Consider the following 144,179-nt stretch of genomic DNA (forward strand, 5'->3'; position numbering starts at 1 on the left):
AGGGATCGGGGGCACTGGGCGGGGGGGAGTGCACAGCATGGGCCCGCCCCCCTCGAGGAAGGAGCATGTTGGCAGTGCAAGGCCAGGCAGGTCAACATATGTCTGGCAGCTGCCAGTTTGTAAACATTGCCCTCGCACTGAGCTGGGTGGAGCAGGACCGTCCCTGCCATGCAATGTCCCATTGCCCCTGGCCAGCCCCTCACTCTGGGGACCAACTCCCTTCACCACCATGCCCATTGCCCCCATCAGCGTCCACAAATATGTTTGGTGCTGGGCTCACAGAAGGTTAATCTGACCCTGTCCTGATCACATGTTACGCTGGGTGAATAACTTGTTCATTGGCACAATTTAAGAGAATTGGACGGACTTTTTTGCCAAACTAAATTTTGACTAAAACTGAAAATTTTCACCAATTGTTTTTCTTTTGTCTCACCAGCCCTACTTTGCCTCTCAGCTGTAGTTGTTGATGGGGTCCATTTCTCCATTTAGACCCACATGTACATTATGCCAATGCAAAAATAAATACATAAAGAGCTCCAAACGATCATTCTTTAAAGTATGATTCTACATAGCATCAGGGGCCTTCATGGTTGTGTCTCAATGCGTTTGTTTTGCTAGTACAAGGATGTTTCTTTTCAACTGCCTGTGCTTCTAGCTTCAGCTGACTTCTTTCCTTCTTCTATATTATCACAGGTATTAAAGGTTCTGTGAGTCAAATTAGGCCTGCAGTGACAACGGGGCCACCCATTGCCTTCAAAGAGACTGCACAGGTGTAACTGAGTGGAACTTGGAAAACACTTTTGTTGATGATGCACAAGAAAGTATAGAATCCAGTTCACTCTTTCTCAGCTGTGTTGGTTCTTCAGGGATAATAGGAATAAGAAACAAACAAATACTTTAGTCATTCAAGTGAACAGAGAGGACACTTGAATACCCACAGAGAGTAGATCTGATGAGTGAGATGGTGCCATCATAGCTTTATAAGAACCAATCACTGGGTGTACATATTAATATACGCCATCATAATGAAGAGGAGGATACTGGCCATGATGACTTTTCTGTCCGCTGAGATAACCTGACATAATTGCATCCTTGTACCTTTGCTTCAGCACACTAATCAAGGGTTACAGCATGTGATCATTCCATTCTTCCCCAGGTCATTTCCTTAATCCTGAAGTCCTTACTCAGGCAAAACTCCTTTTGACTCAATAGATTTCATTAATCCATCATGATTTCAAGAGGAGTTTTGCCTGAGCACTGCACTCAGTATTGGGTCTTATGTCAATGTACAGTGATCAAAATTCTTCTCACATTTACCCACAAGTAAACCCATTAATTAAGACACTGGGATTCCATGTGGATAAAAGAGCAGAACTGGATGCACTGCGTGTGTGTGTGTGTGTGTGTGTGCTGTGCTGTGCTGTAAATATGTCATTGACAAGAATGATGTCCTCTCTCTCCAGCAGCTGAGGTCATCTGCTCAAGCTGTGAAACCTCTTCAGGTGTGAATGGGAGGTAACCGTTGTCAAGGCATGCTCAATGAGAAGATTTAGCTTTGGAATACATTTCTTCTTGCTCCTCTAGAAGAGTTTTTCAACAATGTTGATTTGTCAAAAAATGCAGATTTGTCTAAACAAAAATTTTTCTAGGAAATGCACTGGTTTTGATGCAAGTTTTGTGGGAAACATTTGTCAAGTCCAGGATGGAAAATCTGGCAGAGAAGGAGGAGAGAGACCAACTCCACTGGTCAGGGCAGTCACTTGGGATGTGGGAGACCTCATTTCAAGGCCCTGCTCTGCCTGGTTAGAGAACAGGGACTTGAACCTGGGTCTTCTACATCTCATGTGAAAGCCCTAACCACTTGGCTCTGCTGGGATGGGTGTGTCTCATATCTTTGTGCAAAAAAATAAAAATAAAAATAAGAAGGTCTAGTTTTTTTGTTCAGATGTGGAAAAGAAATATGGAAACCTCAAACTTTTACACTAAATTGAATTCTCATTTTCCAACCAGCTCTACAGATTGTTGCTCTTCAGATTACAGTGGGAAGTCTCCCTTTTTTAGCTTGGTTTTCCCTGGGGACGGATGGCTGGGAGGGGTGTGTGTGTGTGTGTGTGTGTGTGTGTGCGTGTGTGTGTGTGTGTGTGTGTGTATTCTGAATCTTTGAGCAGGTTCAATTATATTTATACATACACCAACCATTCAGAATATATACTATATAGTTATATAGATATAGATATATTGGTACCCTGGTACCTAAAAAAGCTATAATAGAATAAAGCACAAATAACAAAACCCGTTTAAATGTATTGCATACTGCAAACACCCATTATCAATAGTGCAACTGGCTTTATAAACTGTTTTCTGTACACTTCCTGCCAAACCTAACCTATATGTCAATAAATAGAAAACCTCCTGTTTTCAGCATTGTTAGCGCACTATTTGCATAATAGTGATGACCTCCATTGATGGAGAGTTTTTACGACTGTCTACACGTAGATGTGAATGAGAAATATTTGAATAGTCCCATGATTTGTTTAACTGTGCCCTAAGCCATAACTTAACTGGAGTACTTTGCATTATAGCAGTCCATTATGGTTTCCATGCACCACATATTATAGCTTTTGCATGCACCATATTCACATCTGCTGGTTGTGGTTAGCTATACTGCCAATGCTGCTGGCCTGCTCATAAAAATATATTAGCATTTACATAGTAGAGGTAGCTGAAAAAACCAGCACTGATCATTTCTCCTTTCTTGCTCTGTTGATACATTAGAAAACATATTCTCTAAATCTCGGGTTTTAATTCTTCTTTAGTGCACAGTTTAATGCTTAAAGAAGTGTTCGCCTTCCTACATTGTTCTAAATGCGTCCCGGATTTAAAAGAAAGCGTGGAAAATAAAATTCTCTTGAAATTTAAGGCATTTGAAGGAGTTATTCTTAAGGTATTAAGTCAATATATTAAAGGTATATAAGTAAATTCTTAGAAGCGTTCACACGCCCAGTTTGGCAAGGGGATCATCTATATGAATAGTTCTTTGTTTTCCCTTCAGAGATTTGTACAGGTTATTACAGAACTCAGACTGGTTCCTAGCAATAATTGAAAATTCTTTATAAATACCTTAAATCTCTGAGGTCTGATTCACCTCTCACAGCAATTTTACACCAGTGGAGCTATATTCATTTCACTGGCACCAATCCTGATTTACACTAGTGTAGTGTAAAGGGGGGAGTTCCTTTCTGAATATAAAAAAATAACAGCAGCTGATAGGATTTTCCATGTCAAAGTTATCTCCTTTGACACCCTGTCATCTCTCTCTCTGACCGTGGTCCTACAAACAGATGCACTGGTGCAGACCAGTGGGCCTATGCAAGTCCCAGTGAAATCAGTGGGACTACACACAGGTACAAGTCCACACAGCCTAGTGCATCTGATTTCAGCGTCTGATTTCTGTCCTTTCTCTATAATGTTAAAATTTGCATTCTGTATATGAATAATTGTAATTCTACTTCATAGTATATAATATATATAATACTCATACACATACACAAATTGTAATTATACATATATACAGTCATGTTTCCAAGGGCCCAATTCTAAAAGTCCTCTGGGGCAGATCCTTGGCTGGTGTGAAGCATCATAACTCTATTAAACCTAATAGTAAGATGACAATTTATACCTGATGGAGAGCTGCCTTTCTGTGCACGACAATATAATGAAGTTTGGGCATAGAAAGCTTAAAGGATAGAGGACCCTCTATTTGTTGTAGAGCATCTAATCTTTCTTCCTTTACCCTAATGCCTAGCTATGGGGGCAAACATCTTCCATTGTTTTAAAAAAAAAAACCTGTTTTCATCTCCCTTTGGAAAGTGAATCAGTCCAACAACATATTCCCCTCCAAATTCAGACAATTTTTTTGCAGAGTGCTCACCGTGTTCTAGTTGTGTCTGATGGCAGAGAAGAAGGTGCTCGGTTTGGGACCTGCTAGTGTCAAAGTGCCCGATTTTCCATTGTCCTGTACTTTGCACAGTCACTGACACGTATGAAATTATGATCTGCATGTGAGGCAGCATGGTTTAGTAGATAGAGCACTGAGCTTGGCCTCAGGAGACCTGGGTTCTGTCTGCAGCTGGATGACCTTGTGCAAGTCATGTCCCTGCTTTCTGCCTCAGTTTCCCCATCTGTAAAATGGGGACAATGATACAACTCTTTGTGAAGTTCTTTGAGCTCTGCTGATAAAAAGGGTTGTAGATAAGCTAGATGTTGTTGTTATATTAATAACATAATAGTTTTGCATTTAGGTTCTCATGCATCAGCACAACACTGCAGTGTTTGGGTTGCATACAATACAGGGAAATATTTATTTGTTTGAAAACAATGCTCTACTGAAAATTTAAACAAAAAAAATCAGATAAAGATTTTTAGTGGCCCTAGGTTTAAAAAAAAATCCCCAAACTAAACTTCGGGTCAAATTGGAGTTAACACTTTCCCTTTAATTTTTTTTTAATGTGTCACAATCTTATCTGTATTATCTTAAAATGAGGTTAGACGTGTCACTCATTGGATGAAGTGAGTCTGCATCTATAGTATGTTTTGGAAGGTACTTCATATTACCCATGGCAAAATGTCAACTTCTGCTACTCCATTAATTCAAGGTGGGTAGTTGTTGCTCTAGCAACAGAGTCTCATTTTACCCCACTGCCTATTTCCAACCTGTTACTAAATTACTAAGCACTGGAGCGATGCATCAAAGAGTGCCCCAAGATGTTGTTAATGTAATGAAACTGAATACTCATCTACTTAAAACATGTTGTGTCAGCTTGGAAATAAGCAGGGTGATTTTTCCCCCTCCCATGAATTGATAATATGCCAACTATTTAAAGTTTCAAAGTTACAAAAACAAGATCTACATAAGAAAAAACAACTGATCGGTGTGGAATTTATTGACTAGCTAAACACAGCAGAACTGGGTTTGGTGTTTTTTTTATTGAAAATTATAAAATACTTTTGTGTGTTTCTGGTCATGACGCTTAGCAGGTGATGTCATTCTTTTAAATTCTTCAGATATGTCACTGGATATTTTATACGTGCAATCGATATGATAAAAAGACATGATTAATGGTTGTAGCTGCTACTGAAAAATCTTCCCATAAAAATATTTTTAAATTAAATTTTACAGAAAGAAACTGTATCACTTGCCAATAGAAACCGAAGGCTATATAGGAGATGTTTGTAAATGAACTTCCAGTTAGATTTTCTAATGGATTTTGTAGGAGGAACAGAGGCCAGTATTCTTGTTGGTGAAAGAGAATAGAATATTTAGCAATTGGCTTAGCAAGAAAATTTAGGTTCAATATTTTTAAATCTAAAAACAATTGTGACAATAGAACAAACTGTTAGTGGAGGCTGTTTATCACTGGAGAAGTCAGTGGCTGAAATTGACATGTTTATCAGAGGTGGATTTGAAGATAATTAAATCAGTGTAAGTGGTACTAGATGATCTGCTAGAGGCCCCTTTCTTTTCAAATTATTTTAGAATCTATAGGGCCTTATTTTATAGTTATTTTGGCACCTTGTATATGATTCCAAAAGTTGTGCCCAGTATTGCCTACCTGGGGCCCAATCCTGCAAAGAACTGAACAACCTCAACTCCTATTGAAGCTGGTGAGAGATGAGAGCATTCAGCACCCAGCACGAGATTAGCCTGTCCCAGAAGCAAACGCCCCCAAACAGTGGGGAACTGTAGATCAAGAGTCAAACTATCCAGCTTAAGCCCATATCTCTAGTCAGCACCTCAGTGTAACAAGCATACTTTAAAACCTCATAAACTGCTGGATGGAGATCATCCCAAGAGACATTTTTCTTTTAGGCCTCTTGTCCTTTGGTGTAAATGCTCAATACTCAGTATAGCTTGATTTAGAATTTAATTGCAGAAGCTTTCACAATCTGCCTTGGGTAAAGGGACTAGATGGAAGGAAGAAGTGTGTTCTAATAAGAAGGTCTCACACTGCTAAAAGGGTACTTTGGAGACGTCCATGCAGCACATGTAGGCTTACCAAAGCTCCCTTTATTCTACCTAGTGTGAGCATCATTAGCAGTGAAGTTCAGGCAGCAGAATGGGCTTCTGCACAAGCTAGCTGCCCAAGTAAGTACCCCGGATCTTGGTCGAGCCTGTGTGCTGCTGGGACTTCACTGCTGTTGGTACTCGTGTTAGCTAGATTAAAACCAGTTTGGGTATGTCTTCACTTTCTAGCGATCTTATCTCTGCCTTCAGTGTGGACATATCCTATAATTCACTGTACTCCCAGGTTGAGATTCTGTACTGAACCTTTGTGCCCTCTGATCCTGGGCTGCTTTGGGAGATGGACAGGACCCCAGCATAATTTAGACCAGGGGTCCCCAACGTGGTGCCTGTGGGCACCATGGCGCCCGCCGGGGCATCTAAGTGCGCCCGCGTACTGGCAGAGGAGCATCCACTGAAATGCCACTGAGAAGCAGCGTATTCTGATTTTCGGCAGCATTTCGGTGGCGACGCCTCTGGATGACGCTGCTTGTCGGCGGTGATGCCTATTGACGTTGCCGCTTGGCGGCCTTTCAGCGGATGCTCATCCACCGCCACGATCCTCCGTAGCTCGTCATCTGGTGCCTGCCAGATGAAAAAGGTTGGGAACCACTGATTTAGACAGATGTGGGGACCTCTCCAGGCTGCCCTCTGTACTGTGGCCCTGCTGCTGACATACCCTCCCAGCTTCGGTATGTCCCCTATGCCAAGCCTTGTGAGGGGATCCTTGGAGTGCAGCTTTAGGACTCTCTGCAGTGCCTGTACCAGTGGAATCCTCCCATTGCCAGATAGAGGGATTTTTAGAGCCCTGTTACATTGTTCCAGCCCTTTCACCTGGTGGAAGAAAGCCAGAGCAGGGGTGATCATCTCATCCAATTTCTCCCCTATACTGTACTCTACTTTTAAAATACTCTTCTGCCATATGTAGCATAAGTGTTTGAATTTATCATTTGTATGAAGTCACATTTTGGCTGTGATTTGGGAGGGTTATATATTTAAAAATTGCCTTTTGATTTTTTTTTCTCCATTGCATCTGCAGGATATTATCAGATGGTAAAAGACTAACTAGTAAGACCTTCCATAATGTCAGTAAAATTGCAGCTCCTTAATGCACTGGGCTTATATTCTTTCTTCAGCCTGAAACTTCAATGCTAAACCTTTAAAGTGATTCTGCTCACTACAGACTGTTGTTTCAAAGCAAACTGCCAGATAATACCTATAAATGTAGGTTTGTTTTTAGTTTTATATTACAAGCTTTCCTGTGTAATGCTGGTACATTTGCACTAGCTTCTTTTGACTGTCATTTTGAATATCTAATGTTTTTACCATATAGTTGTATTATCACTAAGTAAAAAAAAAGTCCACATGGACTGCATTACAAAGTGCAGAACATACCAGATATAATATCCATACTGAGTTTAGAGATCATCCATAAGCATAACTTTTCTCCAGATGCAAGATGTGGACAGCAGAGACATGTTTTGGTACAGATTTTACTAATGCAGATTTAAAATAACACCAGTGAAGTTCTAAATTGATGTGACAGTTACACCTCTTCTGGATGAAAGAGCTGGCTGCGGTACCAGGCCTGATTTTAAAACCAGTAGGAATGATCTGAACCACATTTTTTGTCCTAATCTTGAACATTTCCATTCAGGTACAAGGAAGCAATTATAATAATTTGAAGTAATATACATTTAAACATAGCAAATTGTGTCCTGGCCAAATTTCAATTGAAGTAATTACTACTATCTGTCTTTCTCTAAATTTCCTCTTGTCTTTTCAGCTGTATGCAATATTCTTCTTTACTTCTTTTTCTAAACTTTGGTGCAGTGTTGCTTTATGCTATCAGACAGCTGATGTGTTTTATCCCAGAAGTAGCTGCAGTAGACTGCAGGGTGAAAAGATCTCTAAATACATAGAGCTATATGCTCCCATGTGTTGAATGGTCCTGCTGTGAAAGCACAATACTGCAAGATCCAACAGTGCAGTGTTTTGCAGTGAGCAAACAAACCCAACTCGGTGAGATGCTGGGCCAGAAACAGCACTGTGTAGCTAGTGGGTTAATTGAGTAATACAAAAAAAATGGAAGCATGATTTTGATAAAAGAGGTAGGAGTCAAGAGCAAAGCAAGTTATGCCTCCCTGATACCAAGATAAAACAGCATAATGTAGCAAAGCAAAAAAACCTGACACTATCCTCAGAATAACCAGTAGCCAGCTGGCTAGGTAATGCAGTGATTAAACAACTGACATGATGGAAGCTGTAGGAGCATACAGGGACAATCAGGGACCAACATGGAGGTGTGGGGTTCATCACAGATGAATGAAAGTTGATAAATGTTAGGTGTATTTAGAGTACAGATACCAAAGATCTCCTGCACTCATAGCAAGCTCATGAGTTTGACCTCAGCACTGGTTTATTTTCCTGTATGATTTCTCCCAGGATTTTGCCTCCGCACAAAACTTTTTGTGAACTGTGGCGTGTAGAAATTTGTTTGCGCACAGAGCCAAACTCCTGCTGTGTTACATTTTACAATAGCTCACCTGTTGTTCTGTAGATCGGGGTAGGCAACCTATGGCACGGGTGCCGAAGGCGGCATGTGAGCTGGTTTTCAGTGGCACTCGCATTGCCCAGGTCCTGGCCACAAGTCCAGGGGGCTCTATATTTTAATTTAATTTTAAATGAAGCTTCTTAAACATTTTTAAAACCTTATTTACTTTACATACAACAATAGTTTAGTTATATATTATAGACTTATAGAAAGAGACCTTCTAAAAATGTTAAAATGTATTACTGGCACATGAAACCTTAAATTAGAGTGAATAAATGAAGACTTGGCACACCACTTCTGAAAGGTTGCCAACCCTGGCTGTAGATTTTCGGCTCCTTCCCCATGAAAGAACATTGTATGGTCCATAGTTTGTTCATCAGTTTCCAGAGTGCTTTGGTGTCCTTCGGGACGAAAGGTGCTATGTAAACCTAGCACAAGAATCTGAAAGATGACAAGAGGTGGTTGCATTATCGACATTCAAAGCAGTGCTGCCATGCTGCTGGAGTGGAGATGTATGAATGGAGAAAAGGAACATATGCACTGAAAAGTTCTACTCATTCTTGCCCCTTACTTCGGCAGTACCTTGTCAAATGAGCTTTGTGAACAAATAGTGTGCTGTTGCTTTGATTATTTTAAAACTGGCATTGTGGCATTCTCCAACTCCTCTCTTCTTACATCAGAATAATTCAGTAGTAGGCAGCATTTTCACCTGAAAGGCTGTCACCATTATTACAATGCAGAATTCTCTAACAAGCAATAAGCCTTGAGGGTATCAAAAGCAAAGAACAAGAGTACGGTTGACCTCGCCAATTGGTTACCCTCTTAATGTAGGAATAATATCACACTTGACAGTCAAAGGCACCCAAACCTCCGGCCTATACAAGGCGTAAGAACCCACTTCTTTGCCTGGAAATAAATAAGCCACGGGTATAAGATACCCTCCTCTTTTTGAAAAACATGTACTGATCTCTCTCGTCAACAATAGTATCTCATTTAGACTGTGCAGTATGTAACCACAAAATCAAGACATACAAGCACTCACCTACATAGGTTTCAGAGTAGCAGCTGTGTTAGTCTGTATCCGCAAAAGGAACAGGAGTACTTGTGGCACTTTAGAGACTAACAAATTTATTTCAGCATGAGCTTTCATGTGCGAAGAAGTGAGCTGTAGCTCACGAAAGCTCATGCTGAAATAAATTTGTTAGTCTCTAAGGTGCCACAAGTACTCCTGTTCTATTTTCACCTACTTAGGTTATGGAAATGCTGTAACTTACCTCACCATAGACATACTCAAAGGCACAAAGGCAGGACACACACAATATCTTTACTCACTCAGTGCTTTGACTTCCTGTGGTCCCATGTGAGCAACTTGGAGCACTCCACATATCAAACCCAAAAGCCAATCAGATAAGAGGCAGCAGCAGCAACTAAATAAACTAAGTTAAGATTAGTGTTGAAAGAATCCAGGGAAACTGATTTTTTTAAAGGAATAGGGTGTAAGTCCTACAGAAAAATGATACACCGTTATTTCATATTGGGGGTAGACTCTTTCCTCCACATTAGGTCAATTCCAATCTCCCACCAGTTCAAGCTTCCCCAGGGTTGTAACCATGCTCTGGAATATATGAGTGATTCATTTCAGTACTGCTCCTTTTAAAAAGTCCAGCCAATGGAGAAATGTGCCTTCACTTGGGCTTATAACCCTCCCTTTCCTTGAAAGTTCCAGCATCTTTGCCAAGCCCATGTTGAACCAAGCATGTTAGAATCTTGTTTTCACATAGGTGTTGTGTACAAATAAATAAAGGGGGAGGGCAAATAATTGCTGCATCTATATTCTGTCTTACACCAGGTGATAAAGTCCCCTCTTAACTTAACATAATCCCCACTCTCAACATTTGTTATCGTCCTGGTCTTTTCCCACTGACTTTTGCACATCCGTAACACTGCCACGCTTATCTGAAAATGTCTCTGGACCCAAATACTGATTCAGCAAATGTATTTGGCATTGCCATTTCTTTCCATTTGAATGTCAACTTCCATTCATCTCTAATTGTTTCCTCACAAATCTACATCCACACTTCAGGAGCCACCAGGCATTGCACACACGAGGAAGCACGATTGTTCATGACTGCTTGAGAGAGCTTTAATTTATACAGCGATTTCACTTTTCTACTGCCCTGCTCCAGGGCAGAGCAATCAGAACTCCACTGACTCTAATGAAGTTGCATCTGCTTTGAATTTGTTCCCGGTACCTTCCATGTTTGTTAAATGCCGTTTCCACTTATAATATGTACAAGTACAACTTTTCCAATGGGACCATTGCAGCCTCTGCTTTTGTGTATGTGCAGTGTTGTGCTGTAGCACAAATGATAATGTATACACAACTACATGCTCAGAAAAGGATGTTCTGTTGTGAACATGTGGCCCACCAATCCATCCGGATAACTAACATATATGAATGCCATATAACTAGCTTATGCGTTATATAATGGATTTAAACCAATATAAAGCTGGCCCTTTTTACACAGAGTTCAGAGAGCGATAACACACAAATGGGATATATTACACATATAAAATCCAGATGCACAGAAATTGTATCCATTAGTTTCTCATATCTCCTGCTGTTTGAACATAAAGAAATATTTGACTGTGCTCCACTCTCCTTAGAGGCCCTGATCCCTCCTGAGCTTAATCAGATTGCCACATACCATTGCCTCTAATCATATATTGTGAGAGCTTTAACGGTGCAGTTGGGATGGCTGCTCGAATCCTAAAAATTCTACTGTGTCCAAACCTATGTCCAGTTTTAAAAAAAAAATGAAAATGTTGAGAGAGGAATTCTATCCCTGGGCAACTCAGAGACGTTCATCCTCCCCCCATACAGAGATGCTTTCAGTACTTAACAGGACGCATGTCTGATGACTGCTGGTATGGAATAATCTAGATCCATAACACGCAGTCGTGGTCATGATGTTCCATGATCCTGTTGCATCTTTGGATCCAGATTAATTCATACAAGCTTCTCACTGAAAGCAAGGTTATAAAGTCTCTTAATGCGCAATATAAGGATTCAGTCCCCACTAAGGACTTTGTGGATGTGAAAATGCTGCACGCCTTGATTCATTGAACTTCATGGAAGCAGAAGAATAATACTCAGTTCCTCCTACGCTAAAAAGCACAAGCCCTTAATGCTTCAGTTAAAGAGCCACCTCTTTAGTATATTAGTGATATAGAGCATATACATACCTCTTGAGGGTTTCTGATTCTACCCAGTAGAGGTCAGTAATACACATATGCACCAACACTTAGTAGTATAGCAGGGCAAGAATAGATAGCTTGGCAGCTGAAGGAGAACCAGTGGATGTTATTCATTTAGGCTTTAAAGAGACTTTTGGTAAAGTCTCCCACTTGAGATAGTTAAGGAATGTGGGCTAAGAGGCAAGTCTGGAGCATTCTCCCCTGTCCTTGTGGAATTTGAAGAGTGCTGCCTCCTTCCTGGGACATCTTGGAAGCCTTTCTATGGAGCATCCCACAGAAAGGGCTCTGTTGTGTTTTGGAAGAATGGGAGAAGCAGAGGGACTGGCCACACTCTATGGCACCAGCTCCCAGATGTCCACCTGCAAAACAACAAGGGCATTAATACAGTTTGACAATCAATTGGTCTATCTATTTTCTTACTCATTTGTACAGCATCGATAGCCATAGTATCCAGGCACCTACTTTTGGGGTGCCTGTGTCCTTTTGAATATTTGGCCTTGTGTCTCCCTTTGACTATACGAACAAACTCAGTTACCAGGATGAAGAAAGTTTAAGAAACCAAATGGAGGCCATTACTTTGAATAGAATTCCTTTGAAATTCAGTGGGGGCTAGATTCTCAGTCTTGGGATCTGACCCTTGTGGATTAGGTTTCTGGTTGAATCCAAACCTAAAGGGGCTGACATCTCTTTACTGTCTCAAATACAGCCAAAATCTTGTAAGGACAGATATTCTCATGAAATCCTGACCTATCTTGGTGGAACTCTCGTGAGAACATCAGCTCTCAAGAGATTTCCACAATTTGGTGCCACAACTCACTCTCTTAGCTTACAAGATTTTGGCATCATTGAGCCCAAACCTGAACCCAGATCCTCACTGGGACCTCGAACACCAACCCCAGACTGAACCTAATCCAGACTTAAACAGACTTTCCTCTGCTCACTCATCTCTGACTAAATCATTCACTCTTTCCCTCTCCATTTGTAACAGAAGATTAATCAACTAAAGCTTGCCTTCCAGACATCCAAAACCATACTCATTGACATCCATGGAGGTTTTGTCTCTATCCAGAGAGGAGAATAGGGATTTAAGTGTTTAAGAAAATGTTGTTGTTGGGCTTTTATGGTCTCCTTCTTTAGTTAAATGACTCTACTGAGGGATGCTTATCCTCATCAAATGAAAAGCTAAGGCTAGAGTTTTAGTCTGCCACTTGCCAATAAGTACACCAGAAGTAAGTTAAAGTATATTAAACCATTAAGAACATATTATCTTGTCAACGGTGGCATGTGAAAAGTTCAGCATCAGTTTTCTGACTTTTTCTTTAGTGTGCAACTTTGTGCTATGAATCAAATCCTAAATAGACAATAAATAATACTGCCCATTGTGTCACTGTTTTCATTCAAGATTCTCAAACCACCTTATAAACTTCAACTAGCCTTCACAACTCCCCCGGTGAAGTAGGTCAACATTGTTCTTACCCTCATATTACAGAGGAGTCACAAAAAGATTCTTAAAATTTCAAAAGTAGCCACTGATTTGGGGATGCCTCAGGTTTGCGGTGCCCCACTTAAGCCACCGTGGGCTTCATTTTCAGAGGTGCTGATGCACGTCAGTGGGAGTTGCAGATGCTCCTGTACCTCTGAAGAACAGGCACAATTAAACACCTGAAAATCATGAGGACTCGCTCCCACTTTTAAAAGGAAAACTTTAAGTATGCAAAATCTTAAAAAAAGAAAGAGACTCTGACTTTAGGGTATCCAGTAAATAGGGTTCTACTGGAAACCTACTGGAATATCCTTATAATTATCACCTTCCATATTTCATCAGCAGAGTTATGCTCCGTTAATCAGACTTCGGAAAATTCTGCATGTCTTCTCCACTTTAAATAAGATTGGAAAATGCAAACTTGTATAGTTGCCATTCTCTACCATGAGGCAAACATTATTTAAGAGCATTTTTTCAAAAGGTATTTTGTGTGTCTTTTATAATTGAATTGTTTTGCGAGAAGTCTTGCCAGTGGTGCACCACATATCAACGAGGCGCTTGCACTCCATTCATTCATAATGCCATCTAGCAGGAAATTTAACATGTGATATTTGTTGTTTCTAGCAGGTCTCTCTACAGTGAGAGAGGTCACTCCTCAGTAAGGCACTTTCCTTCTTGGAAACAAGAAAAGAAATCACCAGGAAGGAGCGGGAAATGCGTCTGGGTAACAGGAGGGGATCTTGTCAATCTTCAAGCCACTAGAAATGTTCATGGAAGTCTTTTGTTAGAGAAGGCTATAATGGTACTATTGCTTGACTATTTATGGACACTAACAGCAAATAGCTTACGATGGCAGGGGAGATGTAAGATTAGACAAATTGTGAAGAAGGGCTTTAGGTGCTTGAAAAGTGCATTACTGCTCTACAAGGTCACAGAGGTCAAAATGGTGCCACCGTTCCTCCTAAATAGAAGTGTTTTTATAAATAAATTGACCTGTAAAAACATTCACAGCATAGATGGAAATACGCTAATGATGCATTATTGGATTTCTTCCTTTAGTGGAGACTGAGTTGTAGGCTATGGTGAATGTTACTTGTCCTGTTTTCTTGTTACGAATTGTTGCCGTTCTGAAAAAAATACTGAATCGTTATCTTTCAATTTTTGTGTGTATTTAAGTATAAGACAAGCCCAGACAACATACTTCCTCATGTGAGGTCGTTCCATTGACTGCAATGGGCTGATTTGTTGCTTTAATGCACACCCCCATACGAGGAGGGGTGTGGATTTGTACTGTCCCAAGGGACACAGAATTCTACCCTGAAATCCACATCCCAGCAAGAGCAATTGTTCCCCTCTTCTGTGCATGGGATCGAGGCTCCTTGCCCAATCCTCCCACAGAGCAGCGGGGTTTGGGACAACTCAGTGAGACTGCTTACATGAGTAAGATGAGCAGGGTTTGGCCCTAAATCAGGAAATTGCTCCTCTGAAACACAGTGGAAATGCTTGAAAACAGCATCAGAAGAGATTGATAGTATAGAGACTGTATTGAATGGCAGCTACTAAATATGTTTGTTATGATAGGTGATATATCCACTAACATATGGTAGGACAAGGTGTACATTGACTCCCAGCTTTAATTCAAAGACACATATGGGTAACATTTTCAAAAAAGCCTGAGTCAGCCAGTGTATTTTGAATTGTCCATGGCTTGTTGGGGCTGAGACCAAGTCTTCTTTGGTGTCGGATACAGCAGTATGAGCATCATTAGTGTTTAAACAAATAATGCATAAAAAATGCTGCTTATAGGCAGTTTGACAGTGCCTATCAATTCTGTGATTTAATATTGTTTCCATACTCCATAAGAAAGTTATCTTACCAGCAGGGATAAATAAAAGTAGGTTTGAGATTTTTTATATTAAAAAACGGTTCCTGGCGCTTTTTTTAAAAACTTTTTCAACTTGGATTTCTTGAACAAAACTCACAACATCCAGATCCTTGGGGTCAGCTCATTCTCTCAGTTGCATGCTGTGAAGTTCTCAAAATTTGAAATAAGTTTATAAATTTGAAAGGCTGACTTTCCAAGCTAAACATTCATACTGCCATGTAGGCCCCAAAGCCTTCCACAGCATGGATCCTTAAAACGGCAGGTTCTCCGTGTTTTCCTGAAAATGTTTCTGGTCTTTACCAACATGGGCTATTTTTTTGTGCAGAATGAATCTTTCCTTTTTACTTGCTGGAAAAAAAGAGTGGATCTGGAGCAACTTCCAGAGCATAAATTGCAGCTGACATTGGAAGTAATGCTCACAAGCCTCCTTTTGAGATCCAGGTTCCACTTCTGCCATGGACTTTTTGGGCAAGACCTTTAATTTCTCGGTGCCACAGTTCCTCCGAGGGATAATAATTCTATTTTTCTGTCGCCCTTTGTCTTATTTGGATTGCAAGCTCTTCAGAGCAGAGTCTGTCTCTTACTCTGTGTGTACAGCACCTAACACAATGAGGCTGCAATCTTAGTCGGGATCTCTAGGCACCACTGTAATAAAAAGAACAATAATAAACAGGATGAAGATATCAGCCTACATATTTTGAATCCTTTCCCAGCCAATTCAGAGATGTAAATGCAAAATATCGAACAGAGGGAATATAGTGCGGATTTTGCCACTTGCAGAAGGATTTTTGGTCCAGAAATCAGTGAGTGGCTTATTAGTTGCTTGTTTTATAAATATGGGAACCATATAGTTTTGTTTAGCAGGCTTCACTTTATCGTACCATTCCAGGACATTGTGTATGAAAACACACAGAAAAATCAGCCTGGGCCATGTTTATCATTTCAGTCTTTCACTGAGAAGTGCTGTGTGCCGCATATCCGAACGCCCTTAACTACACATCAATTGCAGTCTATCTTGGCAAGGCAGTTAATTGAGTGTCTGGGCTATCCATGTTCTAATGATTAGGACAGTGACAACTGCAATAAGAGAATCTGGCGAAATTATTGGGTGGGGTCCGTTTCTTAGCTATACGTCTGGGCCAAATTTAGCTATTGGGTTGAACCAGAGATACAAAAACGATCCCTCCAAATCAGCAGAAAAGAACAGAACTGGGTGCAAATTCTGCTGCCCTTAGCATGCAGAGACCTCGCAAAATATGCAAGTTAGATATACAGGCCCCTGATACAAGGGGTAGGGAAGGGCTAACTAGAGATGAATTGTTGCCCTTGATGCTCGTTTGGACTGGTCAGCAGCCATTGAAAGGAGATCACCCCTTCTCCCAGGATTGTGCAGCTCCATAATGTCTTTGGTGCAGGCCTCTTAACGCCACAGTTTAGCTGATAGTGAACTGATCTTTGCTGTGAAAATCTCTCTGAGGATAAGCTAACCTAGTGCACTTTTAAAACAATCTGAAAGTCTGGTATGAAGTGGTTGACAGCAATTCAGGGAAGGCCTGATCCAATGCCCATTGAAGTGAATGTGGGTCTTTCCGTTGATTTCAGTGGGATTTGGACAGAATAGAAACAGCATGTTGCTGGTAGGGGTTGCATTTATTGGCATGTATTGAAAATGAGTTTTTAAGAGTGATTTGAAGGAAGAAAGGAAGCACTGGATTGGGGAGGCTGCTTCAGGAATAGGAGGAGGGATCAGTGAGTGAGCCACAAAGGCTCAAACCATGAGGCTGAAATTTTTTAACAATTTGCTCCAAATTTTCAAACTTGGGTTAATTAAGTACTGAGACAGGCACTAAATACATGTATAGGCACCTAAGTAAGTGGCCTGATATTCAGATGCCTAAGGTGACCAGATGTCCCATTTTTAAAGGGACAGTCCCATATTTAAACCCTCTTGCAGGTGCCCCGACTTCTTAAAAACGGGCAAATTGTCCATATTTTCTGTCTCCCCCCTCATCAGTACTGGTGGTTCCTGCTGCTGGCCAGATCCCTGCTCGCCAGCTGTTCACCCACCAGTGGTGAGCGGTGGGTCCATTGGCCAATGATGGGGGTGGGTGTGTAAGACTGGTGGTGGGACAAAGATGCAGTCCGTCAGCACAGGCCCCTCTGCATGCCAGCTCTCATCCAGCAGGGCCCCCCACCCCGTGTCTGTTTGCGGCCGGCACTGGCAGTGCACTGAGAGCTGCAGTGGCTGGTGAGTGCAGGCAGGCTCCAGGCAGCAGCCAGTTACATGTCACCTGGGCTGCACATCCATCAGCTCTTTACCTGCTCCCCCTTTCGGTGTCCTCTCCCTATTTTGCCCCTTTGCCCCCTCTAGCCACACTGCTTCTCCATGTTCCCCCCCAGTGGGGCACGTCCTGCTCCCAGCGCTGTGCGGAGAACCAGCCCCTGGTTGGAGTGCTCAATTCACCAACAGCCTGGCCGGCAGGCTTCTTCCTTCCCCCACTGCCTCTGGCTGGGCCGGCACCCCAGGAAAGCTCAACACCCTCCTGCCCAGGGTGCTGGCCAGGAGAAGCCGAGCCCTGCATGTGCGAAAGCCCCGCACAGCCCTGTCACGGGGCAGCCTCTCTGCCCCTTAGCTAAGCTCTGGAGTGGTGTGGGGGAAGCGATTTCCAGCCTGTTCATGCCCTGAACCTGCAGGCTCTACAGCAGCCGCTAGGGCAGGAGCTTAGCACCCTCTTCACCTGCCCCCTCCCCTGACCCAGGTCCTGCCCCTAGGAACACGGGGCTTCTCTGTCCCCTAAGCACCCTCAACTCGCTGGTTGAGTTGGCTGAAGCCTCTGCAGTCAGGTTCCCTGTAGCTGGAGGTGGCTGGGTTATGTCTGTGGCCAGCAGCAGCCTGGAGGTGTTAGCTGCCTTTCGACACTATGAGGGCCGGAAGGGACAAGCTGCTTCCAGCTACATGTGGGGGTGGAGAGGAGAGAAGAGATGAGCTCTGTAAAGACATGGGCCAAATCATCCCTTCCCCACCTCTTCCTCTCCTGTGGCTGGAAGCAGCTCCCATCCCTTCCTTCCCAAACAGTGCCGAAAGGCTGCTGCTGGCCACATTCTGGTGTGAACCCTGGCAGAAATCTGGGGAGGGGAGGCATGTGACCCTGCACGTATTGCCTTGGGAAGGCACGTGCCAGGTACCAGGAGAGGTGGGTCCGTCCTGGGGGCCCAGCCAGGCATGGAGGGCAGAAAGCACTGGGCAAGGAGGGTTGGATCAATCTTTCATGCCCCCTCAACCCCATGTGAGACAGGTGTATGTCACCACTCCCCGTGTGTGTGTGGTGGGGGGTAGGGCTGTGTGTGTATCACCCCTCCCGACTGAACCCTAAATCCTTAAAGATAAGAAGGTAAATAAGAAGAATCCAACTGTGCAGTATTTCTTTTTAACAGGGGTTCTGTCAACTTTATGTTAATTTCAATATTTGTACTTCATAGTTCTGATTGATTGCCATTGAACTCGCTTGAATATGAGTAATTTTATTAGGTGTCCCGTATTCAGCATATGGAAACATGGTCACCCTACGATGCCTGACTTGGACAGCAGTTGTTGGCACTCAGCACCTCCGAAAATAAGGCCCCTCAATATAGGTTTAAATGCCTAATTAGGCACCAAGGTTTGAAAATTCTGGCCCTTGCTGCTCAGCAGCCTCTAGCAGATGCCCAAATTACAGCCCAAGGCAGAGACAAATGCAATTCGTAGACTCGGTGACCCACAGCCACCCTCCAGTTCATTATGTCCCAAAGTTGGAGGCAAGGCTTGCTAAAAAAAAAATCAGGTTTCTAATAGACCTGAGCCCACACATATTATTCCATTCAAATAGCCATGTGAGTTGCCTTGGCTTTACATTTATATTGCTGGGCAATTTAATCAACGAGTGATTTCTGTTACTTTACCTACAATGCTCTAACAACAGAGAATTAAGATGAGAGGTACAGCAAGGGACAGCAGAAAGTTTGAGTTCTAAATGCCAGCTCTGACACCAACTTCCTTTGTGACCTGGTGCCAGGAGTTTAACAGAGGAAAAACAGGAGGAGTAATAAAACAAAAGGACCTGTCTAAATGAGGACACACATACTGAGATACCGGGGACACTGAGCAGAGAGTTCCATTTATAGTCTATGCTAGTCTACAAAAGACTCTAGAGAACCTTTGGACACCAGGTGCAGTACTGGAATTCTGCCCAGATCCATGTTCTAAAAGATGACCTAAACGTGACCCTATAGCCACAGTGGTTCATCATCAAAACCTAAATTATACCCATTCGTATGAAACAATTTCCTTTCAGCATCTTATTGTTAATAATCATTATTATTTCTTTGAATTTAGACAACAATGAAAAGGGGGCGGCTAGCCAAGGTTCTAGCAACCTCACCCGCAGATCAAAAGAACAAAAGAAATTGAATGAATGTGCAGTGAAAGCAGAGAGCACAGATTCCAAACACCCAAAGTCTGGGAAACAGGGTTCAGATCTGGGGTTTTGATTCAGTCCATCAGAGGCATAAAGCCCAAATGCAAACTCCTGATTCTGAATCTTCCGGAATCTGGGAGGGGTTTTGACCCAGGGTTTTGGTTCAAAACTCCTCTCTAGTACACTGAGGAAAGAGACTGAGAGATACCATAACAACAATGGGATAGAAAGTGTAACTAACAGACTGGTCTCAGCTTTCAAAAATGACTAGTGATTTTGCGTGCTCCAATTTTTGGGTACCCAATTTGACACCTTAAAGGGACCTGATTTTTGGAGGACAGGTCCAATCCTCAGCACTTTCTGAAAATCCAGCCCCTCTAAGCTAGGTACCCAAAATCACTAATTGTTTTTAAAAACGTGGGCCTGTGTTTTTGCCTCCTCTGAAGACAGGAGGCAGAGCTACAATAGGCCCCTATATTCAAACTGCTGGAAGAGGTAGAACAACCTGGTTCCCCAGCCTGGGTGACACACTCACCATCTGCTTCGGTATTACACAACCTACCTTTAACGTCTCCCAGGAAAAACACCCTTGTCTTGCTAACTCTCTACAGCTATTCATGAAAGTTTCTGCATGTGGAAGCCTGCTGCCTTTCAGCTTCCTTGTTAAACACCTGTTCTGGTCTTGGGCCATGCTTCCAGTATCCCAGGTAGGGCAAAGAGTCACTTAAGGGGACAGGCTAGTATTTTTGCTATCACTGAAGACAGCTAATTTGGGAAGTTTGATCTTGCAATGTAGCCGAGTTTGAGTTCTCACAGCATTGTGTTTAAGCACAGAGAGCTCCCCGCCCACTTACTGAAACCTGAACATTCCTCTTTGCCCCCCTCTTGCCTTTGTCAAAGAACCCTCACATAACTGACACACTTTATAGACTTCACACCTTCCAAAGGACGGCTTGTAACACTCACTGTCAGTTTGCTAATTTAATACTTCCCCCATCAGACATATGCTGCAGTTCCAAATAGTCATTTTGCCCTGTATTTTATTTTGGTTAAATTAAATAGGTGTGAGATGAGAAATCAGTAATCAAGGGAGGCAGAATTTGACTGGTTAGAAAGAATGAATGGTCATTTCTGTATAATGCATTGTTAGTGGTGGGTTTTTGTAAACAATAGAAATATTCGCCTCCCCTTTTCACTTACCTGAACCTATCCAGGAAAGAAGGGTTGGTTTTTTCCGTACTCCATGTTTGAATCGCTTTGGATTCTGTCCCTCCTGGATAGGTTTGCTGCCTATACAAAGAGCTGTCTCTATTTGCCATGCACAGAGGCTTTTCACTCTGTTTAAATATAGTAAGGGTTCTTGCAGGGAGCTTCATGGAAAATAATACAGCTGATTGGAAATTTTTTGACTGAACTTTTTTTTTTATCAGGAAATACTGATTTGTCAAAATCAAATATTTTGTGCAGGGAAGAGTTAGTTTGGACAATTTCTTCACTCAAAAAAATTTTTGGAAAAAAAGTTTTAAAATTGTTGAAATGTTTTGTTTTTTGACATTTTCAAAATGAAAAATTTTGGCTTTCTGAGTCAAAATAACTTTCCATTTAGAAATGTCAGCTAATGATAGTAAACAAAACCTATTAAAGGTCAAAATCAAAATGAAACATTTTGAAATGATCAGGTTGACTCTAACCATTGGGGAAAGTATTGTCGGGTCTCTAAAATATTTGAGATTTCAACTTTTCTTCCTGATTTGGGATGGCAAAATATTTTAAAATCTCACATATTTTCATGGAACAAGAAAACTGTTTCCCATTCAGCTGTAGAAAATAATGTTCCTTAAGTAGCCAAAGATGTGGACAACATTCAAAATCTTGTAGTACGAATTCTATAGCCCATGTCCCTTGCCAGTTGTGAAAACCAAAAGTATAACTGGGTTCAAAAAAGAATTGGATAAATTCATACTATTAGCCAAGAAGGTAAGAGTGACAACCGCATGCTCCAGGTGTCCCTAAACCTCCTACTGCCAGAAGCTGAGAATGGATGACAGAGGACTGATCACTTAATAATTGCTCTCTTCTGTCCCTTCTCTCTGAACCGTCTGGCATTGGCCGCCGTCAGACAGGATACTGGGCTAGATGGACCATTGGTCTGACCCAGTATGGCCGTTCTTAAGTATGGTAGACTCAATAGGAGTAAATTACTCTGTCAGAAGGGAGGGGCTTCTTGAGAGCTGCTGTCTGACTTTTGTGGCTGAGCAAAGAGGTCAGACACCCTGAGTTAAGGGGACCTCTTGCCACAAAAAACGTTTTTTCCCTTTTTTAATTTCCTTTATTAGAATCCTGGCTGAGTGAAACCTTTTGCTTTCACTTAGGAAACTCCCAAACCTGTGCGTTTTCCTTTCTCCGCCCTGCCTTGGCTTCCCTGACCTGTCACACTTCTCAAAGTAATTTATCCCACCATTTCCATTTGGTTTCCCTTGTTAGATAGTCTGTTATGTTATTTCCATATTTGACTCTTTTAAAGCTAACAGGCCTGGTTGACTTTCAGAGACAATCAGAGGCAAATTATCTCTTTGTGCGGCCTTTTGCATATAAAATACAACTCCATTACATTCCTTTACAAGGAAACTCAGTTAAAAATTGACCTACATTTCTTTTGGGCTAATATCTTATATTACATACTGTTCAATCTTATGGAAAGATAGGACTGCACAGGATGTAACAAATTAATTTGAGCAGGAAAAGGTGTGAAAAATATGCAGTCTCAGAAATAACGGCTACTTGCACGCCACCAAAGTTAAAATATCTCATTCTATTAGCTGAGGTGAGCTTACAATTAGGAGAAGATAACACTTTAAGAGATGTTATTCTTTTCTTTTTTTTCTTTTTACAAGACAATTACAACTTTTACACACTGCTACACTTCGATGCATACATAGGAAAAATAAATTACATCCGTAAGAGACCTATATACCAAGATGTTTCTCCCATTTAGGAATTTATTAGCCCAAATATTTTACGATAACTTTTAAAGATTAACGGTGCCAGAACATCAGACTGGGAATCAAGAGTCTTGGTTTAGATACTGACATATTGCTTATTATCTAGGTATCTCTTATCCTCATCACACTCTATTATTATCCCCATTTTGCAGGCAGGAACTGAGACACAGAGATTAAGTGACATGCTCAAGGTGACACTGGAAGGTTCTGGGAGGGCTGGGAATTTAATTCAGATCTACTGAGCCCCAGCCCAGTGACTTAACTATGAGACCTTCCTTTTTAGGTCCTTAAGTAACTTAACTTTTCTTCATTTTAATTTTCTGATCTATATAATAGGTATAATTATGCATACCTACTCCACATGAGGCTTAGTTAATGTGGGCAAAGGACTCTGAGTGTTTCAATAAGAGGAAATACTGTTTATAGAAGCAGAGTAACATTATTAATTACAAAAAACATAAGGATCATATTTTCTTTGTACTTTTTGGAATATGTATTATAAAAATCTGGAGGTTAAAAGTATGGAATATTTTTCCCCCATTCATCTGGCTTGCAAAAGACAGGAAAAAAACCACACTTCATTAGGCAGTGGCTGAGAAAGGTATCCGTAGCCCAGTGGTTGGGAGAGGCAAGTGCAAATCCCTCTTCAGATGAAGCCTCAGCCTGGAGCCCCTGCTCTGAGCAGGGCTGAAGCCCCAAGTCCCCCAGGGCTGAAGGTGGGGGGGTCATGATTTTTTTTTAAGTCCTGGTAGGACTTAACACAGAAACACTGGAATAGACCCTCCAATGCAGGGCATCTGCTTTGTATCAGAACTGGCATCTTCCAAGCCCATCTCAGTATAAGGGTGTAGCACAGATGCAAGTCACAGCATCACAATTTAATAACCTACAGAGCAACATTTTTAAAAGCATACCTGAGTGTGACCTTCTGCCACTACTCTGTGGCACTATCAACCCCTCCTCAGTGTCCCAGCTAAGTGGAAACATTCCACTGGGCCGTTGCCAGTTCAACAGTGAGATACATGACACAGCTTTAGAAAGGTGTTTTGCCCACTACATCTAGTAATTCAGCAGCAATGAAATGGTTACATATCAGAATGCCTTCCCCAACTTCTGGCAGTGTAACCAAATACATTTTACATTGTTTTATTCTTCCTATTCCTCCTCCTCTCCCCACTCCAAAACCAAATCAATAACAATGTGGATTAAGATTCTTAGTAAAATCCACCTTTCCTTAAAGAGAGATTATAGCTTTTCAGAGACAAATACATCATCATTCACATTATGGCAGAGGAGAGTACTATACCCTATGTGTCATTTGTATTTCTTCCTTAATGCTGTTTACTGTCTTGTTTCTTTTTTATTTTCAATGTGTTCCAGTTGGAAATTCCTCAGTATTAGTGTTTGCTATGACGAGTCTCATAAATCTGCAAAAAGAAAGAGAAAATAGATGAAGTGCTAGAATAGTATCATAATCCCATCCAGCAGCAAAATAAGGTGTTTGTCTCTGTGTATCTGGGAATTTTATGAATCTGTATTTCATTTCACAGTCCTGACATATACAGACTTTTTTTTTGATTAGCCAAACACACACACACAAGTCTAAGGCTGATGATACAGCCTTTGTTTTTTCTGAATACGTGTTGATCACATGAAGAAATTTATAGATGTGTTCATTTTTTAAAATTTTTAAGTAGTTTGTCTTCGCTTAAAGTGCTACACAAGTAGCATTTGAAACCAAAGACCTCACTTTACCCACAGCACAGGTTCACATGAAAGCAATGATAGTGTAACCTCTTTCTAAACTACTTGGTTAACTTTCCTCCGCAGTGACTTGGGACAACCACAGCTAGGACTGAGAAGATACTTTATTCTCCATGGCCTGCTCGTATCTCTCCCTGTCTTCTGAGAAGTTCAATTCTGATGATGGTTTTTGGGATATGAGCAGCTGTCTGCTAGGTACTGGACTACAATCATGAACTAACTCCTTTTGTACAGACTTCTGAACACCTGTCAGAAAGTAATAGCTTTCAGTTATTGCTGACATAGGCCAGATTCAAACCAATGATCAAGAGGGGAAAGGCTCTCTAACCCATTAACAATCTTCCTTTGTAGGTTCCATCTATTGTTAACATTTTGGATCCCTGAAAACACACATTGCAGAACTTCACTAGCACTGGTTGATCATAAAAATGAGATCTAAGAAATGCAAGTGCATCTATTTTAAGGGCTGACCAGGTTAACACCAGTCGAATATTTCTCCTTTCTCAAATATACTGCATACTTCTTTTTTTTTGGCTGTTTTGATAAATTAATGAGATATCATAGCCCTCAAGTTTTATTTTCTCCTCAAAGTTTTTTAGATATACTAAAGGACACAATTCAAGAAGCTAGAATATAATTATAGATTTTGCATCTCCTGTATGGCCTGTCAGAAGTCTACTGTCACTTATGAAGCCATTACAGCATATACTTAATGTCAGCTTGATAGAAGAAACACTTTCATAGGTTGTCTTTGATTGACACATTTGAAATGACATCAATTTCTAGCTTTAAAACCCATTGTTATTAGATCTCTGTTGCTATTTATGTTAGAAATATGTTCATGTATGTCAAAACAATATATCAGCTTTGCTGATTGGCTGCACCTAGTTTGTGTTGCCGGGGTAACAGAACAATTGCTTTTAATCTTTTCGAAATTGTCTTGTTTGTTTGTGTCACTTTCAAAGTTTCAGCGTTAATTTTTCAAAACCAACAGTGAATGATTATTTTTTTAAAATGTGTTTGAAGTGAAATATGCATAGGAATGCATTTTCTGTCAGTGGATGGGAGCTTTAGATCTAAATAAATGGACTAATTGTGATCAATATTTTTCAGGACATTATTATGTTGACCATGTAGGTATTGGGTTGGTTATTTATTTAATTTTAAACTGTTTGCAGAAGTTGTGCATATTTTGATGGCATCTGTTTCCCTGCCCCTTCGTATGTTGCTTGTCTTCACAGACTATGTGTGGATGGTACCTAACCTATTGTGGCCATTACCAGAATATGAATAATAGTTATTATGGCTCTTATAGTTTTCAGCTCTGTTTTTGTTTGGGAACAAATTTTTCACTCTTCTAGTTATTCAATCTGATGGATTTGCAGGCACCATGCAACCAGTCCAAAAACTCTGTTGTAGGCAAGAGGAAGCGAGCACGTCTTCCTGTTTATGATGGGAGTTAGATCTGGGTTCCTCATTTCCTATGTCTAATTGGAACGTACCAGTCCTTATAACTCCCATGCCCATTTGGTTGCGAGACAGACCCTGAGAAGCCTTTGATTTGGTATGTGGCATGGATTTGTCCTTGAGATAGTTAGTTGGCTTTACCACATGTTCAACTGCATACCGGTTTAATGGTGATGAGTGGCATAAGGAACTTAGTTTTACCTGCGTTTGTGGGGCATAGTTTTGGTCTTGGCTTATAAGATGTCAGTATGGAGCACCTAGGCAGCTCTTGCTCAGTTTACTTATGTGTATATTTCACGTAGTGTATATAAGCCTGGTGGATTCTCATCCATTACAGCAGAAGATAACATCTGCACTTGTGTATGTGCACAATGGTGTTGAGTAAGAAATTGTGTGTGAAAGGAAATGAGGCATACCAGGCTTTCACCGTCACCAAAAAAAAAATCCATGAAAGACATACAGTGTAGGCTTGAAAGGACCCAAACAAGAGAGAATTCCCTGCATTTCAAACACAGTTATCATGCTACTGCAAAAGCATTGGATGAGAGTTTGACGTATGGCAGAACATATAAAATCATACCAAGCCCTTCAGAAAATCTATCTCCTGAAAATGGGAATCTGAGATTATAAATATATTTCATCATATGCAGGACTTCAGCTAAATATTATATCAATGATGGAGGTTGTTACTGTTTTTACATTGACATTTGCCAAACAAAGACTGGCAACCGAGGCCTTGCTGAGTTTCAAAGAAATTGCAGTAGTCATCGTAGGAGCCTCAAAGGGAGATACAGAGCCTGATTCCACAGATGGACAAAATCCCCAGTAGGACGATAGGACAAGACCATTACTATTACATCAAAGGGTTGAGAGGGATAGCGCATGTTTTATGATTAAGGACGTATCTTCATCCTTGAGGGCATATTCCAATAAAATTCAGGTTTATTTTTAACCAGTGCCAGAGAAGATCATAGAGCTCTGACACCTGTGCTATGTCCCAGTGATAGCACTCAGATTTTGATACTGAAGGCGTTCTGTAACTACAGATTCAACAACTCAGTCAATACTGTTTGAAAAGGCCGAATGAAATTTTAATGCTAAAGTAAAGGAGACGCATTGTTGGTATGACTATAATGGAGAGATTTATGTTGGGAAAGATCAACAAATGCAAATAGTGACTCACTGAGTTCTATTCTAAGAAATAAAACAAACATCATATTTCAGTATACAACAGGGAGAAATAAACTTGGAGCTCCCTAGAGCAGTTCCTCAGGAATCAAATTTCACAGCAATTACTGTTTGTGTTCCCAGCCCACTCTTTGATGTTATGGCGCCACTGTTTCAACTATTTTTCTAATACATATTTTGGAATGGTTTGCCAAGTGCTGATATACCTTAGATCACTAGGTATGTTGCTGAGTTCAGCCTGCCCCTGAAATATATGAAGCAATTGCCTCAACATCTCATGAATAATCTGCACAATATTAAACCCTGTAAATGACTAGTTGGGAAAGTGAAATATAAAAAGAGAGGGAAATATGATTGTGATGGGTTCGGTCACAATGATACTCACTGATTTTGCAGATAATGTCACCCAGCTGAAAAGAGGGCAAAAAATGGGAAATTGTGGCTCTGAGATGAAGCTTTACTACAAGTTTAATAATATAGAGAATTCAAAGTCAGAAGATACAGCAAGGAGAAAATGTATCTGCACAGTGCTCTACGTTAAAAGTCTAGTGGGACTTCATAAGGTAAAATACAGCAATGACAGCGTGAGCAGTTTAGACAAAAGTTTGAATGGAAAGAACATACAACACATTCTCAGGGGAGAGTGAAACAGACTAAGTGTAAGGAACATGCTGAGATCCTCAAGAGTAAACTAAATGGGATACTTTATTTCACAACCTAGCAGGAAGTCTTAGGTACTTCTGAATGTTGAGATCCAATAATTTTTGAAGCCATGGTGCAGGTGACACGTCTACCTACTTTCTGAAGTATTTGGGTGTGTTTAATTAGGTCCATTCTAGACAAGAAGTTGCTCGAATGCAATATGAGTCCATTCCTACATCAGTGAATGCAATGTGCGTGGAAAATGATACAAAGCTAACCTTTTCATGTTACAATATTAATCCTAACTGGCACAACATGAGTCTACTTTTATAACAAAGATTGCAAAGGAAATGGGAAATGGAACACATGTCGACTATTCTTACTGCAATCTAAATAATCTAATCCTGTGTGGTCCTTCTCAGATGTTTAATCCAAGAATGGTTACAAAATTACAATTTTTTTATTGCAATAGAGTGTTCCATTTCCCAGTATCTTTAGTATCTTTGCCGAGAGAACAGGCTCATGTTTGTTGCCGTTTCTGTTGTTATTGAAGACTTTGCCAGAGGAGTAGTTATTATTTTTAGGGCTAAGATTTTCTGTGAACTACCAATATTTACTATGCTACACACCTATTCAATTTTATTTTTACACTGTGTCTTTTAAATGTACAAAGTATCAGTATTTGCTCCAGTGAGTTTGAAATACCACTTTGAATCTGAATATTCTGTATGTTGATTAGATGGCTATTCCACCTCTCTCTCCTTTTTTTTTTTTTTTTTAATCATTAATACAATACTGATCAGGTTGCCAGATTGACAGCCTTGGAAAGTAATGCCCTCTGCAGAGTGGTCAACTTGCCCTTTCCACCTATCTGTGTGCCTCAAGCCTATTCTGAAGAGACCACTTATTGGGAAGTGAGAAGAGGTTAGTCTTCATGTGCCTTTAATTCCTGATTTCTCATCTGAGACGTCTAGTTTCTGACAGTTGTGATGACGATTTTAGTGATATCCATGTGCCCATTAAGAACTGTACTGGGCCCACCAGTTCATTTCACATAGGCCACTGAACACCTGTCAGATGGGAATGACCCTTAAGCACTATTACCCAGAATTCAAATTAGCGTTTTAGAGGTGGGTTTCGTTTTGGTTGGGTGGTGGAGAGATCTAGAGGAACAGTGAATTGAACAAATCATGAAGGATTGAAAAAGCCACAGGAGTTCAGACTGTTAGGCCCAATCCTTAGAGTTGCTAAGCAGACCTAAGTCTTGTTACCCTTAGCACCTCTCAGGGGCAGGCCTTTTACTACTATTTACCCTAGTTTCCAGCATGAGACACTCTTTCTGGATGTGCGTATGGTAGGACAGAAACAATAAGAAATCACCGTTCTATCAGTGATTACAACCAAAAAAGAATCTACCCAAGCTTTAGCCCAATCTTGTTTCTGGCCTATTGTAGCTTGTAAGCTAGCAACTTCCTGCAACAATAAATTAATGGAATAGAAATGAAAAATTAACACCAGTGTATCTGACCAAGTAGCATAAAAAACAAAAATATTTTTTAAAGGAAGAAAGAAATGAGACAGCTAACTATAAAGAATTAAGGGGCACAAGAAGCCAAAGTACCTTTGAATGGGAGGAATAAATACCACCAGAAATAAAAAGAAACAAATGCCAACTAAAAGATGTGGCTGGAAAAAAAAATCAGAAGCCAATATGTAGTTTGCATATGCTGGCAGTGCCATTTTCACAATAAGAGAGAATTCTGTCAGAATAAGACAGAAAATGCTGTCTTAAGAAGTATGATTCTAAATAACGCAAAATACAACAGCATGACCCCATGTTATAGATATTTGAACTCCTTAGCTACCTACTGGGGGTACCATCCAAAATATTATTTGTAATTGTCCACCTTCTAAAATATGGAAGAGGTGCCCAAACCATCTGAGCAAAAATACTCCTATGGGCTAGGAGAGTGGTTGTAACCAGAAGTTGTATATGAGAGAAACTAAAATGCCTTCCTCTTTCTCCCCATCACACCCCTCCCATTTATGTACCACTTAAATGCTCCCCACTTGCACCCTTAGAATAGTCCCTTTCTTGTTATGTTTTGTTTTGTTTGTGCTACATCATGGTCTTGTTCTGCACCTTGAACTTTTGAGTACAGCTACTAATATGCTTCACTAACATTTAAGTGGCTAGCAGCCCCCCATAAGTCAAGTTAGGGTTGAGATTGTACAAGTTCACAAGTATGAAGGGGGTACAGGACATGTCCTTTCCCCCCTCAGTGATGCTGCTCTTTGCACTCCGTGTCCCAAAGAGGGCTTGCTAGCACTATTGGCAGCATTGCACAACTCAAAGTGGGCATATCTGGGCAGATTAGGGGTCTTGACCTTCCCTTCACCCTGTCAGGATTCCCCCTTTCCCATTTAAAATGAATCCTGATATTGAATGCCCTGTCCTCCCTTCTCACCTCTTAGTACTAGGACAACACCACGGGCTGTGGCGGGGAGAGAATAAGGGAGGAATGCACGCTTACCTCTTTTGGACAGGTAAATCAAGTACCACGGAACATAACCCAGAGCCACCCTGCACTCCTGAATGCACATTTCCTCCTTCACTGTTGCCCACCCGAAAAAACATCCTACTGAGACAAGTTTTCCCCAACAGTGCTTTGAACAGGTGAGACCTGTCCATGTAAAATCGAATTTCATATTCCAAATGCTGGTGATCCAAAGGCTGTGCAATTCTGCTTAGTCAATGCTTTCTAATTCCAGGTAAACTAACAGAGCCATGGTATGACTTTCGTTCATTACAGTATGTCAGTTTGTGGCGTAAATAGATTCTATGTTTAATGCTCTCCTGGAGCTATGAGTATTAATGATCAAAGACCTTAAATGGAACTGAACTTTCATAACAGAGTATTTCTGACAGCTCGCTCCTCAGCAAAGCAACTGTTGTCCCCAGAGACTCATTCAACATTCATTTGAATCATGGAGAAAGAAGACCAGTTTGGAAGATGTTTTTCTGGAGTGCAGAGGGGCACTTTGATCCTAGCTCAGATAACAGCTGCTCTACCTGAGAGGATTTTCTAGTAGATATATCCTTCAGCCCAGGTAAGCCTCAGGGGAGGTGTCTAGTTGACCTCAAAGCTCAGGCAAGGCACCTGATACCTGAGGGAGGGTCTTTGAATGGGCAAGGGATCCTGGCATCACATTTTATCATCCTGTCAGTCTCATGTTTCTGGCGAGAGACAGTGTCCACAGGAAGGGAACTCCTAAAGAGATTCGAGTCGCACCTTGAATTTATTTTTCACCATTGTAAAATAAGAAGGAGGCAGAAAGCCAAAATACCATGATTAGATTTTGTCTATGCTATTGTGCTTTCTTGCTGCCCTGAGAGCACACAAAGCACTTCATTTGAAATCTGTGATCACAGCTTCCCAGAACAGGAGGAAAAAGCAAATACCTGATACTTGATAAAATTCTTGGAGGAAAATGAAACAGTTAATAAAGTGCCTACAAGCATTAAGGTGATGGTGCTATAGATATCCTTACAGTAGATAGCTATTGTTACTTATTATAGATAGTGGCAAATTCTGTGGTTCTTACTCAGGTAAATCAGCTACGAAAATTGAGAGTTTTACCTGGATAAGGTCTCAGTAAAGATTGCAGAATTTTCTTTTTGCTCTATGAAAGCTGTCCATTCTGGGAAATGCACATGTAAATGAGCATACACAGTGAATTTTTATTTGGCTTTAGAATAAAGCAACAAGTTACTATTATTTCCAGACTGATTGCAATTAAATGATTCATTTACCTTTGCATGTCTAGCCATACTGGACCCGATTCTGATCCTTGTTATACTGCAGTAATTCAGCTGAAGAACGGACTTGTTTACTTCACAATGTTTCCGTTTTACTGCAGTTGAATACAGACACAGAAGGGGTTTATAACTCCCTTGAAAACTGTTACATCATTTCCCTAGGGTCCCATGTAGCTGAAATTCTTGGCTCAGTGTGTGCTAATGGTCGAAGGTCAATATGTCATTGGCAACCAAGAATTTACCTGGGAAAAGGCTCCAAAGTTATCCCTGCCTTGGAGACTCAAGTTGTATCTTCTTCTATCAGATTGGTGGCTATATCTGCATTATGAGCTAGAGAGATGATTGGTAGCTCGATGAGAGCTGGCGCAAGCGTAGCGAAGCCAGGTAGCACAGGCACCAGCAGCAGTGGCGACAGTTTAGCCATACCAAGTATGTACCCACAGGGCCAAGACAGGTTTGCACTAGTGTACAACTCCCATACCAGTGCGGCTACATTACTGATTGAGTTAGTGCGAGTATGTGTATGCGAGCTGAGGATCATGGCTCTAGCTCAGTGTGGATGTAACCCAAATGACCATTTTTTTTAGTGATATTAGCTGCTTCCTTGAAGTATGCTTACTCATGTCTACACACATCCTCCAAGAAAGATCACCTATCATTGACTATTCAACTTCAAAAAACATTTTTTTTTTGTATTTTTTTAAAAAAAGTCATGGGTACATTGCTTACAACATAAAAACCACTGGCATTGTGGCAGAAAAACAGATACAGTATTTTTTTTTCAAGATAAAGGGTAAAATGCTGTCTCTGCAGAAGTCAACAGCAAAAGTTACACTGCTTCAGTAGGGCCAGGATTTCTCCCTAAGACTTGGATCACTTAGGCACAAGTTGATTGCCACTGAAGCCTAGGGATGGCAGTGGGCTTCAGAGCCCAGTCTCCAGCCCAAGCCACCATTTTAAAGCTCAATGTGTGCTAATGAAGACTTCACAGGGTGTGTCTGTGCAGCTGTTTATAGAGCATTAGCACAAGCCCTGCTAGCCTATGTCTGTCGACCTGGGCTGGGAGGCTTGCTCCTATGGGCTCCGAAATGCTGTGTAGACTTACTCTCTAAGGTCTCCATTCTCACATGCTGAAGCATTTCTGAAGCACTAATCATCCCTAATTTCCCCATAAAATAAGACTTGTACTTGGTCAAGATACATGTCAACCAAAAAGGACAATAATCATCTTATATTTATATCATACCTTTCATAGAATATCAGGGTTGGAAGGGACCTCAGGAGGTCATCTAGTCCAACCCCGCTCAAAGCAAGACCAATCCCCAGATTCTTACCCCACTTCCCCAAATGGCCCCCTCAAGGATTGAGCTCACAACCTTGGGTTTAGCAGGCCAATACTCAAACCACTGAGCTATCCCTCCCCTATCTCCTTCCAAAAGAATAATGGATCCCAAACCACTTTGAGTGAAATTCACCCTTGTACAGAGGCCCAGCACTAAGCCTATGTACCAATTAAGTTTTATTTTGATGGACAGGTATTCCCAAGGGTAAAGGGTGTCAGTTAAGGCTTAAATGGGACTTAAGTGGTGTGTAGCAAGTATTCTGCACAGCCTAATTTTACCCTTTCTGAACTACGCTGGAACCTTCTTGTAATGGGCTCAGTCCCAATGAAACTCCGTATATAGGGTCAAATTCTGTAGCCCTAACCCCTTGACTTAGTGAGAACATTTTCTGGGTAAGGACTGCAGGACAAGATAGTTCCACTGTGTGTACAACAAGGTATCATACAGCCACCTGTGGGATAAAAGAGTGGCAGGCAGGTGCAGGACAGCACGGTAAGCAGGTCCTACTCTTGAAAACAGTGCCAGGGTTGTATATAGAAAGAACCATTCATAAAGGCATTTGAAGAAAAAAAATATCTGTGATGTTTCTGTGAACATTTTTACCAAGCTGACCTTTTAACACAACACAGTCAGACCCCAGAAATGTTAGTCGTCATTCCCCAGTTAAGGGCATTGTCCCGTTGAGCCATTACATTATCCGCCTCTAAAACGAAGAGTTTTCAGCTCTAAATAATTTAGGTGAAATAGTTAGCCTCAGGCCAGGTGCTCTATTTATGCAGATGGTGAAATAAATTATTCAGACACGGAGACAGGTAAAACAGATGGGAAAGGCAGCCAAAACAAAACACCCAGAGGGCAGCTGTTTTGCAGTTCCCAAATAAAGCCACTTTAGTCACAAGGGTAGGCTATAGAAATGAGTTAAATAGTGATGTTCAAAATGGACATTGCCCTGTTAATCCATGCAGTCGTCACAGTACTAGCAATAGTATTTAACTTTTCAGTTCAATGTTAGTATAAAAGCCCATTTTTCAGGGTTTAACAGTATGGGACTTAGTCATTTAGAGCTTTTGGCAATTTTAACCTATATCCAGAAATTTTTGCTCAGGAGATAAATTAACATACAAGCCTCTTAGCTGAATTAATTTTGCAAATTTTCATATTTTACTTTGTATATTTTATATTGCTCAAAATATTGATTCAGTTAGACAAATGACCTTTTCCCAAACAATGTATGTGATAATGTCATCTAATTCAAAAAAGTGTTAGATTGATTCATGAAGGGTAGCTCCATCAGTGACTATTATCCAAGATGGTCAGGGATGCAACCCTGTGATCCAGTTGTCCTAAACCTCCAGCTGCCAGATGCTGGGACTGGACAACAGGGGATGGATCATTCAAAATACCCTGTTCTGCTCATTCCGTCTTAACCATCTGGCATTGGCCATTGTCAGAGACAGGATACTGGGCTAGATGGACCACTGCTCTGATCCACTATGTCTGTTCTTTTGTTCCTAATTGTTTTTTGGCTGTCAACATACATACAGATTTCTAATTTTTTAAAACTTATATGGTTTGGAAATATAGAATTTCAAGACAACTTGGGACTCTTACAATTTCTGTGTATAGCCGATGTGTCAAATGTTTATTAGAAGTCACTATTTCAACTATCAAAAATAAAGCCCATTGATATTAAAAGTACTCGCATAGTCCAGGAACTTATGCCAAACAATGAAAAGTCATTTCTTAATTATCTTGCCATTTTTAATGACAACTGACTATTCTGACTGGCTTTTACTGTCAGTTAGTATTTGATATTTGATTTTTATTTATTTATTTTTGTTAATGACTCATTTTTGTTAATAATCAGTCAGTACTTGATAGGTGAGAATATAAAGGAAGCTTTGCAGATTTATACGAGAGCTGACACAAAAATTTTAAAATATATTAAATAAAACTGTGGGTCTGATTTTCTAAATTATAGTTCTGTAACTGAGTGTCTAATTTACATGTGAAATTACCACGATTGTGTGCAAAAACTGCATGTGCAAATACAACCTGGATACATAGTTGGCCCTATTTGTGCAAGCAGACTCACAATTTGCATGCACAACTATATGTTAATTGCATTCATAATTTAGGAGCACACTCTTGAGAGAGGTAGTGATTGTCCGAGGACCATAGGAGATAATGTAGAGCCAGATGGGAGTGAGTGGGGAAGGAGGCATAGAGGAGAGAAAAGAAAGGAGAGGACAAAAGAGGGGGGCAGAGGGATAACTGATAGTAGAGGGAATTAATCATAAGGGAAAACTGAAAAATTAAGGAAAGCAAGCAAGCTGAGTGGCTTAGGGAAAGAATCAGTAAGAACAGAAAACTTGAGAGACGTAATAAAAGTATTTAAAGTGTTATATTGAATGGCTGGTGCCAACATATGTCAATAAAAAGCACGAGTGTTCGTACAGATGCTGAGGACATGACTGTGTAGGGGGAGAGAGTTTGAGTGGCCTGGTTTTAGACAGGGAATAAACACAGGTGCCTTTTTATGGACAGGAGAAAAAATAACCCATTCTGGTTTTATGTGCTGGTTTTGGTGCCTGTTTGCTGATGTTTCAATACAGAGGTGGGCAAACTATGGCCCGCAGGCCAGATCCGGCCTGCAGGACCCTCCTGCCCAGCCTCTGAGCTCCTGGCCCAGGATGCTAACCACGGCCCTTCCCCTGCAGCCTCAGCTCGCCCCACCACCGGCACAATTCGCTGGATGGCAGGACTGTGGGTTCCTCGGGCAGCATAGCTGGAGAGCCCAGCCTGACCCAGTCTCTGTATACGTGGTGGTGGTGGCGTGGCTGACTCCAGCCGGGTGACGAAGCTGTAGTGCTGGCAGCCACTGGTGCTCCAGGCAGTGTGGTAAGGGGGCAGGGAGCAGGGGGGGTTGGATAGAAGGCAAGGGAATTTGGGGTGGTGGTCAGGGGGCAGGGTGTGGATAGGAGTTGGAACACTCAGGGTGGGAACAGGAGGTTGAATGGGGGCAGGGGTCCTGGGAGGCCGTCAGGAATGAGAAGAGGGGTTGGATGGGGCAGGGGTTCTGGGGGCGGTCAGGGGACAGGGAGCAGGGAGCTGTGGATGGGGCAGGGGTCCCTGGAGGGCCATCAGGGAACAGGGTGTGTGGATGAGGCATGGGTTCTGGGGGGGGTGGATAGGAAGTGGGGGCTGGGCCTCAACCCCCTCCCCTAACTGGCCCTCCATACAATTTCCGAAACCTGATGTGACCCTCAGGTTTGCCCACCCCTGTTTTAATAGAACATTCCTTGCCTCTGGGAAGTTTCTGTTTAAATACATTTATATATTTACTTATTTATTTATTGCATAAAGTGTTTCTTCTGTGCTGTGTTAACATCTTTTAAAATGCAAGAAATTGCATGAGGTGTTTCAGTATTTTCTAGGGGAAGAACCTCTAAACTGTCTATTTGTTGGGCCTGATTCTCAGTGTAAGGGGCCTTGAAGTGGATGGGATCATAATTTCTGCCTGCTCTAAAGCCTTTTTTCATTGGCAGTGCTGTGTAACTGAGAATCAGGCCCATCGTTTTAAGGAACATCAGTACAGCACCTCCATTCTAGTGAGTCTAAATGTCTCTTAGAAGAATGAAGGTGAGGGACGCAATGGATATGCCCCTCCCACCCATCTTGCACATACACAATCATTTCTTGCCTCTGCCTTCTCTTCTCCAAGGTGATACCATAAGATGAGGTAGAACAACATAACCATTGGACTTTGAAACCTGTGATGACATCCGTCAAAACTGATGGCTTCCCCACTCCAATTTTGATCTGCTTTAGCCATTGAGAGTGACGGAAACAAGAAAGAAAGGGAGAGAGAGAGAATTCTAAATGTGGGTCAAACAGTGTGAGATCCTCCATCTTGAATTCTCTTGGCCCCTAGCAATCTGGCAGGCCAAGTGCTTGCAGACAGGGAGTAGAGTCAGTGTGGTCTACTGAATAGGACACATGCTGGGTGTCAGGAGACACTGGTTTTCCCTCCTGGTTCACACTCTGGCCTTCTGTGTGACTTTGAACAAGTAACTGTACCTCTGTTTCTCCTGTCACCCTTTGTGTGCCTTACCCATTTAGACTGTAAGCACTTCAATGTAGAGATTGTCTTAGTATGTATTTATACAGCCCTTAATGCCATGAGAGTCAATCTTGGTTGGTACCTCTGGGTGTTACCCTAATGCAAATAATAAATAATGATATTAAAAGTGTTGCACACAGAAAAGAGAATCGTAGCTTCATCCACCACGATAATACTCCTTTGTTTTTGTATAATCATTTAAGGTCTAAGGCTTTCAGTACAGGGAGAGTGGGCACATTTTGGTGCTTCTACAGTATAGATTATTATAATGATGTTTTACCCCCTAAGGAAAGATCTATTTATCCTTCACAGTTATTAGTTATTTCCTTGTCACTTTCCATAATTATCAAATATCTTTTCACTTAAACAAGGTTTTGTTCCTGCACAGCTCAGCCCTACTTGTTGCCTGAAACTGTACAGACGTCATGTATTTGTGATGTCAGAATCATTTGTGTGGCAACAAACTGATATCAAAACTCAGGATTATAGAATCATAGAAGATTAGAGTTGTAAGAGACCTCAAGAGGTCATCTAGTCCAACCCCCAGCTCAAAGCAGAACCAATCCCAACTAAAATATCCCAACCAGGGCTTTGTCAAGCCTGACCTTAAAAACCTCTAAGGATGGAGATTCCACCACCTCCCTAGGTAACCCATTCCAGTGCTTCACCACCCTGCTAGTGAAATAGTGTTATCTAATATCCTATCTATATCTTCCCCACTGCAACTTGAGACCGTTGCTCCTTGTTCTGTCATCTGCCACCCCTGAGAACAGCCAAGCTTCATCCTCTTTGGAAACCCCCTTCAGGTAGTTGAAGGCTGCTATCAAATCCCTCCTCTCTCTTCTTTTCTGTAGACTAAATAAGCCCAGTTCCCGCAGCCTCTCCTTGTAAGTCATGTGCCTCAGCCCCCTAATCATTTTCATTGCCCTCCTTTGGACTATCTCCAATTTGTCCAAATCCTTTCTGTAGTAGGGGGCCCAAACCTGGACATAATACTCCAGATGTGGCCTCACCAATGCTGAATAGAGGGGAATAATCACTTCCCTCCATCTGCTGGCAATGCTCCTACTAATGCAGCCCAATATGCCAACAGCCTTTTTTGGCAAAAAGGGCATGCTGTTGACTCATATCCAGCTTCTTGTCCACTGTAATCCCCAGGTCCTTCTCTGCAGAACTGCCGCTTAGCCAGTGGTCCCCAGCCTATAGCAGTGCATGGGATTCTTCCGTCCGACATGCAGGACTCTGCCCTTGTCTGTGTTGAACCTCATCAGATTTCGTTTGGCCCAATCCTCCTATTTGTCTAGGTCACTCTGGACCCTATCCCTACCATCCAGCATATCTACCTCTCCCCCCAGCTTAGTGTCATCCGCAAACTTGCTGAGGGTGCAATCCATCCCATCATCCAGATCATTAATGAAGATGTTGAACTTCACTACAGGATCAAGCAGGGGACACTAATTGCAGTAGTGAAATCCATTATTCAATTTCAACTGTCTTCAAAGCTAGCAAAGGAAAATACAAAATTATCAGCAAAATAAATTGTTTCCTATAAAACCGATTTTTTTTTGCCCTTTAAACTTTACCCCAATGTAAAAGTCACTCATTACATGGTTTCTTGCAGTCACTTTTGGCCATCGCTCTTCCAGAAACATCTCCTCTGGAGTACAGGATGTTCTAAACAAGTTTTTTTTGTTGTCTCAGAGAGGGCCTATTGAATATTTTTTACTATTGGTTTCAGATATTTTTGCCATCTGCAGCCCTCCGTGTAGCTGAGATTCAGCTTGTTCCTGACCAGCTATTAGAGCAACCTCACACTGGTATAAGGCAAATATTACTATTGTTTGTTGAAACTTTCCATTTCATGAATGCATGTTGAATTTGTCAAATTGTTTTTCTTAAAAAAAAAATCCAAAAAAATCAAAATGTTTTGTTTTAACATTGGTAAAAATGAAATGTTTTGATATTTTAATTTTTCAAAATGTGCTTCAATTTTATTTTAAAGGCACATTTTAAAAATAAACCTCAAAGACAAAACAAAACAGTGATGGACCCAAAACATTTTGGGGGTGGGGGGGTCAGTTTTTTTTCCAGTTCTTCTAGTCAGCCAGCAAACTGAAATATCAGCTCTAAATGTAAGAAGTCTCATTTATTTTCCAGTTAGACAAACAAATATTTTAGCTGGTCATACAGCACCTAGTCCTTAAACCATCCCACTCCCTTTGTACCTTCCTCTTTCATGCAACATCTTGCCATCTTTTTCAGGTAGTTGATCTGCTGTGATGTCCATCATCCCCTCTCCCTTCTCCTGTGACCATCACTGTGCTTTCCTTTTCCAGATACTCACACTTGAGGCAGGTAATCATCTCCTTCCACATCTTAACCTCCTTTGCCCTCATTCACCCCCCAGCCCTCATCTTTTTCTTTAATCAACCTCACCTTGTCTTCTAGCTCTCTCCTCTTGAAGTACAAGTGACTTCATCTAGCCTCAACAAGCTATCTCTTGACCCACCTGTCTCTCCAATTACTGCACCATCTTTTTTCTTCCCTTCACCTCTAAATTAATTAAGCATGTCATCTACAGCCATTTCTCTCTTCCAACCCCATTTTGGACCCCCGTCCCTTCTGGCCTCTGCCCTCTCCACACTAATGAAACTGCACTCATCAAGTCTTCTAAGGACCTCTTCCTGACCAAATTACTGAATCTCCGCTGCATCCTCAATCTCTTGGACCTCTCCTTTGCTTTTGCCACTGTTGATCACACCATGCTTCTTGACATCTTGTCCTCCCTTGTCCTATCACAATACAGTTCTCTCCCAGCTCTCCGACTATTACATCTGCATCCATATATTCAGCATCTCTTCGGGTGGATGGCCTCTGTCCTTAATTCCGTCACCCTTTCCTAGGTAATTTTATCTGCTTCAGTTAATTCTGTTAAATCACCTGCATGTCTGCTCCTTCTCAGTCTCCCTCTCATGCACAATTTTACTTCTGATAAGTCAGCTATTTATTACACAGTAAGGATATAATTGTAAATATTATAAAAGACTTTTTTGGTTCAAATAATTAAGTCCCATCTTCAGGAGAAACAGCTGAACTTACATCTTCGTTAACAACACTAGTTAAGTCATCTGCTTGTTTAATGGGGAGCTGCAGTTTCATCTCCAATTAAAAGATTTTTCCCTTTCTATCAGGCTTTACAATCTGTACATGAGAGAGATCACAAGTGTCATCTCCTAAGCCCTGGAGCAGTATAAAGCAAAACAAGAAAATTCTTCTCCTTGCACTGGCTTGCTGTACCCAATGCACATAATGGAATTTTCATTTAGTTTATTGAAAAAAAAACTGCATTGTTTGCTTGGAAAAAATAATTCAGGTGAAACCTCTGAATTGGCAGAGGCTCTGGTAGATACAGGCACATGCCAACAAAACAATCATGCTGATTATCAAAGGCTAGAGGAAAACTGTGTGGAGAGAGTCAATTTTTCTCACAATTTATGAATTGCTGTTTTCAAAATAAGCACATATAACAAAGTGTTAGAAAATGTTTAAAAACAATGTTAAAATAGAATCAACTTATTTAGCAGACAGTCAAGCAGGGGAACAATACAAAAGACTTCACAGCAAGAAATGTCTGTTTGTAATATCAACTTGCATGTCAATTATTGCATATTGGTTGCAAACAATTCCATGTGGGCCATTTAAACAGAGATGATGTGTCATTTATCCATTTGTTTAGAAACTTTCAAATATATGGCCATGAATCTCCTTTCCTACATTCATGTCAGATAAGTGAATGTACAACTTATAAATGATGGAGGTCTAGACAATGGTAGATAGGTAATAATAATTGGAGAGATATCAATCCCCTAGAACTGGAAGGGACCTTGAAATGTCATTGAGTCCAGCCCCCTGCCTTCACTAGCAGGACCAAGTACTGATTTTGCCCCAGATGGCCCTCTCAAGGATTGAACTCACAACCCTGGGTTTTGCAGGCCAATGCTCAAACCACTGAGCTATCCCTCCCCCCTGGGGAACAGTGAAATCTTTAGGGTTGGATTTTCAAAAGCACTTGGCACTCGGTGTTGGCCGAAGTGCTCCTGGATGGAATCCTTGCCCTATTGAAGTCAAGGGTAGGATTTTACCCAATGACCCCAGAAGACTTCAGTAGGAGCAGAGTTAGGGCAAAGCTAAACACTTATGAAATCCCTCCCTAAAGAGTCTATTGTCCTTTACCATTATCTAGGTTTATGGATATTTACATTCAGATTCAGCTCTTATGGAATGGGTGCAGTTGTTTTTTACATCAGTGTGATCCACATCAAACATTTGAGGGTCGTCAATTTTTTCATCTTTAGTTGTAAAATTATAGATTCCAAGGCCAGAAGGGACCATTGTGGTTACCTCATCAGACCTCCTGTAAAACACGGGCCATAGAACTTCCCCCAAATAATTCCTAGAGCTTGGCTTTTAGAAAAACATCCAATCTTTATTTAAAAGTTGTCAATGGTAAAGAATCCACCATGAACCTTGGTAAATTGTTCCAATGATTAATTACTCTAACTGTTAAAAATGTTATACCTTATTTCCAGTCTGAATTTGCTGTATTGATTTTCAACTATTTTCTGACTTGGTCAAGCATTGGACTGTTGTATAATTTGTTTTACTATAATTGTTCCAAATGTGGCTGTAGAGTTTCTTAATCTTACCAAACTGCTTCCCAGAGAATAATACAATTCCTGAAATGATCAAAAATGAATTGTGTTCCTCTTGTCGCTTCATAGAAACATGCAGACGAAGCCATGAAATAACCACCTTCAAGTGAGTTATGAATATGAAGGTGTGCTCTTTCTAAGTTGCACTGGAACTTCCAGTACTGCCTTCGTGAAGAGCAGGTAAGGAATTTGGTAAAAGCATTTCAGGGATGACCTCTGCACAACACAGAATGTGGTTCACTACTATAATGCACCCAGCGTTATGGATATGACCTGAATGAGGTTTTCAGATCATCTTATGCTGTTTATAAATCATCATTTGTGGTCAAGCTGTACCTGCTGCCAAAATAGAATTATCAGTATAACCTTCTTGGTGAGACAGTTGTGGTATAGATGTCTCATTTAACGCTTCATGGGTTAAGATTGGTCAATATTAGAACTACTCAAGAGACTGGAAACTTGTGGCCTCATGCTGTGGAACTGTAATCATCACTTGAGGTATGATGAGAGCCCTCAACCCCCTTTGAAATAAATGGGAGTTGAGGGGGCCAGCATTTATTAGGATTGACATGTTTAAAAGATAAGAGTGAGATTTTCAGAAGTGCTCAGCATTGGCTGGACTCTGCTTTCTGCTCCCAGCAAAATCAATGGGAGTTTTAGCATTGATATCAAAAGGAGAAGATTTAGGTCAACAATTTTGGGGGTTCCCCCCACCCAGGTATTCTAGGGGTTGGCAGTGTAACCAGTCTGTAAGGCTAAACAATATGATATAATGTTTCAGCTGACGTGTAACATTTTAGATTCCTATTTATCCCAATCCACTTGATTCTGTGTGCTTTCTGAATAGCAATGTACTTCACCCTAAAAGAATACAGTACATTATAGAGTGGTGAAATACAGATGTAGACCATGGAGCTTACACATTCAAAAGCTTTGTATTTAAAAGCAGAGTTTTAATTTTAACCGAATATTGCATTTTCATCCTCATTATGTTAAAAAAAATGCAATATTTTAAGTAAGTTTTTGACACTCCAAGGTCAGAAATCCTTTAAATGTTTGCAATAGTACCTGCATCAGTTCTTGAGAGATGGATTGTATGAAAGTCATTACAACTTCTCCTTAGCTTGATGTAGTGAGCCTTGGCAGCCTGTTACAGATCACAAAGCCCCATATCAGAAAAATGGTGAACGAGCGGGTTCAGAACATATGGTACTTGACAACTCTCACAGTGGCTTACAAAAAATTATCTGATTTGTTGTTTCCACACCAGGTTGACAAAAGCATTGCCACCATTCTTCTAAATGAGTTTTGTGTAGTACCTGTCTCTAGGTTTTCAACCAGGACACTCAAGGTTTTTTTTTATTTGAGTCCTTATGGTCTATCTTTTCAGTGCCTACTTAGGAAGTTTTAATTGGTGGTTTACAAGAGTTCCTACTTGAAAAGCCTGTACAATATCTCATTTTTAGTGCTCCTCAGATCATGGGCATGACTCATCCACTTCCCTCTAGAATATTGTTTTCTGTTTACAAGCTATTATTTTTATCTAATGCAAAAATCTGTTAGGCTAATGAAGGGTCTATATTACCCTGATGAAAGAAAAGTAATTCATAGCTAGGATATCCTTTTTATCACAAACTAAGTGATGGGCGTAATATTTTCACAAAGCACACAGACCCCATCTTGCAAATTCTCTGCACACAGAAATCAATGGATCAGGCTAAAGGCATTTGTCGTGCAATGATCACAAAATTCTGTGACGGTGGAAGCATCCTGCTCCCATTAATGGTGAGACGAAACTAAGCCCCTAAGAAAGCAGGGGAAACGGTAAGTCTGAATCCCTTTGCTTTTACAGGTATCTGTAAGTCAGACCTTTTCCTCAACACTGATATCGTTTTTGTACAATATTTGTAAGATGTATAAACAGTAATGTTGAAGGAAAGGGCTTTTAATGAAAGGGAGGGTGTTACCCTGCAATGGTTGCGATCTAGCTAGCTACCTCAGATTGGGTCTGTCTCTTTTTAAATCAGGTCAAGATTGTTAAATGCCAGTTTTGAATTTACTAGGGCATTTTATGGTTGAATTATAAAGCCCTAAAACGGGGATTATAATAGATAGTTAGCAGGTTACAATAACTGTGGCCCTGCTCCTCTAGCACTCAACAGGAGTTTAATCACCTACTGCAGTAAATGTAAATTCCAGTCCTATATTGGTGTGAATATGCTTACCACAATGACATCAGATGAAGCAAAGAAACCCTTAACAAGGATGCTGTCAAAGAACTGTGCAGCTCATCTATTGTATACTTCAACTCTTAGTCTATTTCGGTAACGTATGTCTTACAATGATATATTGTAAGCAACAGAGCGCCCAATCTTGAAATGCTAAGTACCTTCAACTCCCAGTAGGAGTGGAGAGTGCTCATATGATGATGATTAAAATATATATACATTTTCCCTTGAAACTGAAGAGAATTTTTTTCCCCTCTCCCTAACAGACCAGTAAATTGTCACTATTGGCAGGAACTCAGAAATGCCCAGATTCTGCAAGAATATTTAAATGATGCATCTTGGTCCCAACTCCACTGAAAGGTGCTGCAGACTGGCAGCCCACAGAAGTGAAGTCTTCTGTTCATCAGCCTAATAGGTACAGCACAACACAGTGCAAGATTCCCCCTACGCTACCCTGCCAATGCATTCCCATCCTGACTTGAACGGGAACTCGTCTCCTCCCTCCCCATCCTCCAATTCCTCACTCAGGCAACGCTCTACCAGCCCAGTAAAGTCTGCAATCATGAGGCCACGTATCTAAAATGGAGCTGAAAATTTAGAGCATGGCACCCTTTAATGATGTTTATTTGAGCATCCCACAGCTCATTTTGGGCCAGTGTCCCTGGGACTGTGGGAAAGTTCCACTTCACTTTTTAATCAGAGAGCATAACCGAAATTCTGCTTGGAAGCCAGATTGTTATTCTTAAATACCAGTTTCCCCCTTTGTTTTTGTTGAAGATGGAAAATTTCAAAAGAGCTTGGAGAACTGTTACTTTCCTCAATGTTTCACTATCAGGCATTTCAAAACTTGTTGGGTCTCTAAAAACAGGTTTTTCAAAGGAAACTGGAACCATTTTTTTTTCTATCATGCTGTGAATAAGTACGATTTTTATGATTCTTTTGGATGGACTTACTTCTTAGGCCTGGTCTACACTGGGGGGCGCAGGTGGGGGGTCGATGTAAGATATGCAACTTCAGCTACGGGAATAGCATAGTTGAAGTTGATATATCTTATTTCAACTTACCTCCCATCCTCACAGCGCAGGATCGACAGCCGCGGCTCCCCCGTCCACTCTACTTCCACCTCTCACCCTGATGGAGTTCCAGAGTCAACGGGAGCACGTTTGGGGATCGATTTATTGTGTCCAGACGAGACGCAATAAATTGATCCCTGATAGATCGATGGCTACCGACCAATCCGGCTGGTAGTCTGGATGTACCTTAGGGTGAGAAGCTTTGAATACGTCTATCTTGTGATAGACGACCCATGGCAGTCACAGCTAACCCAGGTCAGCTGACTCAGGCTAAGTCTGTGGGGATTATAAAACTCACGGAGTCTCACAGCCCAGGTTCCAGCCTGAACCTGAATATACTGCAATTTTATACTCCCACACAGCCTGAGCCAAATGAGCCCAAGTCAGCCAACACAGGCCAGCTTCGGGTCTTTGATTGCATTGTAGACATACCCTTTGGCAAAGATCTCTGACCTTGGCTTTTTTTCTCTTGATGCCTAGATGAAAAGCCTGTATAAACGCTACTCATTATTATTAACTAATATTATTATTGGCTAATCATTAATATTATCTTATTGCTATGCAAAGTGTGGTTTCTCCTGCATCTAGCAAAAACAGTTAATATAAAGGAGAGAGATCATTGCCAGCTGCAGGCTAGACCTGTGACAGAACATTGGCCCAGATTTTCAAAAGAGCTCAGCTCCTGTTTAGGCACCAAAATGAGAGTCACACCGGGAGCTTCTGCAAGCAAAAAATCCCTTTAAATTCCAGGGGGGCAGGTTTTTACCCCTGCCTTTTAAATATGTGCTGAAGAGCTGGCTGCTTTTGAAAATCTGGCCTTATGGGTTCAAGGGATGCATAAGCTTTGTGCTGGTCCACACTCAGGGTGAATTTCTCCCTAGGTTACAATATTTACAGCAGTGATATAGGTCGGCTTGGCTCAACGTGATCTTTATTTTTATTTATTTATTTATTTATTGTAATTGCAACAGACAATATCAGTGTTTGTTTGGGAGCATTTTAAAGTATTTAAATTTTCACAGTTGTGCAAAATTATGGGTTTTACGCATTTTGGGGTTTTATTTTTATTGACTTAAATATTTGTGTGTGGAAAATTCTGGTGGGATCAGACAATAATTATGTAATGACAGTAGATGTTGACATTCAAAAAGTTAAAGGCTTGTAACCATTAGAACACAAATTGCCAACATCGCATATTAAAATATACAACATAAATAACTGTGAATAAAACTCTAAAAAGTTCTCAAGCAGCAGTTTTCCTCCTTTGCCTATCTATACATTTCAATTATGGATGGAGATATTTTATAATATTTTATAATAAGAAGTTTGTGGGTGTATGGTTTTCTGATTAAAAACATTAATCCTGCCAAGCCTAGATATAGGAGAAACAAATGGTGATCAATGTGTTTCTAATATTGAAATTTAAATATTTATTGCTTGGTACTTGGAGTGTGAGCTCATGTTAAGGGCACACACATCCTTTTTTATTTTATTTTTTTGAGTTGGTGACTTTTACTCCTTTTCTCTTTCATATGCGTCTTGCTTTAGGATGTTTTAAAAGCATTTAAACTCCAGATTAGCACAGTCAAAGCAGATAGAAGAGAGAGATTGAGAAAGTGAGCAATAAGAGATGATAAGATAAAAGGCACCTAAGATCTGGAGCGGTAGGATTACAAAAATTGTGTAATGATTTAAAACTCCGATGTGGGCCAATAAGACATGCCAAGCATGTAATGGTCTATGTGGCTAATGGCCAGGAAAGATGCTAGAAGTGCTACCACTACTGATATCTAATGAAGACTCTATCAGAATCACCAGGTGGCCAGCTGAGGCAGGGCCTGGCTAGCATAGAAACAAGCACTGGCTAGCGCAGGAGCAAGGACAGTCTGTCAGCACTCTTAGGCAATGGGAGTGTTCCCAGCCATGTAGTGACATTGAGCAGAATGGGAAAACTGCTTCCCTTAGGAACCTGTCTACCTGCCTTTGAATCGCCTGAGTGGGTCTTTGCTTGAGGATTGGCTGAACCCTGGTTCAATGGTACAGGGCCTATTACAAGACCTGCAGGTAATTACCTCTGATGACTAATCACACTCTCTGGCTCAAGGATGACTCATCAGGTTCCAGCAGGGTCAGGATCAGAGGTAACTGGGATAACTCATTAGCTCACTTGGTAGAGCTTTCAGATACTTAGCTCCAGTGGGGAAAAATTCTTCACAATTTTTTTAAGCATGTTTCCATGGAAAATTCATTAAGTCAAATTCCATCTGGCCCTTGGGAAAAAACAAATGCTTGCTTGATACCTAAAGGGTTAGTCCAAGAATGTGCACCAACAGTTGTATTGATACATTGCTGTATTATCAGGCCAGGTACAGTTCTGTGCACAAAGATGGGCCAGTGGTCCTGAAAAAAACCTCCTGTGACCACCGTACAAAGTGGTTTTATGTCCCCTTGCACTTAACATACTCCACAGACGTGGAATAAATTGGTCAGAAGTTGCATACTGAAAACTCCTCAGTCCTGTCAACAAAGATCTGCTGATGCTGGTGTTCGTTCAGGCCATATTTATTTTGCGGTAAGCCACTCCTTTTTCGTCTCCTTTGCAACTTTATGGAGAATGAAGTTTTCTGCTCTAGAATTATGGCATACTGCCCTCTTGCTGTGCAAAACTGCTGTGCAGAGGGCTTTATACCATTTTGCACAAGCACTTGCTTGCTCATACCTGCATACGCCCATAACCAGTGTTTAGCCCTTCAGTAAGAAGGGATTGAGTCTGTCTTAGTCTTTGAGAAAATGGCTTTTAAAAAAAATCTATTTTTCATCCAGTTTTGGATCTCAGCTATGCCGCTTATAAATCCAGTACTTCCATACACTTCACTGGAGTTACTTCAGATTTACCTTGGGTTATGTAAATAGAATCTTGTCTGCGCCTTATCTTTGAACCTATACCCACCACAGATCCTTGTTACTTGGAGGATCCTTCTGAAAAATGAAAAGAAACTCATATATATATACCCTATACCATATATATCTTATTCACCGATGAAAGGAAAAAGTGAGCCCCCAAAATGTAACTAATCTGTGAGATTAAGCAAATAGTGGAGTGTTTCAATTGACAGCGTGTGACGTTTTTGGATTCCTATTTATCCCATCCATGTGATTTAGAGTAATTCTGTAGGCATCCTCCTTTTTGAAGCAGTACATTTGAAAAAGGTGATAAAGAAATGATGCAAGTGACAACCTGAATATATGCTTGGAAATTCAAAACAAGTGGCATACAAAGAAGATTTCAAGATTAGCCGAGCACGGGTGCATGCTCATTGCTTTCTTTTTAGCTTGCCAGGAAAAAAAAGAATGGTTGGATTAATAAGTCTAATTGTAGAAGTATTCCCTCTTGAAAACTGTAAGTGGGGTTTCTCTCGTGAATGATAATAGTGATGCTCCTATATTAATAACAGAGCCTTTGAAGGATCCCAAAGCACTTTACACATTAAATAGTCAAATATTCCTACTGTACTTGGATTGTTTCCTGCCACTCAAGTGCAGCTACCAGTGGGATGAAATGTGACAAGTCCGCACATGAACATGGTGCAACAGGAGGGGTCAGGAGTGAATGTAATTATCCAGGTTGGATGATCAGCTTTAAAAGACTAGAAGACTAGGGTATTACATTAGGCACCTTTTTAGGATTTGATTCAGCAGACCATGCAACCATGTGCTCGACTTGATTGGGGCTTATTCACATGCTTAGTTGGTTTGATGGCAAGTGTGGTGCCTTGGGAAATGTTACCGATTAAAGGATCTAATCACACCCCACTGAAGTCAGTGGAAAGATTCACACTGGATCCAGCCCTAAGATTACTTTTAACTCTAGGTTTGAGAGGGTGGGTCCTAAGAACAATACAGAGTCTCCTGGTGAGGATTAAGTTCACACTACTTTCTAGCACCTTCCCTATGCCAAAATATAGCAACATTTTTTAAAATACTAATCTCTTATATCACACTTTTTATCTGCGGATCTCAAAGTGGTTTACAAAGAAAACAATGTCATTCTCCATTTAATAGAGTGGAAAACAAGAAGCACGGAGGAGTGACGTGATAGGCCTGAGGTCACCCAGCAAGTCATTGGCCGAGCGCTGGAATAGAACCCCAGACTCCTGACTCACACGCCAGTGCCACGATGCAAAATGATCATTGGATAAAAAGGCAAGTTTAATGCTTGGGAAGGAGGACCTTGTTTTTCCTAATTTTGAATCAATATTGTGGGGTCAAAAGTTCAGCTCAAACTGAAATGCTGTAGGAAAAAAAGGAGCAGAGAGAGAAGAATCCTAGTGTACATCTCGTAGGCAGGCTTCCTGCTTGTGATAGGAGACAGGGAGAAGAAAGGTTTGGGAGTAAGAATATGGAGATTCTCTTTGTTGCCTTGGTGAGAGAAACTGCTAGTCCTAAGCACATTTCTAGCCCTCATAGTTGCAGATAAAAGCTTGAAAATGTGACCCAAGCATAATCTAAAGGAAATTAAAAAAAAAAGTGTTAGAAAATCTCCTCGATGTAGGGTGCCTGACTCATAGTGCTTACTAAACTCATTGATTTCAGTGGGACTACCCACTAAGGTGCTGAATGTGAAACTGTCTTAAATAAATCTAATATTCTTTGAGGTGGTTTTGCATTAATGTAACCCTTCAAATCGACTGTAACTGCAGGCAGGAAATATTTTTTTGCTGTCATATACATATATATTGGCAGCTATTATTAACTTGCATATTGTTGTAATGAATCATACAGAGATATTAAACAGGATTATGAACTGAATAAAGGCATAATCATTTTCTTAAATCATGTTACACCAATCAAACAGCTCTGTGCAATTCCCTAACCATTTACTTAAAACAAGATAAAACATGGTTAGTGCACATTACCAGCATGGTGAGATTAAAATAATCTCAAAGCACACATTACTCAAGTGATGAGTGGTGCACCAATGACAGAATTAGAGCTGAGTGAAGTATTTACAAATATTCATCAAATAAGTTATTAGTAAAATTATTATGAAATTAACTGAATAAAAAAATTGTGCCTATATTCTCTGAGCCCTGATCTAGCATAACACCTGAGTGAGTGCTTACAATTAAACATGCAAGTAATCCCATCTCTGATCAGCAAAGCACTTTAAAACGTGAGATTTATGGAACAAAAGCGTTATATAAAAGAGGTAGGTATACTAATTAATTTGAAACATTTGCAGTGCAAAGCCCTTTACTGCACATAATAAACTATACTGAACATCAGCAAAATGCATCCAACAACATGGCAGAAGATACTGTGGAATAAGACCAGGGGAAATATTGAGGCTGGATAGATGGTATGAGGGTATGTCTATACTACCCGTCGGATTGGCGGGCCGTGATTGATCCAGCGGGGGTCAGTTTATTGCGTCTAGACTAGATGCGATAAATGGACCCCCAGGCACTCTCCTGTCAACTCCTGTACTCCACCGGAGTGAGAGGCGCAGGCAGAGTTGACGGAGGAGCATTAGCAGTCGACTCACTGCAGTGAAGACACCGCGGAGAGTAGATCTAAGTACGATGACTTCAGCTACGTCGACTTAGATTGATTCCCCCTTCCACGCATGTAGACCAGGCCTAAGTCTCCATTGACTCTCTTTCCAACCAGTAACGTTACACAGAGGCTGTTGCTCAGTGCAAACATGTGACTACAAAACAACTTTTAAACTGTTACAAAAGAACAAGTGCTTTCCCAAATATAACACATTGTCCTCTGTTTTCATCATCAACCATTCTTACAGTTCTATGCCCAGCATATGGTTTAGTGAATGTATATAGTGATGGAGAGATTTAGCAATTTAGCTGGTGGATTCTGAACAGAATGACAACAGCTATGCTAGGGTTTATGTGGCAGGGGCCCATCGCTTGTAGCCAGCGTATGTAGTTTTTTGCTGTAACAGTCACTGGATATTCACACCTGTATGGAAAGAATGGTAAAGGGATAGTCTAGGCACCCCTGATGCTGTAAAGATAAGGAAGTGTGGTTTAGTGGCTGGAGCAGTAGCCTTGCAATTGGGAGACTCAGGCTCGATTCCCAGCTTCGCTATTGATTTCCTGTTACATGAATACGCTGCTGAGAGTCCATCTACAGGAGGACAGAAAAACCTCTGGCTGGCCTCAGTCAGCTGATGCAGAGGTCGGGCTCTGGGGTTGAAAAATTGCTGAGTTGACATTTGCACTCAGCTTGTAAGGGTGTTTGGCCTAGGCTCCAGCCTGAGGCCAAACACCTACATAGCAATTTTGAGGCCAGCGAGCCCAAGTCAGCTGACCCATGCAGTGAGACATCTGTCCCTATCCCTGTGCTACATCTACACCTGCAGAGTTTCAACAGTGATAGTGAACTGGTGAAAGAAAAGCACTGGTTTGTGTACTCACTACTTCCACAGGCATCACAGAGTGTTTACATTTGCAGCACTTCCATCACTGAGGGTAGCTATCCCACAGTGCAGCTCTCTCCATTTTGACGATGGGTCTTGTGGGAAGGGGGGCGCTGGTCGCAGGGCCTCCTCTCCCCAAACACTGATCAGCTCCACTAGCTCAGCATTGCTCCAAGCAGGGGATCATTTTCTCCCTGGAACAGGCATTGTCATCTGGCCAGATCATAAGTGAGCACTTGCCAAGAAAACAGGAAGGGGAGTTTCAAAGTTCCCAGGGCTTTACGGAGGGGGGTGGGGTGGCGGCGTGGATGTCTGTTTACCTGGTGTCAGAGCAGCAGAGCTTCTGGCCCGAGTGGTCACCTAGGCACTGTGGGATAGCCTCCGGAGTCTAAAAGCTCTGTAAACAGGAAGAACGTGTCTTCACTTGCACATCAGCGCAAAGTATCACTGGGAAGGGTCGTACGCCTCTCGTGGAGGTGGTTTTCTTTCTGCGGTGAAACTTCTGAGTTTCACCAGTAAAGGTCATTGGCAAGTGTAGACACTCCCATGGTGTTTGCGCAAATAAGGGACTTTTTCCACTTTAAATGGCTAGTGTAGACATGCCCTTCGTTTGCCTGTTTGCCTTCGTTCCTCATCTATAAAATAGGGATAAATAGCACTTCCCTATTTAGCCTTATAGCACAAGGGTGTTTGGAGGATAAATACATGAAAAGATTGTGAGGCTCTTGGATATTACAGTAGACGGGGCCCTGTAAGTGTCTGAAATAGATGCTTTTCACCAACCAGAGCCCCTATACCAGTATATATCTGAATCTGCTGCACTATGTGTACATGTAGCAAAAACCCAAATTTCATAGCAGTCTGCTCCAACTTTTCCAAGCACTTTGCTGAGCCCACCCTTGCTGCAAGTTGTCACGGTTAGATTTGGTTTATTTTTATTATGACATACAGAAACCTCCTGTCCAGTTTCCTTACTCTCTTGGCCATTCAAGTTATGCAATAAATAGAACTGCTTGGTAACCAAAAAAAGAGCCAGATGAATAATAATCTTTCCCTCCTCCACCCAACCCCACATTTAAGAGCCCTGTCTTGGAGCATTTTTGCCAAACTGCACGGCCATGAAAGTAAATGCTCACATCTGCTTGCATTGTCTGTATCTTCTGGCACAAAGATTGATTTTTCTCCTCAAAATGAAGGGAAAAAAACTGAGAAAAATAGATATAAGATTAGCATTAAGTCTTTCTTACTCTGTTCAGAGCCTGGCACAATGGGCCTTAATCTTGGATGCGGCCTTTAAGTGCTACTGGAATACAAATAATTAATAATTATAATCATTCATTGCAGAGCTGAACTATTTATGCAGAATCGGTTGTTTTGTGTGCCTTATTGAAGGTTCTGCCAACGAGTGAGGGCAGCTGGGCTAGGGCCTGAGTAGAAAAGAGGCCCATGCAGAGTATAAGGCGAAGTGAGAGGGGTGCTGTATGATGGAGCAACTGTAAACATGTCACAAAAAGTGCTCAGCACGTTGCAGGTATGTTGGTAATCTAGTGATGGTACTTTATATGTCCCACATCACCATGGTGCCTGGGCACCTCACAAACTTGAATGCATTTATCCAGCCTCACAACACACCTGTGAGGTAGGGCCGAGCTATTTCCCCCATTCCACAGATGGGGAATTGAGGCCTACAGAGACAAAGTAACTTGCCCAAGGTCACGTGGGATGCCTGTGGTAGATTGATCCCAGGTGTCCCCTGGCTCAGGCTGACACTGTAACTGCTGGATCATTCTTCCTCCTGATCAGTTAGATTGATGGAGCTGCTGTACCTTCAATGGATACGATGGCATGCCACGATGTGGGATGTGGTGAAGGAGGACAAAACAGTACATTGGCACCTCCGGCATGAGATTATGAGCTAACTATGGAGTCCCTCTTGATCCTTTAGCATAAACCAAACGCTTCAGGAACACAGACTGCAGCAAAGCTTTCTGATGGACTTATTTTCATTTTGTATTTGTACTGTGGAGGTTGTTCATTTGCCCCACAGCTAAGCTCTGATGAACTTGGCTACAGGCAATGCACAGACCTGAGCAGCATACTACACTTCTACCCCGATATAACGCCACCCAATATAACACGAATTCGGATATAACGTGGTAAAGCAGTGCTCCGGGTGGGGCGGGGCTGCGTGCTCCGGTGGATCAAATCAAGTTTGATATTACGCAGTTTCACCTATAACGCGGTAAGATTTTTTGGCTCCCAAGGAGAGCATTATATTGAGGTAGAGGTGTATCTACGTGGCAGCGTTATATCGAGGTAAGGGTGTATCTACGTGTTAATTTTAGAAATGCTCTTGTATTGAGACTCAGGTGCCCCCAAATTTGGGAGAATTCAGATCTGGACTCTCAGCTGGAGTGCAGTTAGGTAATTTAGAAGTGGCAATTTCCAGACAGGAGGAAGAAGTCTAGCTATTGAGTCAATGACGTTTACCCCCAAACCAGCTCAGCCCTGTGTGATTAGTTCCCATTGCTCCCAAGCATCTATAATGGCATATTTTTACAGTTTTTGAGCGTCCACGAACTGGCATGGTAAATTCTATTTGAAGCACAGTGATCCATTTTGAGGGTGGAGATGAAAACTCAGAAAGGAATTTCAAATAGCCTGACGTACAGAGGGGACATTCCATTGTCCAAAGAGGAGAGTGAGCATGTCACACCACTGCATTGCTCTAAAGACAGACTGGGACCATCTAGGTTTAAATTCTGCTCTTGGCTACATCAGTGTAAATCTGGAATTATTCCAGTAAAGTCAGTTCTGGTGGACAGTAAGAGGGTGTCATGGGGTGGATAGATGCCGTTCTGCCACAATCACTAAGGGGTTAACAGGTAGCCGAATTGTCTTCTCAGTTGTGGCTAACTGCTGGGCCAGCAACAGCTGCAGAATGAGGAAGGTTGGACACAGTGGCGGCTCCAGGCACCAGCGCGCCAAGCACATGCCTGGGGTGGCAAGCCGCAAGGGGCGCCCTGCCAGTCCCTATGAGGGCGGCAGTCAGGCAGCCTTCAATGACGCACCTGTGGGAGGTCCGCTGGTCCCGCGGATTTGGCAGCAATTCGGGGGCGGGTACGCCAAAGCTGTGGGACCAGCAGACCTCCCGCAGGTATGCTGCCGAATCCGCAGGACCAGGGACCTCCTGCAGGCGCGCCGCCGAAGGCAGCCTGCCTGCTGTGCTTGGGATGGCAAAAAAGCTAGAGTCACCTCTGGTTGGAGATCAGTGGAGAGGGGTGGCTGCCAGGAAGACTGGGGGATTATCTGGAGCAGTGGTTCTCAACCAGGGTTACGTCTACCCCTGGGGTACGCAGAGGTCTTCCAAGAAGTACATCAACTTCTCTAAATATTTTCCTAGTTTTACAACAGGCTACATAAAAAGCACTAGCAAAGTCAGTACAAACTAAAATTTCGTACAGACACTGACTTGTTTATATTGCTCTATATACAGTAAAAGCTGTTTTATCTGGCATGCTGGGGAAAGGGGGGTGCCAGTAAGTGAAAAATGCCGATTAACGAAGAGGGAGGGAGTTTGGGTACAGGAGGATGTGTGGGGCTGGGGGTTGAGACACAGGAGAGGGTGTGGAGCGTGGTCTCTGAGAGGGAGTTTGGGTGCAGTAGGGGGCTCAGGAGGGAGCGTGGAGCGCGGCCTTTGGGAGGGAGTGCGGGCTGCTGGATCTGGGGGGCACTCACCTTGGACAACTCCCCACAAGCGGCAACCTGTCCCAGCCGCTCCTAGGTGGAGGCATGGCAGGTGGCTCTGCGCGCTGCCCTCACCCTGCCCCGAGGACTAGCTCCGCAGATTCCATTTTGGCCATTTTGACATCAAAGATATTGTGATTAAAAAGCGTCTCCTGATTTTTTTATTTTTTTTTTTAATGTAGGGCGGAAATCCTTTTCTTTTCACTCATTCGATAAATCGTGGACTTTGGTAGCTCAAACTTTCAAAGTAAAAAAATGCCTTTGAATGGGAACCAAGCATAGCAAATTTTAGCCCAGAAGATGAATGTTTCCAAAAGTTATGGTCATTTGAACATAGGGAATTATAATAGCATTGTTTTATAATCTTGATAACAGAGCCTCAGGCGATAACGAATAAAGTAACCAACGGCAGACTGACAATAATAGTCAGTAGCAATAACAATACTCAGAATAAGACTTGGCATAATTCAATTTTTATTAATTTTGACAGATATTTATTTTTAAGCATTTTTTATATTTTCGTCCATGTAAATTTCAATTGCATGAAATTATGGGTTCAGGTCTTTTTTCTATTTTTATCAGTTTCAAGTTTTACAGTTGCCCGAAATTATTGGCAGAGGACGGGGGGAGGTCAGATAGTAATTATATAATGACAATAGGTGTTGAGATGCAAAAATTAAAGCATTATGACTGTTCAGACACAAATTGTCAACATCACATGTCAAAATTCACCAAGTAAATATCCTTAAATTAAGCTCTAATAAATTCTCAAGCAGCATTTTTCTTACTTTGCCTATCTATATATTTTGACTATTATTGATGGAAATATTTTTTTCATTGGTTCATGTGTGTCTGATGAAATTGACGTTTACCAATAAAAATCTAATCCTTCCAAGCTTACTTATAATTAAATATTTGAGAATGGGCAGTCTTGGAATGTGAAATATTTTGGAATGAGGTCTGTTTTGCTAGGGCCTCTTATGATGGAGGTCCTTATCCTGCATTTCTGGTTATAAGTATGTTTCTTAAGTAGTTAATTTAATTTCAAAAGCTTTTCGATCTAACCGTATTGTGTCCATTCTGTGTAATCGAATTGGTCATATACTGTACATGGTTTGGTTTAAAAAAAAAAGTCAGCTTGAGTTTCATTTTCTTCTTAGGTCAAAGGGCAAAACATTTCACAATCGAGGTCAATTGAATGTGGAGGCCAGGGTTATGAGAGTAGCCTCCTCTCCGATTTAGCTAGCAAATTGCTCTAGGGGTTGTCAGTCACAGTTTGACTAGTTCAACAACACAAATGCACATTTATTTTTAGCCTGTCTGTGCCTGGCTAGCCATAGAAATTAAGGAAATGATCTTGAGACATGCTGAACAGTCAGCTCCTATGAAAGCAAACAGAAGTTGAGTTCTCAGCACCTTTCATGATCAGCCCTATATTGGGACACATGCCGGTCCCTACATGTAATCAGTCAAAAAGAAGCTGGTATTCAATTACTAGGGAAACAACACTCTTTATAAAGGTGTCTTACTGTTTTGTTTTGAAGTGTTGTACTCAGTCAGTGAGAGTGTAGAATCAGGTAGTAAATATTACAGAACAACAGAAACTTTTTTAAATTAGTAATATGCCTCTATAAAGAGAACTATATATAGAATATACAGTAATATACTGTATAGTAGGGTTGCCAGGTGTCCTGGCAGCTCCGGTCAGCACTATTGCCCTGGCTCTGTGTTGCTCCCAGAAGTGACCATCATATCCTGCTCCTAGGCACAGGAGTGGCCACAGGGGTTCCGTATGCTGCCCCTGCCCTGAGCGCCGGTTCCACAGCTCCCATTGGCTGGGAACTGTGGCCAATGGGAGCTGTGGGGTTGGCACCTGGGGCATGGGCAGCGTGAAGAGCCCCTGGCCGCACCTCCGCCTAGGAGCCGCAGGGACATACCAGCCACTTCCAGGAGCTGCCTGAGGTAAGTGCCACCTAGAGCCTGCACTCCAAACCCCCTCAAACACCCCAACCCCCTGCCCCAGGTCAGAACCCCCTCCCGCAGCCAAATTCCATCCCGGAGCCCGTGCCCCACACCCCTTCCCATACCCCTACCCCAGCCCTGAGCTCCCTCCCCTACACTAAATCCCTCATCCCTGGCCCCACCCCAGAGCCAGAGTCCTCACCCACTCCTGTACCCCAACCCCCTGCCCCAGCCTGGTGAAAGTGAATGAGGATAGGGGAGAGCAAAGGATGGGGGATGGACTGAGTGGGGGTGGGGCCTTGGAAAAGGGGCGAGGCAGGGGCAGGGGCAGGGCCTCGGGGAAAGAGTTTTCAGTTTTGAGCTATTAGAAAGTTGGCAACCCTAATATAATATAGCCTGATTGTACATTCACACGGGTATAAAACCAGGGATAACTCCGCTGAAGTCCATGGAGTTACATTATTGGAAGTGAGGGTAGAGTCAGACTTATAATATGTATATTTATTTATATTGAAGTGTGTGTGTGTCTATATCTCTATAAGATAGATTTAAAAACCCTGTAATGTCCCTATATTTATATACTGTCTACCCTTTTACCCTCTGACAGTGAATTCCAACATCCTAAACACTAAAACTCTATGCCACTGCCTTTTAGTTTTGTTTCATAAATTTAAAGAAAAATGGCTTGGAACTGTCTTTACAAACAAGCTGCATCTGTTTAATATAAAAGTGCAAAAAATAATCATAAAGGCACTACTTTTTGGAACATCCAAATAAGCTGAGGAAAAATAGTATCCATCTGGTCTGTAGTATGGCTGGTTTTTACATCAGCTGGATGTTTTTGGGATTACAAGATTCAACACTTATCTTTAAGTAGAGTGAGTTTCTAAAGACGTAGCATCCAGAAACTTGTGAGTAATGTGTCGTCTTAGAAGTACAATATTGTGTTACCAGATCTGCTGAGCAAATGCACAATAAAGTTAATCCTTTGGTTCTGGAAAAGCTGTAGATATTGAAATGGCAGATGTGCTGAAACAGAAGTGTTTACGTTTGTTAGGGCTTGTGAAGCGGCAAAGCTTGCCAGCGCACAAGTATTTGAATTTCCTGCAAACAGTTACCTAAAGGCTGTGATGAGAGAGGAAAAGGACTCCGGAGGCTCGCTGAGCCCTGCTGGACGACTGGCAAATCTGTATTGCATCTGAGTTGCCTATGGATTGGTTGGCATCTTACTTCCTTTTATTGTGTGTCTCTTACAAGGCACCTTCTGCAGGGTTAGTTTTCTTTGAAGTTATTGGTCTCTTTATCTAGCTATTCCCAATCCCAACACACCCATCTATATCATGTCCCAGAGTGAAATATTATATGCAGCAGTATTCAGTTATAAGAAACACATTCTCCACCTCTTCCTTCTTATTCTGCCCTGGGATGTGTGAGGAAGACTTTAGCTTAAGGAGCTAGTTGTGTGTGGGGGGGGGGAACATATTTCTTTTCTTGATTTGTGTGGGATGAGGGGATAACTTTTTTATCTGGAGGGAAGCATAGACTGGTCATGTGTCAGGGGGCTGGTTGTGACAAAGCTAAATCAAAGACATTATAGTTATTTGCATTCATTTTTGTATTACAGTAACACCGAGAGGCCTCAACTGAGATTGAGGCCCCATTGTCCTGGGTGCTGTATAAACACATAGTGAGAGACAGATAAAATAACCCCTCCAATAGAAATTGTGGTATTGTGGCTAAAGCATAGGATAGGGTCTCAAGAGATCTGGGTCCTATCCTTGCCTCGTCTACAGATTTGTCAGCTGACCTAGGTCAAGTCACCTAACCTCTTAAAGAGCTTTGATGTACAATCTGTAAAATGGAGACCATGATGCTGCAACGGTCTTCTCCTCCCCTATTAGGGTGCAGCTGGATGCAGTTTGAGAAAGAGGCAGGGAGAATGGGAATTAAGTTATTTTGCTGAGTAGCACCACCTGTTACCAGCTATAGGAGAGTTAGGTGCATCTGTGGGTACGTCTACACTATGGGATTATTCCAATTTTACATAAACTGGTTTTATAAAACAGATTGTATAAAGTCGAGTGCACACGGCCACACTAAGCATAGTAATTTGGCAGTGTGCGTCCATGGTCCGAGGCTAGCGTCGATTTCCGGAGCGTTGCACTATGGGTAACTGTTCTGTAGCTATCCCATAGTTCCCGCAGTCTCCCCCGCCGCTTGGAATTCTGGGTTGAGATCCCAGTGCCTGATGGGGCAAAAATCATTGTCGCGGGTGGTTCTGGGTAAATGTCGTCAGTCATTCCTTCCTCCGGGAAAGCAACGGCAGACAATCATTTCGCGCCCTTTTTCCCTGGATTGTCCTGGCAGACGCCATAGCACGGCAACCATGGAGCCCGTTCAGCTTTTTTTTTTTTACAGTCACCGTATGTGTACTGGATGCCGCGGACAGAGGCGATACTCCAGCGCTACACAGCAGCATTCATTTGCTTTTGCATGATAGCAGAGATGGTTATCAGTTGTTCTGTATTGTCTGCTGCCAGTGTAATTTGGCAATGAGATGACGGTTATCTGTCCTTCTGTGCGGTCTGCTGCTATCATGGGTGTCCCTGGCTGAGGTCGGCCGGGGGTGCAAAAGCAAAACAGGGAATGACTCCCCGAGTCAATCCGTCCTTTATGGTTTCTAAAAATAGAGTCAGTCCTGCCTAGAATTTGGGGCAAGTGTACTAGAGAAGCAGTGTATCAGAGAGTACAGCTGCTCCATGTCAGATCCTGCAGAAATGATGAGCTGCATGCCATTCACAGGGGGTGCCCCTGCAACAACCCCACCCGTTGCTTCCCTCCTCCCCCAACCTTCCTGGGCTACCGTGGCAGTGTCCCCCCCATTTGTGTCATGACGTTATAAAGAATGCAGGAATAAGAAACAGTGACTTGTTAGTGAGATAAAATGAGGGGGAGGCAGCTTCCTGGTGCTATGACAGTCCAGGCAGGACATTAAGCGGTGTGGGGGAGAGGAGCCCAGCATCCCGCTGCTATGATAGTCCAGGTAGTACAGAATCTTTTCTTTACACCAGAAAGGGAGGGGGCTGATGGAGTTCAGCCCCCCATGGCTATGATGAAGATGGTTAGCAGCCATTCTGTACCATCTACTGGGAATGACCAGGAATCATTCCAATTTTTACCCAGGCCCCCCTGAAGCCAGCCAGGGATATTCAGCAGTTATCAAGCATGTAACATCTGCCACCAGGGAGGGGAGAGGAGCGGATACTGCTCTTAACTGCTGCAGCATCGCGTCTTCCAGCAGCATTCAGTAGACATAGGGTGACATTGAAAAAAGTCAAGGAACGATTTCTTTCCCTTTTCTTTCAAATGGGGGGGGAGGGAGTAAATTGACGAGCTATTCTCTGAACCACGCCAGACAATGTGTTTGACCCTACAGGCATTGGGAGCTCAGCCAGGAATGCAAATACTTTTCGGAGACTGCTGTGGACTGTGGGATAGCTGGAGTCCTCAGTACCCTCTCCCTCCCTCCATGAGCGTCCGTTTGAGTCTCTGGCTTCCCGTTACGCTTGTCACGCAGCACTGTGTAGCCTGTAGATTTTTTTTTTCAAACGCTTTGGCATTTCGTCTCCTGTAATGGAGCTCTGATAGAACAGATTTGTTTCCCCACAGAGCAATCAGATCCAGTATCTCCCGTACGGTCCATGCTGGAGCTCTTTTTGGATTTGGGACTGCATTGCCACCCGTGCTGATCAGAGCTCCACACTGGGCAAACAGGAAATGAAAATCAAAATTTCACTGGGCTTTTCCTGTTTACCTGGCCACTGCATCCGAGCTGAGATTGCTGTCCAGAGTGGTCACAGTGGTGCACTGTGGGATACCGCCGGAGGCCAATACCATCGATTTGCAGCTACACTAACCCTAATCCGATATGGTAATACCGATTTTAGTGCTACTCCTCTTGTTGGGGAAGAGTACAGAAACCAAAATAAAGAGCCCTTTATATTGATATAAAGGGCCTCGTAGTGTGGACGGGAACAGCGTTAAATTGGTTTAATGCTGCTAAAATCGGTTTAAACGCGTAGTGTAGACCAGGCCTGTGTGAGGGCTCTGGCAGCATTAAAAGTTTGTTGGATTTTTCTTTTAACACAATGGGATCTCACCTCCTTTCTTTGGATATCCCGATGTTACAATACTTACCTACCTCACAGGGGTATGTGTTGGATTTCATTGATTAATATTTGTAAAACACTTTAAGATCTTCAGCTAGAAGGTGGTGTAAAATGGAAAGTGGTTTTTTTGTAATCTATAATTTGATATATTTTTTTCCCATTTGTGCAAGATTTAAATGTCAAGCCAAGCATTCCCCCCCACCCCTCAGAAAATTCTTAGGCTGCCCAGGCAATGTAAAAGAAATCCTAAATTAACAGTTGGCTTGTTTTTTTTTTTGACCACAAGGAATGTACATCATGACATCAGGATAAATAACAATGGGAAAGTATTACAATGAGTTGCCATATAGATTGTCTATGGAATAGATTAGTCATTCAGTCAGTTAGTTCAAAGCATCAGCCTTTTTGTTCTGGAAACTAGAGTTCAAACCCTAGCTTAAAACTAAATGTTGTCCTCCCACGTGAGTGCCTGTTGAAAGCAGTGATTGTGCATGCTCATCTGAGGGCAGAATTTGGACTATCGTTTATAAGTGAAAATGGGCTCCGTGGCCTTGTGTTAGTACCAATTTGAGCACTTCTCACAATTCAATATAATTGTACAATCAGTACAATTTCTGCTCAAGAGCGGCAGAGACACATGAGTATTGCAGGTCAAGGTTGAGGTGCACTGACAGAGCTGCATGAGGAAGCTCATACAATGCCTGGCTTAAGCACAAAACGTTCCGTAATTTGGGGGGGGGGGTGAAAAGTAATGCGGTTCCTCAATGGAGCTCTGTATTCAGGACTCTTGGAAGAAGGTATTAACTCAATAATAATAATACCTCACACAGCTGTATAAAATATCTAGTGCTTTTCCTTAGTAGATCTCAAAGCACTTCTCCATCTTTAATGTATTTATCCTAACACCCCTGTGAGGTAGGGAAGTGCCATTAACCCCATTTTTACAGACGGGGACCTGAGGTGCAGAGAGGCAAAGTGACTTGCCCACAGAGGAAGTCTGTGACAGAGCAGAGAATTGAACTCAGGTTTCCTAAGTCGCAGGTAGTTTCTTTGCCCCATTCTCCCCACCGCACCCCACACCCTGGGTGCCAGAGCAGTAGAGGGAAGGCTATGTGGCAGCCTAGAAACACGCCAGTACATTCCAGTAACCAATCAAAAAAAATCAATCCTGGCAGCACAGTGAGAGAAAAGAAATAAAAATTAAACAGTGGGATCAGAGTCTGTTTTTTAAAAAAGGATGATGACCCGTTCACAAAAAAAAAACAATTAAGTGAACTTACTGGTTGGAAAAGCCTGATGGATTGTTATCCCTACGCACTGAATTCCTCCAGCCAGAGAACAGAAGCTAGAACAGCACAACCTTCCCCAGTCTGCCAATGTGCCTACCCCAGCAGGGCCATTTGTAGGGCCCCTCTCACCATAAAAACCTATCATAAGACTGACCCTGACACCCCCACTGCTGCCCATAATTTCTAGCAACAAGAAGAAGTAAAAGAAATGGAGGGGGGAGAAAAACAAATGAAATATATATATATTGAGAGGGGGGAATGAGGAGGAAACTCTACCCCACAAAGAGTTTTAACTCCAAAAAAAGAAGTGCCGGAGACTCCATGAAGTCCACTGCAGACCTCTGTATTGCTACTGATTTTACATGGGAGGCCCTCAGATTCTGCGGTGATGGAATGCAGTAGAAAACTCGTAGAAAAATAAGCACGTTCGAAGCTTCGCCTCTTCGAGACATAATCGTTATTTGTATTGTGGTAGCTGCTAGAGGCCCCAGTCCAGATCAAGGCCCTTTGGGCTGGGTGCTGTATATACAGACATAATGAAAAGAGGGTCACTGCCTCAATAAACAGGCCGGGGGAGCACATGGTAACAGTAAGATAATTATTACTTAGTGCAATGATCAAGACATTAGCACGCCAGCAGCTTAGCTGTTGTCAAGTACTTTGTAGACATCTCAGCATAGGTGGGTTTTTGAGAGAGCTTTGGAGGGACTATCGAGGAAGGTGTTAATTGTGATGGTGGGGTTTGTGGTGACTTTAAAAATCATTATAAGCCTGATTCTGCAAGGTCTTGAGAAGCTTCAACTCCCAGTGCCAGCAGAGTTGCACCACCCAGGGCCAAGTCCGAAAGTCACTCGAGGTGGAAATGTCCTGCCTTTATTGGTTTTGGTTTATTTTAATTTCAGCACATAGAAATGTAGCTATCCAGTGATCTAGGCATATCTTTCAAATTATTATGATTTAAAATGCAGTGAACATTCACGTTTGACCATTATTAATTAAAATCCACCCGCTTACGCCAGAAGTGAAATGCTCCCCTCTCTACCTACTCATTCAGAAAAATCCTGGGAAAACAGGCTTTGCCATATGCCTCATAGGTCAATGTATTTGGGCTCGAACTGATCAAAGCAGAGGCATGAGTTCCAGAATTGGGAAACCTTCATTAAAACTCCCTTGTCAAACAGAATGAGTTCAGAAATGTGAACAGCACACTCAAGAAAAATGTCTGCGGCCCTTTGCCCAGCTCAGATTTTTAAATGTGTCTTTTGATCTATGGGCTTGGCTACACTGGAGAGTTGCAGCACTGGTGGTGGGTTTACAGCGCTGCAACTTAGTAACTGTCCACACCTGCAAGGCACATCCAGCGCTGCAACTCCCTGGCTGCAGCGCTGGCTGTACACCTGGTCTGCTTGGGGTGTAACGATTGCAGCGCTGGTGATGCAGCGCTGCTCATCAAGTGTGGCCACCAAAAGCACTGTTTTTGGCCTCCAGGGTATTAGGAGGTATCCCAGAATGCCTGTTCACAACAAACCGTAAGAGTGGCTGAACTCCGGGCACCCCGGAGCTGCTTATCTAAAAAACAAACACAGCTGCTGTTTGCTCCGGCAAGGGAGCGGAGGCAGGCAGGGGAATTGCTTTGGAAGGCTCACAGCTGTTTGCTTGAAGAGAGAAGTCACATGGTAGAGGGGGAGAGAGGAGTCCGTGTTGAGCAGCTGCTTATGTGGTCTGAAGGCTATTTAGGAGTGCCTAATTTACATTTAGTGAATAAGAGAGGGGTGGAGAAGGGTTCGAAACTTTTAAATTGATTGCAGGTTGGTGATGTGTATGTTCCAGTCCTTAGAACTTGCAGCAGGGAGCTGATAGATGCAAAAATCCACTCTCTCTCTCTCCCCCACGTTCCCCCTCACCCCCCTCTTTTGAAAAGCACATTGCAGCCACTTGAACGCTGGGATAGCTGCCCACAATGCACCACTCCCAACAGCACTGCAAATGCTGCAAATGTGGCCACACTGCAGCGCTGGTAGCTTTCAGTGTGGCCACACTGCAGCGCTTTCCCTACACAGCTGTACGAAGACAGCTGTAACTCCCAGCGCTGTACAACTGTAAGTGTAGCCATACCCTATGTGTAACCAGCTACCCGAGGAGGAGATACCTACCTCGGCTGCATTCTGGAGCAGAACAGTGCAGTAGACTTTGGATACCCTTAAGGTTTTGACCCAGGACTTGCCTCCCTCTCTCTCGACTGCCCTCACTAGATATATACCCACAACAAACTGTCCTCTCTGTGTTCTGTCAGAGGAATAATTCACCCAATATTCCTGTGTCTGCTAAATAATAGCAGCAGCTGCCCTGGGGTAATTAAAGTGGGTTTACAGTCAAATTACACCACCATTGTCATGTGAAGCACCCATGTCATATCAGAGAACCTGGCCCAATAAGGCTACTCTTACCAAGGTCACATAATGAAAATTCCCCCTTATAATAAGGATGAGCCCAAGTCTGACTTCAAAAACTGCAGCCAAACTTACCCCAAAGTTTCAAGGAGTTTGGTGTTCCATTGCACATTCATCCCTAAATAGGACTTCCTAAACTGGACTAACCTCTTCCACTGTCTAGATCCGAACCCTTCTTATCCTAATTTCATGTCGGCTAGAAAACACTGGCAATATTTTCAGTACCCTGCACAGGCCCCTTTATTTCTGTCAAGTCCCAATTAAAACCCAAGCTGGAATTTAATGTTGCAAACATTATCTACAATATATGAAGACAGTCAGTCCATTACTTCTGCTCATTACTCTGTTGAAACCTAATATTAGTAACAGCATGTACAGAAGATCTGGACCATGAATTAATAATGAGGTGCTTGTACTGGAAACCCTGTCAGACTCTAGTTCTTTTAGTTGGCAGACATCCGATGGAGACTGGTTTGCTCTTCCTGGCACAGTGATCAAATCATTTGTGTGACTAAATAATCAGGACGCGAAGTATTTCTGATTAGTTTACTTCTTCTGCTGAACATTTACCAAAAACAATAATGAAGAAAGACAATAAATTACGGAAATCACAAGAGTAAATAAATCTTTTACCAGCTCAACATAATATCATTTAACGCTTCTCTTAGGATGTTGGGGAGCCTCAGGTAGATTAGTGTTGGGAGCCTGCATTCCCTAACCTGTCATCTTTACAAATCCCACTGACCCAAAAGCTGCCTCGTGCTCTTTTTGAATCTTGAGTTGATTTTTGAACACATCTTTTTCTCCTTTAATGCCAAGATGTGTGGAACTTTCTTAGTTCTATCTGACAGCTATTTTTCAAAATATTGAATGTGTTTGTGGAAAACATCACTTAACAATTCAGATGATTTACACCTATATTTTATTTAATCGGATTCCAAACAGAAAATCAGCATGCGAATGAATCAACGAAGCAAAACAAAAACATGGTGGAAAGATACCCTTCTGGTTCAGGCATGTGACAGGCAGCTGGGGGATCTAGATTCTATTTGTTGTTTTGCCACAGACTTCCTATGTGATGTTGGATAAGTCACTTAACTTTTGTGACTCAGTTTCCCCATCAATGTTTCCCCCCAAAATGGGGCCATTATTTTCTTATCTAAAAAGGGTGTTGTGACATTTAATTCATATTTGCAAAGTGATTTTAGAGCCTTTGGGGAAGGTTCTATATCAGTGTAAAGTAACATCATAGAGAGATCCAAAAAACTACAATAAAGAACATTATGTTTGCAAAGTGAAGCACTCGAAAGTTAGCAAATGCCAAAATTAAGGTTTCCCAGCCCTCTTGTGCACTATGATACAGTCTTTAATTAGATTTTTATGTTTTGTTTTTTCTACAGGATCCCACCTCATTCAGTGCACAGGGTGGATGGTGTTCACCGGTTAGGTGGCTAGTCAATATTTCCTTTTGTTCACATCATTCAATATGTTGCCTCATGCATTTTTTACTGTACACCATCCAAAACCTGCACCAAATACAGAATTATTAATTTCCTCATGGGATTTTCTCTCATTCTACTATCTTATTTCTTTACAAACGTTTCTGATCACAACACTGTTATGAGGTGAGGTGATATTATTATCCTGCATTTACACATGGAAAAGTGATGCCGAGAGATTAAGCCAAAATGATCAAAAGTGTATATTTCTTGCAAGGGCCTAATTTGAGACCCCTATGGCCTGAGTTTGCTCAGTATTTATGACTTTAGAGCAGAGGTTCCAAGCAGAGTTCCCACTGACCTCTGTTGCAGTCATGAGTGCTCAGCACTTCTGCAAATTACTCCTCAGATGTTGGCTACCCAGAAAATGAGGAACACACTTTTGTTTCAGAAACATCTGTTCACCTGTGAAAAATGTTGAGCATTTTGACTTCACAACCTCAGCATTCCTTTAATGTCGTGTGTTTAGTGTAATCACCTAAGTTTCTAAAAACTTAAACACTGAACAAACAAAAATGTCATCCAGTGGAACCACACGGACCTTCCCCCGCTACATGGGTCATCTGCTGGGTGGAGAGATCTCTAGATCCACAGCACAGTCTTTTACCACTTGAGCTGATGGAGTAACGCGTTATCATCGTCTGTGTTGATCTGCCACTAAAGGGACATGGAAACACACAGATTGCCAGTGGGTTTCACAGCTAATTGCCAAACTTGGGAACAATCGGTTCAATTCCAGGTTCTGTAAGGGAGTGTGTTCTGGAGGTTATGGACTCTTGTGCCCTTGCCTCCTTCCAGCCTCTCCCTGTGCCTTTCCGCACCTATCCCCAGCTTCTGCTCCTATGGACCGCCGTTATAATTCCACCTGGTCCTTGCCTCTTCCTCCCACTCTCATTTGTGCCCCTGTCCCTCCCCAGCTCCTATTCTCCTCACTGTGTTCCTGCTCCTTTAACCTTTCCAGCTCTTGCTTCTATTTCCCATTCCCCCTGAGCACCCGCTGTTGTCGTCTCTTGTCTCACTGCATTTCGGTCAGGTTGCCACCTCCTCCAGGCTGCCTGGGCACTGGCACTAGGAGCATGGAGGAGACAGTGTCCCTGTTCTCAGTTGTGGTGATCAGCAGCCCTGGCTGTTGGGAGGAGCAATTTCAGGGAAAGTCCTGCGTGGCCCAGGCATTATGCATGCTCTGTGAGGATGGTGTGTGTTCTGGTTGGCACTAGACTGGGGCATGCTTAGTGTAGACACAATCTTCAGATCATTTAGCTGCCAAACTGTAACAAGTTTCTAATGAGCATGTGAGAACTCAGATTTTCAGGAATGTATAACATGCTCAGATTTGGGAAGATGTTAATGGACATGACAAAAGGCATGAGGATGAAGCCCAGTCCAACCTTCTGCCAAATTTCAACTCCCTGTTCCAGAGGATGAGGGGGGAAGGGTGCTAGAGCCTAGCAATGAAATAATTGCAAGAATTTTTTTTAACATTGGCAAAAGTGCATGTATTTCCCAACCTTATTCTGGGAAATAGCAAAACCATTTTTTGCTAAAATTTTCAGAAAGAATAATCACAGTGAGACGGCTGCCCAGTATGGAAAATTTCAGCCTGCATAATTAAAGTTTAAATGTATAAGTAACTAAAAACAGAGTCTTATAATGAAAAGTGTTGGGGAACCTTAACTATAAGCATTTCATGTGCCACCTATAAGATACCTTTAGAGCGCTAGTGTAATAATTTGTGCCTGCATCAGGCTGCATTGCCTCCTATTATCCTCCCCATTTAGCCCTCCACCTCACAGGGGGCTCTTCTCAGGGTCTCAGAGAACAGCTGTACTTTGCTATGGAGGTAACTAACTCCCTTCTGCCTTGACAGTCCCCCCCACTCCACTCCCCCTTGCGCAGATCCACATAGCAAGCCCCCACTAACTTTATTCCTGGGCACAGGGAGAAATGCCTTCAACATTCGCTGAAAACAAATAATTATTGACACTATACTTGCCCTGAAACTTTAGCTTAGTGGTAAAGTTACACCTACACCCTTCCTTTAAGATGATCCCATATACTTATCCATAGGGAATTAATTGTATATAATTCACTTTTGAGTCTATTGCCGAACTCTCAAAACTGTAAACAAAAGGGAGCCTTCTCTAGGTACAGGGTGCAGAAAGATTTCACAGAATAGAAGAGAGAAAACTATTACGTAATTTTGTGTAATTTTTTGATGCAGGAAATAATTTTGCCAATGCACCTGCATAGGGGGGAAAAAAAACACATCAACGAGGCAGCTTCAGCCATCAATCTGTGGGACCTAAGCGCTCAGCCTGAAAGCAAAGGTGAAATGGAATACGAAAATTGCAGAGCAGCAGAAGAGGAGTCAGCTATCCAAGGGCCCCTACTGAAATCCCATCTTTGGGGTAGGATTTCTTGTGCATTTTCATGTTTTGGTCACCTGACCTTAGCTCCCTGGTCTAATTGGTCTCCTCATTTACAGACTAACTAATGATGTAACCAGAGTGTGTGGGAACCAGAACTGTGTGACAGATACAATTTTTCCCAGTCATTTATGAGGCTTGGATACTAATTCTGCCTGCTTACCTGGTTCTACTGCTGGTTATCTGGAAATTTGAACTTCTTTAAGGACATAATGAGGCTAGCTATAACTGAGGCTGAACTTAGTCACTTTAACGTAAAACTATACCTGCTGCAGAATATATTCATCTGTGAAATCTAATTATTTCTGAACGTAACAAATAGTGCTCTATATTTTAATACAAATGGCTGTGTTCATATCTCTCATTTATTTTTCCTATGATCGGCTAAAGTGAAAATTATTCTCATTGCAGCCTAAGAAACAGATCAACTTTCTGTGGTTCTAAAAGGGTTATTTTATCCACCCTCTGCTTCTCCCTCCCCTCCATCCCACAAGGCTTTTGCACAAACACTATTATCTTGTTTTATTGGTGTAATTTGTTACCATGGTAGTAGTAATAATAATAAAGTTTGCACTGCAGTAGTACAGAAAGGCCCCCACCCAAGATTGGTGTTTGGGCATTGTGCAAAGATATAGTGAGAGATGATCCCTATCCCAAAGAGTTTACAATTTAAATAGACCAGACAGAGATGGATTGGGGCTAGGGAAGGGATATAATAGTCAGATAAAGTCAACAAGGATGGTACTTTTGAAAATGCTTAACAGTATATGAGAAACAATCTATTAACAATATAGCAGAGGTCACTTTAAAAAAAAAGTTGCATTTGGACAACTCTTTTTAAGTATCAATGATAATACACTGGATGAACTGAACAGTTTCTCGATGCTGAAGATATGATGCCATATTTTGAATTCTTTTTTCTCCTTACACTTGTACAGTTATATTGAGTGGGACGTGGGCTCTTAATTTGGGGGTCACAATAAGTTCAAGGGGGTCATGACCAGGGTGGGGAGCAGCTCAAAACTTTTTTCTGTTCTAACACAAAGTTCCTGCGTGAAAAGCTTGAGAACTGTGGCAGCAGGACATCTTTGAATGGAAAGACACACCTGTATACTGTAGTTTTGAGGATTCTTGTGTATCGTAGTATTTTGTAAATCTAATTAATCTAATGTAGGGGCAGCAGGTTGTTTTTGTTCCACATCAGGAAGCATTATCAATAAGGGGAAGAAACTGAAATCAGTAGCAAAACTTGAAATCCTAAGAGAGAGTGTTAATGTTTTGTTTCCTATGCAAATAGTACCTTTATGTGTGATTAAAAGCTGACAGTAATCATGCATATAGCACAGTTTTGCATATGCACAAAGTGGTTAATCCAGTTAGTAAACATGTCAAAAAAGGAACTCCCTCCCCAACCCCTGTTTCTGTATCTTTCTTTTTGGAGTATATATGATGCCCAACACATATGCAATGGATCTGGGACCTGACATCTATTTAAACTCTTTGGGAGCTATATCAAACATTAATGGGGATTAGTGTTAGAACTGGTGTAAACATAGCAAACAATCTGCTGTAAGTGTATGCTCACATTTCCATATGTTATGTAGGTAAGCAGAGCCATTAAGGAGGAGAGTGAGTCTGGGAGATGGTTCTCAGTTAACTAGCCTTGGGATTGGTAGAAGTAAACACTACTAGTACATGGTTATTTCATGATATCAGCACCTCTATAATCATAAAGCTGCAATTAATGTTACCAAAAGACAAGCCAGATTTAAGGAGATCTGTTTTCATTGTGCACCACCACTAAAATACAGATAAAAGTTATTTAGTCCTTCCAGATGCACTGTAATTCTTGGCAGAAAAAGTTAATTCCAGGTGTAGAACTTCAAAAAAATGTTATAATACCCTGTTGTCAAAGGTGGATAAAATCATCAAGTTAGAATAATGAAAGCTAAACTAGGAACAAAGTCTAAAAGATGACTAGGGAAAGGCCATCTCTCCATGAAGAAATTATGGTATACAAGAGAATCTCGTTATTACTTATGTAAACATGGTTTGGATCTGGGCAACATTTCAAAAGAGATAAAGCTTCGGCATGCATGAGCACATAGAAATATGACATCGTCTCAGTGGGAGGTATGGGGTGGGGTCTGCAGTATAGAGCCAAAGCCTACCTCACACATGTATATTCGGGACCCAATCCAAAACATGGTGAAGTTAGCAGCAAGTCTTTCCACTGACTTCAGTGGGCTTTTTCCTTCACTCACAGGAAGAGAGGGGAGGAAAAATAGATTTGCTTCTTAACTTAAAGTCAAATTATTTAGCACCTTTTCCTGCTCCATTTTAGCCCATAGAATTTGATCACTGACATCCTCAGGAGCAGGATCTTAATCAATAAGTCAAATGATAAGCTATAACCACAAAATGGAAAATATGATTATATCAGTTAAAGCAATTTGCTAGCAGAGAACATATGTTATTCCATAATATAATGCACATTGATTCATTTGACACTTTGTTTAAAAGAGCTTTTATTTGTATGATGGGTTTATGGACAAATAGGCACTGAATGCTTTTAAATCCCATTGTGGCTTGTTTTTAGTTCCACATGTTCACATGAAATGACCCATTACAGTTACTAGAAGCTTACACACTAATAGCAGCTCTTACAGTGTGTTCGGGTTTTATCTCCTGTGCAGCTAGTTACCACTACATTAATGTCCTGTGAGTCTAGTTAATCTAAAAAAAACCCAAAACATATTATACAGGCACCATGGGGTTTGATGTGCTGTACTGCTTGGTACATGCCATTTTTACATCTGGTTCAGAAGAGACACTGAACTACATCAATGCATACCTCCAAAGGAGTAGGTTTTTGTGGAATGCCATGGGCACACAGAATCAAGATTAACATGGTAAGTTCTTCTCCCAAAGGTGCATGTGTAAACCCTATCAGGGGCAATTGCACTAGGGATGAGCCAAATTTCTTGGTGAAGTATGAACTTCTCTGGAGATTGGGTTATCCAGCCCACTTTGTTGTCCGGACCAATCACTAAAGGCTTGTCTCCACTGAGATGTATTCCAGAATAGATATACCTGATTAACTGCTTGTATGAATGTTCTTATTTTGGAATAAGAATGCCTTGTTCTAATTAGCTTAATCCACTTGAATTAAGAGCAACCCCACATGAAGTTAATGAGGAATAGTTAATCTGCTTTAAATTCACATCCAATTTTATTCTGGACTGAATTTCAGACATGGACAAACTCTGAGCGTATGATGGTACAGTAGGTACCATCCACCATAAATATTTCAGATGGTTTGAATTGCTTCTCTGAACCAAATGTTTTCCCTAGCTCTAACCCTAACCAAAAAAATTTTTAGAAGCCCAAACCTTTCTCAGTCATATGATCATTCCCTGCCATCATCCATGTCAGATGGTATCCATATGATCCTAGTCAATGATGTGGCTCTAACATCAGGTGGGCAGGCATTTGAGCAATGTGGAAATAATGCCAACAAATACTGCAGGCAGTTTTAAAGCAGTTTTGATCTTGACGCTGCTGGGTTTCCTAACCTTTTCTTTTCGCTTAGGAGCTAGAGGGTATGATTCTGTGCATAGTGCAGAGCAAATAACATAGCTCATCTTCAAATGCACAGATATGATTCCACTACGTCAATACATAGATCTTTATCTTAGTGTAGGGAGGAAAGTGAAATCTCTGGTTTTGTCATTGTTTGAGAGTTTTAGAATATCTACGGCATTCAATAGGCATTAATTTTATTTTCATTGCATTGCAGTGACAGCAAGGTCACCTTTCACTGAGGCCTGGTCTACACCTAAAACTTAGGTCAACCTAGCTATGTTGGTCAGGGCTATGAAAAACTTCACGCCCCGTGCAATGTAGTTGAGTTGACCTAACCCATGCTGCAGATGCAGCTGTGTTGATGGAAGAATTCTTATGTCAATCTAGCTCAGGAGTCAGCAACCTTTCAGAAGTGCTGTGCCGAATCTTCATTTATTCACTCTCAATTAAGGTTTTGCATGCCAGTAATACATTTTAATGTTTTTAGAAGATCTCTTTCTATAAGTGTATAATATATAACTAAACTATTGTTGTATGTAAAGTAAATAAGGTTTTTAAAAAGTTTAAGAAGCTTCATTTAAAATTAAATTAAAATGCAGAGCCCCCCGGACCGATAGCCAGGCCCGGGCGTGTGAGTGCCACTGAAAATGAGCTCACGTGTTGCCTTCAGCATGCATGCCATAGGTTCCCTACCCCTGATCTAGCTACTTGCCTTTGAGGGGATGGATTTATTATAGCAACTAAAAACAACCCATAAGTGCTAGTGTAGACATCCCCTAAGTATCATATGTGAAACTCCCTTTGTCTTTAATCAGGGTTTACAGGATTGGACTGAGGATTCACATAATGGCTAGAGATGTTAATCTAAAACCCTCTCATTGCATGTGGTATTTGGGTACATAGTGCTCTTGATCTGTATTTTGTCTTTATTTCTTTAAAAAAAATATTAGTTAATTTAGTGCTGATGGAAGCTGCCAGACTGATGGCCGGGGCAATGAATTCCTCTGTTTATCCACAGAACAAGCACACAGGAGTGCCAATTTCCCAACACTGCTCCACTGTGTGGCCTAGTGGAGACAGCATTTGACCGGGAATCCTGCTCTGCCAGTTCCTTGCTGGGCGACCTTGGGCAAGTCACTTCATAGCTCTTTGTCTCATTTTCTCCTACTGTAAAATGGGGATAGTGATACTGACCTTCTTTGCAAAGTACTTGGAGCTCTTCTGATGAAAAGCACTTTATAAGAGCTAGGTGTTTATAATGTGCCTCGATTCTGATCTGGAGAGACAACAACTAGGAGTGAACTTTTATCTTCATGCCCATTCAGTCAGGATACCGCAAATGGTTACTGTGGTATCCATCCAATGGCAGCTGAGTGCATACTGTAACAAATCTCATCAAATAGTGCATATCCAGATTATGATCAAAATATTAATCCCATAGGTAACTTCTATAGGATTTTTCTTGTTAAATGTGCAGTGTGTTTCTCTCCAGCCCAGATACTTTATTCTTTAAAGAAAAGACGTGAAGGGGATCTTTAATTTTATGTCCATTCCATTGCTAATTCATAGCTGAGAGACCTTTTGGGTGCATAACTGAGAAGCTATCTACCCACTGGGGAAAAGAGGTTCAAAGTAATGTAGGCAAAAATTTAAAGTAAGTAGTAAAGGACTAATTTGTGATTTTGGATCTATATATAGTTATGGTCAAATTGATAGTAACAGTCCACAGTAAGACATATTGTGCCTCTTAATACAGCAATAAGATAAGCAATGATTAGAGCCAATTGAATTTTTTTGACCAAAACATTTTCCTACCAAAAATCAGATTTAATCAAAAACAATAGTTTTCACAGGACGATGTCATTGTCAACCAATTTTGCTTTTTTTTTCAGTGAGAAGTTTCGAAATGAAACAAAATAAATATTTTTGTTTTACTGCCATTCAGATTCCATTTTTTCAGTTTCATTCAGTTTTGGAAAACAGACTTTTTTTTGATATTCAGGGGTTTTTCACCCCCTTCCCCTTTTCTACTCCTCGTTACTTTTTCCACTGGAAGAAAAGGAGTGAAGGGAAGGGGAAAAATAGAGACAAAGTACAGAAAGCGTTGTTTTTATTTTTTACTCACTGGAAAAAGTTAGAATTTTTTTTTTAAAACGTGTGGTAAAATGTGTATGTGAGAGAGGAAGAACATTTCCTCTACTTTTTCACATGTTTTATAACTAAAAAAGTGTTAAAAAGTAGATTCTCACTTTTAAAACTTTTAAAATATATTTTTCACACTTTTCACTTGAAAATAGTAAACAAGTGAAAGTGAGGTTTTCCCCCCTTGTCTCTGTTTTTTTTTTTTTACCTTTTTTTCCTCTTTTCCAGGAAATAGGAAATGAAAGATGGTGGAGAAAAAAATCAAAACTACACAAACTGAAAATCGAAAACCTAAATTTTTCAGGTTTCAAACACTGCAATGAAAATTTGTATTTGAAGTCAAATAAACATTTTGATTTGAACTGAAACAAAATCAAAAAATCCTTATTCAAAATTTCCCATGAACATCAAACAATTTTGAGTGGAAAATTACAAATGAAAATATTTTATGCAGAAATGAAATAGTCTTCAGTCAGCTCTAAAAATGATTTATTATTTCCTTTCACTCCTCTGCTAACATTTATTAATGTATGATTCTTCTATACATAATTTACAGTTATTCAGCTATCTACTGAGACAAGAAATTATATCTACTGGAAATAATACTGGTGAATCTACTGGTAATGGTGTTGATTCTAGCAGTAAAAAATATACTGTATTTCTGTAGCAACTTTCCTGTGAGAATCTCAGTGCTTTGCAAACATGACTGAGTTAAGCCTCAGCTGTATTTTACAAATGAGTAAACTGAGGCAGAAAGCAGTTACATATACAGATGGCCCAGCCCTGCACAGCTCATATCTGGACTGGGATTTTAAGTCATCTAAAAGTCTGCCCAGGTTTGCATCTGACATTTTGATTTTGTCTATTTTAGAGATAGGAAGCAGCTCTGACATTTTGAGTGTGGTCAGAGTTTAGATTCCAGAAACATCCCCTTGCCAAAAGTTTGGGTTTCTTCTGAAACGCTGTTCTCATTCATTATAGGGCCCTGAAATCCTAATCCTGATCCACATTCAGGTACTGACATAGTCTCTGTGTCCAACATTTCCGAGTGTTAAAATCCAGGACTTTAGTTCATGAGTATCTCCAATTAAAGTAAAAGCAGCTTAGGAACAGATCCCAGGAATACCTCATATCTTAAACCAACTTGCCTAGCAGCAATGGAGACAATGCCAAAGGGAAAGCACAATAACCTTGTTTTTCTCTTTTGATCACCATTATTTGTAATCTAGTATTAGAAGCTTGGAAAGACCATGTGTCATTATGGGTGTTTTTGTCTGTTTCCTGTCATATACATTAATATTAGTCAATGCTTCTAAAGAAGCACTAGCCAAGATGGCTCTCCTTCCTTCTGCCAGGGTAGATGTCAGCAGAGCTCCAAGAACAAAGGTTTGTTCATAACCTCGGCTCCCTCTGCTGGCTACCTCTGCAGCAGTCTAGCACCAAATATTGTTAGCCCTACAAAAATTACAGCTTTTGTTGTTGTTGTTAAAAATGTAAACAAGGGAGAGGACCATATAGGATTTTTCTTTTAAAAAAAAAATCTGAGGGCAATTCCCCATCAAAATATAATCCTGTAAAATGAAACAAACAAATCTGGGATTCAAGGTATTTGCCAATATCCCCTTCGAGCCTATCTTTTCTGAATACAATGTTAGAGAGAGTGTGTTTGCCTTGTATTTCCTTCGTCTGTTTTTCTGGATTACTGTGTGATTCTTCCTTGTCTTCCACGCTCTAGACTTCTGCTCACTAAGTGTCCCAATAAAGACTGTGTGTGTTAGCCTTAAGCAGTGGTAGCCTTCCCCGCACCCGCTAATTGCTTTATTTGTACTCACCGCTTCCGTCCTCTCATCAACAAAGGCTTTAGCGTAAAGGGCAATGAGGTAGAACATGATGAGGAGTCTGGGAGCCAGAAGAGAGAATACTTCTGTAATTACACAGTAGCCTGGAGTAGCTCTTCTCAAATCAATTATGGAATCTGGATTGCCTAAATCTGAGGACGGAGCGCCTGTTTTAAGTTGTCTATGCATCTAGGTTACTATAAATAAGGGCAGAGTTTCTGCTTTATTTCCAGTTGCCTGTCATTAATATTCACATACTTCCTTCCTAAAGTGTTATGAACACATATTTTTATTCAATTAGCATATTAATAATGCTTTGCACTTGCATGACTTCTTTCATCCAAGTGCTAGAGTGCTATACAAACATTAATGAATTAAGTCTCACTGCACCCTCACAGGAAGGTGTTCATATGTCCATTTTACAGGTGGGTAAACTGAAGCACAGAGTGGCTGTTTGATATGGTTGGATACAAGAGGGATTAGCATCTGTATGAAAACCTAGACAACTAAGGTCACTGAGCAAATCAGTGGCTCAGCCAAGAACAGAACCCAGGAATCAAGTATTTAGAGCAGCAGCTCCCAAATTTTGCTGGTTCTTGTGTGATCTCAAAAGAGTGTTGTGGAGTGAATTGATGGAACATCAAGCTCATGTACCACCAGTGGTACATGTACCAAAGTTTAGGAACCCCTGGTCCACAGCATGACACCCAGTCCCATACTGTAGATCAAGGGTTCCCAAACTGCGGTACATATGCCACTGATGGTACATGAGCAAAGGCGTATGCAATGCTGGCATAGGCTACGTCCAGACTACCCGCCGTATCGGCGGGTTAAAATCGATTGCTCGGGGATCGATATATCGCGTCTCATCTAGACGCGATATATCGATCCCCGAGCGCGCTTATATCGATTCCGGAACTCCATCAACCCCAACGGAGTTGCGGAATCGACAGGGAGAGCCGCGAACATCGATCCCATGCGGTGAGGACGGGTGAGTAATCCGATCTTAGATATTCGACTTCAGCTACGTTATTCACGTAGCTGAAGTTGCGTATCTAAGATCGATTTCCCCCCGTAGTGTGGACCAGCCCTCAGGTACTTGCTGTGTCTCTTTAGAATCTGTAATGTTTCTGTGGGAAACAAATCATTACGTAACAGTGGACAGAACCTGTAAATCTTACTAGGTTATTTTAAAGTGCATTTAGTGCTGGTGAAAGATTGCAGATGGATAGCACTGGAAACCACAGTTAATTATATATCCACAAAAGAAGTCCAGCAGCTGTGATGCAAGCTTCCCATAGTGCCATACTAAGATGCTCCAAGCTTGGCCTGGTGGGGACCCCTATTCAATACTCAATCTCACCAATGAAGCTTCTCATTAGAAAGCCAGATGGCATGGTGGTGTTTCTTAGGGTCAGTAGTTCTCAAACTGTGGCAATGAACTACCCGTGCTTCACGGAGAACTAGTCACAGGGTGCTAGCTTCTCCTTTATTCCACTTGCAATTACATTAAGAAAAGTAAAAAAAATGACATTAAATACGGTTATAATATTAATTTTCCATGTAAGCAATTATTTAGATCCCACAGAAACATTATTCAATGGCCAGTAGAAAATGAGGTATCCAGTTGATCACGATTCAGAAGGCAGGAGTCCATGAGACAATCTTTGTACCAAGATGTAGTTCATGATATGAAGAAGTTTGGGAATGTCTCATTGAAGGGTTTATGGGACAACACTCTTTATTGTATGCCCATGTAGATGTCCTGGGGACACTCTTATGAAAGCACCTGTCCACTAGGAAATGAAGTCAGCACTCCTCATCCCAGATCAACCACTGAATAGTGGTAGTTATCTGATAGTGATAACTTTCTGCTGCTACCAGCCTCAAGATGTATTTGATCTGGTGACCTAGAGGTGAAAGGCTCCATATCTCATTACCAATCCCCTTAGCTGCTGAATCCTGAAAAGCATCTTAGTTCTGACATGTGCAGTTCGATTGCAATGCACATCTGAAAAACAGTAGATTGCAAATAGACTTATTTCCAAGAAAAAGAAAGCATTTATACTGTCAAATTAATCAGGTTAAATGAAGTTACACAAAACTATGTTGTAATACAAATGCTATAGGTATTTCCACCGCACTATTTATTCTTTTTTATATAGCTGCTAATGTTTACACCAGCAGTACCTACTTTTCACACTGATGAAGCCAAAATTCTTCCATCTTTGAACATTTTGATTTTTACCTCCACATTGAAGAAAAAAACACCTAATTTGAAAAACAAGGTCAATTTCTAAAGTTTAACAACTATTGTAGACACACACAATCTGTATTGAAAGATATAGGTTCATGTTAGGATCATCACAGGCTCAGCCTGGAGCTAACAGCTGGCAGCCTGGTTAGTTTTACCATAGTTCAAACTGAGGCCACACTGGAGGGAAGGCACATTCCAATTTCTGTTTTATCAAACCGCTATGCAGAGGCAAAGATCAGCTTCAGTGTTTAGCTAAAATTCTTCCGTGATGCATGTTGTCAGATCAAGTGAGCTGCCAACTTCCCCAGAATTGTCAACCTGCCGTGTGGGTATTTTTATTAACATTCTGTATAAATGGAAGGACACATTTTATAAATCTGAAAAAAAAAATCAATGAATTAACAAACTAAGTCTCATGCACCCCAACCTGTATGGAAATACACACTAGCTTTTTAATACATGTTAAGTTTTTATCATTACTGATTCAAGGATAGAATGTCACATTCTAAAATAACATTGCATTTCTATAGCACCCTGTAACTTCAGCCATCTAGGCAGAATCTGACAGGAGGAGACTGTTACTGATGATAGATATATTTTTCTCACTCATTTCATACGGTTATATTTATACAAGACTGAAATCCAGAGGTGACTGGAGGAGAGTTTTAACTAGCAACCTGGACTGTTGGGAAAGCTCAGAATGGCAAATGAGTTAGAGCTAAGCTTTCTTTTTCTCAAATCTTTTACCATTTGGGGTTTTTTTAAGGGGGGGAGAGGAGCCAAAAATGCTGACCTTAATTAATGGAGACCCACTAGACCCAAAGGAAAAGTTTGGCTCTCAAGGCCTTGGCCTCCCCCTGAGCCTCTCTTGGGTGTAATGAGAGAGCTCAGCTTCATTACTGGCAGCTGAGGGGAAGGGTCACTGGGGATGGATTTGCAGGGCCCTCATTGAGAGATCACTCCATGCTGAGAGGAGCTGGCCATGCTCTTGGACACCTGGTCATTAACATTGCTAATTAGCGGCCATTAATCAGAGCTCTCATTTTTTTTTTGTTGTGTGTCACCGGCTCAGAGAAACCAAGTGAATAAGAAGATTGTTTCATTACCTCCACAAGAGGTGGAATGAAAGCAGTTCCCATCAGCTCAAGATGAGATGGATTAAGGGAAAGGTTAGACAACAGTTTAAGATGAGCCAGGGAGGGGGAACAAGGGGACCTGAGCTGTCCTCTGAGGGGAAAACCAGTCACCTATAATTAATGAAATCTTCCGCAACCTAATTCTAATCACCGTGTGAGCTTCCCACCAGCAACCAAACTTCTACAACTTAAGGGCTCTAATTTATCTGTTTGTGCATGAAATTATCTGGCAACCAATTTCTCTCTTGTTTAGGTTTACTTTGAAACCTAGCAGGTTTTAATTATGTGTCATTTTGCATATATATAGATAAAGAAATTACATTTTGTTCAATACACTTGATTAAATTGGTCATGGTGCCCCTTCCCCAGCCCACCAAGCAGCAGAGAAAATACTTTAGTAGCCTAATGTAGAGCTATATTAATTAGGAATAACTGAGAAAGTAGAGAAGAAAGCTGAAGGAAAAAAACTGAGTTGAAATCTTTCAGCCACACAAGATTTAAAACAATATTATTTGTTCTGCTGATACTGGGTAAAAATAAAAAAGACAGAGAAAAATATAATTACTGTTGTATATAGACTTAAATAAAGAATATAATGAGCAACTAGATTGTTAAAAGCTCCTTTGCTTGTGAAAATGCACTGTGGTTCTCTGATGCCCGGTTGTAGAACTTTATAGAACAGGTGCCTAATTCTCCTACTGGGATACATTTTAATTGAGTAGTTTGGTTATTTTACACCAATTTTAATTTTATTTTGGTTTACTTTTACTATAACAAGCTCTTTATTTCCACAGACGCAGATACCCTCCGGAATGTGATTAGGAGCAGGTTTTATCTGTGCGACTTTCTTTCAAGAACATTTTGATTTCTAAAACAAACTAACCAAAAGCTTGATTTGTTCTGCTTATGTGTGAGAGCCAGTAACTTTTAGACATATGCACTGAGCATTTCAATCAAGTTGTTTGCATATCCATTCATTTCAGAAAGACACTCAAAATGGATTACAAACATTTAATTGTGGCAGGCATAAAATAGTTAAGCAAGGACAAATGGAAGTTCAGAATATGCCTCAGGATTCACTAGTGTTAGTGGATTGTTCTGATGATGGAACATAAATTCCTCCTTGTAGTTTCAAAGCGACTTTATTCAGCTAGTGCACATTCCCTTTCATAGCAACAAAAAGCAAACCCATGTTTCTTACTTGAATTCTCTGTTTATGTATAGCATTGAGGTTGGGTAAAAATGTTCATAAAACCAACCTTCAGAGCCATTTCATTTTGGGCTGGAAATCTAATATGATTTCTGGGACTTCATGGGAAAGTTGAAGGCTCAAGGGAAAATTGCACAATGAACAGCTGAGAAAAAGTTGCATTCTGGCACAGAATCATGCAAATGGGGCACATTCTTCAGTTTTCTTATGACGGATTGTCTCTGAAACTACTGAGCCAAGCTGCTGAAATGCTAATGAAGGAGAGGCATCAATGAGCTGTGTCATCCTGGGGGCTTCTGAAGGGGACAGAGCAGGAGAAAAAGAGAAGGGAGGGAAGGAAGGAAGGAAGGAAGAAAGTGAGAATGAAAAGAAGAAGGGCAGGAGGAGTTTCAAATATTGGGGCTTGTCTGCTCTTAAAATTAGAGAGGGGGAAAATAGAGTTGTGGTGAATGCTGGTCAACAAGCCCTCTTCACTTGTTGTTAATATAAAAGAGCTCACAAGCCAACTGCCCATTAGGCTTGGGATGGGGGTGAAAAGGAAGACTGGGATCCATACATTTTGGGGGGGTTTTATGTTTTGCAAGAATGAGATCAATGTGGAGAACAGAAGATTCTTGTGAAAACTCACAAAAAAAAACCCCCAAAAAACATGCTTTTTCCCGCTTAACTTAGAAGCTCAAAAATTGCTGCTACTTACAAACTCTGTCCCCTCTTCCATGATATTTAAGAGTTTGTATTTGCTAAGAAGACCTGTTACTTTTCATCCAGGCTGATAGAAAGCCACAGAACTGAACTTTTTTTTTGCTAGCAGAGTCTTAACTCAGCTTGTGGCACTTGCTTGCCATACTCACTTATGAATTTGTTTTATAAAATGTATTGATAGAGATGCACCAAGATCTTTATTTTGCTATAAAGTCCTTTGTCTTTATAATGGGGTGAACCAAAATCTCAGATCTGAGCTATCCCTAAATTATTCAGGATATGAGATTTGGAGCTCAGAATTAAGGCTTGAGATTTTTTTTTTTTAAGAGTTCAGCTCCCATTTAGGCACCAAAATAAGCAGCCACAGTTTCCAAAGATCTCAGCATACTGGGCGCTGATGTCTTTTGAAAAGTTGGCTGTAAGTGTCACAAAAGGAATTGCTGGGTGCTAAACACTTTTGAAAATCTGACCCCAATTGGGGGTGCTGAGCACTTCAACATATGGACTTTAACTTTTCAAATATAACATGCAGGAGTTAGCCTTGCAAAATTGTCATGAAGAGTTACCAACAGCTGAGGCACAAAATCTACTCACTTGCCCTTTGCCATAATGATTGAGGATAATAGAATTTTTTTTATTTACTTGCCCCAGGCAAATGGGCAAATAGAATTTTGTGAAACTGGTTTCATGTAAACTCATCAGTTTAAATCCTGTGTGGATTTATACCCTCAGAAAGGCAGCATGGTCTGATAGATAGGGAATTGAGCCGGGTGTCACGAGACCTTGGCTTTATTCCTGGCTCTGCCACTGACCTGCTGTGTGACCTTGGGCAAGTCACTTCACATCTCCTGTTCTTTGTCCATTTAGGTCTATCTAAGCTCTTTAGGGCAGAGACTACTGTTGCTTCATATATGTTTGTTTGTGCAGCACCTAGCACAATGAGGCCCCAATCTTTGCTGGAGCCTTTGGTGCTACTATTATGCAAATAACAATAATAATCATAATATAACATAATGCCACTGAGATCAGATGAGTATCATTCTGCACAGAATTTGGCCCATGGCACTTTAAACTATTATTCTTAGGTAAAAACCTGCAAAGCTTCTGTTTAACTGATTCCTCTTTTTTGTCTCTTTTCAAATCTTTTCAGCAACACCGATGGCCTCAGTTTCAAAATCAGCCTCTAAATGTAAACCAGTATTTGCGTGCGTGTGCTCGCTGTGTCGCTTTGTCTCTGGATTTGTGTGCACATGAGGTAACCAGAAGTTGTCTGCATGCCCAAATGTAAAGGCTGAGTCCAAAGCCCATATATTGTGAATTAATTTGTCCAAAAATGTCATCAATAGCTATAATTAGTTTAGTTTCAATGTAGATGCTGTCTGTGCTTTCAAAAAGTACCACTCTAATTCATTCACTCTTGGAGAAATCCAAGGTACTGCATTCTCTTCATTAAGTACTACTCTTTGTTTCTCTAGCTTATTTTATGAGCATCTGTGTTATAACATATAAACAACCAACTAGCAACATCTCAGCTCTGTGGCCTAACTTGCAGCTTTACAGTTATAGTATCAATATTCTGGCTCAGCTGAATGGCTAAATATGCATTTGGTAAGAACTAAAATGTTGAGACAAAAATATTAATTCTTTATCAATGTGTTGATATATAGTTCTATGACTACTGTAAAATGCAGGGTGGGGGGGAGGTATTTCTTTAGATTTAAATAATAAAAAGACACCATACAAAGATTCTGGTACTTGAGGAAATGTTGTTATATCATATTCCAGCAGCATTAAAGCAGCAAACAGAATAATTATAGCAAAGGAATCATAATGTAACATAGATGGATGCAGTATAAAGCATGTGTGTGTACAGAAAGATAGACACACACTCACATATAGATAAACACATATGCCTTAGATGTTAGATGCCAAGTTAGGACTTATGAAGATAAGGATAAATCATAATGTAATGATCTGGAACTGAATTTCTCCGAGGTCTTGGTGTGTTTGGATCTAAGCTTTTGGTTCAGGTCCATCTCTCAAATATATGGGGAGCTGGTTTCGACTCACAAAAGCAAGGAAATTCTAAAATACAGCTGACAATGTAATGAACCTTTTTTGTGCCCCAGCATGTAAGACCACCCACGCCTCTTAAGATCTCTAATGGAAAATTGTACTAGCTGCTCTAACTAAGCATAATTGGATGGACAAAGGATGGAGTTTTCCAGTCTTCATAATAGTTTACTTGTTATGTTTTAATGTTAATTAAATGGAATATGAAATCTTTCAAGGAAATGTGTAAGAGTTCTATATTTTTTTAAGTCTACTAAATCTTATTTGTTCAGAAAGGTGCAGGTGGGTAAATGTATAGTATAAAACTCCTTTTTAACATTATGGACCAAATTCATTCCTGGGGTAGAACTGACATCACTTCTGAGTTATACCAGGGATCAGATCTGATTGAAAATGGCATGTTTTGCAAAAAGTTTTGAAAATGTTTTTTCTCTGAAAATTTTGCTTTTTTTTTCAAATTTTCAGATATTTTAGATAAAAAAATCAAAATAGACAAGAAAATTTAGATTTTTTTTTAAACCAAAAGTGAAAACACTTTGGTTTTTCTTCCTTTCTCTCACATGGAGAAAACTGGAGAAATGGTCTGAAGTAAATAGGTTGGAATTCAGTAAGGACAAATGCAAAGTACTCCACTTAGGAAGGAAAATCAGTTGCACACATACAAAATAGGAAATGACTACCTAGGAAGGAGTACTGCAGAAAGGGATCTGGGAGTCCTAGTGGATCACAAGCTAACTATGAATCAGCAATGTAAAACTGTTACAAAAAAAGCAAACATCATCCCAGGATGTATTAGCAGGAGTATTGTAAGCAAGACACAAGAAGTAATTCTTCTGCTCTACTCTGCGCTGATTAGGCCTCACCTGGACTATTGTGTCCAGTTCTGGGTCCCACATTTCAGGAAAGATGTGGACAAATTGAAGGAAGTCTAGAGAAGAGCAACAAAAATGGTTAGAGGTCTAGAAAACATGACCTATGAGGGAAGATTGAAAAAATTAGTTTTGTTTAGTCTAGAGAAGAGAAGACAGAGGGGACATGATAACAGTTTTCAAATACATAAAAGGTTGTTACAAGGAGGAGGGAGAAAAATTGTTGTTCTTAAACTCTGATGCTAGGACAAGAAGCAATGGGCTTAAATTGCAGCAAGGGAAGTTTAGGTTGGACATTAGGAAAAACTTCCTAATTGTCAGAGTGGTTAAACACTTGACTAAATTGCCTAGGGAGGTTGTGGAATCTCCATCATTGGGGATTTTTAAGAGCAGGTTGGACAAACACCTGTCAGGGATGGTCTAGATAATACTTAGTCCTGCCTTGAGTGCAGGGGACTAGACTAGATGACCTCTCGAGGTCCCTTCCAGTTCTATGATTCCCCTTATTTTCCTTTTTCCATTTTGCCATTGAAAAGGAAGGTGAAGGAAAGAGAGGAAGGAGATTAGTCTGAATTTGGGCCAAGTTATATTCCTTACTATAGATGATATAATAATAGGGCATAATTCCCCACTGCCTTGCACCTTGAGTCATGGTTTACACCTGTGAAAAGTGGGAGTAGGATCGTAATAAATTAGAATGGCAGCATTTTATACCCACTTCATGCAGGTACAAACGATAACTCAAGAGGCAAAGTAGTGAAAAATCTGTTCCATAATAATTAATAGTAGTGCATATGTGGCTTAATAATTTGCTCCATAAACCTGTATTTAATCCTCAGACTTGCACTGACATTGGTTGATTCATCCTCTCATTGCACTTGCCAATGAATTACCTGATTTGTTCAAGGAAATCTCTGTTCATATACAGGAACTAAGGGCAGGCAAGGCCAGCTGTGGGAATGAGCCCAGGTACTTTTGTGGGAGATGCATTCTGCCTGTTCTCTCCCACCCCACTGGCCTGCAGTAGCCTTCTTCCCCATGTACACTTTGAAAATCACCCAGCTGCCTCAACCTTTAATTATGCACACTTTGAAAACCTGTTCACACTCTCTCTTCACCCAGTAGAGAAGTGCCCCTTGCCTGATTTCACTGGACCCACATATTTACTTGGCATAGAACCCGACACCCCTTAGCTGTGTAAACAGCACTTTGAATTGAGGCTTGGTTTGGAGCTCAGGCTTTGAAATCTGTGCGGGTGGGAGTGGACTTCAGAACCCAAGTTCCAGCCCAAGTCACAACTTCAAAGAGTGGTCTACATAGCTAATTTTAAAATGCTAATGCAAGCTCTGCTACACGTAGTCTGTCCACTCAGGCTGGGAGGGTGGCTGCTACAGGCTGTATAGACATACCCTTAGGTGCACAGCCATTTTGTACTTGATTCTGAGTAACTGGGAGGAATTGGTTACGAATCTGAAGGTTGGAGGCCATGGAGGTGAAAGTGATCATAGAATGATAGATTTCATGATTCTGAGGAAAGGAAGGAGTAAGCAGCAAAATAAGGACAATGGACTTCAAAAAAGCAGATGTTAGCCAACTCAGAGAATTGGTAGGTATGGTCCCATAGGAAGAAAATTCTGTGAGGAAAAGAGTTCAGGAGAGCTGGCAGTTTCTGAAAGAGACCATATTAAAGGTACAATAGCAAACTGTCCTGATGCAAAGGAAAGATAGAGCATGTCAGCCTGTTACTATTCTTCCTATCTATCAATTTAATAGCCTGAAAATCAAAAAGGAATCCAACAAAAAAGTGGAAATGTGCAAACTGCTAAGGATGAATACAAAAGAATTGTTCAAACACGTAGGGACGAAATGAGAAAGGCTAAGGCACAAAATGAGTTACGCCTAGCAAGAGGCATAAAAGACAATAAATACATTAGGAGCATGAGAAAGATGAAGGAAAGTATAGTTTCTCTACTTAGCAAGGAAAGAGGGTGGAGAATAGACAACGTCAAGAAGGCTGAGGTATTTAATGCTTATTTCGCTTTAGTCTTCACTAAAATAGTAAATTGTGACCAGTAAATTGTGGCCGATATGTAACACAATTAATATTAACAACTGGGGGAAAGAATGCAAGCCAAAACAGGGAAAGAACAGGTTAAAGAATAGTTAGATGTATTCAAGTCAGCAGAGCCTGTTGAAATTCACCCTAGGGTACTTAAGGAACTAGCTGAAGCAATCTTAGAACCATTTGCGATTATCTTTGAGAGCTTCTGGAGGATGGATGAGGTCCCAGAAAACTGGAGAAGGGCAAACATAGCACCTGTCTTTAAAAAGGGGAACAAAGAGGACCCAGAGAATTATAGACCAGTCAGACTAACTTTGATGCCTAGAAAGATACTTGAACAATTTATTAAACAATCAATTTGTAACCACCTAGAGGATAATAGGGTTGTAAGTAATAACAAACATGGATTTATCAAGAACAAAGTATGTCAAGCCAACCTAATTTCCTTCATTGATAGGGCTGCTGGCCTAGTGTTTGGGGGGAAGTTGTCCGCATGGTATATGTTGATTTTAGTAAGGCTTTCAACATAGCACTACGGGACATTTTCATAAGCACACTAGGTAAGTATAGTCTAAATGAAAAGAAGGGTACAAGACTGGTTGAAAAACTATACTCAAAGAATAGTTATCAATGGTTCACTATCAAACGGGGGGAGGGGGATGTATCTAAGGGGATCCCACCAGGGTCTGTTCTGGGTCTGGTACTATTCAATATTTTCATTAATGACTTGGATGATGGAGTGGAAAGTGTGCTTATAAAATTTGCAGATGACACCAAGATGGGAGGGGTTGCAAGCACTTTGGAGGATAGGATTAGAATTCAAAACAACCTTGACAAATTGGAGAATTGGTCTGAAATCAACAAAATGAATGACAGTAAAGATAAGTTTAGAATACTACACATACAAAGAAATAAATCAAAAGTACAACTACAAAATGGGACATAACTGGCTAGGTTGGTAGTCCTGCTGAAAAGGATTGGGGGAGGGGAGTTATCGTGGATCACAATTGAATATGAAAAAAGAACAGGAGTACTTGTGGCACCTTAGAGACTAACAAATTTATTTGAGCATAAGCTTTTGTGGGCTACAGCCCACTTCATCAGATGCATAGACTGGAACAGAGTCAGCCATGTGATGCAGTTGCGAAAAGGCAAATCTCATTCTGGAGTGTATTAACAAGAATGTCATATGTAACATGCAGGAGGTAATTGTCTCATTTTATGTGGCACTGGTGAGGCCTCAGCTGGAATACAGTGTCCAGCTGTGGGCACCACACTTTAGGAAAGATGTGGATAAATTGGAGAGTCCAGAGGAGAGCAACAAAAATGATAAAAGGTTTAGAAAGCCTGATCAGTGAGGAAAAGTTAAATAAACTGGGCACATTTAGTTTTGAGAAAAGGGAGAGGGGACCAGATAAGTTTCCAAATATGTGAAGGGCTGTTATTAAAAGGATAGTGATCAATTATTCTCCATGTCCACTGAAGGTAGGATGAGAAATAATGGGCTTGATTTGCAGCAAGGGAGATTGTGGTTAGATATTAAGGAAAACTTTCTAACTATAAGAATAGTTAAGTACTGGAGTAGCCTTCCAAGTAAGGTTGTTGGAATCCTCATCAGTGGAGGTTTTTAAGAACAAGTTAGACAAACACCTGTGAAGTACGGTATAAGTATACTTGGTCTTGCATCACTGCAGGTGGCTGGGCTAGGTGACTTTTCCAGGTCCCTTCCAGCCCTACCTTTCTGTGATTCTATAAAGCTTTTATCTGTAGATCTCAAAAAGAGGCACATGAAAATAAATCAAAAACCTCAACACACTCCATTTTCAATTTCCCAAAATTGTTCAATTTCACAAACATCCCAAATAATTTTGTGGATTTTTGCTCTTGAAAATGGACCTACTTTTGCTCCAACTGCACTCAAAACCAGCCCTATAAACCTGCATATTTATTTGGGATAAAAATCAGTATTCATAAACAAACCTGCAACATTTGAAAATATTAATTGTTTTCAATGTAAAAATGATTATTTTCTGAAAAATAAATTTCAGAGTCATGAAACTGCCCAGAACAAAACTATACAATGTCTCATGTGAGAGGCCACTTTTATACAACTCTGGCATAATGAAGTTTTTCTTTTGTAAATCACTGCTTTGAAACTGGCTCAGGTCTAAAGAGATTGATATGCATTATAACCTATTATTATCAATTGTATTGTGGTAAGGTGTAGGAGCCCTGATCAGGGACATTGTACTAGCTTCACAAACACAGAACAAAATGATGGTGCCTGCCCCAAGAAGCTTACAGCCTAAAGGTTATTCTGTGGCATATGAGAAATGGGTTGGTGATTTTAATCCAGTGGGCACTGGAAAGGTGCTGATATCACAAAAGTCACCTCAGCTTGGACTAAGCGACACACTTGTTGATGAAGGCATCAATCACAGGCCCATCTGGTATAAGAACAATAAATATATGAATAAGGGTTTGGCAAAAAATGCTCTTTTTTCTAAACCAAAGCTCTGCGGAAAATATTGTCAAAACTGAACAGTTTCATGATTTTTTTAAATCTAAACATTTATTGATGTATTTTAAAAGCAGCAATGAGTCCTGTGGCACCTTATAGACTAACAGACTGATTGGAGCATGAGCTTTCGTGGGTGAATACCCATTTCATCAGCTACCCGTCTGATACTTGACACCACTGATATATTTTGTTTACGGGCTTTCAATAAATGACAAATTTCAATAACAATTTAAATTTTAAAATGTGCATTTTTATGAAAAACAAAAAAAGGGTCAATTTCAAACTCTGAGAAATGAAAGCAACTTTGACATTTTTCATAGAACACTTTTTCCAATTTTTTTTAACCAGTTCCAGTGAATGGATGAAACAACTGAGTTCTCCCTAAAAGTGTGGTCCCTTCGGTACAGAGTTGAGGTACATTATTAGAGCACTATGGGGGAAACTTGTATTGAGTCTGTCCCATTGAAGTTCAATGGGAGTTTTGTACTGATTTCAGTGGGAACTGGGTCAGGCCAATCTTTGAAACAGAGGATTTCAGCTTCCAGATATTAACATGTCACCTTTGAGCAGCAAAATATTAATTCATAAAATAAAATATATCATAATAATCTGGGCAAACTGATTTTTTTGTCTGTTTGTTTACTGAAAACCTGAGTACAAATGAAGTCTTATAATAGGATTTATCAAGGTTCCTAGGTGCCGAACTCTCCTGGAAATCAGTGGAAGTTATATCTCTAAATACCTTTGTGAATCCCACCCTTAGTCTAGAACAAAGAATTAGAACCTAATATTTAACATTTTCACTCTATAAACAACTTATTGGCATATTAAACTGCCACAACAAATAAGGAACCTGTATAAGAGGCACAGCACATTCATTGGATCGGCATTCAGTCTGGAAAAGAGAACAGCATTATGTATTTATCAGTCCTTAATGCTTTCACTATTGGTTTGATACATGTCATCATGTGATTAAAAATACCTGTACATAGATAACAGAGAAGAGCAATTACTTATATAAAAGCTGCTGAAAAGTTGTCCCGAGGTATATAATAAAAAAATAAGATTTCCCCCCCTTAGTGAGAAATGATTGCACAGTAATCCAGGCCACTTAGTCAAATACCAGAAACGGATCCCTTAGACCCATAATTACCAATGTAACAAGCAGAGCCTTGAGAAAACAAGCTGGCTCTCAAGACACTAATCTCCACTGCTAGAACCCAACCGCCAGGCTTCATCTTGAGAAGTGAATGAAGCAGGCGAGGCAATAAAGGGACTTACAGAGCCGGCAGGAAAGTTCCACATGTGCTACTTTGTGAGTGGCCTTCAAGGGGGTATGAGGTGGGGAGGGGAAGAAAAGCAGGACCAAAAAAAAAAGAAAAATAACAAACCAACTTGCTTCTGCCGAAGCTGCAGAGCTACATAAAAATAATTAATACAACCGGTCCCCTGTTTGCAGAAGATCTTATCAGTAAAAATAATAATAAAATGATCCCTAGCAGCCTGGATCTCTGCAATTACAGTGTGAATTGCATGAGAGGATTATATGAAGTGCTCTTGGCTTGGAGGGTGGGGAACCAAGATGCTTCAGCTTGAGAGCAGCAAGCAGCTGCTTTGGGGCTTTGCACCTGCTGGTTACCAGGCTGTTTTCACCTCTAGACGAAAAGCAGCCTCTCTGTCTCTCTCTCACTTCTTTTCACACAACTTCCCAAACTGAAAACAGAAAAGGGGAATAGAAAAATAATCAAATCACTCTCCTAAAAGCTTAAAGAAGTTCCACTGAAGCAGCAAGAAACTTCTCAAGTCAGTAAAGGGAAATCTAGAGATGAAGTTTGGGGCCAAAGAAGCGGGGCAGAGGCAGCAGACAGAGTGTGATCTGATATTGGCAAAGTTTCAATGTAAATCCAGGGGGGCAAGGAGGGGGAGGGGGCTGGGGAGAAAAGAAAGGACTCTTTTACTGTTTCATGCTTCTAAGTCCTGCCGATCAGCATAAGCTCAGCTCGACATTCGGGGAATAGCAATGAGGCACACACAACAATCAAAACACACTAAATCTGTTTGATGATTCAGACACTTCGTGCATCTGCACCAACAAAATGGGACTTCAATTAAATAACCTTGCAGATTTCCACAGGAAAAAAAAAAAGTCGGGGGAGCATGAGGATTTTTAATTAGTAACTCCAAATACAAGCCGTTTTTTTAATTAGGTATTTGCATTACCACTTTACTCTAAAGTGAGAGTTCTAAGTGCACGGGATTGTTCTGAAAGAAGAACCTGGACAGTTTGTTCTTAACGTTTTGCTGCAACCTGGATTTTTCCCCATACAGCTTTCTTTTTTTTTTTTTTTAAGCAAATTGAACTTGGCTGTAATTCGTCAAGTTGTTCAAAATAAGACAGGCTTCCAAAAAATATATCATGAACCAGGAATGTGTTTCAAGGCCATAGAATAGTTGTCCCATATTTTTAACACTTCCGGTTTCTCTGGGTTTATATTTAATCTCCATATATATGTAGTTGTACAGTGGAATATGTATACTTTGGTAGAGTAAAAGTGGACTTGAATGAAAGTCCTATATAATTGTAATGCATTGCAACCTGCAATACCAGTCAGAGTGAACCATTTTATGATAGTGAACTTATGTGGGCCATAAAAACTAAAATAAAGATAAGTGAAATCTGGGCCCCACTGAAGCCAATGAGAGTTTTTCCATTGATTTCAGTGGGGTCAAGATTTCACCCTATAAGTCTTCCATAGTGTGTTCTGGCATGAGAGTGTAGTGTCTCTCTCTCCTCCTTTTTCCACACACACACACACACACACACACACACACACACACACACACACACACACACACACACACACACACACACACACACACACACTTCGTAAGCTTCACCTCTTACCTCCTAGGCAGAGCTGCCCCGGAAGTAATAAGACTTTTGTTTGCATATGGCCCATGCTGTCTTCTCCTCCTGAAGGTTTAGAGAGAAAACCCAAGCTCCCTGACAGCTTAACCGCCAAATCACAAGTGCCTTCATTTTTGTTTAAAAGAATTATACTGACAAGGATTGGACTGAATTGTGAAACATAGTTTTGAATCCTTGCCTTCTGGCTTTGGTGACAATTTTTTCTTTGACAGGAAATTCGCCACTGATGTGTAAGTGTTAAGACTGGGTTCCTTTTTTTTTCTCTCCAGTTTTTAAACCCGTAATCTTTGTTTCCTCTAACTGCAAAAATCAGAAAAAAAATATTCCCTCCCTCCTAGAGGTGTTGTGAGACTTACCATTTGTAAATGGCTTTGAGAACCTTGGATACAAAAGGCCATGTGTGTTATTAGATACTGTTATATACAAGGCCTGACTTTCAAAATGGCAAGGAAACCAGGCGCGTGAGCAATTGTAGGCCTTATTTGAATGCACAGTAACTGCAGTTGCATGCACAAATGTTGGTATCTGTGCATGCAGACTAGACACACAACAATTTACAGACCTGGACAGCTTCTGTGTTTTGGAAAATCAGGGCCGCAGTATACTAAGTAGATAAAAAAAATGCTGCCATCTGTGTTATATCAAGTGGCTCCCTGGAAAGCATTTTGAATGGGTTAATAATGTATGATGATATCAATTCCTTGAGAGGCTGAAGTTGAAAACGTTAGGCATTTATTATGTAACCTTCAGGTTATGTTGATTTTGGAAATCTTGCATGGTCACCTAGCTTTAGAAAGGCATGACAGATTAGATTCGTAGCAGAAGAAAAAAGTGGGTCTTAACAGGTGTAGATCAGCGTAACCCCATTGAAGTCAATGGAATAAACCCAATTTTCCCCATTGAGGATCTGTCCCTCATTGTATGCTGACCAGGAAACCAAATATATTCAGAGCTGGGTACGTTTATCCTGTGAAGCATTGTGAAGGTTCAATTACTTATGCCTCTCTGGCGCTCTTCATTAAGCAAAAGGAAGCAAAACTAGGGAACTTCTCCTGGAAAATTATAGCTCTGATGGGCTCGGGGGAATTGGAAAGGAATTTTGGTGCTGATGCCTTTTGATTATGATTGATTTGGAAGCTAGTGACGTACTATGTAAAGAAATAGGGAGAAAAACGGCCAAAGCCAAGCGGGGGAGCAGGGGTGCTGGACCAATTTTTACAGCTGGGTGCTGATGATGGAAACCATGTATTTGGTGTCTGTTTTTACTACTTCAAGCCAGGGAGTGAGGCAGCACCCTAGTTCCAGCACCACTGGGGGGGAATGTGTGGCATGTATCCTATCTCTATCCAGTTGCATGCAGCCCCAATTCAAATTATCCGGGTGAACTGTAACTGTTCAAGAAAAGAGAGCATGGATAAGCCAATGGGGAGTGAGAAGGGTCAGAAGTAGGAGCAGGGCAGAAAGCAGCTATATTTACCTACACATCCCCACCCCCACCCGCCCGTGGGATGTCAGAGCCACATTTCTCAGTGTTAGCCAGCAACATTTATTATCCCAGTGTATCCTATGCATTTTTCCTACTCTCCATCATTGGAGGCATATCACCCAGAGGGCCATGGGGAACAGCCAAGGTGAGACCTTCCATCTACTTGCAAGGAGGGGGGCAAAGGTTGCTCTGTGGATGCCCACCCTTCACATGCCCTTCACATTCCCACCATGCCTGGGATACACCTTTTCTGGCCCAGTGTCGAAAGTGCTGGAACTGGGGGTACTGGAGGTGCTGCCACACACTCTGGCTTGAAGTGGTTTCCGTCGTATACAGGATTTATGGTTTGGTTCAATGGCTCTCAGCACCCCCACCATACAAATTGTTCCAGCACCCCTACCCAGTGTAGCAGAGGATTCTTGTTCCTCTATCCCAGACGTGGGCAAACTATGGCCCATGGGACCATCCTAGTCCCTGGTCCCTCCCCCACTGTTCCCTCTCCTCAACAGCCACACCGCCACATGGGCCGTACTCTGGCCCGCTGCTTCCGCTGGGCAGCGTAGGGAGTGCAGCTGGCTCTGGCCGGGTGTCATGGCTGTGAGCTTCTGCTGCTGGTAAGGGGACGGGGAGCAGAGGGTTGGGTAAGGGAGCGGGGAGTCCTGAGGGGCAGTCAGGGAGGACGGGGCATTTGGATTGGGCAGAGGTTCTGGGGGGACAGTCAGGGGATGGGGAACAGGGAGAGTTGGGAGTGGGAGTCCCAGGGGGCCTGTCCGGGGGTGGGGATGTGGATAGGGGTCGGGAGGGCAGTCAGGGAACAGGAGAGTTGGATAAGGGGGTGGGATCCCAGGGAGCAGTTAGTGGCGGGGGGTCCCGGGAGGGGATGGTCAGGGGACGAGAAGCAGAGGGCAGTTGGATAGGGAGTGGGAGCCCTGGGGGCTATCGGGGGCAGGGGTGTGGATAGGGGTCAGGGCAGTCAGGAGACGGGGAGGAGGGAGTTGGCTAGGGGGTGGGGGTCCCAGGAGGGGGCAGTCAAGGGACAAGGAGCAGAGGGGGTTGAATGGGTCAGGGGTTCTGAGGGAGGCAGTCGGGGCGGGAAGTGGGAGGGGGCGGATAGGGGTCAGGGGTCAGGTTGTTTGGGGAGGCACAGCCTTCCGTACTCGGCCCTCCATATAGTTGCGCAACCCCAATGTGGCCCTTGGGCCAAAAAGTTTGCCCATCCCTGCTCTATCCTCATACCAGCTTTTGAGGTGAACGTTCCTCTCGCTCACCTTTTCACATGAGCGGGAACGTACGGTTGGGACCTTTTGTTAGTATCTGCCCTTAGCAGTGTGCTCACAGGGGAAAGGGAGTACAGTGATGCCTGTCTGCAATGTGCACCTCTTCAGCACGGGTGACTAGTGTCAGCTTCTGATGTCCCGATCACCAGGGCTTATATGCTTTAAGCAGTAATACACTAATTCACTACTGTGGTAGGAATGATTGAAATATTTAGACATAATGGAGGAAGTTTAATAGGGTCTACTGGGAAACCCAGGTGTTTAGATCAGCTTAAAAATAATAACCTCCTCCCCTGCTGAGAGCTTTCTTTTCACAATAAGCTCAGCTTTTATTCTTAGCCATAAAGGCTACCTCAGACAGGAAATTATTCACGTGATTGGTCTTTACAAGTAGTGGAGGGTTTAAACTCAGGGCTGGAGAGGTCATTAGTGGACAGCCATGTGATTAACCTTTGCTAGCCCATTTCTTTTCACACTTTGTTAACAGCTTCCATTATTGCCCTTCTCTATCTTGAGGAAGTAGTTTATTGACAGTATTAAAAATACATAGCTACAAATTCCAAAGAAGCCATCCTGGTGTAAAACGTCTAGCAATTTATAACCATCTGATGTAAATGGGACAGAACTCCTCTATTTTTTCATGAGGGAATCCCAAAAGAAATTCAACGGCTAACACTGGATTTGATTCATACCCATTGTTTTACCCTTCACTGTCCCTATTCCCCGACTCCTCCCCAAAAATATATTCATGTGAGACACAGACACAAAAACCAGGTCACAGCTGTAAAGCTGGGTTAGCAGTCAGCTGAAAGTCTCAGGGTTTAATTGGATGAAATTGGATCCTTAATATTATTTTCACTGGAGATGGTTTGGACCAAAAGCCAAGGATTTTGAGAATGTTTAAAATTAAAACCCAGATTGAGGTCCAAATTTTGCAGATGGCCCCAATTTTTACAGTGGTCTAGGCACCAATAAATGCTGGGACATTTGATCCAGATCTAAATTGTGTGGTTTGTACTTCTAACACTGGTTTTAGTTTGTCAATTTTGGTTTTTAAACCAATCATGTGTGATGCTTTTTTCCTAGCTTTCAGTCTGAAGTTATCTTTATTCATCATTTACTGAGACTCTAGGTTGAGAATCTGGCTGGCTAGACATGGGTATAGAGCATTTTGTGGTCTTCTGCCTTAGTGTCTGCATGGGTGACATGACCTGCCTCTAACAACACATGTGGATTCACAGGTGGGACAGACCCATCAGAGGCAATGAATGGAACCAAACTGTGAAAGAAACCAAATCTAGATAAAAATGGAAAATGTGATCTGAATGTGTATTTTGCTAAAACTATGGAAATGTGCAAGTTTTTGCACTGACCAAAATTTGAAAATTTTTCACAGTAAAGTTCAACAAAAATGTAACAAAGCAAAAGCCAAAGATTTTTTGCATTGCTGCTGGGCAAAGAATTCAAGTGAGTAGTAAAAGAGTGTGTGTGTGTGTGTGTGTGTGTGTGTGCGCGCGCATGCACTAGATGATGGCTTTCCAAATCTAAAGAGCCATTCCTAGAGAAAGAGGATCAAATCATTTAAATAGAAAGTGGCTGAATGAGTCTTTTCTAGTTAACTTATGGGAATTGTTGGGCATTTTTGCACACAATGGGACACTCTTTTGGTGTCTGAGGTGTGAGGGCAGAAGTCACAGAGGGCAGAGAAGCAAGCCAAAGAGGAACATCAGTTTATGAATGCAAAACTTGCACATTCAACTTTTTTTAAAAAATATTCTGCTGTAAGTTCAAGCTAGCCCCAGGTAGCTAGAACTTCTTCAAGGGGCATTTGTTTGTCAGGAAACCCAAGGCCTAACTCAACTTACCAGTCTTACAGGGGACATCTTTATGTATGAATGAACCACCAGAACAGTGTCGTATGGAATCATGGGCTCTTTATACAGTAAAAGTGAATTTCCAATCTCCTAAGACACCAAGCTACAATTTTCTGTCCTGAAGTGCCAAGGAATATAAGGAGCAGCTTCTCCTTAGAATGGTGGGAGACCAGAGGTGAGGAAAGATTTGGGATCCTTTTCAAGGAACCTGAAGAGGGAAGAACCCCAGGTGTGGGTAAGTTGCTCAAGTCGCTTTAAGGAAATTTGGGAGAAGGCCTAGAAACAAGATATGGAAAGATCCTAGGGTGGGAGAAAGTGAGATAAGGAAGAGGATGTGGGTAAAGAGAGATGTGTGTGTCTACCAAAGTGGATATTCACTCACAAAAGCTTATGCTCCAATACATCTGTTAGTCTATAAGGTGCCACAGGATTCTTTGTTGTTTTTACAGATCCAGACTAACATGGCTACCCCTCTGATACTTGAAATCACGTAACAGTCTTTAGTGACATTTTAACAATGCAAAACATTTCAACTGATACATATTTTTTAATATTTTAGTGGCAGTGGCTTGCGGCCCTATTCTTAGAGATGTGTTAGAATTTCTATCCTAAACTATGAGTTTATTGAATTTATCATTTTACTGTATGAAAAAAAATAGCTGCTGGCTAAAATTTGACACCCAAGGACACAGGAGCATATTTTGAATGAAATTTTTAAAAATGCAGTTTGGCAGGTTTATAAGACATCCAACTTTCTAAAAAAAATTGTACACCCAGGTATTTTTTGTTCTCTTGTAAATCAAACCCATCTGGGGTTTTTAAACAGAAATGTTGTTATCTGTTAGTTTGCATAGTTTGATACTTTGGGGTATTTTATGGCAGTGGGGAGGGGAATCAGGAAAGGCACCAAGGTAATGTTTCAAGAAGTAGTTACTACATATATATGCTTAATTAATTGTCTTCCCCATTCACTCCTCATGCATTTTTGTAGACCAGCCCCTTTGCACTTCTCTGGCAGCCCCAAAGGGCTGAGATTTGGCCGGGTGAGATCTCTCTCAAGTGGTGAGGAGCTCTCAGCCAGTATAAGGCTGTCATGCAAGATCTTGCACCAGCTGACCCTTTCTCTCCAGTCCCTCCCCCAACACACACCCCTCCTCAAGCATATGGGGTGTGCCAAGACAAGGAAGAAACATGCCAAAGACAGAGTGCAGTTCTCTGCTTCCCTACTCCTCTGTACCTGCATTAGTGACATAACATAGAGCAACCCGTAGACTGCTCACACAGGACCTGAGCTAACTATCCCCCACAATATGACTCCCTGACACTGTCTCATCCCTGTTCTCCTGTGCTGAGTGGAGTTTAGCTGCTGGACACAATCTGACCCTTAGATTAACACAGAATTAGATTTGATATTTGGCCCAATCGTGCTTCCAGTGAGGCCAGTTGCAAAAGTCCCATTGAATTCAGTCCCAATGTGTGTAAAATGCTTTGAACATGAAGTGCTAAGTATGGTTATTTGAAGTCTATGGACGGTGCTTGCTCTGGGAGTCATGTCCCTACTCCTTAATCCTGCATCATCTCAGTCCTCAACCAGATTCTGGTATCTCAAAGATTTGGATTCAGTTTGATGAATGACTTATTTTAAATGAACTAGTTAGTCTCTTCCTACTATGGCCTATATGCACAATGGACATTATCATTGGGATTAGTTTCCATTATTATTACTTTATGCTGTTACTGGGATATCACAATACACTATATAGATATATCTTTAAAATTCATATAAATAGGTATCTAATACATATACTTGCATCTGTCTGATGTTCGTGCATTATATTTGCTAGTAGTATGTGTGGGGTTTTAACCAGATACTTGGGAGTGGGGAGGTTCCCCATAAATTACTACAATGAGGAAGTTTTCTTACCCAGTAGCACTAGTGCACCGTATTGATCTTTATTTTGTTTTATTTTATTTTATTCAGCATGCATAACCCATTCCCATCTAGTATGGAATAGCTAAAGCACTGTTATCCGTTGAGGTTGACCAAACGCTCAAGAGTTCAGAAGCAGAGACCAACTAACATGCCATTATTTCCCCGCCTGAGCATAGTTTCATGATGTAATCGAAGGAGGGAAGAATTGTGTTATCTTAAAGAGAACAACACTTAGTCTGAATCGTGAAGCTGCTCAATGTGGACATACGCCTCAGCATAGTCGCTGCATTGGCATAGGACTCAGCAAAGTTTTCAGTTAGTCACAATATTACGCTTTCTGATCATGGTTTAATTTAGCCAAACAGTAAAGGCATGATAAAGCCCTGGCTGGGATGATTTAATTGGGGTTGGTCCTGCTTTAAGCAGGGGATTGGACTAGATGACCTCCTGAGGTCTCTTCAAACCCTAATATTTTATGATTCTATGTCTTGACAGGCAAAACAGGCATTCTTTTCAGTTGTGTTAGCTCATCTGAGTTGGCTAACATGGTTTGAAATACACTAGCCTGTGTATTAACAGGGCTTTTCAATCATGTTAAGCTAACTCAGCTGAGGTAACATGGTGTGGAGGCATCAAGATATGGCCTCAGATTCAGCTTTATCTAGTTTTTAGTGAGTGCTTTAGCTAAAGACATACCTGACCTCAACCCAGCTCAGCTGCTGCACAACTGTGCAACGCTGTCCTGGAAGAGATTAGAATGACCACAGAACTTGTTGCAGAAAGCACTTCTCCATTGTAATGCCTCAGCTTTCCCACTATTATGCAGTTTAAAAAAAATCCTTTGATGGTCTTATGGCTAAGGCACTGACCTGGGAAACCTAGGTCTAATTCTCAGATTTGGCACCATTTTCCTATGGGACCTTAAGCAAGTCACTTCATCCCTCTGTGCCTGCATTTCCCCTCTGTAAAATGGGGTTAATATTTCCTCTGTCTTTGTTACCTATTTAGATTGTAAGTGTTCTGGATCAGGGGCTGCCTCTTATCACATGGATTTACAATGCTTAATGCAATGAGGCTCCTCATCTTGGTTCCCTCCCTTACGCAGTACTGTAATACAAATATTAAATAATGTGGTAATAAATTAGGGAAGGAGCGAGAGAAACAGGTCTTATTCCTATAATTTATTTAAGTTCTTTCAAGATACCTTAATACCACTATGATGGATATTGTGAATAACCAGGTACACAGCCTGCTGTCTGGGGAATGACCAAGCAGGAGGGAAAAGAAAAGACTAATTCCCATAATGCAGTTTCATTTCAGTGTGTCAGGTTGATGGTTTACAGTAACTGCTTGGTATCCAAAGGGAAAAAGAGAGAAAAGAGTATTATGCCAATAATATATGACATTGCAGGCACTATATATCTTTAATTGTGTCCTCTGCATCAGTTTATATCCTGAAATTTGACTCTGCAGATCTACTCCAATCTACCCTAAATCTGCTGTCCAATTAAAGGATTTGCATATGAGATAATCCTATGAATCTGCAGGAAGCTGAGTTAATGTTTGCTTTATACTTTAATGTCTAGAAACCCTAATAACTTAAACCTCAAAATGCCCAGTCAAGTTTGGGGAGAAGCCCTTCATTTTTTAATTCAATGCAGTAATGGTTGGGATCAACATGGTATCTCCTCTCCCAGCTCTGGCCACAGCACCTTGCCATTGCCAGTTATTTGGCTATCTTTTTCCACACTGCTTTCTCAGGCTTCTTGGAACTCAGACTGGAAGACAAAAGGCAATTCAGACCAGCTTGATGCTCACATATACTGAGAACTAAACCACTAAGCAGATATCATCAAAACACATTTCACTTGTGACCTTTCACAGCCAGTGAATTGGAAGGATTTTCTTTTGCTGTGGATTGAATTTAAAACTACTTCCCAGGAGCGAAAGGTCATCTCGTGGAGTCATGATATCCAGTTAAAGAGTTCTATTTAGCTGTGTTTAGCATCACAATGAATGTAGTTATATATTACCTGGTTTGGGATGCTTTTGAGCTGAGAAGGGAGATGGTGGTGGGGAATAGATCCTTCATCACCCATGGAAATGTACTGTAATAGTTGAGTGAAAGAACAAAGGTAGAATATTTGCCTAAATCTGCCCTTAAATCTGTTTCTCTTTGCCAGCAATGTAAGTGGTCAGAACAGCATGGTTTGTGTTGCATAAAGGATGCATTCTCCTCTTGATGTGTACACATTCATGGGAGTTAAGCATGCATCAAAGCGAGAATATACTATTTACCAACTTTCCGCAGAGCTTTGATCTTCAGATACTGAATGTATTGTGGTAGAAAAACAAATTCATTGATCTTGTTGCATGAAACCAAATGCCCCCACAGCAGCAAATTGTACCATGGGCTACAAATCTAATTGGCAGCTAAAGGGCCATATACACCAGGGGATCCCATGACATTATGTATCCTTCGAGGCCATCTCTTTTCTAGGGAGCACTCCCTATGCTCCAGATCTCTCTTATCTTAAGGCCTCTCAATTTCAGCCTTTCCCTTTCTGTTCAGTTTCAGGAACGACTTTCTCTCTTAGCCAAATTCAGACTAGGTGTAAGTGTGTGCCACTCACAGAGATAGCTGCAGTTCATTGCACGGGAAGTGATTTCTGCTGACAATTTGGAAAATGTTTTGAGATCCTTTGGCAATATAAAATGAGAGGTTCTACACCCAGTGTTATGCATGATCGTACTGCTGAGCAAATACCACTTAGGGAATTATGTGGGTGATTTAGCTGTTTATTCTGTTTATGAAATTGCTGCAACAATTTTCATGAACTAAGCCATTTTTTTTAAATTTATTCAATCTTCTTAAGTGTTTTTTTAAACTTTGTGAATTGCTTTGAATTTGCTGCACTTACCAGTACTCAAAACTCATAATTGCTGCATGTGTTAGTTATATCAGTCATGATTCACAAAGAGTCATAGATATTTAAAGGCCAGAAGGGATCATGATGGTCATTTTTTCAGACCTCCTGCATAATATGGACCATCTACCTCACCTAATAACTGCTGCCTCAAGCCCATCGTTTCTGTTTGAGCTATAGCATATGTCTTAGAAAGACATCCGGTAAAGATCTGAAATGATGGCGAATCCACCCCATCTCTCTGTAGCATGCTTGTCATGGTATAATCCCCGCTCCGAACCTTAGCGTCCAAAAGATGGGGTACCAGCATGAATTCCTCTAAGCTCAATTACTAGCTTAGAACCTGTAGCGCTGCCACCAACCAGGAATTCCAGTGCCTGGTACACTCTGGTCCCCCCAAAACCTTCCCTGGGGACCCCCAAGACCCAGACCCTCTGGATCTTAACACAAGGAAAGTAAACCCTTTCCCTCACCGTTGCCTCTCTCAGGCTTCCTCTCCTTGGGTTACCCTGGAAGATACTGTGTGATTCAAACTCCTTGAATCACAAAACAGAGAGGACAATTCACCTTCCTCCCTCTTTCTCTTTCCCCCTCCCAGACTCTTCCTGAGAGAAAGTAATCCTGGCACAGAGAGAAATCAGCCTCTCTCTCCCTCTTCCCTCCTTTCTCCCCACCAATTCCCTGGTGAATCCAGACCCAGTCCCCTGGGGTCTCACCAGAATAAAAAAACAATCAGGTTCTTAAACAAGAAAAGCTTTTAATTAAAGAAAGAAAAAACAGTAAAAATTATCTTTGTAAATTTAAAAAAAATGGAATAGGTACAGGGTCTTTCAGCTATAGACACTGGGACCACCCTCCCAGCCTAAGTATGCAAGTACAAATTAAAATCCTTTCAGCAAATATACAAATTCGAACTCCTTTCAGCCAAATATACAATTAAACTCCTTTCAGCCAAATGCACATTTGAACTTCTTCCAACCAAATACACATTTGCAAATAAGGAAAACAACCATAAGCCTAACTCGCTTTATCTACCTAGTACTCACTAGTCTGAACTTATGAGCCTGTATTGGAGAGATTGGAGAGAAACCTGGTTGCACGTCTGATCCCTCTGAGCCCCCAGAGTGAACAACAACCAAACACTAACAGCACACACAAAAACTTCAAGATTTGAAAGTAGCCTGTCCTCTGATTGGTCCTCGGGTCAGCTGACAGCCAGGCTCACTGTTCTTGTTAACCCTTTCCACGCAAAAGAGATATGAAGCAGTTTTGTTCTATTAACTCTTACTTATCTGTTTATGACAATGCTGTTGGAGCAGTTCGCTGACTAGATGAGCATCACTCTTATAATCAGGAGGTGGGCAGCTTAAAGAAGCGAATGGGGCTTGGAATCTCTCAGGATGAGGGAGCAGATAGAGTTGATTGAAAACAAAAGGAAACTTTCATTAAAACAGTCATTAAAAATTTCATTTTGATTTTTTCATCAAAGTTTTGAAATTCAAGGAAAAAACCGTTTGCTTACTGAGCGACACGGGGCCTGCCTGAGGCACCATTCCTAACAAAATTAAGGGATTCTAAGGGTACATCCCCACTGCTATAAAATACCCAGGGCACAGCCGTGACTGGCCTGGGTCTGCTGACTGGGCTTTGGGCTGCGGGGCCATACATTGCAAGGTTGGTGCTTGGGCTAGAATCCCAGCTCTGAAACCCCATGAGGGGAGGTTCTCAGAGCCTGGGCTTCCTCCAGCCCAAGCCTGCACATCAACACTGCAATTTTTAGCCCAACAGCCCAAGCCTTGTAAGCCAAAGTCAGCTAACCTAGACTTGTCTCTCAGTGCCACAGATTTTTTATCACAGTGCACACATACCTACAATCTAAAATCCTGCACCCAGCCGTTACAGGTCTTAATGTGTGCTCTCATCCATGTGTGTGCAAGGTCCTAGTTGTAAAGGGTGAAGTCAGGCAGATCTTAGTCTGGTTTATTCAACTCCCACTTTGCAAGGGATAAAGTGAGGCATTTTTGAGGACTCTGTTGCCCTGCTATATTACGGAGTTTCACATCCCATATAAAATATACTACTACCTTTGCAAATACTCACCCAAGTCTGCTTAAAACTCAGTTTTTGCAAGGGTTGATGTGAGTAAAACATAATCTGTCATGTGTTTGCAGGAAGCAAACACACAGGTGGTGTGAGCGCAGCCAAAGTTGTTGTTGTTAATGCTGATTACTTGCAATGTGGACCAGTTGTGGTAAGCATTGCACAAACGCACCAGAAAGCTCTGCCTGGAAGATCTTGCAGTCTAATTTCATATAATGGCAAATTGAAAATTGATCAAAGGAAATCCATTTGATACCAGGTACAATTAGCCTGTGGAACTCATAGCCAAATTGGATTAAACATTGATGTGAATAACAAGAATATTCAAAATCACAATTGTAAATACCAAAAATAGATAAACAAGAGAGGTTAAAACATAAATCATCCCCAAGGACAGATTATCTCATAACTGAGTGCTCCAGGGCTTCTTGCACTTTGCTCTGTAGCACCTGGAACAGTATTGTAGGCCAGATGAACCACTGGTTGGATCCTGTATGGTTTATGTTCCTAGAAGATGAAACTGAGTGTACAAGCAATAAAGTGCAGGGATGAAAAGAGTATGAAGGGAGCAGTATTAAAAACATGCACTTAGGCCAACTAGGGACATAAATTGATGGTTCTGAGTGACTTTTTAAAGTTCAAAATAAAAAAAAGTGGTTAAGTAAATATCAGCCATTCCTACCAGCCATCCAAATGGCCTCTCTCTGTGGTGATTCCCTGTAGATATTATTCGTGAGGTAGGTCCTGGAGGAGGAGAGGGTTGGAGAAGGGGATAAGATTTGCCTTGCTGTACAATATAATTAATGGTTTAATTGCTTTAAAGTATTCAGTGAACACACTATACATGTATCTGAAATGTATTGAAACAGCCCAGTCTTCCTCTGGTGTAAACGAGTTTAGCAGCACTGGAGACAATGCAGCTAATGCTGATTTACCTCAGCCGAGAATCTGGCCCAAGGGTGTTTGTTGTTGTTGTTTGTCTCCAGTTTTAAAGCTTTTACTAGCTGGAATAGGGCACATTCCATGCAGGAGCGCACGTTACGCATTTAGCATAGGAAATCATCACCTTTATGCAGGCAAGTAGCAATGTTTTTGGAAGGCTTGCATTGGGCAAGAGCTGATTTGTAGGTATAAACCAAGCACTTTACACAAATGTGGAAATGCCTACGGCGGGGGTATCTGGAATTCGAGACATGCATATTGCTTTGCTTCATGCTGGCAGAGCTGCAGCTAAATTCTGACCCAGAAGACCACTGCCACCTCAGGGTCTCAGATCCTCCAATCACCTACAGTTTTTCTCCTCCCACAGCTTTAACCCTTACAATACTGGCTGAATTAATACTCAATGTGACATAGACATCTGTAGTTTTCAAAAGGCTAATCTGTCACTTTTCTCCACTCCACAATTTCAAATTAGAAACCTGACCCACAATATCTCTTTTTGGATTTATGGAAATACTACGTTCACACAAGCCATTAATGAGTGATTCTGTCAGTTAGAACCCTAATATCTCAGAATTATCCTGTACTGTAGTGGTTTCTAAGGCAACCACACTTTTTGAATGAACTGTAGAGTTAAATATGTAACAGTCAGTCTACAAGAAGCAGCCACTGCTGTTCTAAGTACATGCATATAGCAGGGTAGCTGCTCTTGTTGCATTTAAAGGCTGGGCCACATCCTCTGCTTCAGTGGAAGGAACTGTAGTGATTTATACCAGCTGAAGCTCTGGCCTTTGGTGATTTGGGATATGATATTTAATATAATCAAGCAGTTGAAGAGAGTAAGACTGTAAGTCAGGAAGAAGGAATGCCCCCAAAATATTAAGACCAGTCCTTTGAGGACTCCCACTGGGCTTCGAGTGAAAAGGAGGTGATTGGAGGGATCCAAGGAATCGTATCTTGTGCTTGGGGTTTCAAGTTGTGCAACAATTTTGGGGTTTTCTGTTTTGTTTTTAAGATCCCAAACTCCTTGAACTCTTGGAGAAATTAGTTTGGAACTTTGCAGCCTGGTTTTCTCTTATATCCTGAAGTGTTTCCTCCTCACCCTAGAATAGGTACAATCTGGGTGTTTAAAAAATCTAACTCTAGTTATGTTTTCCCATACGCAAAGAGCTGAGCTCTAAGTCTGGTGATAATAGGTCGTATTTTGTATTAAGAGAACACCAGCATCGAGAGAACAAATGTAAGATTTCCGTGTGTGTGTGTGAGAGAGAGGGAGTCTCCTCTGTAATAGGCTGACTCTGGGCACAAAATGGAAGCCTCTGAAGCAAGGAGCGGGAATGCTTTCTGTTTAAAGGTGCAGTACAAATTCACAAACCTTTTAAGTTTCATACAATGTGGCTCTTACCCTAGTTTTCTCTAATTGAATCTAGTTAAGGCTTCTAAGCACTGGAGAATCTTAAGGAATTCTGAGAACAGATGTTCTCAGTCCATAAAATCCAACCAATAGCATGCTTTAGTCATATCTAACTGAAGAAAGTGATTGGGCCTCCCGGAGAGAGGGCAACAGTGTAGTTTTCTAAAGGAAAGTGATTGACAGGTTCAGAGATGACTGCTAACTAACCCTTATGGCAAATATATTTAATAAAATGTGGATTTCAGTTTTCCCCAACCCCTCCTTCCCCGCCACCATCCTCTAATCAATACTGGACTATGTATGTGGCTATTTTGACATTTCCATATCAACTTTAACCTGATCCACGTGCATGTTCTTTCAAACAGAATAGCTAAAGGAGACTTTTATAATGCCAGATCTACAGTACAACAATGCAGCATAAAATATACTTTCAACTATTGTGCACTCCTTTTGCAAGGAAAACTTCTGATGCATTCTTTTATCTGCTCCATTTTATGTGGGCCAGCCCTTGTGCTTCTAGATTTTTTTCCCCCTCCAAAAAAGAAATATTTGTCTAATAGGTTGTCACTGCTCTCACATTTCTATTTTTTGCACATGCAGATGTGTTCACTCTGATGGAACCTTTCATTTTACTAAACGTGGAGAAGGATTTTTTTGTCTACACACCAATTGGGCTGCAATTAGGGTCATTACAAGAAATAGATCCAGGAAAGTTTCGTGTGTAAAGTAGGTGCGAGGTTTCTTGGCAACAGATTTAAAAAAAAAAAAAAAAAAACAAGAAAAGAAATCCAGGACATTTCCTTCACAACAATCTCCTTCCATCATATCTAGTCTTTTGTTGGGTCTTTTCATTTTTTTCAGTTTCTCTTCCCAAGAAAGTAGGTAGCTATAACCATAGGTATCCCGGAGCCTTTTGTTAATGCCGTAATAACAGAAGAAGATTGTTCAAAGGTGTGCTTGAAGTATGCAATTTCCAATTCCCTTTTGAGTGGTCAAACATTATTCAGCCTTTGCTTTTGATTCAAGCTAAACAAAAATCAAAGATACACCCACCAAAATTCAGAATTCGAAAGTTTTATCACCCCATGTTTGCTGCTAATACTGATGAAATAGAAAATAATTCTAATTTAAAAATCTAGGGGGCGATAGGTCTGCTCTCCTTGCCATTCTAAAGATGTAGTTCAATAGGCATTGTGAATTTTGTAATATCCTTGCAGTGTTTTTACTAAAAGCCAAAGCAGAATGACCCTAGCTGAACAATACATATTGTAAAATTGCAGCAGTTGCTAAAAGCTTGAATACTGCAGGTAGCCATGGGTCTGAATGCAGTTCTGTGTATTCTTTAAGAACAATTGATATAATTTTCAGGTATCTGAAGTACAGAGACTCATCTGCTGCATTCTGCCAGGCAATCATGAGGTTGAAATTGGCCTGGATCTCAGTAAGTAGACTTGAAAAACTTGTATGCTGGGAATCCTGAAAGGACAACATTGGGGGATTTGCTGGGAGTCAGTGATGCTGTACTTCATATGTGTCTGTGAAAATAACACTTAATGGGTGGATGGAAAGGATGCGTTTAACTACTGGTACTTGAGGAAACATTTTAGGTGGGATGTTTATTTCTGAGGCCTTTAATCTATTTTTCCAAGGGAGCAGTTGCCACATTTCCTAAAATGTTTGGACAAGAATAAGTATTTTAAGCTCCAAACAGCTGCTGTCTGTTTTGCAAATTCAGAGAGAGCATGTCTTATGCACATTTAACAGTGGATGGCAAACATGGAAAAATGTCTTGTTCCATCAAACTGCAACATGATGTGTCATGAACAGCTTGTCAGAAAACAATGTAGGTTTTGTGTTTGCTTCCAGGTATTGCTAGATGGAGAACATCTGACCTGTCTTTTTTTTTTTTTTTGGTAGCCCTAATTAGTGGGTGGGGTTACCCACACAGATGCAGGTATTTGGGGATTAACTGCAAATCAGGCAGATCAGCAGGTATCAGGAGCGACGCCAGGGTTTTTGGCGCCCTAGGCGGGGGTCCTTCTGCGCTCCCAGTCGTTGGCAGCAATTCTGCGGCGGGGAGGGTCCTTCTACGCCCCCGTTCTTCGGGGCACTTCGGCGGCAGGTCCAAAAGCGAGTGAAGGACCTGCCACAGAATTGCCAACGACGACCCAGAGCATGGAAGGACCCCCCCACCGCCAAATTGCCGCCAAGGGCGGCAAAATGCCACCCTCCCAAATCCTGGTGCCCTAGGCAACCGCCTAGGTCGCCTAAATGGAAGCGCCGGCCCTGGCAGGTATTCAAAAATTCAAAATAGTTAACACAGCTTACCTGCTACCATCACTTTTTAAGGCGGGCATGATACATAACAAACTCTGTTTGCTCATTCATAGATGCAAAGGCCGGAAGGGACCATTATGATCATCTCATCTGACTTCCTGTATAACTCAGGCTATAGAACTTCCCCAAAATCATGCCTAGAGAATATTCTTTTAGAAAAACCCTTCTTTTTGGAGAAACGCTCACAACACTTGGTAAGTTGTCTCAGTGGTTAATTACTTTCACCATTGGAAATTCACACCTTATTTCCAGTCTGAATGTGTCTAGCTTCAGCTTCCAAATGGGATTGTGTTGCACCTTTCTCTGCTAAATTGAACATCATCTTATTAAATATTTGTTCCCCATGAAGGTCCTTTGAGCAGGGGGTTGGACTAGATGACCTCCTGAGGTCTCTTCCAACCCTAATCTTCTATGATTTTATGATTACAGACTGTAGTTATGTCACCTCTTAACCCCTTAACCTAAATAGATTCAAAGAGACTATCCCTACAAGCCATGTTTTCTAATCCTTTAATCATCCCTGTGGCTCTTCTGTGAACCCTAACCCAGGCCATGCCCCCACCCAGACTTTGCCCCGAGGCCCCGCCCTTGCTCCCCCTCACCCCTGAAGCTAGCGAGGGCTCTGTTCCGGCGAGCAGCCAGGGGCTGGGCTGGCCAGGGGCAGCTTGTGCCAACCCTGGAGGTTGAGTCAGCAGTCTGAGCTGGCTGGCTGGCCTGGTTCTTGGGCAGTGCTCTGGCTGGCCAGCAGCCGAGTGCTTGGGCTGGTGCACGGGCTGGCCTGGGGGTTGGGCTGGTGCAGCTGGGGTGTGCAGGCCTGTTGGTCAGGGTGGCACGGGGTGGGGGGGGCAGGGCTCCTCCAGCCATGAGGGGCTCAGAGTTTCAGCCAGAGGGGGTAGGGCTTGGGGCTCCAGCCATGGAGGTGGGTGTTGGGGTTCCAGTGGGCAGGGCCTCAGGCATAAGGGGTGAAGGCTAGTCTCCCTCAAAGGGGGATTCACCCACTGCCCTTGAGTGGACAGATGTGTAAGGAGTCAGTTATCCTGTTCCCTAGTGTGATTTGGTATTCCGTAGCAAACACCAACTAATATCCCATCTTGTGCTTTATCCCATCTTGTGCTTTATGGTCATTGATCCATCCTGGCATTTATAGAGGTGAAAACAAACCCTATCACATTGTATATGACTATGGAGTAGCATAAGCATAGTAGCTGATTGCACAACAGAACATGGTCATTTACAACTTTAAAGCTTGTTATTGGGTTTTTAGTGTATTCGTTTACTTGGGTGAAGAAGGAAATTAATAGCATATACGTAACAGCTTATTTTCATGTTGGAATATCGTTCGATTTTTCCCCCTCAATTAAGAGTCTCTGAGACAATGAAACAACATCCAGGATTAGAACCATTAAAAAAACTGAAAATTTGAATTTGGGATAAAATGTCTAAGTCAAGGTTTATCCAGGAGAAACCCTGCAATTTGGAAGGAAAATGGTCACCTTTAAACATAGGGCCAAATTCCACCTACAGATTCTCAAGCACCACTCCTACGAACTTTAATGGGAGTTGTATATGTAACCTCAGACAAAATTTAGCCCACTCCTGTGAGGCATTGGTGTAAATCAGGAGTGAAGTATTAATTAAAAGGGCCAATCCAGCAATATGCTGAGCAGCTGCTAAAAATTTACTAACCATTCTTGACCCTTCACTGAGTTGAGGGCATTCAGTATGTTGCAGGAAAACCTAAGCCAATTTTGTGTGGGATAGAGATGACTCTGGACTGGACCACATCCATGACAGAGTGGTACTTTTCTCCCTTAGGAATGTTGTCTTTGCCAAAAGAAGAGACAATGTCACCTTCTGATTGCGCCAACATAGACAAATCTGACAATATGTGGCACAAGCCATATCTGTATCTAGTCCTGTGAAGGCTTCTGTGAGGTACTGAGTAGCCTCAGCAGTCATTGAAGTCCTGAGGGTTAAGTGGAGTTCTTTCTGGTTCATGTTTTTTCAGCAATAAGAATTCTTTGATCAGAACCTAGCAGGAAATAGAGGGCCAAAATCTCTGCTGATGCAATTCTTTGTTCCTTTTCTTTCTTCTTTTTATAACTTATCCTTGTGGTGAAAGAGACACAGGACTCTAAAGACCTTGTTCTGTTTGGAGAGATACGGCAGCATATGAGTCTGGACAATGAGATGTTTGTCTGAAGTTCTCCTTAAAATTATTTGAATTTTCAAGTAACTAGTATGGAGAACCAGGGCCAGATTAACATTTTGTGGGCCCAGCACCAAACATATTTGTGGGCCCCCATGGGGCAGGGAGGGTTGGTCATGGGAGCGAATCAGGGGCTGAGGGCAAGAGCATAGAGGGGTGTGGAGGTTGGTCCACAAGTGAGGCAGGAGTCGGGGGCAAGCATAGCAGGGAGGGGGTCAATCTTCAGAGCAAGGCAAGGGCCTGGGACAAGCACAGTGGGCCGGCGGGGCAGACAAGAAATCCCCCCCCCCCGGGGTGGGTAAGAGCTGGTACCTACTTCTCTCTGCCAGAGCCAGGTCCTTAGCAGCCAGTTCTCTCTCTCTCCATCTGAGCTGCAGCTCCTCAAGGCACGAGCAGCTGCTCTTCCTGCCCTCCTGGAAGGGAGGCTGATTGCAGTTACTCCTGTAACTGGAATTTTAATGTCGGGTCAGCACTGCTGACCGGACACTGCGAGGTCCGCTTTTTGACTGGACTTTCTGGTCAAAAACTGGCCAACTGGCCACAGGGGTACCAGACTGGACAGACCAGGGGCCATGGCTCCATCACTTTTTTTCTCTCTTTAAGCGGGAGGCAGTGGAGAGGAGCAAGCAGTGGGTGAGGTCTCAGGGGAAAAGGCAGAGTGGGGTGAGGCCTTAGGGCCAAGCGCAGACGAGGCCAGAGTCCAGGCACCGATGGGCCCCCCCAACTTCTAGGGAGCTTCCGGCACTCCTATCTGGCAACCATAATGGGCTGCTTCTGAGTGTGGGCCCAGTTTGATGGCATCATTGGTGTCATTGTAAACCCAGTGCTGTGGAGAACAATGTGTGAATAGTTTACTATGCAATAAAAGAGGAAACTTAAGACTCATGGCAGGCTCTGAGAACATATGGAGTGTGAATTAGGTGTTCCTACTGTAGGGCCTGATTCAGCTTCCACTGAAGTCAGCGAAAAGACTCCTATTGACTTCAATGGGGAATTGAATTGGGTCTCAAAGACTATTCCTACAGCTCTTCCTCACATGAGTAAGAGCAGCAGAATTATACCTTTAGTGACTGCAATGTTTAACATAAAGGAAGCAGTCATGTTAGTCAGGAGAGAAGATAAAGCATTTCCTTATTAAATTTGTTAGCACTTAGCTCATTCTGACTCTGCTCAGGCTTCTGAAGCCATAGTTCATGCAGAGTATGCTCAAAGTCTTAATACAGGTGCTAGAATAGTCTGTTCCATAGTAGAATTACATCGTCTTATTTTTCAAAGTTGAGCCCATGGTAGTAACTTGATACCTGTTCTGATGAGCTTCTGTGATGTGTTCTGGTTCACAACAGGAAGCACTGCTGCCTCTCATTCAATTGTGTCCAGTCAACCAGTCACTAGTGTCTGAGCTGCTCACAGAACTGTGTTTGGGGCAATCCCATCGGGGGCTAGAGTACATATAACAGAGATTTATTCGGCTAAGGTCCAAAGGCCCAGTTCTGCAGCTCTGTTTTCCATTAGTGGGGACTGAATCTGATAAATGGTATTATTGCCCAGAAAAGCTGGGACCATTTTGCTGTCCCATGTTATGCTGCTTAGTTTGATCAGAAGCCAGCCATGTTGACCATCACTATTGATATTCAATCAAGGAAAAAATGACTCCCGCAAAACAACATACTGACACCAAGACCAGGCAAACAAGTCCAGGAATGAAACTAACATTTACAGTGTCCCACTGCAAATCTGAAAAAACACCCAGTGCTGCAGCTGACATCGTATCAATAGAACAAATCAAGGATCTGGATTGTAGATCAGAGAGGAGATTTTTGCTCAGAGAGCTCCGCTAATTAGATCCACCAGTGAGCAGCAGTTTCCACCGAGGCAGTACCTACAGAGAATGTGAGTTTGTTTTGCAAACGTGAAATGAACTGCACAATGCCTTATAAAGTACATAAATGGCAGTATTATTCCCATTTTCCTGATGAGTAAAATGAGATACAGAGAGGTTAAGAGAGCCAATATGAGAGCCAAAAGTCCTGACTACCAGCCCCTGTTGTAACCATTAGACAACATCCTCAAAATCTGTCAGTCTGTAAGGTGCCACAGGACTCTTCATCCTCAAAATGAGGTTCTAAGAGCTTGGCATCCTCTCCTGAAGGACGAATTCCACCAGCAATGGCATTCTTTTGTCCTTGGACCACGTTTTCACCATAGAACATATCTGCTCATAATGACAGAATACAGCGTTGGTCGTGAGCAGGAAAGGGGCATCGGGGGAGATGTATTTGCCTGCCTTTATGACTTGCACGTAAGAGTCATTCCTTCCTCTTACACTTGCAAGTTCAGGATTGGCTTGTGCAAGGAGCCACAAGGGAAAGAGCAGAGTTTAACTGATGACCTAGAGATGCAGGGCCTCATTCACTGCTCCATTACACCAGGTTAGACTGGTATAACTGACTTCAGTGCAGAAAAATGGTGTAACACAGCAGTGAATCAGCCCCTAGTTTGAACAAATGCGGGCTATGGTGCAGAACAGTAACCATGCTGTGATTTCCTAGAATCATAGAATAGCAAGACCGGAAGGGACCTCGAGTCTCCTGCACTCATGGCAGGATTAAATATTATCTAGGCCATCCCTAACAAGTGTTTGTCTTACCTGCTCTTAAAAACCTCCAGTGATGGAGATTCCACAACCTCCCTAGGCAATTTATTCCAGTACTTAACCACTCATTAGCACGTTTTTCCTAATGTCCAACCTAAACCTCCCTTGCTGCAATTTAAGCCCATTGCTTCTTACCCCATCCTCAGAGGTTAAGGAGAACAATTTTTATCTCTCCTCCTTGTAATACCTTTCATGTACTTGAAAAAGTTTATCATGTTCCCTCTCAGTTTTCTTTTCCCCAGACTAAACAAACCCAATTTTTTCCATCTTCCATCACGGGTCTTGTTTTCAAGACCTTTAATCATTTTTGTTGCTCTTCTCTGGACTTTCTCCAATTTTTCCCCATCTTCCTGAAATGTGGCACCCAGAACTGGACACAATACTCTAGTTGAGACCTGATCAACGCGGAATAGAGCAGAAGAATTACCTCTCAAGTCTTGCTTACTACACTCCTTCTAATATATCTCAGAATGATGTTTGAGTTTTTTGTAACAGTGTTACACTGTTGATATATATTTAGTTTGTGATCCATTTTGACCCCCAGATTCCTTTCTGCAGTACTCCTTCCATTTTGTATGTGTGCAACTGATTGTTCTTTCCTAAGTGGAGTGCTTTGCATTTGTCCTTATTGAATTTCATCCTATTTACTTCTGATCATTTGTCCAGTTTGTCCAGATCATTTTGAAGTTTAATCCTATCCTCCATAGCACTTGCAACCCCTCCCAGCGTGGTATTGGCCACAAAATTTATAAATGTACTCTCTATGCCATTATCTAAATCATTGATGAAGATATTGAACAGAACTGATCCCTGTGCGACCCCACTCGCTATGCCCTTCCAGCTTGACTATGAACCACTGATAACTACCCTCTGGGAACAGTTTTCCAACTGGTTATACACCCACCTTTTTGTAGCTCCAGCTAGGTTGTGTTTCCCTAGTTTGTTTATGAGAAGGTCATGTGAGGCAATATCAAAAGCCTTATTGAAGTCAAGATATACAACATCTACCCCTTCTTTCCTATCCACAAGGCTTGTTACGGTGTCAAAGAAAACTATTAGGTTGGTTTGACGTGATTTGTTCATGACGAATCCATGCTCACTGTTACTTATCACCTTATTATCTTCTAGGTTCTTGCAAATTACTTAATTATTTGCTCCATTATTGAAGTTAAGATGACTGGCCTGTAATAACCCAGGTTGTCCTTTGCCTTTTTATAAACTGGCACTATATTTGCCTTTTTTCCAGCCTACTGGAATCTCACCCGTGTTCCATGACTTTTTGAATTGCTGTTGGCTCGTTGGTCAGAGGAGTGCACGCAAGTTTTGGTCAAGATTCTTAATGTTCAGCACTTGAGGACTTTCACATTTGGTTGCAAATACAAAAAAGGCCCTGTTTTTGCAAAAACTTCACAATCAAATGAGAGCCTGGAGCAAAACAGTTTTCATTGTGAAATTCCATATGTTTTCAGAGACAAATTACTGTTATCTTGAAAATGGTGAGAACAGAATTTCATAAGAAACAAAACCACAATGATAGTGCAAATAGCCAATCATGCAACAGAAAGATTAGACATAGGAATGGATACCAATATATAGAAGCAATAAGGGGTGGAGATAAGAATGAGCATTCTTCTCTGGTTTGTTCTCCTTTGTGTAAACCCTGGACAAAACTGATCAAGGTTAATGCATTGAAACTTCACAAATGTATCCTTAGCCTGGCTTCCTCTGTGCCTAGTAAGTATTCATGTATGTCCTTGTACTAATACCATGTCATGTGGTTCTTCCTACTACCAGTCTCTAGTCAGTTACTGATGCACTCTTTCACTGAGCAGGTTGTTTCATGTGCATTTAATCAGTCTGGCTGATATTTCCTCAGATATACAGTAGCTTGCAGTTTCCATAATGTATCTCTGTAGCAAATTGTATTTATGAACCCAATTGATCTTTCTTCCCTGAAACTTGGTCTACTTTAAATGTTCCTTACTAAGCTGTAGTTCATGTATATAATCAACATGATTAGTTCTGTAGAGACATACAGTCCTTTTTTTGTTTTTCCCCAAGCACCAACTACCCCTCCCAATAGCAAGTCCTGTGACCCACCTTTCTTTCTTTATATACCTTTGCAGGGAGACATAGGGACCTTTACATTAGAACTGGGCAAAAAGGAATAGGACAATCATGTATTCACTAGAAAATGCAGTTTGGGATGACCTAAAACTGTGTACAAATTTGACAAGAATTCACCGAATAGTTTTGGCCAATTGATCCTGCTTTGAGCAGGGGGTTGGACTAGATGACCTCCTGAGGGCTCTTCCAACCCTAATCTTCTATGATTCTATGACTTTTTGTTCGGGTTAGAGTCACGAAGGACTTTGGCACCATTCACAAAATGGCCAGAGGAGGAGGTGCTTCTCCCCTTACAACTTTTCACCCCTTCCTTTTCTTTTTCAAACCTGATGGCCTCCACCAGCTCCCACAATTCTCATTGGACGTAGTAATGAGCTCAGGATGTAAGTCCTAACTTCTTGCATGAGTATGTAGGCAAGAAAACCTATCCCTGATTGTGCATAATCGTAAAGATGTCTTGTGTGACATGACATGTTCATCACTAGCTGGAGACTGGAAGCTGCTCGCTCCTGCAGTGGCATCCAATAAGGGCTGGTGCCTTCCCCTATCATAAAGGGGATGACAAGTGGAATATGGAATGAGAAAAGGGAAACAAATTTCTAACTCTGCTGTCAGCTGGCTCTAGTGAGCTGGCACTGAGAGATCCCGTGTAATGTTTTGCACAGTGGCTGCATATTATTAGGGTTCTCTAGCGAATATGTTTGGGATTAAGGGGACTCTAGAGGAATTTGGCAGCAAGAGTTAGGAGTGCTTTTGCTGCTGCTGCTGCTGTTAAACTGGGGTGGGCGCATACTACACTTCTAGAAGAATTTATTTTGGCCTTGGAAGAGCATCATTTTGTGGTTCTAGGTGACCAGGCTGTGAGAAGCGGCCACACATCAATCTCATAGCCCCAGGAAAGGCAGTGTGCCATCTGATTCCAGGAGAGTGGAGCAGGTGGGGGAAAGCCACCAACGTCCCCTGAAGACAGCTAAAATACAGTAAGAAGAGGAGTCCTGGGAAGGAACACAGAAAAGCCAGTTTACACAGGTTTTGTAGCTATGCAAACAGCCTCAGTCAAGGATCTCAGGCTCACTGAGTTAAATCCTGGCCTCACTTTGAAGTCAAACTCCCACTGACTCAACAGGGACAGACTTTCACCTACCGAACCTTGAACCCAAATTTTAGTTGATTTAACAAAAGACAGGGAGAGGTGGATGTCTAAAAGCATTGTTTTCTATATTACATAGTGTAGGTGCCATTACCTCTAGCCGCTTTAACTATTGGATGTCTTTTTCTAGTCCAATAAGATTAATTTATAGCCTTTCTGTCAATGAAATTGGGCAATGTTTTTATTAGGTGACTGTAGTGAGGTTGAGTGGCCTCCCACTGAGCCAGAAGGGGAGGGACTACCCCCTGAACCCAGATGGGCAGAAGTAGCCATGCACACCCCTCCCACTGGAAGTCAGGAGGAGGGCTGGCTCCAGGGTTTTTGCCCCCCCAAACAGCAAAAAGAAAAAAAAAGAAAAAAGCCACGATAGCGATCTGCAGCTCTGCCGCCGCCACTTCAGTCTTTGGTGGCAATTCGGCGGCAGGTCCTTCAATCCAAGAGGGAGTGAAGGACCTGCCGCCGAATTTCCGCTGAAGACCTAGATGTGCTGCCCCTCACCGTTGGCCACCCCAAACACCTGCTTGCTGGGCTGGTGCTTGGAGCCGGCACTGGTCAAGAGGCGGGACAGGAAGTATAAAGAGGAGGTCCTGGAACTCAGTTGGGCTGCAGCGACCATAGGAGAAAGATGCCTCCTGCCTGCTCCCGAGCCACGAGACCATAGCGCAGCCCTGCCGAGCTGAGGACCAGGTACATCTCAAGGGGAGGGGAAGAAGTGGCCCACAGGTAGCTGACCTCAGTGTGGTTGCATTGCTGCCTAAAACATGGTCAGTGTGTTGCAGCTGGATTCCCTGCATACCCAGGGGCAGAACACTTCACCTCTGTTAGGGCCCTGGGTTGGGGCCTGGTGGAGTCAGGTGGGCCCATGTCCCCTTACCCTCTGCCTCCACTCTCTAGGCCAAGAGACCTGCATATGTTGCTGTCCTCCGGAGCTAGGATGCCTGACCCCTTTTCTGCTCTGTTCTGAGTACAGGTGAGAGCCATAGACTATTTGCTGCCCCACCCTGACTGAGGAGCGGGCTCATAAACCTTTACTGCTCTAGGCTCAGAGAATCCTTTGCTGGTCGGCCTTGATTGCAACCCAGAGCCCTGAACAGTTTGCTTCTCTGCCTTGGCTGCAGCTGGAATGAGAGTCTAGTTGGTGATTAGCCCTGCTTGAGGGCCCAGGGCCCAGAGACTCTGCCCGGACTGCATGCCAGAGCCATAAACTGTTCAGTGCTCTGCTAATTCCCTGACTGTGGGACGCCCAGTGATGTAGTGAGGCAGGGTGGGCTCCCACTGACCCAGAGGGGGAGGGACCACCACAAACCCGCTACACTGATTCCATAAGTAATTTTTCCAATGGCATTGTTGGAACAGTTCACAATGTAACCACTCTTGAAAACTATCAGCAAGATCACTTTTGATTCCATGGTGTATTTCGGTTAAGCTCTTGGGTGATTAAATTAAAATCCAAAGTGGGGCACATCTCCATCAATGATGTTTTGGAAAGTTTGATCGTTTCAAGCCCATAGCAACAGCTTTGAGGATCTTATATTTAAAAGATTATCTTAAATAAAATTTCCATTGGCATTAAAGATACTGTCATGAAAAATAGTTTAGTTTGGGGCAGTATATTTTCATGAGACTAATATGTATTAAACTAAGCTGTTAACTCAGAGTTGAAGCCAGGACCTGGCAAATAAGAATTGCTTTGCTCACGAAGAGGGATTTTCCATCAATATTATTTTTTATTAAGATTAAATCGTCTTCAGCTGAATTTTGAGCCTGTTACCTAATATTTCTCAGAGTGTACCTGTAGCCAAAATATCTAACCTTGGATGATCCATTTGAAAAAACAGCTTGAGAAATTGAATTTGATTTTTGTTCTCAATTAAAAATATAGACCCTTAGTCAAAAATCTGGCTGAGACCTCTTATCAAGCCACATGTAATGTGTGTTATGGCTTATTTTTTATCATACATTAATGAGTTATCTTCTCAGTGGAAGAAGACTGCATGTCTCAGCACTCTCAGTAAGTACAGAGCATTCAGTTCCTCTCCATAGCAAATTCAGCCTTCAACAAGTCAGTGCTTCCAATGATGGCAGCGATGCAAAACTGCTTCGCAAATGTTTTGCTGGGTTTGTTGCTAGGTGATGACTTGGAAAACTTTGCTATTCCCGCTGAGCAGTTTAAAAAAAAGGCTTCATATTAAATAGCATAAAAATAGGCCAGCTTGCTTCTTTAACTTCTGTTTTCTACCCCCCGTAGTTCCCTTTCCCCTGCCCTTGCACACACCCTCAGCTCTGCTCTCCAGAAGTTGGGGCCACTAGAAAACATTTACATTTCATAAGTAAAGTGGGGGAGGGAGGAACGTTAATCTTGCTGCACATGAAATATAGTGACTTTTACAAATGCCCAGTGATTTATGGTGTCTTTGTTTCTACTTAAATTTCAGGTTAATAAAATAATCAGATTTTTAAATATTCAATGTGATTGGAATGGGGTTTACAGATAACAACAGATTAGGGAGTTCCATTGTTCCTGGGAATGGCCACTCCAGTTTGATATGTCTTCTACCTGGGCTGTATTTCAAAAAGTCCTTGGCTGAGACTTCCTCACCTGCCAAGCAGCAGGGAATCCTGGGAAAGACCTTAGTCTTGTCTGAGGCCTGGTAGCATGTCAGTGATTAATGATGTAAAGTTCTAGAGGTGACACCCTGTGAAATCAGATGGTAGCACAACGAGTTAATTCTTGGGCTATTTCCAAACTGGGCCAGTGAGGGAAGATACAATATTTATTCAAGACATAGTACATTTTGTAACTATGGAGGTACTTTTGATGTCTTATTCTCTAGACATGATGTCAGCAAAGTAACCCTACAATAGTATATGGCTAAATACCATACAGTTAGATGCAATTATTTACCTTTTTCTTCTGCTTCACTGTAGACTTCTTTTTAAATCTTTGCTCTGTTATGCGATATATTGTAAACATACATAGGAACAGCCATTTTGTGTGGCAGATTTGGACAAAAATAAACTGGCCCAAATTTGCCACAGTCATAAACAAATGCAACTCCACTGACATTAGTGGAGTTACACACATTTTCAGCCAAGAATTTGGACCATTTACCCCCTATATAGGGTGATCAGATGTCCCGGTTTTATAGGGACAGTCCTGATTTTTGTGTCTTTTTCTTATAGGCTCCTATTACCCCCCACCCCTGTCCTGATTTTTCACACTTGCTGTCTGGTCACCCTACCCCTATAGCATCCACTTATAATCTAGCTCATAGGGCCTGATCCTACAATGTGCTAAGTGCAGAGTCCTTAAATCCCACCTCCAAGGAGATGCTCAGCAACTTGCAGGATTGGGTGTTTTAAAAGTGCAGCTTTCTTTCCCCCCTCCACCCGCTCCACTGGTGTGTTTGGTGCTGTACAAGCATAGAGGAAGATGTAGTTCAAGAACCTTACAACCTTAGGCCCCAGTCCTTCAGAGATTAGATAGCTGTTTAACTCGACATACATGAAGAGTCCGATTGATTTCGATGAGGCCACTTGCATGCATAAAATCCAGCATGTGTGGAAGTCAGGGTCTAAAACCAGAAAATGAACAATCAGCGTTTGTGCTGAGTTTCCCCTAGTCCTGTCCTAGAAGGAGTGGGGTGAATGTGGGTTTGGCTCTGCTACAGAACTCGTTTCCTATCTGTGTGTGGTTTCCCCCAGCAGATGCATGAACTTTAGCAGAGTCTCTTTAACACTTCATTAATTATTGAGAGATGGTGTCATAACTATCAAGGGAAGGGAACAGCCCTCCTGTGTACAATACTATAAAATCCCTCCTGGCCAGAGACACCAAAATCCTTTTACCTGCGAAGGGTTAAGAAGCTCAGGAAACCTGGCTGACACCTGACCCAAAGGACCAATAAGGGGACAGGATACTTTCAAATCTTGGTGGGGGGAAGTCTTTTGTTTGTGCTCTTTGTTTTTGGGGGTTGTTCGCTCTTGGAACTAAGAGGGACCAGACATCAATCCAGGCTCTCAAAATCTTTCTGAACCAGTCTCTCATATTTCAAACTTGTAAGTAACAGCCAGGCAAGGCGTGTTAGTTTTATTTTTGTTTTCTCAACTTGTGAATGTTCCTTTTTGCTGACAGGATTTTACCTCTGTTTGCTGTAACTTTGAACCTAAGGCTAGAGGGGGTTCCTCTGGGCTATATGAATCTGATTACCCTGTAAAGTATTTTCCATCCTGATTTTTACAGAGATGAATTTTACCTTTCTTTCTTTAATTAAAAGCCTTCTTTTATAAAAACCTGATTGATTTTTCCTTGTTTTAAGATCCAAGGGGATTGGATCTGGACTCACTAGGAATTGGTGGGGGAAAGGAGGGGGGATGGTTAAATTCTCCTTGTGTTAAGATCCAAGGGGTTGGATCGGTGTTCACCAGGAACTTGATGAAAAAGTCTCTCAAGGCTACCTGGGGAGGGGAAAGTTTTGGGGGGAAAGAGGGTGTTCCAGACACTGAGGAATCTGGATGGTGGCAGCGAAACCAGATCTAAGCTGGTAGTTAAGCTTAGAAGTGTTTATGCAGGTCCCCACATCTGTACCCTAAAGTTCAGAGTGGGGGAGGAACCCTGACAGATGGCAGAAGTTGTACGCTCCCAGATCAGTAAATAGTAATTTAGAGGAGTGGGAGGTTGCAGAAGTGAGCAGCTTTTTCACTACAGCTGCATTCCAAGTGGTACCAAAAGTCTTCCTGTGCTTTTTGCCAAAAGAGCTTGTTAGCATAACCTTTATGGGTTACATTATTTAAAAAAAATAATAACAATAAGAAGACGTTTGGTGCTAAATATGTGAAGCAAGAATGGGTGAATACATAACATTTTGAACAGATCTATGCTCCCTGCACTTCATTCATTTTATAATCTTCATATTGGACTGCAGAGCTGAAAGGCATAAAGACAATTTAATTTCATGATTATATGTTACACACAATCATAAAAAATTTAACATTAATTACAGCATTGCTCTTCTCAGCAATATACTTGTCGTTAAGTTAGGGCCTGGAGAAGTTGGGAATGGTAGCTAAGGTTATCTTATTACCAGGATATTACTTCATGGTTTCTATGATCCATCACTCGGGGGCTGAGGTTTTCAAAGGTTGGAGCCTAACTTTACGCTTCCAAGGCCATAGTTAGGCTCCTAGATAAATGGCTTGAATTACAAAAGTGCTGAGTACTAGGCTTGGTTAAAAAATTTCAAACAAAACATTTTCCCATTAGAAAATGGGCTTTTGTTGAAATTTTCCATAGGAAAAGATTGATTTTTGCATAATTTTTCATCAAGAACATCGTAAATCACAGAGAGACTGCAGAGCTTCATGGGAAATATAGTCCTATGATCCCTACTTTGCAGCTGGAGAGAATGGGGGCACTAGGGACATGGAACTACAACTCCCATGAGGCACTGTGGCAGCTCAAGTAGATGCAGAAATAAAGGTTGATCTGACTTGAAACAAAATGTCTTGATCAAAAATTGTTGGAACTGCTTGTTCCATGAAAAGTTTTGCTATTTTGACTTTTCTTCCTGATTTGAGACAAAAACAAATATCATAATATTGGAATTGCTCACAGGATGGAAATTTTGTTTTGTTTTTTATCACCTCTGTTGAACACCCTGCTACACTTATTGAAGTCAGTGGGTGATAACCACCTCTGAAAAATGAAGGCATTACCTAAATTGGATTTAGGTGCCTAATTTTAGGCTCCTAAATCTTAATCCTAACTCACTGGGTCTGAGCCAATGGAAGCTGATGCAGCAGTGACAGCTAATATAAACCCATTTGGCACACTTCTGTATTTGACTGTCAGCTCTCTAGGGCCAGGGACCTTCTCTTTCTTTATATTCTTCTGCTCTCTCACCCACTGGATCTACAAGATGAGGGAGTAGCCACCTGGCAGCCTCTAAATATCAGAGCACAAAGTTTCCATGCAGGCACTGCTTCCCAAAACTTCAAAGGAAAGGGATATGCAGGCCTTGAAGTAGAAGGGGGTGTTATGCGCAGAGGCAACAAAGTCCAAACATTATCCAAACCCAGGCCAGTTGTAAACACTTTTACCAGCTCTGTGGGCCAACTTGCATTCATTGTTTGTTGTAACCTGCATGGAACTTGGAGGGAGGATCATAGGTTGCAGGAGGGACACATATAGAGGAAGCACCAGGAGCCAGTCTCTGTGCACATGACCTGAATGTTAGTGGCAGTTGCAACATCTTTGTCAATAGTTTCCTTAAAGATCCAGTTTAGTTTTAGAAACATGGAGCCATCTCATGTTATTACCTAGGATGTCATACATAAAACATCGTGGTAGTAGTCAGTCTAGTGTGACCCACAGTAAGGAGAAGAGTGTGATTAATAAGATAACAAACAGAAACCTAGAAACAGACGAAATAGACAGTGTGAAAGGACTTAGACCAGTGGGAAAGCTTGATTTGCATCCAAAAAAAAGTATAGAAGTATGAAAGCAGCGGAAGCAAGAACTGAATCAATGTATAGAGATGACCATGGAAGACAAAATTGGGACAATGAAGCTAAAGCTTTCTGCCTATCTCATCTGGGGGGAAAGGGGAAGGATGAGAAATGAATGAGACACTGTTGCCTGAATAATGCCTGAAACATTGAAACAGCTGATGTGACCCCAAACAGAATAAGGTTGTAGAGAGACTATTTTTTTACCCAAAAACAAAAAGCAGAAGAGGGAATAGATATTTACGTTACAGAGCTGACAACTGTGGCATTCATATGTAACTTTGGAGGCATTAAGATGCCCTAATTAAAGACAGGATTATTTGTGGGACATGGCATTCCAGTTTACAGCAGACATGAGAAACAACGCTAACCCTGGAGAAATGCCTCCAAATAGGAAGGGTGAGATGGGACCAAGTGCTGGTGATGCACAATAAAACCGTTGTGAGGCCAGTGCACAAATGCAGCCATCCATAAGAAACCCATGAAACAAGGCACTAGTCCTAAAGTACTACAATCCTGAGGAATGGCTAAGGCTACAGCGTGATGCCTCAGAAGGCGGCCTAAGAGCAGCACTGACGCAAAGCCCAGCAACCCTTTGCATTCGCTAGTAAAACCCTGACAGACACAGAAAGGGAATATGCTCAAATAAAAGAGGAGCTGTTGGCTGTGCTCTTTTGATTGGAACTGTTCCATCAGCTGGGCACAAGGTGGATGTGCAGTCTGACCTACCCCCTACCGCCAGGTCAGGAATGTGGGATTGTATTTAAAGGGGCTCAGGTGTAATCCTAGCAGATTTAAGAGCTGACACAATGAGACTGATACACACTTCATACCTGGGGACAGAAGCATGCCTGAGATGAGCGAGGGAGTATATCTGCCAGCCAGGCACAAATGCCAAGTTGAAAGCATACATACAGTCACGGGTGGCGTGTGAACTCCCAGCTGGGGGAGGCAAGCCCCCAGTCCTGTCCCTTCCACCAGAGGCCTCGCCCTTTCAACCCCAGCCCCGGAGCGCCAGGAGGGCAGGTGGCGCAGACTGATTCAGGGCCACCGTACAGGGAAACTGGTCACTGGAGTCGCGTCAAGTGGAAGCAGGAGGGATGTGGACACCGGCAGAGATACATTTGGCTGTTTGGGGAGGCACAGCCTCTCCCAGCCTATGTTACCCACCGCCCATGCATGGAGTGGTGCATAATGTACAAAAAGTATAGTGGCCGGCAACAGAAGGAAGCTCTACAACCTAACGAAATCCCAACCTGACCCTGGAAAAAGGTCAGAACAGATCTGTTCACTTGTAAGGATAATTACATGGGCACAGTAAATTACTACTCCCGGAAGGTGGACTATCTGGAGGACACTGAGGCAAGAATTGTGATCAGGAAACTGAAGGTGCATTTGAAACATATGTCATACCTGACACGCTGCCTCAAACAATGAGCTGCAATACACTGCAGCAGAATTCAAATGATTCCTGGCTAAATGAGATCCAAGGTACCTACCAACCAATAGGAAGACAGAGTGGCAGTAAAGACAGCCAAGAATCTGATGGCGGAGGCAAAATAGACAGGAAGACAATGTTGGACCATTGCAGGCAATGTTGGAACATTGCAATACACTCTCCCAGGAACTAAACAGTAGCCCGGCACAGGGACTGACGGGCTGGAAAAACGAGACTCTGCTTCCCATTAGAGGTAATCTGCTGCAGCCCATCAGAAGGACAGACAGTACACAGAAGCAGTTAAGAAAACTCCGGGCTAGACAGGCAGTCTGCTACAACAAAGGAGCCAGTAACTTGAGTCCACTACACATGGGTGAGATGGTCTGGGTCACACCATCAAATAGCTACACAAAGCAATGGCAAAAAACCACAGTCCCGTCTGCAGTGGGACGCAAGTCATATTGAGGTAGGTACAGACTCAGGATGGCAGTGGAGAGAAAACCGAAGACAACTGTGGGAGTAGTGGCAGACAGTAGACCCACAGGACCAAAGCCAGAACCAGGAGAACGAGATGGACTGACATAGCTCATTTCTTCTGATTATATGTGAGCAATACAACAGAACAACACCCACCAGAATTACAGAAGTGGAGTGGAAGTAAGTTCCCCACCAACAGCAGCAACACAAACTAGAAGTGGCAGACAGATTCTAAGACCAGCACCCTTGGAAGACTATCAGGCCTAGCAGAGGTCATGATAGGCTGGTGGTAAAGGCCATATCCCTAGGGTGGGTTGTGTACTAGCAATCTCTGGTCTGAGCAACTCAGCAAACACTGGCACAGAAAACACAAAAACAAAAATTGATGAAAGATGTAGAAACCTGAGTAGGTGTTGGAGGGGGGAGCACAGGTTGCAGGAGGTAAGAGAATGAAGGAGATGCCAGGAGACTAGTCTTTGTGCATGTGGCTTGAATACTAGTTGCAGTTGCAGCATCTCTGTAAATATTGTCCTTAACAAAGAGCCAGTTTAGTTTTAGAAACATGGAGTCTTCTCATGTTACTACCCAGCACAAGGTACATGCAACAACTGTCTTGTTTTAACCACTTAAACGACTTATGCTTTTCCACTCTGGGTGTACTGATAGCTATCCAGGTCTAGATCTTGAGTGTCCGATGGCAGCTTGGTGTAGCTCAGAATGGAGGATAGCTTTAAGCATCTTCCCCATCATTGGCATAAACTAAAGCAGGTGAGGATTGCCATGGAATAAGAAAACTCTGGCCACACCCTTTGTGCCATCTTGTGGGGTAGGACATTAGTGTAGGAACCATTACCAGAGGGTGACTGACTAACATCTGAACTGTGCTTTTTATCACTTAGCATCTGCTAACAGGGCAAATGTTCTAGATCAGCCAGTATTTAGGTGACAGACTGAACAGCACTAAGGGGGGCTTACTCTGGTCTATTTGGTAAGTAATAATATATCTTTCACATTTTTATTTTTAATATGTATTTGCCTGACAGGCTGGAATGGCTCAGAAGAAGCAGTTTTGTTCTCTTGAGTACAAAACACATGGTGTGTTTTTTGTGTTTTGGGGTTTTTTTAATGTGTTTTTATTAACTTCCTGAATATGCATTTACTCAGTCTCCAACATAGCAGTTCTGTTTTCTTGAATAAATAATACACCTCTTATAACCTTCCATTACATTTGAAAAGAAATCAATCAATTACATGATTTTTTTTTAAAATGTTATACAGATGGAAAAGTTTTGGCAAATCTACAGGAGCCAGAAAACTCTAAGCGTTAAAGAACACGGTTGGATTAAAAATGTCCTTTTCTTTATTGCAAACACCACCTTAGATTGTTAATAGTGGATGAATATATTCTTTGGCCTTTGTTCACTTTTTCATTTGTGTAAGCACAAACAATAAAGCCAGACAAGTATTCTCTTTGCTTTTGCTTATGACAGGTTTCTAAGCAATTGCACTCCCCAACTTCTCAAGGTTTAATGCTACAATTGGTGAGTCCCATTGGGCACGTTTCTGGGGGCAGGACCATTGTTTTGTTCTTTGTACAGCACCTAGCACAATGGGAGTGGGGGCTGGCTGATGACAGGGGCTCTTGCTGCTGCAGCAATGCAAACAATAACTTGTAAATAAATACTTTTTCCTGCTGGCTGTCATCTTTTGCTCCAGAGTCTAAGCTTTCTCTTAAAGTAAAAAAGGATGATCCTGATCCAAAGCCTGAAAATGTCAGTAGATGGCCTTCCCCAGGATGAATTTTTTAATTTTATCCATGTAACTCCAGGTTCCTCCAAGGAGCTGAGGAGCCTAATTATGTTCTGAATCTTGTGGGAAAACACATCTTTTTGAAGGAACTCTCTTCCTGGGTTTACATTTCATTGTATGCCTCATTCATGAGCTCATTTTAGAATTTTTTTTCCCCCAGCTTCTGTTGTGGTACTGACAATTTAATGGTGCCAATACTGTGCTACAACAGCAACTTTTGCTGACGAGACAAATTCAGTAGCTGGGATAAACTGTGCATCTAAACTTCCATTTTTTTGCGGATTAAAATCAATCCAGTCCTGCTCCTGAACTACTCTGAGCAGAATGTTTCTGTGCCCTACAAACACCAAAAGTCAAAAGGTAGCATGGTTGAGATAACAGAAAAGGGCACAATCAAACCACTAAACATAGATTTGTAGCTGGTCTTCAATAGCTCATGGTTCAAGGATGGAGTTCGCTGTTCAGCCCTTTGTATGTTTCTCCATTGCATGACATGACTGCATCATATGTTTTCGTGTGGCTATACAGTTCGATCCATGATGAGCAAGATTGCAAACTGTTGTCACATAGGAATGTGCAGGCTCCCACAGAAGACATGGCATCACATGTGGTCCTTTTTTTTCAATCAGTTTTTCGTGTCTATCTTCCTCAAAGTGTTTACAGCCTCTATTGATAATTGCCATGCGTATCTGTCCTTGGCGCCATCTTCGAAGTTATCAATATTTATGTTGCATAAGGGCAGATTATATTATGAGTGTCTTTGAAGTGTTTTTGTTGACCACTCTTCCTGCACCTTCCAAGTTTCAGTTCGCCATAGAGATCTTTTTTCAGGAGTCTCTCCTCACCTATTCTAATAATGTCCTGTCCCTCTAAATTGAGCTTTGATGATCATTGCCGGTAGTTTTTGATCTTTCAGCAATGTTAATGATGGATACTTTCACTTGCCAGTGGACCTTAAGAATAGAGCATGTGGCATTTTTCCAGTTGTTTAATGTGTCTATGGTAAACTATCCATGTTTCATGCCCATATAAAAGGCCCTTTGCTGTATTGTATATCATCACTCTTATTGACTGTTTGATAGTGTGCTGGTTGAGTATCCTATGGTGAAAACTTCTGAAGGCCTGGCTTGCCTTTCATAGTCTGTCTGACATTTCTTGAATCAGGGAACCATCACCAGAGATGATACTGTCAAAGTGTATAGCTATACATTAGACAGCTAGGGGTTAGGCACAAAACTAAATTCCAGACCCAAATGTTCCCCACATCAAAGCGAGTTCACACATGCTGCCACGTGTGCCTTTGCAGGGGACTTCCAGGAAAAGGAAGCCCCGCCCCACCAGGGACAGGGTACAATACTACTGAAGGGTTTGCCATTTGCATTCCAGTGACATCTTATGTAGAGTATCAGCAGATTTTAGATGACTGAACTGTGATGATAACTTTAGCCTTATATGGAGCTAGAATATTTCCCTCACTGTGTAGCCCTGACAAAAACACATCATGTTTCCCCCTTCCTCCTGTGTAACGGGGAATGTCCATTCTGTATTCCCCCATCTCCACTCTCACACATTCATAATGGGAGACATTACACCAGATTCTGATTGCATTTATACCTGTGGAAATATGATGTGACTTCACTGAAGTAATGAAGTAATCATGTCTTTCCCGTTTGCCCCTGCGGGAATAAACACTTCCCTTCCTTCCCTAGCTGGCATGGCATAGGCAGTATTACTAATCTCAAGCATTCAAACAGGTCCCCAGAATTGAGAGAGGCTGAAAAACCATAAGACTTTTTAAAAAGGTATGGTTTTTTTGGTTTTGGTTTGTTTTCTTTCTGGTTCTGAGCCTTTAGGATCACTGTTTCAAGCTTTTCTGTGCAGCCATGAGAGCTACAAACGTGCATTAAAAAAAAAGCAAGGCGAGATTCTCATGTGATCGCATGATTCCAGAAGCAGGGGCTCTTAAAAAAATCTCCCAAATATAGTGAGACTTATGATAAAAGTGCCAGAGTTGGCAACACAGACACTGGCAAGATTCTGAAAGTCACTTGGATCAATATTTAGATTTTCATGAGGTAGCAAGTTTGGAAAGCTTTGAAGGTGGCTATTTGCATTTAAACCCTAATTGCAAGTGGAAAGAAAAGCACGCTCAAAATGACAACTACCTCCTTTCTATGCCTCCCAGTGTGCAAAAGGGAGGCTTTAAGACTTTGTTTGTCAATTTCCGTTCACAGTGCTGGCAAGGGGAGGCAGGTTTATAGCTCCCCTCACCTCTTTTTTTAAAAAAAAACATGAGAAAGGGAAGTTCAGTGTAAGTTGAAAAGCAAACAACCAAGCAAAGAATTTCCATGTATAGAGCGGATGGATGTGCATGGCCTTTCTTCAGGGAACTGGGCAGGTCTCCTTAACCCCAGCTTGTTTTGTACTGCACATCACTCCGCACTGGCAATTGTTCCTGTGCACCTGTCTGTAATTTCAGAGGTTCACCCACCTCAAGCAAACTATATTTAAAAACTCGATGCTGATAAAAAAAGAAAAAAAGTTCAGAGGAAGGGATTTCCTAGTTCACAAATAAAAACGTGCAGTTGAGCGCTGACTAAGTAAACAGAAAACATGGGCAGCTGAGAGAAATCAATTTAGCTGAACAAACAATGTTCCATGTAATGAACTACTAATTATCCTTTTATGCCATGTCAGTCTGAGTGATTACAGAGCTGTGCAGTTTAATTTGACGTTTGAGCATTGCCTTGCTCCATTAGCCTCATATAAAGCCACGACACGTCGAGAGGGGGGGAAAAGTGCTGTATGGGGCGGGGGGAAGCTGTCTGTATCTAGAACTAAGTAAGCACCTGTAGCAATACTAAAGAAAATATCTTTTGACAAATATCCTGATGATGATAAAGGGCCCAGCATCTGGGGACTGTAGCAAGTATGAGGAGGCATCTGCTGCCCTTTCAGAAAACTTAGCTCTGTGCGTTGATGGTGTCCCAAATATTTGAGGCTTGCATTGTACAGAAATAAATTCCACAGATCAGACCCACAGACAGGTTGTCTCTGTCTCCACTACACAGGCTCCTGCGTGATGTTTGCCTTTGGCTGCAAGCTTTGAAGATGAGGATGCATGGGCCTCCCAGATTTGAGAGGGAAAAAACAACACTTCGTGGGCATAAATATCTTTCTGTGTGTGTGGTGTGGGTTGTTGGGGGTCCCTCCTCCCGCTACGCATATACATTTTTATCTGGCAATTTTCACACTGTAGGTAAAGCAAATCCCCTTAGTGTTTGGGAAATCTCCTGGTTAATCTGGAATTGAAAGAAGTGTATGATAAATACTAGTTTATTATCCCGCTGTTTGTCCAACTAGCTGTACTGATAACAGGATTAAGGAGAATTAACATGTGGAGAAAGCTAAAGACAATTATTTGGTATATACATTGTGGCTATTAACTCTGAGGATACCAGTGTAATTACCATATTCTAATATCTGGAGATAAACATTTTGGACTTAATTCTCTTCTCACAACAGTATAAATTCAAAGCAATTTCACTGAAGTCACTGGAGTTAACTACAGTGTAAACTAGTATAAGTGTGGAGAATTGGGGCTATTGTCCAGTATAATAAAATGCAGAGTCTTCCATTGCAAAACAGTGACATTAAGAATAAATTTGACCTAGTGTAACTAACGTAACAGTTTCTATGTTAAATAATGACAAACCTTCACTCAAGCAAAAATTTAAAGTAGGTTTTTATAATCTGTACATTGGAAATGCCCCCCATTTTCAATATCTTCAGTACTGAAAATTGTTAGTGGACTGACAGATGCTAAAGTAGCCCATACTCAGGGGAAGCTGATTGGCAGGTGTAAAAGTGCTTCAGAGCACTCCAATTTGAGTTAAAATTGAATGAAATAATTTTTCAACTGATCAGTTTTATTGCTCATTCTCTTTTGGAGTAAAAATCAATATTTCCCCCTAAAAATAACCACCCAAACCTGGAAATCCCAAGGATACATTTCAGTATGTTATCTTTCATATAGGATGTACCATCTACAGTCAGATCCCCAGCTGGGGTAAATCAGTGTAGCTACATTGACATCAGTGAAGCTATGCCATTTTACAGCAGCTGAGGCTCAGGTCCACAATACATAACATATTAAAACGTCCACCCTCCAGAGTTCTTGCAGTTTCCACACCTTGTACCATCATTCAGTTTGGCCCTTTCTTAGGCTATTCCCAGAGTTTCCACACTGTCCCCAGTTTAAGCAAATTTAGAGCTGTTGAAAAGTATCATGTTGACAACCCTGAAGAGTGAAGTTCTCTTACCCACAGTACAAGTATCACGAAATTGTCCGTTTCCCTGACACATTTTGCCTATAGGCTTCAAGCGTAATCTGGCATGACCATCATTAGAGAGGTTCAGTCTCCATGCTCATTCGGTTCTTGGCCTTTCTACTGAGCCAAGAGCCACAGCTGCGATTGGTGGGTTTTATTATTTGTTGTTCTCAGTGGACAGGTGTCCAGAATTGAGAACACCAAGCTCATTTCGCATAGGATCCCAAGCACCTACAGGGTGATGGCGACTTTTTGGTCACTGCCAACCTGGACCAGGTTACAACACATTGGGTAAAATTCAACTCTGGTGTAAGGGACAGGATTTAAAAATAGAACTGCATCTAATCACTCCAGGGCTGAACCAGCCCCATTATTTCTTTTTAATCTGTCACTGTTGTACACATTGGGGTCTCTCTCCAAAGAGCATTTTAACTCCCATTGATGCTAATGGGTGTGACATGCGTGTATCCAGAAGAGAATAGATCCCATTGACTATTGTAGCTCCCTGGACTTGAGCGATGCTCAACACTCGATTAACCTAAACTAATGAGACACAACTAGAGCCAGTGGAAATGCACAGGACACAAGCCCTCTGAAAGGCTGTAGTGCAGAGTTTACAGTGGTGTTTTCCAATCAGACACATGAGGAGGGCTTCACCCTCATCCTAAGAGAGACCAATGGAAAGTGACGACAAGAAAAAAGTACACTCTTAGAAGCAAGCACTCTCTTCCTTACACATGTGTACAGTGCACAATGGGGCCCTGATCCTTGGCTAGTGCTTGTGCAATATAAATAATAATAAAAATGACATAGGAGATTGTTTCAAATTCCTGGAAAGTTTAAGGTTTTGCAAGATTTGAAACAAGATTTGATGTCAGCTCGCCACTCATGTGCTCTTCCACTTCATAGGCCAGGAGCTTGGAGGTTGCCTGAGATTCTTTCTCTAGGGAATTCAGTTGTGGCAAGAGCAGGGTCTCCTTCAGGGCTCTCACCAGATAGACACCTGGTCCCACAGGAACTTTCCCAGCTGGCATTAGGCAAGCAAGAATGACCAGCTCTTTCCAACATAAAACACTGACAATTTGGCAAGCAGGAACCTGTGAAATCTGTGAAAAGCCAGTGTCCCATGCACAGAACACTGGTCGTGTACCAACAAGTATCAACCTGGTCCTGAAGGGAGGCCAACACTTCTGCAAGGTGATAAGTACCATCATTTATTCATTGATTCTCCTGCTCATGGAGTGTAGTGTGCATACTTTGGATCACCCATCTTCAGAGCCCAGTCTCCTGCCAGTGTTGCAGCCTGCCCTGTATTAAGGCTGAGGTAGGCAAGGTCAGAAGCCACAGCATCCCTCCAGCATTTGTGAGGCCATCCACAAGGTCTTCTCCATCCACCTTTTATTGGATCAAGTGCATAAAGCTGGTGGGCTTGCATGGACTCCAGCATATAGAGCAAAAGTCCAAGCCTCCTGAACTCATGTTGAGTCACTTGGGAAGACATTGGACGCTGGTTAATCTGACACCTGACATCCTTGTTCAGAATGTGATGAAACCACTATGTATGCCTTCAATTCATCCTCACTGGTTCATGTTGTAAGTGTCCAGCTGACGCATTTGAATCTCTGTGATGGCCCAGGTTTCAGAGCCATACAAAAGGATAGAAGCCACTGCTGCTTGATAGATGTGCATCTTAGTCCACACTGATATGTAGCGTTGATGCCACAGAGGCTTCCAGAGCATGCATAACACCCATAGACTTGCTGATGCAATGTGTCATATCAGCAAGGCAACCTCCGTCCTTGGTGACAACAGAGCCAAGATACTCAAATAAGTTAAAAAGAACAGGAGTACTTGTGGCACCTTAGAGACTGACAAATTCATTTGAGCATAAGCTTTTGTGGGCTAAAGCACACTTCATTGGATACAAATAAGTTAACAGATTCAACTTCTTGTCCATCAGTTACAATGGGTAGGAGTAGAGGTCCACCATCAGCTTGGTCTTCTTCCAATTGACTTGAAGACCAAGCTTAACACTCAAATTAATGCAAAGGGGGGTCCTATTAATCTGCTCCTTCTCCCCTTGAAGTTAATGGCAAAACTCCAAGGGAAGTTGGATCAGATCCTTATACAGGTAAGAAACAGTATTAAAAATTGGAGTCTCATGTAAAACAGGTAGTTAATTGGGAAAATTAGGTATAAAAGTTCTGTAGTACATCAGTCTTTCTCATTGTATTTTACACTGCCAGTGCATTCCAGGTCACAGCAGGTTAGTGTTTTTGTCATATCTTGCAATGCTTGCCTTTATGTAAGTGCTGCTAAGAATAAAATTAACAGTGGGAGAGAAACAGCAGTTTGATGTCTAAATTTAGAAAACGTGATGAATAAATCTATTAACTTCATTGCAGGAGGAGAAAAGAATAGCAACCCTTTGTTTAAAGGAAAAATAAAGTAAATATAAAATAAGATCTGATTGCCCCTTTAGTTTCTTGAGGTGCATGATTTAAAGTCTTCTAATTCCAAGTAGAAATCTAAATATTAGTTGATTGCCTGGTTTGATTCATGGGACCATGACTTAAGAAGACATTTTCCAGACAGATCTAAAAGGTTTTGTTGAAAATATTGTCAAAGGGGTCTCCTTTCAGCATTTATTGGAAAGGGAGAAAAACAAACGGCTATGTCCTCTTCATTACATGGCATAGCATAAAGCAGGTTCTTCCAGGTGTCCTGTGCTAACATGACAATTGTAACACTGACAATAATCACATACAACACCCCAGACATCGGGCAAGCAATACTGCTCACAGTGTGACAACGACCAGAAGGAGTGAAAAGCTGATTCCTAAAATAATGGTGAAGTGAAATAGCACAGGGAGCTGTGGGTTTTAAGAAAGAGGTTCCAAGCTTATAACACAGGAGACCAATCATTTCCTAAAGTGAAGTGGACCCCAGTGCAGATGGCCTGCATAGGAACATATGCACCACTTAAACCCCAGGGTAAGGGCCAAACAGGGTATATATACATGGAAGCTCTGATCCAGCAAAGTACTTGACCACATGCTTAATTTTAAACACGAGTAATCCCATTGACTTTGGTGGGACTACTCACATGCTTAAAGCTAATTAAGCGTGTGGTTAAGTACTTTGCTGGATGGTGGCCATAAGGTCTTTCTGCCCTGAGGTGACATCCACCTGGAGAAGAGATCACAATTTCATGGATCCCGAGCCATGCCTGAGGATGGATTTAATTTGTCCCAGTTCTGTAGCACATCTCCTTCTTCCAGACAAAAAAGGCTGCCTCGGGAGTCCTGGTGCCAATAAAGAGGCTCTAAGATGGGAGTCAAAAGTCCAGAAGAACAAAGTGGTGTGACTATAGATCTGTAACACACACATCCCAAAGCTGCTATTGCAGAACCTTAAAGAAACAGCCCATGACTTTGGCAATGAAATCAATAGCCATGGCATGACACTGCTCTTTACTTAGCTTGCAAATAAAAAAAGGGAACCCTGATAGCTGAGCATGTTAAATCCCTGCTGAGCAGGAACAAGACTATGCCTCAAAATGTTTATTTTCTTCCTTTAAGAATATTTGCTCAGCTTTGATTTCCAGTGTTCCCAGTTGCCATATCAACCTGAGAAACTTGCTCTGCAATTGACAACATATTTTTCAACACAGGATTTTAACACTGGTTGCATCAGCACAGAGTTTAGGTTGCTAATGTTCCCTTTTCTTTTAAGTGTGTATCTTCCCAGATAGCCCATGTTAGTTTGGGAATATGCCATTCCCTGTTTACTCAACGCTTCTCAGGTTTAAAAATGTCTCCTGAAAGGCAAGACGCAATGGACCAAAATCATCCCAGCTGCAGGAGAGAGGTCAAAACTACAGGCCAGATCCTTCGGTGTCGAAAATCAGCATCACTCCGTTAACATCAGTAGAGCTATACAGCTGAGTGTCTGGGCCTGTACTCTTGCAAGGCAGGCGTGCTGCACCGGAGGAGAGATTCAGCCCTCAAGGAAAGATGGTTACCATTGCTACCCTTCTTTTGGAAATTCGACCAATCAGAGTCAGCTTCATTCTCTAGAACTCTATAGGACTCTAGAAGCCTGGCTGAAAGAGGAGGTACAATGAATCAATGGCGAGCAGAACCCCTTTTATTTGAGGTTGTGCTGTCTCCCTTACAGCTCCCCTGGTGGAGGGGAGCTTGTAGTCCTCTGGTACTGTTAGAACCTTTGCCCTCAATCCAATGGACTTTCAGTTGCCACTGGCCAACCTACTGGCCTAAACAGCAGTGAATCTGGTGCCAGTGCATGAAGCGAGTCTAATAGAGTGAAAGTCTATAACATTTTTCATGGTGATTATACTGGGCTTTTAAAAAGAGAAAGAGAAGGAGAAAAGAAAGGAAAAAAACCCTGATTCTCTATCTTTTTAACATGGAGATGCCACCACAGCAGGAAATAATGGATTGCTGTGATGGTGGCTTGCCTGAAAGCCTGTAGATTTATGTAATGAGAAATACAATTCTTGCAAAGGACATTGTTAAATCTTTTCAAAATTTCAGCAATAAGCCATTTTATTGCTAATAATATGGCTAGATTCTTCTTTTGAAGAATCTAAGAACGTTCGACAAGAGGGGAAAATGGGTAAGATTTGAGGCACTGTAATCTATATTTTTCATTTACTTTGCTTGAAGCCTGAACAACACATGTGCCACAAATGATTTGTTTATTACTCGGAGCCCCTATGGGGACCGGTATCCAGTCTCGGGAGCATAATGGCTATTCAAATGAAAGCTTTAATAGATTGTTGCAGATTTGATATCAATGCAGCAAGAGAAAGAGATATGCAAATGTTCAGAATTAAACAAACTAGCTGCCGCCTTTCACCTCTGGAGCCGCGGTTTCAAATCTGGATCACATCATAAGTGAAATGAGTTTGTTGGCCTCAGTCCAGGTCTCTGGGGAAGTTTTTTTTTTTTTTTTTTTTCTGTCTCACAATGACATTGCCCAGTTTTGAGATGTTTGACATCTAACGGGCATTTGTGGCTGAGGAGAGCTCATGGGGGTTTTAGGTCAGGACCAAGGTATAGCCCGGGAAACAGCTGCAGTCCAGGTCTGCTTGTAACAGGGTTGGCTACCGCCCAAGTGCCACCTCATGGCCAGAGGTAGCTCTGCAGCATTCCCCTCCTCCTGTTGTCTCCTTCACAGCCTTCCTTAACCAAACTCATGATAGTTCAAAGGAAATTAAAACATTCTCATCCCATGGTCCAATTTATTCACTAAGTACACACTGGCCCTCGAGTCCCCAATCCCAGTTAAATATCTCTCTCCCATTAGTTGGCAGGTTCCCAGCCCTCTTTCCCAGTGTTGGGCACAGTTAAAAGCCTCTGCGAAAGCTAATCTTGCTGCTGCAGATCTCTGCCTCTGGAGCATCCCCCACCTTACTGCAGCCACCTGCTGTCCTTTAGAGGGAAGTTCGTCCCCCACTCAGGTGGGGCACATCCTGTAATGAGGGTGGGTTTAACCCCAGCCCATGGGACAAGCCACTCTGTTACTTTGCCCTATGCCTAGCTTAAATCAGGGCTAGTAATCTCACCCTTCGATTCTGTATAGATTTTTATTCCACACTCATCACCATAGTATCTGAGCACCTTCCAGTAGTGCATTAAGAAACATGACTACACAACAGTCACATGTTGTTCTCTTATCCTGTTCCCAGGGGAAGAAATGTATGCAGAGGAGCGTCGTTCCTTGGCAGGGTTTTTATTTAGCTATACGTGTTGCTCCATGTTTATGTTGCAGAAGGCAAAGTCAAAGAAATGTGTCTTGCACTTGGAGTGAAAGGTGGTGAGGTTTTTGCTGGTCCTCCTACTGAATCATAGAAATTAAAGATGGAAAAGATGCTATTCACAAAGATCCCAATGGCCCCTATATGTTGTGTTAACCGTTGTGGCAGGAGGATCCAGTTATATGTTTGGAGAAAGTCGAGCAGAGCTGTAGCTTAATTTGGGGACACAGTTTATACATGGTTCCATCTCATCTACACTGCAAGACCATGGTGAGGGATTGCCTTGTTGTTATCAGGGTCCCCGTGATACAATTTGCCTAGGATCCTGGCCCCAAATCCACCTCAAGAAATGCTCGTATAACACCCTTGTCCACCCTACAATTTAAACTCTGCTAGCAACAACTAAGAACATGAAACACTGGGGAAAAATAATAATTATACATAAAAAAACCCTGTAAAAGTTTTCAGTGTCTTCTAGGTTCTTGTAAAACTGCTATTATCTTGTCCAACCCCTAGAGCTTTTTATGCAATTATCAATTATGTCGGTTGGATTTCAAAATGCAGTCTGAAACACAGAGGCCACATTTCAGGAAAGAATGCTCAATATTAAGAAGCACTCCTCTTAGCAGTACTTTTATTTCTTACTTGTCCAAAATGGAACATAAAAATAAGACAATGGAAAAGGTTACAGAGAAGGATGGTCCTGTGGTTAAACCACTGGGTTGAGATTCAGAAGATGTAAGTTCAGTTCCTGACTCTGCTGCAAACTTCCTGTGTGAACGTGGACAAGTTGCTTTAATCTTGTCGTGCCTCACTTCCATACCTGCAAAATGAGGCTAATGGTAGTCCTGATGTCTGTCTTGTCTACTTGGATTGCAAACTCCTTGGGGCAGTCAGTGTCTCTAACTATGTTTTATTAGTATAACAATGGAGCCTAAGGGTCTGTCTGTACTGAATTGTAAACCTGAGTCTGTTGGATGTGGGCTTGTGGATTCAGTGGGTAGGTCTACACAGCAAGCAGAAATCCTTAGAGAGAAACTGGTAGAAAGTCTCAAGCCCATGTGTATAGACTCAGGCTTACAGAGCTTGCATCAGAGAAGTAGAAATAGCTGTGTAGACATCTCAGGTTCCAGACTCTGTGTGCTTTTTAGTAAGTTTGATTCTTTTCAACCCTGGTTGGGCCTCAAGATGTTTTTCCAGAAAGTTATCTTGCCTAAGCTTTAATATGACTAGCAGTTGATTTTAGAAACAAGTAAGGAGATGCCAGTAGATTTATAGGAAACAAGAGTAGCAGCCATTCATTAAAAATATTTAAAATATTGCACAGAATGGGTCTCAAACCCTATGGCTTGGGGTAGTGACGGAGCAGTGTTTGGTGCTATTGCTGTAGAATAATATGGTATTTGTAAATGGAAAGATGAGTGGATGCGTTACGACTATTTGGTCCACATTTTTCAGTGAGAGTTAAAGCACTGAGCACTCCAGGACCTGTACTCAAAAGTAGAGTTGGTTGGGAATTTCCCAACAATGTATTGTTTCACTGAAAAATGTTGATTTGTAGAAACTGAAATTGTTTGAGACAGTGGGCTGGTTTCAGCGAATCTCCCAATTCTAAAAAAAAAAAAAAAAAAAATTGATTTTTTTTAAACTGGTAAAACGTCCCAATATGATAGTTTTGAAACAAAAAGTTCCATGTGTGTATTCTAAAAGATTCTTTGTTTTGTAATTTTAATTTATTCTAAACCATCAAAATTGCAGTGAAATGTTTCAAAATGAAATGTGTTGTTTGAGTCAATTTCAAAAATCTTTCAGATTATTCGTTTGTGAAAATTTTCAAGATTGACTTTTTGTCTGTTTCAGGATAGGAAATTTTTTTTGAAAAGTTTCATGGGATGGGAAATCCATTTGCCATCCGGCTTTACTCAGAAGAGACCAAGGAAATTTTTTTGTTCTCTTCTTGGTCCCACTAAAGTACAGCCATGCTGGGTCAGATCTATTGTCCATCTAGCCTAGTACCCTGTCTTCTGACAGAGGCCAACAGCAGATGCTTCAAAGGGAATGAACAGAGTGGCAACTATAAAGCGTTCCGTCCTCTGTTGTCCAGTCCTAGCTTCTGGCAGTCAGAGGTTTAGGGACACCCTAAGCATGAGGTTTCATCTCTGACCGTCTTGGCTAATAGCCATTAATGGACTTATAAGCTATGAATTTATCTAATTTTTTTCTGAACCTAGTTATACTTTTGATCTTCACACCATCCCCTGGTAACAAGTTCCATAGGTTGACTGTGCATTGCGTGAAGAGGTAATTCCTTCTGTTTGTTTTAAAACAACTGCCTATTAATTTCATTGGGTGACCCTCTGTTTTTGTGTTGTGTGAAAGGGTAACACTTCCCTATGCACTTTCTCCGCATCATTCATGATTTTATAGACTTCTATCATATCCCCCTTAGTTGTCTCTTCTCTAAGATGAACAGTCCAAGTCTTTTTAATCTCTCCTCATATGGAAACTGTTCCATATCCCTAATCATTTTTGCTGACCTTCTGTATCAATACTGATATATCTTTTTTTGAGATGGGACAACCAGAACTGCATGTAGTGTGCAAGGTGTGGACATGCCATGGCTTTATATAGTGGCATTATTATATTTTCTGTCTTATTATCTATCCCTTTCCTAATGGTTCCTAACATTCTGTTAGCTTCTTCGACTGCTGCTGATTTCATACCAATGCCATTTTCTTCATGCTGCTTTCCATGACCAAATCTGAGCCAGACTCTCAGTTTTGTGTGAATGGCAAGTGTTTTTTTTCCTTAAAAAACAAACAAACATAATGTTTCCTGAATATAGAAGGGTATCTGATCACAAACAGCTTTTAAAATGATTTTAGGTAATAGTTTGAAACCAGACCACGAAGTCTCTCGTAACTGTAGGCTTGTCCTAATTTGGTTTGTCACTGGCAGCCCGTTTTCATTTTCCTCCCCAACCACCCCCCCAAGAGCAAAACATTGTACATTACTTTTGAATCAGGATTTGCAGGAAGCTGCTACACTGAACAAGATACATTAGTAAACAGCAACACCTTGTGGACAAACTGTATCAACTTTTCCAAATTATGGAAAAGGCTTGTCGACATGATATCTCTATACTTTACCTTCTGTCCTAGAAAAATCAAATTTCAAATGGAACAAATTAAATGTGCCATATGTTGTGGTTCATGGTAGTATCAAGAAAGAGTGTTATTTCTAAATTTCTGCAAAACTGAAGGTGCACAAAGCAGTGGCCAATACAGATAGGGGATCTGGAGTATTCTAACCTCTGGGCATGGACACAGCTCCAAATAATCTCTGTGGAGATGCTGAGGGGAGAATAGACTCTCAAGTGCAGCACCTAGAATTCAAAAGGTAAAGAAGCAAAACATGACTTGCTATAGAAATGCTCATCACGGGACTTGCTGAGCATTAGCGGATGCTCACATAAACAAGGGCTCAGTACCAGATCGGTCAAAATGAACCTACCATCCATTAGAACAATTCTGCCTGTAAAGAGTGCAGAAGTCTCGCGAGGACTTATATGCAAGTAGCGATCTGTCCACATCTCTCACCAAGTCAGGTTAAAATGAACTACTAGCTCTGGTCAATTGATACGTTGAGAAGAATATTTGTTACAAATTTGGCCCTATGTCCTGTACATGCACTAATACTAAGTTGAGCGTTCACCATCCAGAATGAACGAACTATGTTCACCTCATGCTACCATTCATTTCTTCTCTTTGCTTCACGTGATGAGTGTTGTTTCTGCTCCCTGACTGAAACCTTTCAAACCAGCAATGGAGGCATAACAGGCTCTCTAGCGTTTTTGTGGAGGCCATAATTATTTGTTCTGAAATTCACAAAGCTTCATGATTCTCATACTTCGTCAGTTATATCGAGTGTCTGTCCAGATACTCGCACACTAATAATAGGACCTTACAAGTCACAGCAAACTGAATTTGGTGTTCTTGCACAAAGATATTCTTGAACTAGGGTTTCTTTCATGTTCAGCCAGCTCTCCTGAACCCTCTCTTTAACACAGGCTAGAGCTGCAAAGCTCCAAATCCAACCTGCCTCAGTGAGAGAAGTGGACATACCATTACTTGTATGGAAATCTTTGTGAAGCTTCTGCACTCTTTGCAGACAGAACTGTAGTAATGGGCGGTAGGTTCATATTGACCCATCTAGAATTGAGCCCTTGTTTATGTGAGCATCAACTAATGCCCAGCAAGTCCCTTGATAATAATTTCTATAGCACTTCATGTTTTGCTTCTTCTATGAAAGCTCCTTTGAGGATTATGCCCATAGTTTGTCAAGGGGGCTGTAGGAGTCTGATTCCAGCATCAGTAATATTGGTTTGACAAAGGTGTAAGTGTGACTTCAACAGACTGACTTCTGATTGACATGCACAAGTATAACTGAGAGAAGAATCGGGGCCTATGTTTCTGCCAGTCAGGGTTCTTGCAAAATGTCCATTTTTAAACTTACACGTTTATTATTTATTTGTGTTGTGCATCACGGCAAAGGAAGGCTTTATGGGAGGATTTGGATGTGGACAATGAGGTGTCTCTGTAGGTATTTAAAGGGAGCTTAAAGTGGGCAATGAAGGCTGGCATGATTGGCCAATCAGAGGCAGGAGGCAAAATCATGATAGCCTCTGAGAAATGATAGGTTGCATGGGAATAAACTGTGAAGGGCCTTGAAAGTAATGCCAGGTAGTTTCTGTTTGATGGGATGGAGAAGAAGCTGGATGGAGCCAGTGAAGAAGTGCAAAGAAAAGTATAACATGGTCAAAACAACAAGCTAGGGATCTTGGCAGGTGCATTTGGGATAGATATGAGCAAGGCAAGATGGGATTTGTCAAGGCCAGAGAAGGAGATGCTGATATTGTGACAGACTGACAATATCCTGGACAAGCCTTATGGAATTAAGATACACTTTACTGAATTAAGTTAAACCTTATTGAATTGAGTTTAATACCTTTGAGGTCCATTGTATTTTTTAAAATGCAGTTGTCTGTTCTGTCATTTTATGTAACTCCTCTAATAGGAGGGGGATGGTAAGGTACTTCCTCTGTAATCAGCCCCGTGAAGCCCAGGAGAGGTGCGCATATACTAGTTCCCATGGGCAGCAGGTATCCACAGGCCACGGAAGGTTATGCCTCCCCAGACAGCCAGGCATGGCTCTGCCCAAGCTCTGCCTTGAGGCCCCACTCCTGTATCCCACTCTTCCCCCGTGGCCCCGTCCACACTGCTTGTCTTCCCACTCTTACTCAGCCTCTCCCCTCAAGCGGGTGGGGGCTGGGGCTGAGGCTGAGGCTAGAGTGGGCCAGCCAGCATCTCAGGACTCAAGGCAGCTGGTGGGTCGGTACTCAGGCCAGCCAGTGCTCAGACCGGCTGGCCACCGGGCCAGAACTCGGGGCGGGTTGGCCAGCAGCCTGGGCTTGCTGGTGGGCCAAGATTCATGGTGGCCAGTGGGCCAGGACTTGGGGCAGCTGGAGCTGGGCTCCTCCGGGCACGGTGGGAGACTCGGGGCTCTGGTAGGGGAAGGAGTGCAGAAAGAGTGGGGTAAGACGGGGCCTCGGTCAGAAGGGGTGGGGCTGGGGCTAGCCTCTGCAAACACGTTTACGCAGTGCCCAAACTAGTTACAGTTGGATTCTCCAAAGACCAACAGACAAAGAAAGGATTTTTGGATAAATAGCCTGATTTTACATAGGCTCCGGGCCTTCTTTCTGATTCAACTGAGGTATTAGCACCCCTGGTTTGCAGAAGGCCCCAATCCTTATGGAAGGCTTGGAAGAACTGAGCCTATGGAGGCCCCATAAGACTGGATGCTTGTTCTGAGCTGAAGCTGCAATGAATTTGAAATCACAAGGAAACCCCTTGGGTTGGGTGTTGAAGGCCTGCTCCTGCCAAAGCCCCCCATGAAGGCTGGGGTGATCTCTGGTTCTTTTATTGTTTTTAATGTGTTTTCTCTGTAATGCTTTTACCTTAAGAATAAAATAGCCTTGCACAAAAGAATTGCATGGTAACTATAACTGTGGGCAACCATGCTATTAACCATCCCTGAAGAGCAAGCAGGCAGGCAGGCAGGCCTGCTTGCGCAGCCTGTCTCTGCCAGGAATAACACAGTGAAGGCAGGGAACTGTGCAGCCTGGAGGCACTTCAGTCAGAAGAGAGTGAGATGCAGGTCTCTGCCCAAGAAAGGCAGCAGCCCGGGGAGCTGGAAGCCTGAGAGTGGGTGCCCTTGGTGAACCACCGAGCTGAAATACAAGTGCCGTTGCCCTGAAGTGTGACAGATATTGCAGGAGTCAATGTTCTATTAGTCAACTTGATATTATCTAGTCTTCGAATTTCAAGGGTTTTTTTTCACTGTTGTTTTTAAGAATGAACAGCTATTTTCAAAATGAAGAATATTCTGAGATTTGATTTGGGTAAGACATTATTTTTACTGTTAAGCTGATTCAAGGCCTCTGATATTTTTCTTTCCAGCTGTCAAACAGAGGTGTCCCTCACTAAACTAAACCAAACCAAAAAATCATGTGAGAACTTATTGCCTGTCAAAAGCCAAAAGGAACTCTCTATGTAAATAGTCTAGGGTGACTTCGCACTGCAAGTTGGGACACTTTCTTATTTGAATGTGGTTGTGTTTGCAAAACAAACTCTTGTGTAATAGTATCTACCCTATATTTAATGCAGGCTTCATTCGAGCTATTTTATATTTCTTTTTCAAACATACTTTTGGACAATTCTTCAGATATCATGGAATAGTCACTGGAAGGGACTTTAAGGTGCCACCGGACTCCTCGTTGTTTTTGTGGATACAGACTAACCCCTGTGTCACTGGAACTTCCAGTCTGGAAGGCAGTATTTCCTAGTGGCTAGTACCCAGAGTAAGGATACTATTTCTGGCTGTGCTAACGGCTCACTGCATAACCTTGAGCAAATTCCTTAACTGCTCTGCACCTCAGTTTATCTGTCTGTAACATGGGTTTAAAATACTTACCTAATAGAGGAG

This window comes from Gopherus flavomarginatus, chromosome 8, assembly GCF_025201925.1.
Source record: "Gopherus flavomarginatus isolate rGopFla2 chromosome 8, rGopFla2.mat.asm, whole genome shotgun sequence".
Classification (NCBI taxonomy): domain Eukaryota; kingdom Metazoa; phylum Chordata; order Testudines; family Testudinidae; genus Gopherus; species Gopherus flavomarginatus.